This window comes from Magallana gigas, chromosome 6 (genome assembly GCF_963853765.1).
Source record: "Magallana gigas chromosome 6, xbMagGiga1.1, whole genome shotgun sequence".
Classification (NCBI taxonomy): Eukaryota; Metazoa; Mollusca; class Bivalvia; order Ostreida; family Ostreidae; genus Magallana; species Magallana gigas.
Genome location: NC_088858.1, coordinates 36441390 through 36554099, shown reverse-complemented (window position 1 = coordinate 36554099; position 112710 = coordinate 36441390). Strand labels below are relative to the sequence as shown.

General features: G+C 33.0%; 11 protein-coding genes and 1 long non-coding RNA gene across 20 annotated transcripts; 7 read left to right on the top strand and 5 right to left on the bottom strand.

The window, feature by feature from the left end:
• The first annotated feature begins 2452 nt into the window (after positions 1-2452).
• LOC105349058 (universal stress protein YxiE) lies at positions 2453-10877 on the top strand. The gene is made up of 4 exons (XM_011458727.4): positions 2453-2672; positions 7093-7179; positions 9470-9579; positions 10075-10877. The coding sequence occupies exons 1-4, from the start codon at positions 2561-2563 to the stop codon at positions 10264-10266; spliced, it is 501 nt and encodes a 166-aa protein (XP_011457029.2). The 5' UTR covers positions 2453-2560; the 3' UTR covers positions 10267-10877.
• Positions 10878-16323: 5446 nt separating this feature from the next.
• Positions 16324-18241, top strand: LOC105349059 (stress response protein NhaX). The gene is made up of 4 exons (XM_011458728.4): positions 16324-16455; positions 16671-16754; positions 17692-17801; positions 17921-18241. The coding sequence occupies exons 1-4, from the start codon at positions 16401-16403 to the stop codon at positions 18113-18115; spliced, it is 444 nt and encodes a 147-aa protein (XP_011457030.4). The 5' UTR covers positions 16324-16400; the 3' UTR covers positions 18116-18241.
• Positions 17219-18941, bottom strand: LOC136276216 (uncharacterized). The gene is made up of 2 exons (XR_010714640.1): positions 18546-18941; positions 17219-18133 (listed from the first exon to the last, which is right to left on the bottom strand). It is a non-coding gene; the product is annotated as an uncharacterized lncRNA (long non-coding RNA).
• An 87-nt stretch (positions 18942-19028) lies between these two features.
• LOC105349060 (stress response protein NhaX) lies at positions 19029-22418 on the top strand. 2 transcript variants are annotated; one of them, XR_010714639.1, is made up of 5 exons: positions 19029-19163; positions 19238-19321; positions 19853-19962; positions 20388-20625; positions 21714-22418. XR_010714639.1 is itself a non-coding variant. In XM_011458729.4 (4 exons), exons 1-4 carry the CDS (start codon positions 19109-19111, stop codon positions 20568-20570), a joined length of 432 nt encoding a protein of 143 aa, XP_011457031.3. In that variant the 5' UTR covers positions 19029-19108; the 3' UTR covers positions 20571-21464. The 2 variants fall into 2 exon arrangements, 1 of the variants encoding a protein (XP_011457031.3); XM_011458729.4 differs by lacking the exon at positions 21714-22418 and having other exon boundaries at positions 20388-21464.
• A 1459-nt stretch (positions 22419-23877) lies between these two features.
• Positions 23878-27644, top strand: LOC105349061 (universal stress protein YxiE). 2 transcript variants are annotated; one of them, XM_066087567.1, is made up of 4 exons: positions 23889-24174; positions 24467-24553; positions 26342-26451; positions 26983-27634. In XM_066087567.1, exons 1-4 carry the CDS (start codon positions 24099-24101, stop codon positions 27172-27174), a joined length of 465 nt encoding a protein of 154 aa, XP_065943639.1. In that variant the 5' UTR covers positions 23889-24098; the 3' UTR covers positions 27175-27634. The 2 variants fall into 2 exon arrangements, with proteins under 2 accessions (XP_065943640.1, XP_065943639.1); XM_066087568.1 differs by lacking the exon at positions 24467-24553 and having other exon boundaries at positions 23878-24174; positions 26983-27644.
• Positions 27645-31505: 3861 nt separating this feature from the next.
• Positions 31506-35486, top strand: LOC105349064 (cartilage matrix protein). Its single transcript, XM_011458733.4, has 6 exons — positions 31506-31693; positions 31802-31820; positions 31960-32532; positions 32662-32733; positions 32822-33412; positions 33543-35486. Exons 1-6 carry the CDS (start codon positions 31658-31660, stop codon positions 34064-34066), a joined length of 1815 nt encoding a protein of 604 aa, XP_011457035.3. The 5' UTR covers positions 31506-31657; the 3' UTR covers positions 34067-35486.
• Positions 35487-35817: 331 nt separating this feature from the next.
• LOC105349065 (cartilage matrix protein) lies at positions 35818-40179 on the bottom strand. Its single transcript, XM_011458734.4, has 6 exons — positions 40078-40179; positions 39912-39936; positions 39219-39809; positions 38826-39014; positions 37368-37967; positions 35818-36652 (listed from the first exon to the last, which is right to left on the bottom strand). The coding sequence occupies exons 1-6, from the start codon at positions 40123-40125 to the stop codon at positions 36096-36098; spliced, it is 2010 nt and encodes a 669-aa protein (XP_011457036.3). The 5' UTR covers positions 40126-40179; the 3' UTR covers positions 35818-36095.
• Positions 40180-43851: 3672 nt separating this feature from the next.
• Positions 43852-47814, top strand: LOC109618622 (uncharacterized). Of its 2 annotated transcripts, none has more exons than XM_020066748.3 (2): positions 43852-43967; positions 44407-47814. In XM_020066748.3, the coding sequence occupies exon 2, from the start codon at positions 44427-44429 to the stop codon at positions 45762-45764; it is 1338 nt and encodes a 445-aa protein (XP_019922307.3). In that variant the 5' UTR covers positions 43852-43967; positions 44407-44426; the 3' UTR covers positions 45765-47814. The 2 variants fall into 2 exon arrangements, with proteins under 2 accessions (XP_019922307.3, XP_034325071.2); XM_034469180.2 differs by having other exon boundaries at positions 43902-43967; positions 44231-47814.
• On the bottom strand, positions 46511-54277 carry LOC105327103 (nucleoside diphosphate-linked moiety X motif 17). The gene is made up of 7 exons (XM_011427412.4): positions 54141-54277; positions 49244-49363; positions 48766-48949; positions 48606-48631; positions 48087-48188; positions 47683-47936; positions 46511-46708 (listed from the first exon to the last, which is right to left on the bottom strand). The coding sequence occupies exons 1-7, from the start codon at positions 54258-54260 to the stop codon at positions 46561-46563; spliced, it is 954 nt and encodes a 317-aa protein (XP_011425714.3). The 5' UTR covers positions 54261-54277; the 3' UTR covers positions 46511-46560.
• A 4441-nt stretch (positions 54278-58718) lies between these two features.
• LOC105327102 (protein pygopus) lies at positions 58719-60930 on the bottom strand. The gene is made up of 2 exons (XM_011427411.4): positions 60794-60930; positions 58719-59687 (listed from the first exon to the last, which is right to left on the bottom strand). The coding sequence occupies exon 2, from the start codon at positions 59649-59651 to the stop codon at positions 58821-58823; it is 831 nt and encodes a 276-aa protein (XP_011425713.1). The 5' UTR covers positions 59652-59687; positions 60794-60930; the 3' UTR covers positions 58719-58820.
• Positions 60897-78269, top strand: LOC105327101 (3'-5' RNA helicase YTHDC2). 2 transcript variants are annotated; one of them, XM_066087673.1, is made up of 33 exons: positions 60897-60917; positions 62639-62805; positions 62899-62989; positions 63117-63304; positions 63506-63708; positions 63957-64123; positions 64738-64840; positions 65331-65487; positions 65677-65731; positions 65870-65922; positions 66111-66241; positions 66537-66672; positions 66807-66999; positions 67867-68048; positions 68317-68404; positions 68554-68641; positions 68744-68824; positions 68940-69022; positions 69109-69214; positions 69317-69436; positions 69677-69842; positions 70195-70301; positions 70408-70502; positions 70702-70881; positions 71611-71843; positions 72185-72300; positions 72420-72515; positions 72884-72980; positions 73212-73331; positions 74724-74974; positions 75073-75224; positions 75387-75471; positions 75641-78269. In XM_066087673.1, the coding sequence occupies exons 2-33, from the start codon at positions 62643-62645 to the stop codon at positions 76205-76207; spliced, it is 4653 nt and encodes a 1550-aa protein (XP_065943745.1). In that variant the 5' UTR covers positions 60897-60917; positions 62639-62642; the 3' UTR covers positions 76208-78269. The 2 variants fall into 2 exon arrangements, with proteins under 2 accessions (XP_065943745.1, XP_011425711.3); XM_011427409.4 differs by lacking the exon at positions 60897-60917 and adding an exon at positions 60954-61113.
• Positions 78270-80595: 2326 nt separating this feature from the next.
• On the bottom strand, positions 80596-111920 carry LOC105327100 (protein amalgam). Of its 5 annotated transcripts, none has more exons than XM_066087679.1 (9): positions 111799-111920; positions 92775-92881; positions 88207-88411; positions 87128-87292; positions 86228-86356; positions 85069-85356; positions 84473-84601; positions 84046-84084; positions 80596-82582 (listed from the first exon to the last, which is right to left on the bottom strand). In XM_066087679.1, exons 1-9 carry the CDS (start codon positions 111875-111877, stop codon positions 82497-82499), a joined length of 1227 nt encoding a protein of 408 aa, XP_065943751.1. In that variant the 5' UTR covers positions 111878-111920; the 3' UTR covers positions 80596-82496. The 5 variants fall into 5 exon arrangements, with proteins under 5 accessions (XP_065943751.1, XP_065943752.1, XP_011425709.3 ...); XM_066087680.1 differs by having other exon boundaries at positions 92775-92878; positions 111799-111892; XM_011427407.4 differs by lacking the exon at positions 111799-111920 and adding an exon at positions 102253-102503 and having other exon boundaries at positions 92775-92878.
• Between the last annotated feature and the right edge of the window lie 790 nt (positions 111921-112710).

Below are 112710 nucleotides of genomic sequence, written 5' to 3'. Positions count from 1 at the left end.
TACATATAATGTATTATTAGGTAGAGGGTGTATTTATTTAATATAAAACGTCAGTTGGCTGTGGTAAATATGTAATACTGTTTTATGCAGCCATGTGATCACGTGAAAATGAAATATTCGTGAATTTGCATGACCCAAACCAAAGAATTTTGTTTACTTGCAAGTAGGCGCAGCAGTTTATTTAATACCCTCTTCCAACCCCTGCCGCATCATCATTGAAAGATTAGTACTTTCGATCATTACATGCATATAGACACTCGAACTCACAATTTATGGGGTATTGTAGAATCATTAAAAATCGTGAGTCGAATTTTCGTTGATTGCGTGTATTTTGCTTATTCGTGATGTAATTTCGTCTGTTTTCAGTTTCAGTAAGAAAAATACTTTTAAACTTATGTAACTCTTTTAAAATTTGTTTTCGTCGAAGATGTTAATTCGTGGGGGAGGTCTACACACGAATACCACGAAAATTGAGCCACCGCGAATTTTAATGATTCCACAGTGTCTTGTACATATTTTAATATTTCAAAAATGCAAATTTTCATCCCTATTAACGAAAGCTGCGACAACCAAATTAAAACTCACGAGAACGATATAGTGAGATTTGATCAGATACTATTTGATGATGTAGTTGCTATTTAATAAACAAGTTCCGACACAACATATATGACCATGAGATATATGTTACATTAAAAGTTTAAAATCGCAGATTTCTAATAGATAAGTTTAGAAGTCTTCGATTTTAAACTTTTAATGTAACATGTATTCCGATTGATAAATAAACAGGATAGATCAAAACTTTCATTTTCATTTGTGAAGGGGGAGGGAGTAACTTTAAGTTACAAACAATTATTTTCAGGAAGGGGGGGGGGGTGGATGGTAAGAAAAGGCGATTTAATAACAAACGAAAAACGTAGCAAAAATCCCACTGTTTGGATCCCCGAATACATGTGTATGATGAGTTTGGTCTGCCTGGTTATTATTTGTTGCCTGGTCATAGATCACCCCACAGATACAGAGTTCAGCGACTGTCACTGATATAATATACATATGTAACCCTCCGGTGCTATACCTTCCCTATAGAGTCAATAACTGAATTAGATCTTCGCCAATAATTCTTGTTTGGATCAGTCGTGAAAAATTTCTCCACAGTTTGGAATTACATTAATGTCACGTCTTTTGACCGACAACTGTCATTTTTTTTTTTTTGCGCAGAAGATTCAATTACTTAATACATGTATCTTGTCGATGGGATTCCATCGTATTATCTTACAGTGTATCATCAAATTAAATTAATAAACATTCGCTTTATAATGAAGATAAGATTAAAAAAAATGTCCTTTTATTAAATCAGCTTTAATATTTCTTATACCTTGTTAATTGATGAAGTACGAAACAAGTATGTAAATACATGTATAATAATTTGTATATAATCTTAGATTAAGATTGAAAGTAATACATCAAATATTGATTGACAGTATTTGAAAATAATTCCGGATCCGATGACCTGAAAGGGTTAAAGATTATTTTTTTTTCTTTTGCTGATGTAAAAAAGATGTTTGCTTTCCACAATACAAAACTAAATGTTGTAAATAGTCTCATCCATGTACTTTGTACAAGCTTGTACTGATCCATTATATAGAATAGAATAAAATAGATGTTATTTCCAAATTATGGCCTCATGGGACATGACATATAAAAATTATGATTTCATATAAATAGACAAACAGTAGGACAGGTTTTTTTTTATAAATATGTAAAGATATTATATAGATTTACGAGTATATAAATGCGATGAAATAGAAATCAGGGAGGCCAAAGTATGTTTATCGATTGATTGCTTGATTGATTAATAACTTATTCTCTCTTAGTCTACATAAAAATTATCATCGTTTTGAACAACATTAGAAATTGACAGGATATTTAGAACGTCTTTAAACGTATACTGCAGTATATTTTTTTAATTTTCCCCTGCTTATTTTGTTTAAAGGAATAAGGAATATAATTCGTTGAGGTTTATGAGGTGATCAAATACAGATGATGGTAATCAAATCCAATAAAGCCCGAATGGTTGAATGATAGATTTGATCACGCTCCACTGTATTTCACCACTTAATAATATTCAGAGAAGAAATCCTTATTACTTGTAAATGTGTTTATATAAATTTCAGCAGTTGTGAAATATTAAAATAACCATTAATGAATTGTATTGGACGATTTATAGTGTTATCACAGAGACACTGGAAAATGGAAGTGAACAACTTGAAAAGTTTTGTAGTACACTGATCTCTGTCATTTTCCCTCCAACAAATGGGTTCGTACACAACCAAACTTGCACTATAAAATAAAATGATAAAATGCTAAATTAGCCGGATATGTACAAAAGATTGCGCGACATTTAAAAGATACCCCGGAATCAACCTGGTCGATCACGCCACACAACGCGGAAGGCGTAGCCAGGCTTTACACTATGCCCACATTCTTGTAAGGTAGTACAGAGTTTTATAACAACATCGTACAACAAGAGAGACGCGGAGGTGGTATCAATGAAAGTTCTCAGATGAGCTCAGAATCTGAGAGTGTGATGGCTAACATCGGGCCGAACATTGGAGAGAGGAGGAATGTCGTTATCGCCATGGACGGCAGCGACTACGCGGAAGGAGCATTCAATTGTACGGTAACTCTTATCAAATATATCCCCCATTTCTATATTGTACGGTGGTTTGAATGTAACATCTCGTCAAATGTAATTTTTGACTGCGTAAATGCAGGTGTTTTTAATAAAAGCACTAATCTGCTGTGTATGATTCTCTAAGCATATTGTTTACGGGTATTAGGTAGATCTTTGACATTTTTTCGAATGTGCATAGGACTGAAACGGTGTGCAATTTCCTGTATAATTAGCGGTTCCATAGAATTTTAATGACCTCCTCGGGATGATTTAAAGCTATGCACAACTTTTTTCCTTCTCTTAAACTAGATATAGTGAATGTTTACCAAGTCAATGCGACCCAGATATGTACGCACTGAGTGCAATTTAAAAAACAAACATCAGTCATGTATACTATAGGCCTACATAGAAGACGCATTCAGCATACAAAAAAAAAGGAAGATATTTTATTTAAAATTCGACTGGCCTAGTTCTTGTTACCTTGTTTTGTTTTTCTATGAATATAGTTAGAGCATGTCTTATTCATGAAGTTACAAAAATTATACACTGCATGTAAGAGCATTGTAAATTCATCATGGCGCTGAGGTTCATAATTATTTAAATTCTGAATTCTGTGCAATGAAATAATCAAACATTGATCTTTAAAAAATAAGAAATGGTGATGTTTCTTTATAAATAAATGCAAAGATTAACTGAATTTTAAAAAAAAAGACTATTAATGAGCTCATTAATGCACTTAATGTAACTGAGGATTGACAACATTATTCCAAGCATAAGGTTTTCAGTAGAATTGATAAACACTTTAATTAAAAGTAAGCGCGCGTCTCCAAGTATCCAGTCGTCTTCAGAATTCAATTCCTGTCTGTCGAAGCCAATAAAAATGTCAGCTTGCGAAATGAAACTGATTGAAAATTCCAGAATACAGTCTTATACATATCCCGAAAGGATTGGAAGGCTACAGAAAATCTAAGCAGACTCTCTCCGTTTAATTTTATTATCTGTATTGTCTGAATAGCACACAGAGATTGTGTAAAATTAAATTCATTTGAACTTTTTTTTTTCATTTTATCTTTTGAATTTGAAAACTTTTTTTTTTCATTTTATCTTTTGAATTTGAAAGCAATTTTCTTTCGATGAATCTATAAAATCTAATCAGAGCGATGATTTGTTTCTTGTGTTGACAAAAACTGATAAACACCTGAATTAATTCAATCTAATTAAAATCAGATCCTCGATCCGCTCCTTATTTTTCATTGTCGCAAATTTAAAAAAATGAGCGGATAGAGGATATGATTTTAATCAGATTGCATTATAATTCTGTGCATCGTGAGTTCGAATTGCATACAAATATACAGTTGACGAGTTTTCATTGATCCCATTTTTTAATGCCTTTGAGGATAAGCAATACACCTCATTTCGATATCGATGAATTTTTTATAACTTACAAATCACCAAGGGTTTTTTCATGCTTCCATACATGTAGCATAACGATCGTGAGTTACAAGGGAAATTAACATTTAAAAAGATTAAGGATATCGAAGGGCTTGGTCGTTAGAGGTATTATGTAAGCTTTTTCTCATAAATCAATCCAGAAATTGGATTTTTTTTTTCTAAGTAAGTAATATAATAACATATATTCTGACCAAGAAACAAAACGACGTCGCTGTATATCGGTGTTGTAGAAACATCAAGGCGTGAAAATATAGAAATCGATATTTGACGAGTCCCTTGGGCAATAAAAGGAAAAAATACATAATATATTTCCTGTATTTTAATGTAATGTACTGTATGAATAGTGCTAAATTTGATCTCTCTGTTGATTGTTTTTCATCAAGAATAGCAGCAGCAAATTCAGCATCAAATCTGATGGCCTAAGCGACATTAATGAGACTTAAAAACCCTCATAGAGATCATTTGACAAATATCTGAAACTGATTTGTTTAATCTTTTATAGACGGAAAATTGAGAATAGTCTGTGTTTGCTTTTATGCCAGTCCTCAAGAGTTTTCAGTTACCAATTGGCCCGGGTATAGTAAAAACCTATGCGGACTCCGGGCCGTGGCTTGAGATAATGACAAAATTTCTGTTTACAATTTTTTGGTTGCCCTGATAGACCAGGGAGAGAAAAAGTTACACTATTCTCTGTAAATATTTGATTAACACCTCTTTGAAACTATAAATGCATTATCATATGATGCATCCATATACGTAAGATTTGACTATTCCTAATGTATCTTTACTTCTATTGAACTATATAACATATTAATACCGTATAAAGACACACATATTAAGTTCTCAAGTTATTCCTTATATATGCCATATTCGACATTCATTCATATGAATATTCGTAATAATTTTAAGGCATTTGAATAGGATAAAAGTTAATTGAGTTTATATCACTTAGAGAAAACTCAAATTTTACAAATTGAATCGAACGTAAAGACTTATTTTAAATTAACAATTCGCGATATCAGTCCTGCCTGAACACTTACCCCATGGTTTTATGACACGGTGTATTCATGGGCAGAATTATTTGCGATAATACAATTATCACGATGGCATTTTTGGAGATCAAGGTTCTTTATTATTAATTTCGAGACTTTCGAAAAACTCCTTTTCTATGACAAATATTGCTCTCTTCTATGGAAATAAGAATACGTGAAAGCAAAGAACGCTCTTTTGAAGGTCAAACCAAGTAACTGTTACAGTTGTGTAATCAGCTAACACCTGTTTTTCATATCATATCCCTGTTTCATTTGCGATCGCACATACATACATGTATACATGTATATTCTGTGTATTTTAACAAACACAACACATTTTGAATACTATTAACATGTAAAATGATATGGAGAAAATTAATTGAAAATACATTTGAAATGTAGTAGGACCACCGATCCACTTAAATATAAACCTTACATACTTATAATTCCTTATTATAAAAGTTGAACCCAGGGCATTGCTATATTTACCTCGTCCTGGAATAAGTCAGATGTCAAGATTTTTTTAATATTTTTGCTTTAGTGTTACTTGACTGAAATGCATGTATCGTGTCAAGTAGATAATGAGAGAGAGAAGAGAGAGAGAGAGAGAGAGAGAGAGAGAGAGAGAGAGAGAGAGAGAGAGAGAGATCAAATTGCTTAGAATGCGGTGTGGGTGAGAACGAGTCTAAAGAATAAATTTTTTTATTAATTTTGAAATAGTCAAATCAATCAAACGGTTTATACTCCTACAAGCCATTGGTATAGATTGTGCCATAGATAAAAAATTATCGCATCATGGCACGTTAATTTTAGCGGTATTTCATAAATGTGGATAATTTTGGGTTAACGATATCAAATACACGCTCACTAATGTAGGATTATTATAGCTGCGCCTTATGACCGAGATTCGAGTGTGGCTTTTTTTACCCGTGACGGATTTATCTGTTTATGACTGCGATATATTAAATCAACCCAGCAAGAGGAAATGTCAAATCCACTGAAATATACATTGGTTAGCATTGCTAAACGAAGGCAATCCTTGTGCATTTGCAAAATCACGTAAGACTAATTGTACTTAAAAAAGACGTTTTTTTAAAGAATCCATGCAGCTAAATCTTATGAAGAAATCAATGGGAAAATGAAATCTGCGCTGGATATGTCTGTTAAACACGAAATCAAAAGAATATTAACTATCAGATTTTTTTTTATTTGCATTCTACTTGTAGGGGTTCAACTGTTCCTATTCGCATCCTCTTTTAATGAAACAGTTGTCTGTATTTTGCAAGAGATGTCGTTTTATTTGTAAAATGAACCGTTTTGGAAACCATCAATCTGCAGTGGCAAGGGTCTGCTATAATGGCAATTAAGTAGTTGAGTCAGCTGCCAACAATCAATATAGTCACACTATACTACATAACGGGGTAAAGCGGTGACCAAGTGCTTGCTGGTCGAAAATTAAAAAAAACAAAACTCTCATAAGCATAAAAGGTCTTACAAACTACCTTATTGAAACTAGTAACCAAGCCTCCGACCTGTATTGGCAGACAGGCTTGACTCTGTTTTATGTCTGAATGCCAGTACTGCATTAATTTTAAAACATTTTTTGAAGGAGGGGAAGATGGATTGTCTGTTTGAAATGAAGAATCGCTGAATATTATGATTTCTGAGCAATGTTTTAAACAAATGGCATGAACGCTCAAGAATTAACAAAATCGATGGGATATATGTATTAGTTATGGAATGCCCCGAATTCACCGGTTTTTGAAACATAGCTTTATGATCGACAATTTCTTAGAAAGATGTACATGTATTTGGAGAAAAAAAAAGTAAATTCCACAAAGATCCACGAAATATGGCATTCAACTAAATCAAAGTATGACAGTCTAAAGACAGTATGTCTATTTTTAGAGAGTTACAAACGCTATCGTCTTTTTACAGGGTACATGGAACATGTCCATCGGGCAGATGAAGACCACGCCCTCCTTGTGAACATTGCAGACCACAGCCACAGCCTAACTCACGGGTGTAAGTCACGAACACAAGTATTACACAATTAACCCTGATCGGGGTATCATTAACTCAGGACGCAAGTTACATACACAAGTCACCTGACCGCGGAATCATCAACACACGGACGCAAGTCACATACACAAGTCAGCATATTACGGTATCTTATACTTTAGAGTGTAATTCACAAATACATGTCACCCTGATCATGCAGTTAAGTCACATTGATAGCGGTAACTGCGCTACTGTGATATTGAATACATTTATATCAAGTATTGATAGACTTGTTCATATACTAAATACCCAACGATGCCAACCAATTTTGATAAAGAGTTTGCAAAGAAACCACATTGCTAACGATAAATAGTTCAATGAGTACTCAGGGAGAGAAAATGACGTGGAATATGCCGTTAAGCAAATTAAAACCTATAGAGACAATTGCTTCTCAGACGTTTTGAAAACATCAGAGTCATTCAGAGATACTATAGTTATTATTATTTGTTTTCCTCGGATAAGTATGAGAACCTGTCATTGAATAAAACATGCAATGTGATCGCCGTATAAATTTCTATTGTGGGCAAGTTAAAGATTTATACTTCAATACTAGACTTTGACCCGTGCGTGCACGGGTTGACATTGCATATTATGTCGTGCTTTAACGAAATAGATACATCAAATTTGCACACCTGGTGTCATTCAGAATTCTCGGAATTTTTCATATTAAACGCACTGAGTAAGAGTTATCTCCCGTATTTTCTTTCATGAACAGAATTTATAGGAAATGTTCAATGAAAATTAACACGTATTTGTATTATCGTTTTTAAGTTTATCCATGCAAATGTGATATTGTGAAAACTGGCATAAACTAAAGAGCATCCCGTGATTTAGCGTGAATGTAATGCGCATGCGCAAGATTGTAAAATCCGAAAAATTCAGACGATTTCCGGGGTTTTTTAAGGAATTTACGTTGATTGTTAATTAGCGAAGCCTGATTGATAAAAAATAAAAACAAATTGGTATTCACCAAGTCCCAATGATGTTAAAAGTATATAAAACAAAAGACAGTACTCTTCCGATTTTTCGGTATTGAAGCCCAAAAATATGAGTCTATTATTTCAATATAGTAGTATATAGATGGCGGACCAAATAGCTTTTATCATTACATTTCTTACGTGCATATGTTGATATACAAATGCTTGGCAGTGGTCCTCAATAAAACGAAACACTGATTAGATTTGTTACTGACTGTCTAAGGAGATTCTAAGAAAAGGACACATTTCCATAGAAAATCATTTAACAACCCCAATAAGTACAGGCAAAGTTGCAGCAATATCTCAATACATTTTATTTTCAGTTTCCACAAAGCCAGCATGATTAAGTAGTAAATGACAGTGAATGGTTATAAAAATCATTTTTGGTCAAACGTACACTCCACAAGCAATTTACAGTGAATAAATAAATAAATCATTTGTGATATTTATCGACTAGTTGAGTTAATAGCCGGAGATCGATTTTCAGTGCTCCGTAACTGAGCCCTATTTCCGTTTTTGTCATCAAGTGTAGCCAAAGCATAACAATTATCTCGTCGTTATATTAATTATTTGGATGTTACGACCGAAGCGACGGACATGGCCGATTCCTTTTTCTTGTAACCTTTTATTGCACCCATTGCGACGGGAAATTATTGGTCCTGTACATGTAGGTTTATAATATCCCCATCCCCAGCCCATTTCATCTTTCAATGACTAGTTTCCTCATTTTTCAATTGGAAACCTTCACTCGAAATCCTATACCCATCCCTAGATAAATCATACAGCACTGTCTCTGCATCAGATGAAACCTGTTTTGAAGATATTGTGATACCGTACATGTATTTTTCATCTCAACTAGAAAATTACTATAAAAACTACAAATTTACGAGATGTCGACTGATGTTTTATGAAAATGCGCCGTATTAGATTTCATATAGATTTTTATACCAAGCAGTTTATAGATTTTTCCTGATACATTTCTATCGTTTTAACGCTACATCAGCAATTTGAGTTTCATTTTGTCCACATCAAGAGGTCACTGAAACAGAAACCAAGCTGCAGAGCTTACCAAAATAAGAAAAAAATAAAATAAAACTAAATCTGACAGAGATGTATTTCTCATTAAAAAGGCCATTGTGGAAAAGAAGAATGTTAATCTTCCCGTTCGACGGGTCCATTAAGCCCCAGAAAAGCATTATCTTTGATCTTAATGAAACCAATCTTTTATAAGGAATCACTCATACGATGGCTTCAATTAATTAATCATATGATTTCAGCTGCCTGGATGTCGGCTGATCCTAAATTAGTTGAGCATGCCATTCGTGAAGAGGAAAAGAAAGCAAAAGAAATGGAGAAAAAGCTGGAGGGATATCTTGTAGAGACTGGCGTAAGGCGTCAATATTTCATGTTTTACCTGTCTCTAGTCATACAAATACAAGTGCAATTTTAACATGGCCTTGGACTTTAGATAGGATGTAATAATCTATTTCTTGCATGAAAACAAGTTAAAACTGACGCTGGTTTCAAGTGAGATATGTACAGACTACGTATTATTAGCTTAAAAGCCAGTTCAAAAAGCAATGCCCGAGTGGCAAGCAATGAAATAAACAGGCTTACGTCACATTGCTGTTTAACACAACTACCAAAAGTCCAAGCTCTTGTTACAATAGCTTTATTCCCATTCCCTATAACTCGAAAAGAATTTTTTTTCTTATTAGAAACCCACTGAGTATAACTCTGCATCTTCTCGGTACCACGTTATATGTTATTTCAATATACCGGTATGACATACTATAAGCGGCTTGAATTCTGCAGGAACAATTTTAAGCGCCACTTGTTTACGTTCTTATAAGTACATACATTTCATGTTTGCGTTACATAGATAGAGGGACAAGTCATCATTACAAAGGGGGATCCAGGACCTACTTTAATCAAACTAGCGGATGAATTCAACGCTGCCTACATAGTTACAGGAACCAGGGGTCACGGGAAAATAAGACGGACTATTTTAGGAAGCGTTAGTGATTATGTGATGCATCATTCCCACGTGCCTGTTCTCATTTATAGGAGTTAGGTTCATCCTTCCTACGCAACTAAGAACGAAGCCATGCAGCTCAACAAGATGATGGAATAACACCGATTGACCAATAAAGCAGAATAAAATTCAATCATAAAGGAGTTGATTTCTGAATAGAAACAATAGTAAGACTTATTAACCCCAGGCACTTCCGAGGGATTTGCTTGGGATATTTTACTTATTTTAATGATCGTATAACCATTCCACAATCTCATGAAGCATAATGTAGTTATTTCAACGTGAAAATAGAACTGTAGATCTGTGAAATCGGTCAGTGTTTATAGTCTTTGTTCGTTTGCTTTTTTTACGGTCTCTGTATGTTTGTTTGCCGGACTAAAAGCTTTAGCTCTAGGCTTGATTAGTTCAAGTTTCATATGCATGCATGAGTTACAAACTCGGGACATAAATACCCCGACATTTGCTAAATGCAAATTTGATTTTTTGATGTTGTATTACCGATTTTTCAAGTAAAATTTTACGCAAATATTTTTTTTGCTTATAAAACTTGTTTAAATACGCAAAATAAATTTTGCAATATATATTTTGTATATATTCAACAATATAATGTTTTGTATTTTAGATAAATTAATAAACTTTTCTATAAATTTTTATTTGTTCCCCGAGTCATTACTAGACCACAGAAACCTGACGTTATATATACCCTGTACCTAATAATACACCCTAGTGTAGTTTTAAGTTGAGGGTATATATTTTATTATTAGGAAATTCCGATGATCTAATGCTATATACGTTTTCGTGTGCTGTCAATCGTTCGTAACGTGTAAATAGATACATTTCCAGGTTTTTTTCTTCAGAAATCAACTTAACTAGTCCAATTTTATTTTGATCTTTCAATTTTGTGTACATAGTTAGATGTGTGGAAATCAAAAACTTGCTTAAGAAGTCACTCATATTAAACATTTCCATTCTAGTCTTAAACACAAACCACACTTTAGATACTGCCTCAATCTATTTACAGTATGGGAAGTTATCGTGTTTGCAAACACTGTAACAGCAGTTCTCTGTCAAGGTCACTATAGGGATATCATAATAGCATATCAACGAGATGTAACCATGTATATTTGTAGCCATATATGTATTTGGAGAGATGTGTGAAAAAACAGGGGTTAGTCCTGCATTTGGCTTGATATTTACTAAACAATAACAAATAAACCGGTATTAGGCAGCGAAGATGAAAAGAGTTGTAATAATTGAATAATTGATAATATTTCATTAAGATAACTTGACTTATTAATTGCTCTCCGTACGTGTTCATTCGTTCGTTCCTTTTCCGTCTTTATGAGCTTTTTACTCTAATAACTAACAAAGCGATTCAGACTGAATCTCTCACAGAAGCCAAACAGAGAAAGTCACGATAACTCGATCAAATTGGAACAATACATCTTAATATTGTTTTTCAGTTTCCCCATAGGGCTTATAGTTTGGGAAAACACTAAATCATAGTTTTACTCCTTGGAACAGCATTAATTCATAGGTATACTAAGCAAAAGAGAATTTACCAAAATTGGTGGTTTTTTTTTGAAAAACCATACTTGTACTTAAATATTTTATATATCTCAAGTATCTGTGTATTAATGTATTACTTAATTGGAATACTTTCTACAAGTACATGTATGAGTCAAACATTCATGAAGAATATAAGTATATAAGTGTAATATGACTTTATAACATACATTTTTAACATTGATAGATGCTCCGTATAATTTTTGATTAAATAGTCATAGTCTACAACAAATTTAAACTGTCTTTCATACATTTTATCAAGAATTGTGCAATAAGATAAAAATGTAGAGAGACATTGGATATATATGGCTATGCATATGCCTATTTGCTAAAAGCATGCATTACATAAGATGTGGAAATGTCAGCGGTAAGTGTCGAATGCCAAACAAAAGTGAAGGCTTGAAGCCTCCTACATTTAACAGTACCATTCCATCCCAATGAAATTGATACGTATTATAAAAATTTTTGTACAATCAAGGTGGGTGTCCAAGGACAATAATACAAAAATCACAGAAAACACTCCACATGGAGGCAACATCATCTTACATATAACTGATAGATTTGGCGCCAACGTGATGGTAATTCTTACAACGTAAAACATTTAATTCATATTAATTATAGATGAAGGTCACATTTAGTACAATCCTATTGAAAAGTTTTGTTCTAATATCGATTTATATCGATCATGGTATACAAAGAAAGAGAGAAAAAAAAGAAAAATCTGGAAGACTGGAGGATGAAAAGGACCACTTGCCCTTTGAATATTTAATAAACAAATTATATTTACTTCCACAACATGAGCAAATGCTAGCCTTGGTGGAATCACTTTCCTGATTATAGTTGCAATTAGGTATCTAAAGGCTTGAACACTGTGGACGATTGCTTCCTAACACTGCGTTGGTTATTGATGGAACGTGTTTCTCCTGTTAATTATTCATATTACTGAGTTTACAGATAACATCCAATGAGAAACAGCCTTGTACAAAGTAAACACAGGGGATTGATCGGCTGGCCTACAGGTTGTTCACATAGAAATTGTTGGGATGCCCTTTTTTTGTACCACTTGGTGAAAGGTCTATAATGTGGCTCGTCTTTGCTACAGACATCAATATGTTGCTAATCTAAAGTGGGTTTTTTAATCCTGTATGATCTAATCAGTATTTAAGATGTTTCACCTACATTGATGATCTGAAAGAACAAAGCCTAAAAAATTCAAAGAAATATCAAACATTAAAAATTCAGCTTTTCGAAATAGTCTATTTTGTTCTGAATTTAAAAACATACGTGACTTCCATTTGGAAATTTATGTACATAACAATTAGATATCTTTTTGCCATTTATTTTGCATTTGTTTAGAAAATTAATTTTTTATCAGGGTTTTATAATATATCTTGAAAGCAAAAAATACTAAGAACTTTCAACATTCTACTTACATAACACTGCAAGTTGTGATCATTTTATTCAATCGATTACACAGACACAGGTTGATCTATGAATATTGATAGTTTTAGATTTTAAAAAATCTATTGAAACTTATCATTTGAATAACAAAGAAATGTATTGTTAAAGTGTTTGTACTAATCGATGTGGTTTTTATCATCGTAGCCCAGTGGTAAAAGTATCGGCTTGTGAATAGCATATAATGGGTTCGTTGAATTGTTAAGAACCATACTTTCTCATAAAATTGCATATTTTTGCCTACTTGACATGAATACCTCTAATGCATCATGCTATCAACTATTTATTACCTAATTTTCTGCAGATATGAGTTACTACTTCAAGGTGCAGTAAAACTATACATTTTAAACTTTAAAATACTTTTTCAATACATGCTATTAGAACCCTGTGTTAACTCCAGAGCCCAATAGATTTTTTGCTCCTTATAACCATTTACTTTTTTTATGTTTTGCAATATATATTTTTCACATAGACATTCATACATTTACAAAAAATTATATCAAATAGTCGACCCGAAAAAAATTCAAAGAAATAAACATTAAAAAAATCAACTTTTCAAAGTAGTCTCTTTTGTTCTGAAACTAAAAAAATACGTGACATTAAACTGGAAAGTTATGTGCATAACAATTAAATATGATTTTGCCATTTAATAGCACTTGTTTAAAGAATTAATTCTTTATCAGGGTTTATGATAATACCAAGAACTTTGAATATTCTACGTACATAACACTGCAAGTTACATGTACAATGATATTATTCAATGAATTACACAGGCACAGGATGATCCAATATTGATAGTTTTTAGATTGCATAAAAATACATTATCTTTTGTTACATTTAACACCATAGTCTGTGCAATAGATGTCATAAGTTTAAGAATCATTGTTTCTTATTACCATTTACTTTTCTTTTTATAATTTGCAATTTATAATTTTTCACATAAACAATTTACAGTGGGAAAATATTTTTATTTCAGATAATTTTTAAAATTTTATATTTTATTTAGCATAATAAACCAGAAAAAAGTGGAGGCTTGTTTTCTTTGGTAAAAGAAAAAATTGAATTGTTTTTCATGTAAAATTTGGATATTTACTGACATGTCTAGAGGGGGACAGTCTCTAAAATTCACATCTGATGTACTTACTTTTTCTGCTGAATGATAAGAATATGAAAATGATTTTTATAATTGCTTTAATTACGATCTTTTTTCCAAATGCAACCTCCATTAAAATGGGGTTAGATTTCTCCGATTTTTGCTTTCCATTGAACACTGAATTAATAGGTTAAATTTGTTCCTAGTTTGATAAACTTACTACAACTGACTAGCAATAGACAGCAACATGCATGCAACCACAGATAGCTATAGTTTTCTAAATACCTTAGCGATGCTTGGAAAACAAAAAATATGATTTCTGACACTGAACAATAAGTAAAATATGAATATAATCAGTATCTTCCATATCAAAACCATGAATTACTGTATTCATAAATTAAAGATTAAAGGGTATTGAAACACAGAATTAACCACATTGGCCCGTTGCTTCAATTTTTTTTTATTATTTCCTTGCTCTATAAAACTTTGTTCACGTTATGCAAGGTTGACAATAGAGCAATGGGAAAATATTTAAATCTTACAAAATCCAAAATTGAAAATAAATCACACAAGGATATATTTTGTCTATATCTTTTAAGGAAGACTCATGACTTACACCATCTGTGGTAGCGATTTATATTCATTGTATACATTGCAAGCAAGAATTAAGGGGGAAAAGCACGGATTGATTCATATCTTGTAAAGCTACAGCTGGTACATATTAACAGAAATAAAAAGTGTTGTTTATAGTTCCACTGGTGACAACCAAAGAAAATATAAATCAATAATGTTGAAATTGTAAAAAAAAAATCAATCACATAATGTTCTTGTGGTGTGTTTACACAACAGTGGTAACACTTATTTTTTTATAAATACTGTTATGAAATGCTTGCATTTAATAACTCAATTCCATACAACCCTTGATAATTTAATTCCTCGTCATTTGCTGCATACAAGTTTGACTGCAAATTTCTTCGCTGGCAGGTTAGATTCGTTTTTTCTCTCACCTTAATCGTGAGAATCAAGGTATCGGGCCCTTAAAGGACTAAGAAATTACACAAAATGTTTTCAAGTGAATGTCTTACAACAAAAATAATTTTATATAAAATTATAAAGAGAATTCAATTTAATTTTATTTGGGTATCAGCGTAAAGAAGTTGCAAAATTATATGCAATGGAGTTCATTTACCTTTTTATTTCAGTAAGGGTCCATAAAAACATCTATAACATTCATACTTTATTTATAAAAAAAAAAAAAAGAAGAAAACAAAAAGGATTTTTCTTGATCCCTGTACACATATCTTATGATCTTTCAAAAGATATCAGCACACAGATAAATATTGTTTACAACAAATGTTTTAAAGATACTATCAACTTATATTTTGAATTTTGCATATGTGAAGAAAACATTTACTTGTGATCATCATTCATTTATTCTCTCTTTACACCAAAATTAGTCTAATTTTGTACATTCATCAACGAGAATTGCTTGCATTTTCCAAATAAACATCCATAATCATTTTGTGACCACACATTTGTAAAACTAAGAGAAATAACCCCTCCCAATGAAACGATGTGCTATTTTTTATTTAAAGTTATCTATTTTGAATTGAGTTTTTGAACATGGCTTTTTTTGTACACACATATCAATAGAAAATACAATAAGTAGCAACATCTGGAGGAATCAAATTTTAATACTGCAAAACTTTAAACTCTCCTTTTCCCTCTGTCATGATTAGTTTTGTTGGTAATTTGAATTAGCCTCTGAGACAACAATCTTCATATGACTAATACATTTACTTAAAACACATTAGAAATGCACTCGAATTGAAATGCCAATTAACATTAAAGTTACAATATATAGCACATTTATTCAAAATACATATATATTATTTAACAATACCATTGATCAAAGATATGAATTTAGATATCATGAGACATATTTTATTGGACATAGTTTTATACCTTGTTTGTATTGTGTCAGCTAAGATAAGAGGTAACGTACTCATCACCACGTTGTGTTAGGGGCTCCGTCTTCAATTTATTTTTTAAAAATATGAAGGTTGTTATAGCCATCGACGGAAGCAAGTTTTCTAAGGAAGCTTTGCAATGTGAGTATAATTGAAACTCAGTTATTTATTTACTTAATTAAATTTGTAAAAAAATAAATAGTTCATAAAAGGCTTTTCTTTATATATAGATGAATATTCTTCATACTTGTTTTTGAAAGTAAAATTATAAGATGTGAACCATAAACATTGACATATAATCGTGTAAACATTCTTCAACTATGTTTACAGATATCGAATATCTTTCCTTTTTCTAGGGTACTTGAAAAATATACACAAGACAGACAACAAAGTGATATTAGTCCATGTCACGGATCATCTTCATAACTTTGCCTACAACAGCAAGTACAGTTCATTCTAACTTAAAACATACTTAGTATCTGTTTTGGGAGAATGACCTTAATTGACGTATTTGAAATTTGAAAGAAAAATGACCTGAAAATAAAAAGTTTAATCTGCGTTTTATTTGTAGCATTTTATCTATTGCTTTGTATAACATTATCAATTCTGTAGTTAAAGGTTATCACTGTTTGCTGCACCACGGTGATACGCAGGACAAATCAACATCAAATTCAATTTTATCAAATACTGTACTAAAGTACACAAGTTATTCGGTGGCTACTAAATTCTTATTTGTTGTTTGCTAGCTCACTAGCATTTACTTTGTTCTCTGTGGTTCCCATTACAAATAATCTGATAGTTCGGGTAAAATTAGGAGAAATTTTTAACTACGTTTTAACCAATTATTGTATAAATCCAACTAAATTTTTCAAAAAAAATTTTGTTATTATGTTGGGGGGGGGGGGTGACAGAATTGCATTAATTTTGTTAAATTTGGAAAGTCTGTAAAAAGTATCATTTCTTTGTAACATCAATCAAAGAATTTGGAAAGAAGTGTTAGAATTTTTGTGTGTGATAATTCTAATAATGGAATAACATATCTTGTTGATTTTTATATTAGAAGACCTTTATATTTGAAAAGTTGAATAAGAGGAGGAAGTTGAATTAAAACCTTACTAGTATCAAATCTGAACATGTTTTGGCGTTTATTGTTCGTTTGTGAAGACAATAATGATTTTCAGTCAATTACATATAACAGAGAAATTTGTTATTTATGTAATAAAAGCTATTTGTTGATTATCGATATCAAAAAAATTATTTTAATCATTTGTACCTCTTTTGAACCTGGCACAGGGCGAATTAGGTTTTCAGAACTCGTGCACAATCCCATTTTGTAAAAGTTTGCAATAAAATGTGCTCAAATTACCTCTTTCGTAGCGTCAATAATACCAGGTGATCCCGAATTAATTCAATTAGCATACCAGGAAGAGGAGCATAAAGCCAAAGCAATAATGGATGAAATGAATGACTTTATCAGCAAAAATCAGGCAAGTAAAATAAATATTTATCGCTCTGTTGCTAAATGTCAATAGAACAATGAAAAAAGTTGACATTTTGAAATGTTCAAGACACTATCGTTTCTAAAGAGATTTTTACTTGTTGCTAGGTTGATGGTGAGGTTGTGCGAGTGTTCGGTCATCCTGGACATCAAATCGTTAAAAAAGCTCACGACGTTGAGGCCGACTTAGTTTTGACCGGAAGTCGTGGCCTAGGAACCATCAGGCGTACTGTTTTAGGAAGTGTCAGTGATTACGTCATCCATCATTCCAACGTCCCAGTTATTGTTTGCCAACATCAGTAGTTTGCATGAACCTCCATACTTTAAAATAAATAAAGAAAATATTTATTATATTTTTTCTTTGGTGATATACAAGTAATTTGAAACTGTTGTTTTTTGTTCCTTAAATAAATAAAGAATATACTTGAATATACTAATAATTGTTAATACTTTGATTCTTAATTGAATTGTCAACTACAATTTTATTGTGGTCTTTCCTAGAAACATATGCTTTGCTCTGAGTTTTACATCTCAAAACAATAAAAATAATAATTCATGTTCAGTTTATTCTCTCAAATCAATTTTTGGTACAAGGGAAACATATATACAAGATTAACATGAATAAAATTCGTCAGAAGAATACATACATGGTCATGCAGGAAAAAGATAGTAGAAATGGACGTATAACAGACATCAAATTTAGTTATCACTATTAGGAACAAGTTCAACTGACCCCTAATACGATATCACTGCTAAAGTCCTCACTGTTCAACCGTATTTGCTGGCAGACAACGGTTGGGTCTCTTGATAAACTGAACTGTATGCTTGTTTTATTATATTCCCAATTATCTATGAAAAACAATGGTATTTTAAATCATATTCTAGATTAATGTTTTAGATGCATGCAATGAATCTTCAGGTTACATTTATAGAGTTATTTTCATTTCAATATAATTATATGATCATCGACTTTGACAATACCAAAATACACTTGACAGATCAAAACAGAAAATGAATTTGATTTGTCTGGTCAGATTTGCTCTTCATCGTCATGCTATGATCGTTGTTATAGTTTGAGTTTCTGAACCTCAAAGGGTTATCGTAAGTAGATAGAAATAATGAGGAGGACTCACGAGCTTTCACGGCTAGGTCATTTAACTTTAATACATTTGTGAAACGCAACATAAAATCATTACGCAGAAAAAAAATCAGTACACATCAGTGTGTAAAAAGGTTGTATATTTGCGTATAACGAATGACAATCTAAGGTATCGACTGACTGCTTCCACGACTAAAATGAAAGTTCTCCTGGCATATGATGGCAGCAAAATCGCCAAGGACGCTTTGGAATGTAAGTCTATGCAAAGCTCTCGTTTATTTTCTTTCAAAGTGGTGCAAACAAACTTCACGACCTATTTCACACAGGGTACCTACAGAACCTTCACAGAGACGACAACAGACTATACATAGCACACGTCGTTGACAGTCGGTACGGGTTTGAAAACAAAGGTGAGTTAAAGTTCCTCTCTATAAATAAACTGCATAAATTTTTTAGCAATGACAAGCTAACGTCAAGTTCTAACGTATTTAAATCAATGTAAAGCCGACGGTAACGATCCTCTAGATGTTTAACATCGTGGTTTTGTCGCATGAGAATATTTAGAATTTCATAACTGCTACTGTACTCTGTCTTATCATGACGTTATAATACAAATGAATTAAACTAAAGGCAACTTCAAAGTTTGCAGATTATCAAGTCCATTTTATACTATACATGTACCTTTTTATAAAATTGCATGCTATTGCTAAAAGCATGACATGAGCATCTGCAAAATCTATTCAAATATAACTTTATTTATGATGTTACAGAGGTCAAGTACTTCAACTGATTGTTCTCATTTTTCTCTGTTTGGTATGAATCAAACAATACAGTATACATAACTTATTCACGAATCTTTTCATAATCTGCTCTGTAAATACATCTGCATGAAATCTTACATGGTAATCACTTTTGATCTATTTTTTAAAACAACAATACAGACCCTGTAGTACCCGGAGATCAACACTTCTTTGTTTTGGTCCACAATGAGAAAGAAGACAAAGCAAAGACGCTCTCTGCTGAAATGGAGACCTTTTTAAAAGACAATAAAGTAAGAATCTAATAATTTGGTAAATAAAAACAAGACATGTGCTGAGCTTAACAAAAGAATAAAATCGTTCACCAAAATTCATAATTTGTGCAAAAATATTTGTTCAAAAAACTATTTCAATCATTATGGGTATATTCTTCTACATGTATCATTTAGTAGATTGAAGCAATTTTTAGCTGATGCATAAAATGTATTCAATAATGTTGTTAATCGTAAAAAAGTCTAGTTTTGAAAAAAAATTTCACTTATCAATTTCACAAAAGATTAAAAAAAAAGTCGGCTTTGTACTTCTCTGCCAAACATTTGCTGTCATTTTTGTCCATAAAAGAAAGGTAGTTGCCAGCATTTAGGAGTACGCAAGTATGATTCTTTAAAAATATAACTTAAAAATGTGACATTTGGGATCACATTTAATTCTTTTGAAGATAAGCGGAGAATTTAACATATTATATGGTGATGCTGGAGAGGAAATTGTGAAAAGAGCCTCCGAGGTCGACGCATGCCTCGTGGTCACTGGCACCAGGGGAATGGGCGTCATCAGACGGACAGTGTTGGGAAGCGTCAGCCAGTATGTTCTATTCAAATGTACCTGTAGCAATCTACACTGACAAATGTTTCAAGGGAAAAAAGTGATAACACCTGAAATGCCGAAGTGTATATCTAGTGTGTATATTTTGTCTTCATACAAGTATATATGTCTGTTGGTGATATTTCTTTTTTGAAAGTTTCATTTTTTGACAGCTTAGACTCTTTTAAACGCAATTTGAAAATACAGATCTGTTATCTGTCTTCTCTTTCCTTTAAACCCAGTTAGACAAAACATTCTTTCGCTTTGTGTTTCTATTTTCTCCTCTATTTTCTCCTCCCCTTCCTCTTTTCTCCTCTTGTAGTCTCCATAGAAGTCATAGAGCCAATGCCCTGTACATGTGTATTTCAAAATTTGATTTACGAACTCTCTATGTACAAATCTTGCATGCCTTACTTGGTAGCTTAGTGATTTTTTGTGATTGATGTTCATTTTGCCTGGTTTCCGTAATAATCCTTGTGGTCCATCCTCTTCCTTAACACATCTCTGACTACGTTATCAACTACTTTCTTAAAATCAGTGCAATTTGTGTAAAGTGAACCGTTCTATTACAACACGCAAGAAAGCCATTTAATCCATATTGTCAGACCCAGCTTTGTGTCTGCCCTTTTCATCTCCTGCATCTCTTACGTTTCTAATCAAACATTGGGGAGCGAAATTTATTAGAAGTCTGAACTTGTCATGTATTATCCAAAACAATATTTCTGTTTTTGAAGACTGCGATTTAATTAGGTTGATATGCAGCGATATTCTGTGTTTGTTTCCTCTGGACATGCCAAACTTTCACTTGTTTCTTCTGTTTTAAACATTGTCGCCTTTCAGTTGGAAATTTATATTGTCGACAGTCAAAATATATTTTGAACACGTACCATTTATACTTCGAGCAGTTCTAAATAAATGTTTCTATTGAAGTTTCTTTGATTCCTGGTGTCTTGAAGTGTTATGACAAAATAAATATTTTCAGTTGTTACCAAATATTAACATTGTACAAAAAAATGATATTGTATGCAGGGAAATATTTGCCACCGTTTTATTTTCGCTGTTTTTCCCTCGTCAGCAGGAGAATTTAAGATTGGACATATTTCACTGTATCAAATTATCTTCCCTTTAAACTCAATTGAATTGGGATAAATTCAAGACGGAATTGAGACGTCTTCTACTGTAGGAGGACGTCAATAACACGGGCCGAAAATAACCCTGTTTCCTATTAAACGTCTATCTGTACAAGCCGCGGGCCGTTTTCTTTGTTTAAAGAATTAACTTCCCTCGAATCACTTACAGAGTCGCGCATTTTAACCCATTGCTAGCACAAAAACAAGTTCATTCAAATAGATAGCAATTCGCACTCTTTGGTACATGTATTTTGAAATTTCAAATTTGTTTTAAAGTTTTTTTATTGCATGAGAAAATCTGCAGAATATAATCGTGTTAAATTTTTGTTAATTTCCTAGTGAGCAAACTGGAATATTCTATATATTATATATACTTTTGGAGATGAATGATGTTAATATTAGCACTATATTGAGTTGAGACGGAATAACACACCTGGAAAAAGTCACTCAAGTTAACAGTAAATTATTTGATTATGAAAGTAAAAAAAACTTTAAAAAGTGTTGTTCTTTAAGAAATAATCGAATTTATTCAGGCAGTGTAAGTCGTGCAGGATAATGTGTTGATATCAAAGAGTAGTTGACACAGCAACCAGTTGATGCACTATATGAAAAATTTGTTATCCTCGTTAGTGCTGTTATTATTAGACATAAAATAATAAAAAGTTTCAGTTGAGACTTACATGATTTCTTTCATTTGTTTAAAATTTTGAGCACACATTGTCAAACGAGATACTTATAATAAATACCCAATAACACAATTTAAACATGCATATCTAAGTTCTGACCGAATTCGATTAATAATACAGTAGATATGAAAGAAAGTTATTACCTAGTGGAAACAAATTAATGCAATGAGTGTTCATACAATGTCCCTAATTGCTGCGTTTTTCACGAGCACACTGCATCATTATTTTAAGCTCTCCCATATACACTGACTAATCGATATCGGCTCTTGTATTTTTTTCTCGTGGTGATTTGTATATTATACATTTTGATAAGTCACAGATACTTTCTATCTAGATCCGCGCGTGCCTTGTTCTGCGTATCAAAGTGTTATTCATCATCAGAGGAATGTTCTGTAATAATCAACTCGTTAATAATTGTATAACAGTCATAATAATCCTTTTGTTGAATATATGTATCATAAACGTCACATTCCTTCAAAATTTTGTAATGTAACGAAGTAATATATCTATATTGTATAATCAATCGGCAGGCACGGCATCGGGGGGGGGGGGGGGGGGGACACGGGGGGTGGGGGGTGTGGGGGGGGGGGGCTCCCCATTCCCCACTTTTTGCGCAGCAAATATTTTTTTTAAATTTACATACAAAAAATTAAATTAACAAGGAGTTGCCCCCCCCCCTCCCTTTCATGGGGCCATGTAAAAATTGAATTGAAAATAAGGACATAAAGAGCCAAATTGAAGTTAAAGGTATACAAGTTTGTGCCCCCCCCCCCTCCCCAGATAAGGAATGTCAGGATTTGGAAGAAAGTAACCTTTTTTTTTTTTTGCTTGTCAAGATTTTTTGGATGAGTTTGGCCCCCCCACTTTAAAAAACGATGCTACGTGCCTGATCGGAAAAGAAATAAAAGGAGACCACTGAAATCAATGGGGCTCAATGGGTCGTAAATACATGTACAAATTGTCCTTTTGTACATTCATCCAAAAAATAGATGAAAACAACCGTTATATGTTAGATTTCAATAGCTCACTGCTTAAAGAAATAACCCCCCCCCCCCCCCCAAAAAAAAAAAAAAAAACATAAAAAGGTCGAGTTCGCCTAATCCGAGCAAGGTATTTTAATTGTTTTAACGGTTTCTACACAGGTTAATTATGATGGATTCACGATGGGTTCACAAAAACAAGATCATATATACATACACAAATACTTATATATACACTGTCACTGTATATAAATTAGAATTATTTCCTTGTGGGCTTTTTATCATTAATAATAATAATTAACAATAATCCAAAGATAAATGATCATTATAACAACTGTAAATGATGATAAATCAAGTTTTGTTATTCTCTCTTTCTCTCTCTCTCTCTCTCTCTCTCTCTCTCTCTCTCTCTCTCTCTCTCTCTCTCTCTCTCTCTCTCTCTCTCTCTCTCTCTGTATGTATGTACGTGCCAGCTCAGCAGATAGCTCCACGATTGACTCGGGGTTGTTTGTAGTTTTAAATACATTTACCCAAAGCCGATACTTCCCTGTCGGGGCACCAGCTTATTGATTAAAAAACTCAATGCGCGAAGCGATCATACACACTGACTGCATTCTGGTATTTTCTGGAGTTTTCCATTATGCCTGTTCGGGTTGTCATCGAAGCGTGACCCGGTGTCATTTGAATGTTGTAAAGTGATAGTAGAGTAGATTAAATTATCTCGTCTTAGTGCAGGCCTCATTTTTTTTAGTGCACATTAATATTTTAGGCAATGGCGGATTCAGTAAATAAACGAAAAATAATGATTGCTATGGATGGCAGTGAATATTCAGAAGGGGCGTTGAAATGTAAGTACTTCTATCGATTTTTTTCCGAAGTATTTTTTTTTTCATCGGGTCGTGGTGTGAATGTTGATATAGGCGCATATATAGGCCTATACTTCCGGCGTTGTTACGAGGTTTAAACGCATTGTTGATAAAGACCGGATTTTATGAATAGTGCTTTTTACTTATAAACAATGCATACGATTGTTCACTTATCCAGCATCAAAACAACTGAAAGTATCAAATAGGCATAATAATAAAAGTTGCTTAATTTTATTTTTTCTCAATCTTTTCCTCGATTTCTGTTTTATTTTAGGGTTTGCGAAAAATATGTATCAAAAAGACCGTGATGAGGTCATTGTCCTCCACGTCACAGATCACAGAAATTCATCGTCATTCGGATGTAAGTTGCTGTAACCTTATTTTCTTCTATAAGAAGAGAGAGGCGCATATCTCCATATTTCTATGTCGTTTTCCTGGCGGCTTTTGTTTTTAACGGTTTTAATATTTTACGATATATGTTTGTGAAATATCAGAATCGTAAAAAAAAGGCCAGGAAAACGTCAAATATTTCGGTCTACATATTTCTCTGCTCCATTGCTCTAGGATTACCTCTGTAATATTTTAGTTCCAACCAAAGCTATACGTTTTCATTTTTCTTTTTTCATACCGGTATGTAGAGTTGTATGTCGTCATTAGTGATCCGCTGCGCTCTACATAAATGTATGTATGCATGTAGAGAGGAGCGGATCAGAAACCCTTGACTTGGAAACTGAAGTCTTCATGACGTGTGTATGTATGTTGTATTATACATTTACATTGTTTCATGCCTACATGGTTCATTATTATGGTTTAAGAGAGCACTCAGCAGAAAGACTAATTATCTAAAGATGTTTTGTAGATACATCTTAACAAAACGGCTGTTATATGCCTTTGAGAAAAAAAAACAAGGAAAAATTACAAATCTAACGTTATGCTTCATTCTCATTTTACATACGCAGCTTCATAAATAACGAGGAAGTAATTAATTTCCATCATGATAAACAGTCGTAAACACATAGCCATTGATATAACACCACATGCCTGTGATTTTTGAAATGATTATACTAAAGTAAATTACCTAAATTACCCTGTCTAAAGATTATGTAATTTTGATACGTTCAACGGCAGATTTTTCTCACTTTTGGGATTGATGATAGATATGATTAAAAAAATTATATGCAAGCTTCTGCCTAGCTACTTTATGTTCCAAATCCATATAGTTCAATAAGTTAACATGTAACGAAGCTTGGGGGGTTAAAGCCCCAATTACACTTAGTCTGCAGGATATAAGATACTCGTTATAACGAGCCTTATTTCCTTCTGTCGAAGTTTCTGCGCCGTCTCCCACTTCTATCTTTCTACTTAGTTGTTTGTTTTTTACGTCAGTCGCTTCGTTATTGGGTGGCGCAGTATGTTTTAGGTGTCTAACTTGGGCGTATATTCTGAAAACACGAGACATGGAAACAAATATCTGGTGCCGTTATGTGGCTAATTCTGAAACTCATTAAAGTATAATCTGAAAATAGCTTGATCATAACGTAAACGACAAAATAGCGGCCTTAAATGTAATCATCAGCTTCATGTTTTTCCACACCATCGGTTCATATTTCCTTTATCTGTGATACACGTGTTCAATTATAGTCGGTTCAATGCACTAAATTGCAGTCATTGTATCGACAAGTAGGTTTTGATATCGTAAGTAGGTTTCATAGTATTGCACAATGTGATAAGGTAAGCTAATGCGAACAAATATTATTTAAACTACGTCGTACATTCATGCGTCAAATTGAGTTACACATTTTTTTAATAGAGGTGGTGGGGTTACCAAATGAAAACCAGAGCTGTATTCTGAATATTTTGGCTACGAAGCGATTGGAGCTGAAATCCATTCCGTTTCTGATATTTTTTTTTTCAATCTGTGACCGATTGCAAGCATTCCCTATCTTCACCAAGATACGCGATTTGTTTTATTGTAACTATGCATATGCAGCATATCTCACATATGTCTCACATATATACAACCTGAACTCGCTATTCCGTCAACAGCTAAAGTTTTGTTGTGTCATCACCTGCTTGCATTTATTAGTTGTTGCTTTAGCTACCTGCGTGCTTAGATAATGTTTATTTCATTTGTCTCTTTTTCTTGCAGCTAACTGGATGCCAGTTGATCCCACCATGGTTCACATGGCTTATAAAGAAGAAGAAGAGAAAGCTAAAGTCGCCATTAAAAAACTAGATGCAATCCTCATGGATGCCGGGGTAATGTGTTTCTTAGAACTGATATTGCACGCTTATCAGTAAATAAACAATTTAATTTCCATTCACATTTTGAATATGCACGAAGCAGTGTCCTAAGTCAAAGATACTGCTTTTTCTCATCTCAAGAATGGGTATGCGAAGTCAATATCCGTACATCAAGATATTGTTGAATGCTCCGGGAAACGTACCGATTTATATAGTACGCTTATCAGAAATGATTGATTTTTAATTTTCATTCACATATTGAATATGCATGAAGAGGTTTCCTAAATCGAAGATACTTCTTTTTCTTAGCTCAAGAATGACTTGACGAAATCAATATCCATATAGCTATATCACTGATTGTTCCAGGCAATATCCATATAGCTATATCACTGATTGTTCCAGGCAATATCCATATAGCTATATCACTGATTGTTCCAGGCAAAATCCATATAGCTATATCACTGATTGTTCCAGGCAATATCCATATAGCTATATCACTTATTGTTCCAGGCAATATCCATATAGCTATATCACTTATTGTTTCAGGTCCAAGGAAACGTTGTACGAGCCCACGGTATTCCCGGAGAGCAAATCATCCAAAAGTCGGAAGAATTAGGGGTCACCATGATAATCATTGCCTCACGAGGTCTCGGGAAAATCCGACGGACTATCTTAGGGAGTGTGAGCGATTACGTTGTCCACCATTCGTCCGTCCCAGTCATTGTATGTCGCCATTGAAAAATTTACGCACAAACTACTAGAATCGGGAGGAACTTTATAAAATCTGCATTGAAAGATTGACTTACATGAACATTACAAGAATAAGGTGGACTTTATAAATCTGCGTAGAAAGGTGTACGTAATGAACTTTACAAGAACGGGGAGGAACTTTATAAATCTGTGTTAAAAACCGTCAGACACCATGTTCATGAAGTCATCCTGTTTCAACTTGAATATTTTAATGTGACAAAAATACCCTCAAGATTACTGTTATACGGTTTTCATTTCTTTTTTCCCTAACAACAATCATAAAAAATCTTTTGTTTAGAATTAACAAGCACAGAAAAATGCATATTTTTAAAATTTTTATTTTTTTTCAAACATATAATTTTTTATACAGATAATCATATTTTTTTATTTGTACAGACTGATTCGGTATGTGCTTGATGCACTTATGTTGATAAATCGGTACTTAATTATTTTTATGTTGTAGTTTGTATTCAATAAACAAATAATTTTGTATAAATCGTTTATCTTTTTTAGGATGAAAAAAGTGTGCCATATAAATGTAGAACTACATGTATCAATGTTTCTTCTTTTTGATAAAAAGCTTGTTAGCATTTTCTAATTTTAACCCAGAGGATACATTATATTGAAACGGAACACCTAAATAATATCGCATGCCGATTATTTGTCAATGTATGTTGTAATTAAGTTAGAAATCGTATAAGCGTACCTTGCAGACGAAATTTGACGGAACTTTTTGCCTATGACTCTTGATCCGATTGAGAGTTACCTTTCTTGTCCGAGGGTTGGTATACCTTAACTACTGTACAGCGCACTACTTATTTCTCAACCAATCAAATACAAATATGTTTAGCAATTTTTGTCAAATATGTGCTAAAAAATTGGAGCAATGCTTTTAAAATAATTTTAAAATCCGAGAAAATTGTATCGCATAATGCTGTCACTATGAATTTTGAGTTTATCTAAGGCACAATTTCGAGATACGGTACGTGCCATTTTAACCCAGGAAATTCTTTTTAACAACGTTCAGTGGGGAAAACACATGCTAATTATTTTTAAGATACTTTACTAGGTTAAATCTAAAAGTTCAGAGAACTTGAATCGAATTAAAATTATGATATAATATACATGTACTGTATATTTTATTTTGGCAGATTCCTCTCAATATCCGAATGTATTATAAAGTCGGACTGCAATATATGTAGTTTTTTTTAATTGTTCGATTCCCAAAGCAAAGCTTTTTTAAAGGTTAAACTAAGACATTTAATATCCGTATTCCGTTGGCACCGTACGCGTGGTCGAGTGATCTTTTGTCCCAATCTAGATTTTAACCTAACAGTCCAGTATCACGAAGTATTACGTAGAATAGAGTTCCAACACTGCCTGTTCCTCTTGATAAGACCCACCAGACTTAATAGAGTTCCAGCTGAAGATCGAAGGTATCAAAGATTTCTAGCAACAGAATGCATTGCCTCACCGGACTCGCTTTTTGTATTACTCTTGGCATTGTCATGGTATGTTCGTGGGTTTTTTTTTCTTAAGTTACTTTTTTCTTTTAAACATCTTTAAAATTAACTATTTTTTTGCAGAAAAATATATACCATATCAATTTAAATTGACATGTAAATAGTTATTACATGCAGATTTCACGTTGTCATTTATGGAATGGAAATTCTCAATTGCAAGATCGAACACGTGTGAATCTGTGCAATATATATGACAATATAATCTTTGGACAAAAATGCAAAACATTTTACACACACGTGATTAACATTGTCTTTGAATAAATTCTACAGTCTTGGGACTGTAGACCGTCTGGGATACTGTATTTTTCTTGTTTCTGTGACCAATGTAATGAGATGTTACCATGTAGGGTGCCCTGAGGAACGAATGTTCGTCAGACCCCGACTGTCCCTCCACTCATTGCTGTGTGACGGACTATCACGGCAAGTATTGCTCCGCCTACCAGAACGTATCACAACCCTGCCACCTGCCGGGCCATTCTCTTCATACTTACCACTGTAACTGTGCTCCAGGTAAAACAATTAGTACTGTTATTCAAGGTGGTTTTTGTTTGTAGTAAGGATTTTTGAATAAAATATCTGAGTGCAAAGGAAACAAATGTATCAAAGAATGCTTCATTTGGGGGAACATATAAACTTGAATCGTTAAAATCATGCATACATCGTACTTTATCATAAAAGTTCATAAAATGTTTAAAAACACTTTTAAAAATAGCCTCTACGGTTTAAATAACCGTGTATCAAATCCGTTTAATTCTGTAGGCTACTCCTGTCAACCAATGCATCTAACAGCCGACGCATCCCTTGCACAAGCACTACATCAAGTGGAAGAGATTTTGACACACACCGGTTATGGAACTTGTCAGATAGTTGTATAAAAATTGTTTTTGCCAAATGGTTATTGTTTGTATTTCTTGTATGCATATGTTATCATTCCTTATTATACTTTCATGTTAAATACTGAAATCTGATTATAGTTTAGACGCAGTTAACATTCCATTCTATTACCCTCAGCGTTAGCAACACACTTGGTAACGGGTTACATGCGCATAAATTATGTGAGTACCATTCGGAATAAATTTCTTTAAAATTAAGACTTTCAGTATAATAAAATATATAGTGCATGTTTAGGAAGGTAAGAGTTGAAATTGACACCCCTTGAAAACCATTCTTAACCTCCGCTTTGCGTCGGTTGACAATGGTTTTCTCTGGGTGTCAATTTCAACTTTTACTCTCCCAAACTATTTATATAATGTCACGTATAAATTATGAGCCTGTACTGACGTAAAAGGGCGTTTGGGTTGCTAAATGATGTACATTGAGTTCATTCGTAGAATTTAATGAAACACAGGAGGTGTTTTCGAGTGATCTGAACTTTAGACCACCAATGCAATTTGTGCGGTAAAAAGCACTCTTCAAAATTATAAATATCACATGTGTTCGTCCCTAGTGACACTTAAGAGAAATCCTCCAATTAAATATTGAAATAAATCTGCAGGATTAAAAAACCCAGCATAAAGGTCATAGGTCGTAAAAGTAAAAGTCACCGAGTACTGAACCGAGAAAGCTACAAATTTGATGCGAATTGAACAATGCGTCTTTAAGCTCATTTTTTAAAAAAAATTACGAATGCTATATAGAAAATTACGATCAATATTAGCACGCAAATTTTAAAAAAATAAAAACAGATACTTTTTTCAAAACTGAAGAAATGGTAAAATTTTGTAATATCGTGATCAGAGCCCTTCACTCTAACTAAAGCAAAAAGCAGACGAAGTTGCCGTAGTACACCAATGAATGACAAATATTCAGCACGTGCAGATAGTTAGTGAAAACATTATGGTTTTGGAAGGTAACCTCTGTTACCCTTGATGATTCGATTCAGTTGCTGCAATTCCAAGACAATGTGACAATAAACATGTTGCAGATGACTTCTTTAACAGCATGTTACGATATTTGGCCGTTTTGCTCTGTCGTGTCTCTCGTCCTTGTTCACGATTTATTGAAACAATGGTACATGTTTAAATACATGTACCCACCCCCGTAAAATAAAGAAGAAAAAAAAAACCAAAAATTAAAAAACCTACAAACCAACAACAAAAACAATCGAAAAATGAATTCCCCTCCAAACAACGAAAATGAAAACAAAATACAAAAACTCCCCCCCTAAAGACCCCCCCCCCCCCAAAAAAAAAATAACCCCCCAAAAAACCCCACATTTCTTGTAACCTGTTATACTCCATACGTTGACAATTTGCAAATGCGGTGAAATGCAAATTATCATAAACGTATCTTTTTGTGGTAACGAAGTATTAACTAAAGTGTATAATCAAGAAACAAGAAACGCACAACAGATCTATACCGATATAGCTTATCAGCTTTCACAATAATAATGATCTTGTAAAAAAGAAATACAGAAATGATTAATGTGCCAAATTGCTATTAACAGGGAAAAAACCAGAACGGATAAAATAACAAAAAAGAAGTTTGATTGAGATATTTTACCATAAACTACAAATTGACGAAATCAATCGAAACAACTAAGGAGGTTGTGTGGTCAATAAATAACCCGTCAGATCGACTCTAATCATGAAATATTACTTTTATAACTTAGAAACTTTGTAATAAAAGAAAAAAATAAATTACATATGCTCTAAAATTAGAATGTTTACTATATATATTCATACAGAGCTTCTCTTCTGGAAGACATTAGAAAAAAACTTAAAATGGCCGTGACCAACAAGCCCTCTTTACTCCTGTACTGCACTCTCCACTAAAATTATATCGTAAGTAAATCCGAAAAAAGTCACGTTTTGCTTAACAGTGATATTTCGTTTTCCGGGAGTGATGAACGACCCGCTTAGGTACTTGATTAAAACAATTTAAAAACAGAAAGCTGACCGAGCTGTAACTTTATTTGGACGTGTTGTTTCTCAGATGTGAACACAATTATGCTGACTTTCTTAGTTTTGTGGGCCGTTGTATTGGTAGGTATTTCCCCCTTTTGGAAGAGATAATGGTGTTGTTTTTTTTTTATAAAATGACTACATTTAATTTCGACATCCAAGAGTTACATATTCGTTTTAATGTTTTAGGTCTCAAAAAGCTATGGAGGTAGGTTATTTGCAATATTTTTTTTCAACAAGCACATTTCTAAACATAGAAGCGTTTACGCATATATATAAGCTTAAGTTATCAGAGTTTAAGGTATTTTTGACAAGAACAAGATTTTAATTCTTGTTATGATTTTCAGATTTACGATGTGTCGAAAACCCGGTGGATCTTGTGTTCATAATTGATTCATCATCTAGCATTTTCCCAAACGAATATGTTCGTCAGTTGGAGTTTCTGGAAACCATCGCTGGAGCGCTTGATGTCGGCCATCTTCAAAACCAGTCGAGGGTTGGAGTCATTTCTTTTAGCGATGAGCCACGATTGGAGTTTACTTTAAATCAGTACACCGAGAGATCAGAACTGATCGCGGCAATTCGGAGAATCAACTACTTTTCTGGTGGAACGAACACGGCAGCTGCCATTCAACTTGCTTTGGAGACCATGTTCAATGAGGAAAGTGGTGCTAGAGAAGAAGCTAAAGATATCATCATAGTCATCACTGATGGAGAAAGCTTTTCTGAATCTGCAACCAAAGCATCGGCTCAAAAAGCAAGAGAACTGGGTATCTTTGTGCTTGCAATCGGCGTTGGTGTCAACGTTAATGTGAGAGAATTGAACCTTATTACAGGAAATCCGGAACATGTGTACCAAGTGTTGAAATTTGAAGATCTCAGAGATATAACAGAGACTTTGATAAATAAGACGTGCACAGGTTTGTAATTAGAGGTGATATCTTCATTCTGTTCAGTTTCCTCCTCATTTAATCAGACCATTTTGAGAAGAACAATTTAATCATTAAATTTATCGATTAACTTAACTAGTGGAACTTTTTTCTTAACAGAAACATTTATTACAACAAGTCTTCCAGCTGTACAGAAAGATTTGCCTCATAACGAATCATCCACTTTCGAAAGTAAGTAATCACATATAAACGCCGGATATGTGAATAGATGAAAAATATGACTTGGTATTTAACTACAATATAATAAAATATGTTTAAGGTTGTGATGAAAAGCCAGCAGATGTTCTGTTTTTGTTGGATTCTTCCAGCAGTATCCATCGCAATGATTTCAAGAAACAACTAAACTTCGTGAAAACAATCGTGAGTGCGTTCGACATTGGCCCGGAAAAGACAACTGTTGGGGTTTTTACTTTTAGCGATGACTTTCGACTCGTCTTCAACCTCAACGACTTCACAACTAAAGAGGATATTTTAGGTGCAGTCGATAATGTTCCATATCTCAGAGGCGGCACCGACACTGGATTTGCCCTTAAAAATATCAGAGAGTACGGATTCAGATTAGCTCGCTCTAATGTTGCCCATATTTTAATCGTTGTAACGGATGGACTGTCACGTGATCCATCTGACACTCTTTTACAAGCAAGTTTGCTGAAAGAAATCGGAATCAATATTTTTGCAATTGGTGTTGGACCTTTCATCGACAAAAAGGAACTGATATCGATGGCAAGTTCTCCAACAGAAGATCTTAATTTTGTCTTCGATGTATCTACGTACGATGCTTTGAAATCTGTTGAAAACCTTCTTGCCAAAAGGACCTGTCAAATTGCTGCAAAGCAAATGGATAGTTACGGTACGACATTTAAGAAAGAATTTCAATTTAAATTCCAGCAACTAGTATTCGACATTTTAAAAATCATTCAGATTGACATTTCAAATTAAATTAAATTTTTTTTTATCACACTTTTATTTTCTTTTTTCAGCGCTCTGTATTATGGAGAAACCTGTCGACATTTTGTTTGTATTTGATTCGGCAGCAATAGGTTATCAGGACACCAAATTAATTTTGAATATAATCCAGAGTTTTCAGAAACTTCGATTTGAAAATGCAGCAGACATACACGTTGGAGTTGTTTCTTACTCGTGCACTTCTAATGGCGACTTTCCCTTTCAACCCCCCAACGATAACCTGTTGATATCATTTGACAAATTCGCATCACTCCTAAAACGAGCAAAAACCTTTAAAAATGGTGCTAGAAGCAACGCAGTGCGGGTAATGGTTCTTTTGATAGACCGCCCCTTGACAAATGAAGATGAACTGGAGATTCTTGAAATTAAGACCATGGTTGATAGGTTGTACATGATCTACCTTGGGGAAAACCACACAAAAGAAAACACACTTACCATTTCTTCGCTGAATGCGCAGTCAGTATTTGTGAAAAGTATGAATGAAACTGAAGATCTCTCCAATTATCTCCAAAACGAGCTGTGTTTTGATATTGATTGACCATACTATAATACTGAACGATTCAAGATATCAATAATTAAGGAGGCCGGGTTGTTAACAAATTAACTAACAGCCGTGCCTACATTTTTAAGATATGATCTGTTTTGCTATAAACTATTGAATAAGTGATAAAAAAAATTCCATATATTTCGCCTTTTAAATTTTGGTATTATCATAATATTAAATATTTCTATATAGAGCTCTTCTACTAAAGGAGATAAATACAGTCTAAGTATGGCTACAACCTCAAGGTCCTCTTAACATACATTGTTACTTATTTAAGACGCATTTTATAGACAGATGATTGGTTTTCTGATCTTAATGAATGTAACATCATGGTTAACTCTCTATTAGCGTTTTTTAAATGCAGAATCATCTATTGCACAACGTGTAAGTTTATGATACATGTACATGTGTAACTTTAATATATGCATGCAGAGAAGTAGAGGAGATAAGGTTTTCATAACAATTAAAACTATATGTTGTGATTATAACTGTAATGAAAGTCATTATACGTTATTGGGTTTTTTTCAATTCAAGTGACTGGTTTAGCTTAGATAAAGGTATGATTAATGAATATTGTATATCCATTTACAAATTTTTTATCTTATTTAAAAATCAATTTCTATCATTACTTTGAACATCTTTACCAATGCTACTAAAGTTTGTCCCAAGATATTTTTGCTGCACATTTGGACGATTTTTAATAAAAATACACATACATGTGAAAAAAGTGCAATTAAAATTGATGAAAGGGAAAATTTCCAAGATAACTTCATTCACACATTATCATTTTTCCTTTGTAAAAATTCACAGGGACGAAAACAGGTTTCCTACGGAGATTTATAATGGGGAATGTTGACATCTTTTCTCCATTCGGAAGTCACTCGGAATACCTCGACAGTATTTAACGCTTTCATCCGGGCTTAACTATTGCTGATGCAATGCAAAATCCCCGTAGACTTTCTAGTTTAACCGTGAATTGAAACTGATAAGCTAGAGGGGCGTTTCAAAAGGGAAATCTTGGGATTTTTCTTACTATTGAATGAACATCGTCTGAATCAATAGGTATTTATAAATTATATCGAATAATTTAAGAAGCGGCAAAAATAAGTTGGGACAGACTATGGTAATAAGTCTATGGTTTTGTCAATAAATCAATGTACATGATTTGGTCTTAAGTTTACCAAAACATGGTTCATTTGTGATTTACACACATCAAACGACCGTTTTTCAATAAAACAGGAAGAACAGTTATATTGGTTATTTTCTTTATTTTGAAAGATGGTCACGAATGATTAATACATGAAAATAAAAAAGTAGTCAACTTAAGTATGATACAATGATATAGCTATAGGAAATGAATGCTTATAGTTGAGGTAAATCTTACAGGACCTTATTAAAAAAAAACAAAAAACCCCAGAAAAAACCCAGAAAAAACAAACAAACAAACAAAACAAAACAAAGTGAAAAAGTTATTGGACCATATATATATTTAAATCATCCCTATGTATATTTTTATTTTCAACACCGAAGTTTCCTAAATAAAAATAATTTTAATTTTCTCCCTTCCATGCGTGGCATGCGCGGATCCAGAAAATTTTTCCAGGGGGGGTCCGAAGGATAATTGTGTTTGCCAGGGGGGGTCCGAGGCATATTTTCGCGATAATTTTACTATGTAAATTTAATAAATTTTCATTTTCCAGGGGGGGGGGGGTCGGGACCCCCCCGACCCCCCCTCTAGATCCGCGCATGCGTGGTCTTGGATGATGTAATGGTGATATACATACATAAAATATATATGATATATATGTACATGAGAAAAAAATATAATACATGTTAAACCTGCTTAACGTGGCAAAAACATTCCTAAATAATGTTTGTGGCATAAATGTTTTAAACAACACTGTTTTATTTGAAGCAAAAACCCTTTGATTTCAGTAAATCAAGGTCAATGCGGTATACACCGGTATCAATTTATTGAAATTTTATATCATTGGACCACCAGATACCCCAAAAGTAATTAAACTCAGTGTTTAAGACTAATGACAAACGACCTTTTGATAATTGTACAAAGCTTATCCAAAACCTGACTGAAAGTCGTACTAAGATCAGAATATTTGGGGACTCGAACCAAATAATTAAAGTCGGGATCGGATGCTAAATCGGCTGCAAATCCGGTAGTGTATGGATCACCAATCGCTATGACCATTAAGTCAAACGACGGGTTCTTTTTGATGAAATCTATGGCGTCCTTTTCCCCCGTGGTGCTTTCATCGACTATAAGTACACCAACCCTTTTTGCATCATTCAACCTGGTCGGAAAACTTTGGTTCATGGATTGGAGCAACTGGCCAATACCTGGGAACTGTAAATCTGTGAACAGTTTGATGTTGCGACCTAGAGGGACATTGCTATATCTTGGACAGTTGTCGGTGATCCGGCCTACATTAACTTTCCCAGTAGAAAGGTCCAGACTGGAGACAAGAGTGTAAACAAATCTACCAATGACTTCACTTTTTCTGAATCCCAAACTCGATGCATCGTACGCGAACAAGACATCCGTTTCTTTGTCACCGCTGCATGCTGAAACAAAAAAAAAAGCGCAATATACGTAGCTGACTACATGTATAGTAAAAAGTGATGTTTTTTGTTTAAGGACGTATAATGCGTCTTGATGCATACACCTGACCTAAATTCACTAGGAAGGGCATTAGGAAGAGGGATTTCTTTAAAAACAATACTTATATTGTCAAGTGGTCTGAACACTGTAACTACGTCTTATTATTCATTCAAGAACAGGCACTTGACTGTTTTCGTAATTATTTTGACGACGTTATTTATGGAAAACTTAACTTTTAATGGACAAAACACTACGTAATACATATTGTAAACTTATAAAACTAATACCTTAATTAAAAAATATTAAGTATCTAAATACCGAAATAAATCACTGATACCTACTATGGTATTTTTAAATAAATTTTTCACTGTTAACAAGTTGACCAATTCTAGTATTCTGTTTATTTCTTGACTTTTAAATTTCCATTTACACGCTGTGTTTGAAACCCTCGCATACTAGTATCTTTTAAACATCCTATTTATTAGCTTTATAAATTCAGCATGAATTATATTTTGAATATGTTAATCTTGATGATGACCTTAAAAGCACAAACCATTTAGTAACTTAGACATAGAGCCACAGTGTAAAGGGTGTAAAGTAGCCTCTTTAAGATAAAAGATAAAATTTAGGTCAAACGGAGAGAATGAAGTTCTACGTGAATTTATCGTTTTTACTTACTTTGAAGATTCTGAGGAACATCTGGTATTACCGCACAAGCAGACAGAACAAGCAGTTTTTTGATTGCGTGGAGACCAGCAAAATCGTCAACATGAAACAAATGCTTGTTGTTGGGATCATTTGCTATTCTCTTAAGCTCTGATTTGTCCACTTTGTTTCCAATACCAATAGCAAAAATGGTTATGTTTTCTTGTCTAGCGAGTTCAGATTGTTCCTTGGTGTCTTGAGGGTATCTGGAGATTCCATCGGTCATTACAATGGCAATTTTTATGGCACCTGGGCGGGTTACTCCTTCTCGGAAGCCATATTGTCTGACAAATCTGATGGCTTCAGAGGTATGAGTAACGCCCGTAGCATAGTCAATTCCTTTGATTTGCCTCTTGAGTTCTGCATTGGTTCTTTTGGTATTCAGGGCGACAATATTTCTTGTTCTGTTGCTGAATACCACTACACCAGCCCTGATCCTTCCGTTGACGTTGTCAATCTTTAAATCATCAATCATATCAGATACAAATTTCAGTTCTGTTTCAAAGTCATGTTTCCAAATGCTGCTAGAAGCATCCAACACAAAATAGATATCAGCTTCCTTTTCTCCACAATCTGTAAAACAATTTTCATCTACATCAGGTGTGATTAAAATTTATTTTGTCACAATAAACATTTGGTTTAACTGTTCAAACAAGCTTTTAGTTTTTTCAGGTATGAAAATGAAAATCATTTTATGAAAACATGCACTAAGCGATGAGTGATATAGTCTTCACGAAATTGTAAATGAAGCTAATTGGAATACAGCATAAATTATTCAAAAATTCGTTTACAAATTAACACCAAAACCGATGAAAATGTTGTCCAAAACACGTGAAAGTATGTTGATATTTCTCAGTAATAATTACCATGAACAAAGGTGAATAGTTAGATTCAATAGTAAAGAATTTAGATTTATTTAAAGTTATTGGCAATTGTAATTTTTATAATTATTGTCAAAGGAACTTTGGCTCAAAGTATCATGTGAATATCTTAGACATTTATTATATCTTTCTTTTAATTTTAATGTATGTATTCAGTGTAAAAGGGAGGGAACAATTTGTTGATGACCTTCATTGTTTTTGTTTCCGTAAACAAAACACTTACTTTTTCCAAAAAATAAAAAACTTCCTTGTACGAATAAGTTTAGAGGAAACCCCAAATTATACAATCACCAAATATCTTATCTTGTCCGGAAAGCTGTTATGAAGAATATAATAATGGCGAAATAATATTTCCAAAAGACCTAAGATTTTATTCTTCCTAGCTATGTTTTTCATAGATACATGTATCCCTACATGTATCCCTGAAAAAACAAATTTGCAATTAGCACAAAGTTTAGTGGTTAAAGGCGATCAATTAAAACCCATTGTGACATGAGACGCGGAGGTGGTAGAAAATGAAGTGATTATTAACCATAAGAGGACCACTTACAGTCTGCGGGCTTGTCGCTAACGATATGGTGGATATGATTGCCGTTTGGCTGGTCGTGGTATTGGTAGTAGTGCTTTTTGTAGAAGTGCGCCGGTTTCTGAACGTCCGCCAATACATCAACTGTAGGTGGTGGCGTGGTTGTTGTCGTCGTAGTTGTAGTAGTTGTTGTCGTAGATGTTGTCGTGGTCACTACGAAAAAAGAATGTTATTGGTTATATTATGATGGCGCACCTGCTCATGTTTAAATGCTTTACGTATACGATTTTTTTTTTCTCTGACTTACCGCCTCCTTTGATAAAAGTGTTTTAATAAAACATAGAAGTAGAATGTTTAAGAGACAGTAGAAAATAAACTAATTGGTAAATTAAAACTCTCCGTTTTGGCGAGACATACCTTCACATGCGTTGGATGGCAGTCTGTCTTTGATTCCTTCAAGCTCTGAAAATGACGATACATTAAAGACATGTTTTTCAGCAGGTTCACTCCCAATGCCTTCCAACTCCTCAAAGTCCAAGTGTTGTCCAACTCCGATTGCAAAAATCTGAATACCCTTTCCTCTGGCGATTTTGGCCGCATCTAAAGTTGCTTGTTTGTTCTGTGATCTACCGTCTGTAATGATGATTGCAACATGGCTAGCGTCATCTCTTCCTCCGGTTCTCGGATCAAACATGTAGCTGTGCAAGAATTTAAGAGCCCCAGCAGTGTTGGTACGGTATCCATGTTTGTGTCGGATGTACCTTATCGCAGTTTTTAATCGCCGTTTGTCCAAGTATGTCCGCAAGTAGAACTGGGTCCAAAAGGTCTGGGCAAAAGTCGCCACACCCACCCTAGTGTCGTGTGTGTCTGGGCCGATCTTGAAGTAATCGATGATGTTTTCAACGAATCTTAATTGCCTTTTGAAGTCTGGCTCCCAAATGCTTCGCGATGTGTCCAGAAGAAAAACAAGGTCGATGCCCTTACACGGGGCTTGTCCGTTTACCAATACTGTTTAGTAAATGTTTTAAACAAGTAGTACATATACAACAAAATATTTCAAAACTAATAATTAATTTGATAGTTAAACAACATTGTAAAAAGAACACTTACTTTCATTGCTGAAAAGCTTGCCGGACTGTAACAGAAAAAAATTTAAAATATATAGTTTAAAGCAAATTTTGAGCAATTATTTTATATAAGATACATGAATAAAATTGCATGTATTTTTGAAAAAGTCATTGACATTTATAGAATAAAATAGAAACGAAATACTCACAGCAAAACTGATCAGAAACAAGAGAGGTAATATTTTGTAAAGCTCCATAAACCCTTGTGATCTTTCTCAAGAGACGAACAAGAGGAATTTGATTAGCATGCATCAATAAATCTTTTTATATAACCATGTGACCATAAGTGCCGTTAACGTAATATATATTTTTAGTAAATTCCGGTATAGATTGAAAATACGTTACATCTTGACATACACTTTGATATAAAAAATGAATTGTTTTAAAAAGTAGGTACATGTTTTGGTAAACAAGTGTTTGATAAAGGAAGTTGTTAGTTGTTAGTAATATTTGGATGAATTGAGTTAGTTATTGATGATTGGCTTATTAAAAGCTCAAAACAAAAGCCTGAAGAGCCAGGAATGGCGAAAACGTTTACAGTAAATAGCATCATTTTGTGATTTTATTCTGGATATTCATTATTTTTAAATTATATATATATATATATATATATATATATATATATATATATATATATATATATATATATACTTAAATAAATAAAACAGAATGCGACAGTCCAAATTAAATAAATTGTTTACTGTTAGCGCTTTCAGCCATGTCGGCTCTTCAGACAGTTATACAAAATTAAAAACGTTGTTTGTAACGTTGTCAATGACGTCGTGTTTTTAAAGTTCATTATGACGTCACAATGTACATCAAGGTAGCGATGGCGTGAACTTTATCAACGCCGTTAAGCAATGCATAGACATATAATACAATACATATAAAAATTAAATATATGATAAATCTATTTTCGATTAAGAATGTGGAATTCAAATGAAATCGCCCGAACCACAAAAGAGGACTATTTTATTAAAATATTTAACCCGAAACTTAATCGAAAATAGATTTATCATATATTTAATTTTTATATGTATTGTATTATATGTCTATGCATTGCTTAACGGCGTTGATAAAGTTCACGCCATCGCTACCTTGATGTACATTGTGACGTCATAATGAACTTTAAAAACACGACGTCATTGACAACGTTACAAACAACGTTTTTAATTTTGTATAACTGTCTGAAGAGCCGACATGGCTGAAAGCGCTAACAGTAAACAATTTATTTAATTTGGACTGTCGCATTCTGTTTTATTTATTTAAGTATTTTTGCTGTACCAAGGCTTTATTTATCTACATATATATATATATATATATATATATATATATATATATAAAACAGAACCATTATAATTGTTTATTGTTTGTTTTTTCCTCTACCCACACTTAAAGTGTAAATTGTGTATATGTTTGTAATAGTTTCTATGTTGTTAACTACAACCGTAGAGAACAATAAACTGTTCAACTGCTATGCTCCAATTAATCAAATATCCATCTTAGCATATATTTGTAATTCTACAGAATAGTATAGGGTAAGACATCTAATTTGGAAAACCTAATATCAAACTCAGAAAGAATATAAATAATGTAAACCAAAATATACTTTTTTGAACGACAATGACAAGACAATGTGATAATGATAAAATATCTTAATGTGATAAACTAAAACCAACATGAAAATAATATAATACATACATGTATTACTATAATTTTTAATGTGTTTTGGTGTCGAACATTTTTTGTTTCTTTGAATTGTTATTTTCTTTCTTTTCTTCGGAAAAGGTGTTATTGTTTGGTAATTTGGATTGTTTTTTTCTGCAAATTTTTACTTTTAATTATTTTTGGCACTTGATTTCATTTTTAAGTTTAGGAATCAAAAACACACTTTAAAGCTAACATAAACCTCTTGACTTTATCTAAAGTTTGTTCCTTTACAAAGTATTAATTCTATTAATGATAAGGAAACTGAATGCGTCTCTTTCAAAAAATGATTTGCAAGAAAAGTGGATTTATTTTAAAAAAATACCAGATAAGTACTTGTCCTTAATTGGAAATTGTAGTGTTTGTTTTTTTAATTTTCGAGCATTCGAGGCAGTTAATTATTGAACCTTGCGTGTAGTGAAATCAGCTCTTTAATGCATAACTTCTTAATAGCTAAAGTATACTCATGTTTAAGACATGTTTACGCAAATTTCAAGTCACCTTATGTAAGGAAAATGTATCCAATTTTACTATATCTTTTTAAATTTATCAACAGCAAAACAATGAAATTTGTTTAAACTAAACGAATAGGACCACAAGTGCTAAACTTTTAAACCTTGTTCATATGCATATAATTATGTTTTTATGGTGGCAGATCTCTGCCCCTTGTGTGCAAGTTATTTTTCAATCAAATATGTCGACATGCAAAATAAATATTTTGACATGCAAGATAATTATGTTAACATGCAACATAATTATGTTGACATGCAAGAAAATTGAAATCAGATAAGAATTATACAAAATCTCAAAAAATCCAAAAATATCGCCCACCTGTGACATCCAAGATACTAGATGGTATCTTTTTATGTCGACATGCAACTTATTTATGTTAACATGCAAGATAAATATGCTGACATACAACTTATTTATGTCAAAATGCATCTTATTTATGTCGACATGCAACTTATTTATGTCAACATGCAACTTTTTAATGTTGACATGCGAGATGAATATGTTGTCATGCAACTTAGTTATGTTTACATGCGAGATGAATATGTTGACATGCAACTTATAAGTTGTATGTCAACATAACTAAGTTGCATGTCGACATAAATATGTTGCATGTCAACATATTTATCTTGCATGTCAACATAACTACGTTGCATGTCGACATAAATAAGTTGCATTTAGACATAAAGAAGTTGCATGTTAACATAAATTAGTTGCATGTTGACATCAGTAGGTAGCGTATCTAGCATCTTGGATGTCACATGTTGGCGATATTTGAGATTTTTTATAACTCTTATTTGATTGTAGTTTTCTTGCATGTCAACATAGTTATGTTGCATGTTGACATAACTATCTTGCATATCAACATATTTATCTTGCATGTCGACATAATTAATTGAAAAATAACTTGCACACATGGGGCAGAGATATGCCACCATATGTTTCGTATAGTCTGTACAAATGAAAAAAATTACAAGCAAGTTACTCCATCTAAAATAATAACTGACGTCAAAAAAGAATTAAGTCTTTGCTTAAATTGTTCGATATGAGCAAAATTAAACAATTTGAAGAATTTGTCGCAGTAGAAACTGTTTAAAACCTTGAATATTGTTCAGCATTCAACATGTAAACAAACACAGAGCCCGATCGAGTCGTTTGCATAAAACGTTCGCTTATAACCTGTCGACTGACCCCCCCCCCCTTTTGTCTGATTATTAGAAAAACCCACAATAAACATTTTATATAGGATATTCATCAAATATGCAATCTAATTAAAACTACACTTATAAATCGGCTTCTAAAATCTGAAACATAAAAATTAAGGAACTGGATTTTCAGAAAAATCCGGTTTATGATCGCAATGATTATGGTACCTTTGTGTTGCTTATATTGTGACACGTCACATGTTGCCTTATATTATACCACTTACTAATTATTTTGAAAATGCAAAAGGCAATATATAATTAGACTCAATAATTATCTTAATTTATAATAATCTTAATTGTTGACGACCCAAACCCTTTCTCTTTATCTATACTGCTTGACTTTACCCATTACATTATCTTCTTTTAATCAAAAGGTCTACCAACAAATGTAAAAAAAAAATGTGTTTGTGTAGGGTGTTTTTATGATAATTATCTTTGAGCTACCTATTGAAATAGGATACTGTGAATGCATGAATGCATCTTTATAAAGAAGCGTTTAAATTCCACATCTAGAAGTTTAAAAACGTCATTGTTCAGATGGAAATCCCGAGTCAATTGCGTAATGTTGCTTTTTTAAATGGTATTTTCATTTCCGTGATTGTTGAAGACAAAATTCAGTAAGTATTATTTTGAGATTTAAGTGTTTATTTCCTCACTGTAAATCATCTTCGTAAATACTTTCTTTTCGGATTGAAATTAGTGGATTAAAACAGTGGTTGATATAAAAATACGTCCAATGTTGTGCCAATTTGTTTTTGAAACCATGCCAAGAATTAAAATTTGCACAAAAGAGGTGGTTTGGTTTCTTTTTTAATTTTCACTTGTTAAATATAACTTGCTACATTTGTTAGTTATATTTCGACCCTTTTAACTTTTTTAGAAATGCACTTGGAATATGTTGGTTTTCTATTTATAAACATTCACGCGATCACTGAGTCAAGCGTTGTATCACGAGTTAAAAAAGGAAAACAATCAATGATAAAAAAAAAAAACCCAAATAAACCGCGTAAGCCCATGCATTGATCAATGTAAATGTGCTGCACGTTTTCCTTTTAGATATCTCAAGACACTTGGGGATGGATGAAAATGAAAAGTTTGTGGACATTCTAACTGATTGTTTTGTTGAATTTCGTGACAGCGTGGACTTTCTTATTATCAGGGGTGACTTGATACAAGGAAGAGTCTTTACTCCCACGCAGATAAAAGACATTGAAACTCAAGTTCGTTCCAAGAGTAGTGAAAATCTTTTAATGGAATTTATCGATAAGAGGCCATCGCATATAAAATCTTTCCTTAAAATACTAGAAAAGGATTATAATTTTCTCGTGCAAACGTTTTACACTAAATTTGATGAGAGGTATGGCAAAGTTCATAACCAAATGAAGCTGGATATATTTACAAACTACAGAAAGCAACACTCTTTGCCATTGCGTCATAAATTGAAATTACTATCACATAGAGGCGAGATAAGTGAATTCAATTCTATTGTTGCATCATGGGAAGAGAAATGGGAGTTGTCACTAAAGGAAGAGTCCATTTCGACTGAACGAAAAATGCGTTTAGCGGACATGTATTTCATGACACTGGATGCACAGCTCGAACATCGTCGAGTAATGTGTGACCGTGACCTCGTCAACGATAAACTGCTTTTTACCAAGGTCAGATATATTGCTTCCATGACCTCTCAGCCATACCTATCATACATGATGTACTTGGCTAGGTATGGCTCTGCTAAGAGGCTGGCTGGAATGCCTTTTGATGATAGCATAAAGGAAGTTGAAGAAGCCCTCAGCCGATTCGCCTTAATTCCTGCGTGTCGCGAAACAGGAATTGTACTGTATATTTACTTTAATATGCTATCTAGTATATATGAAAAGAAGCCGAGTGAATCAGAAAGAAGTCGTCTTCTAGAATTAGCCAGAAAGGCTATCCATCATTTTGGAAGAGAGGATGAAAAGATGGGAGAAGACTTTAGGAGGATGGTTTTAACGAAAATTGCTCTTGTAAAACTTGGAATAGGAGTTTTTGGAAATCATTTAAAAGATGTTTGTGTGACCGAAGAAAACAGAAAGAAGGCCGGTGATATCCTGCATGAAATAGGAACTAAGTATTGGGATAAATTAGAAGATCGATGGAAGATGTTCTTCTACATTGCGAAATCTAAAGTATGTGAATTGGACAACGATTTGCCAAAGGCTCACCTAAGTATAGCAAAAGCATCAACATTTTCGTCCAAAGGTAAATTTGTAGGCGAAGGGGTAAACATTAAATATCATTACAACCGATTGTCTTTTCAATGGAAAATATTTCTCCTTAAAAAATATTCACACTCGATTATAGTATGTACCATGTTTCTTTACATTTTTTATCTTTTCTTTAGTTTTAGTCTTGAATGTTTATTTGGTGAACATTAGAATTATACATGTAAGGGACATACATGTAAAAGTTTGTAATAATTTTAAAGTATAAAATACAGAAAAAATTAAATTAAATAGCCACATACATTAAACTACGAGACTTTTGAAACTGTGTATGTTTTACTATAATTTGACAATCATATATATGAATTATCCTAATTATCTCTTTCATATACATGTATAAGATTTCTGACGGGTTTTTTTTTATCATATAGAGATATTTGAAAGCAAAAAAGAATAATGTTTCCTGGATTTAACCCGTTTACTCTTGAAAATGTTTATGTTGTACTAGAATTGTATTCTTATACTTCAAAAAAAAAAAATATTTTGTAAGTTTTTAAATCAATCGAAGATCAGGAATCTCATTCACCATTAAAAAACAAATGAAGATTATTATTGCCAAAGTATATCAGTTTTTAAAGTAGGAAAGTTTAGTTGCACAAACTCAATGATTTCTTAAACAGTTTTAAAATTAACAAATTTTATGAATTAAAAACCTTTAATCTAAAGTTAACAAACTTTATAAAACAACGTTTCCCAACGTTTAACATTGAAACATTTCCCCCTAATTCGATTTGAATTTAAATTCCAATTGTTCATCATGACCGTCAAACTTGCGCAGAAAGTACATGTATCTCTATCCATATCATTTCCTGAGCCATTATTACTATCCATGGTTTTCCAATGAGGTTGAAAAAAAAACAAATTGAAAAACAAGGAAATACAATATGTTCATATATACACAAGAATGAGAAATAATTTAATTAAATTTGTAATTAATACACTCGACTGGCTACACACGTTGGAGCCATTCTTCTAGAGCAAATTTAGTCCCAGTGCTGACTCTCTCGTGGTCACTTACAGCTCCTGAAACGGTTAGCAGAGGCCCTAGGGGGATGTTTCCTTCTACTTGTCGATTGTTCTCATCTATTATATGCCCTCTGAAATAGTCCCAGATTTGTCAATCATCAATTTACATTGCAGCATTTACATCTTTGACATCTTTTATATCTTTTATATATCTATATATGATTTGATTTTAATCATTTGATTACCAGTATTACTTAATGATATAACGCCCAACGTGCACAAACTTAAATGCCAATTCTATTTGCACGTACATGTGCCATATTTATTAAAAATGTTAAAGTTGAGATATAAATTGTGACTAAACTAACTGAATTGTGCTTATGTTTTCCCATTCACTTGGTTTTGTCAAACAAACAGGATGATATACTATTTAATGTATTTATTTTTAAAATTCATTCATCATCTCATCATTATCTTTATGAAGCTTTATATTTTAATACTATTCATTTTATTATTTCATCATTAATTGTCATAAATGCATTTATGTTATTAATACTAATTGTTTTTATTATAATTTATTCAACAGCTCATTTCTGTTTTTATAAGTACAGTCATTGCATTAAAATTTTGTTCATACTTTGAATAAAAAAATTTACTTTAATCCTTCTGACGGATGCGTTCTTGATGAAAGTGTTATTTAAAAAAAAAAAAATCTGTTTGATCATTTTCCATGTTGTTTTTCATGATATTTTTAATTCCACGGATGTGACAGTAGATTTAATTTGTGATTACCTGTTGTTTTTTTTTTACAGAATTTTTTACTTTATTGATCTCATTTTTCTATAAGATTTTTTTATACTTATTTCTTTTTAAATGTAATACAATATATTTTACATAATAAAAAGTTGAACTTTCATCGTATGTGAGCTGTTTTAAAGTAATATTTAGTTTTCTTTCAATGGAATAAATTTCACAAAATCTAAAATCCATTCGAGTCTAGAAAATTCTAACTAAGAGATAATGAAACTTCAATCAAGAACATTTTGACTTAACATTCATAATTCACAAACATTACTGGGTGGCGTTTCAAAATATTAATGATTACCTCACATATTCGCTTTTTCCAACAGATTCCTCTGTCTTATATCCATGTTCTGTAGCCTTTTCCTCGTCTGCTTCCGTGATGCGTTTTACTAAATCTCTGTCTAACCACGCGCATGCGTCAGTCTCTAAGGGTTCCAACTGAAGTTGTTTGTTCATCGTATTGGCATCAAAGCCTGGTTTTAATTTCCCATACAAATAAACCACAATGTGATGACGCTTTGGTGGTCCAATGGTTAACTTCGTAGGATACACCGACTATAAAATTGTAAAGTGTCTACTTATATTTCACATGGACATTGCAAAATATAATTTGACAAAAGAAATCATACATGTCGTAACTTAATTAAAGGATTGCTCTGGGAAGACTGTTTACATTTTTTATAATTCATTTTAATTATTGCATACCTCCCATAAAGCCAGCACCTTTAGATCTTCCGAGACAAACTGCTGAGGACTCATCTTTAAACCAGTCTCTTCGTGACATTCACGAAGTCCAGCCATCGCAAACTGAAAATGTTGTTAGACTGCATGCATGGCTGTGCCATGTATAGATCTAGCTCGCCTGTAAGTATCCTATGGGTTTTTGCAATGCAATGGTACAGTACTGAACTTTCAGTGAAGATTGCTTTATTTTGATAAAGTAATTTTTAATATATCAGCTAAAAATACCAATTTTAGACGTTTTCTTGTTATGTTACTATAGTCAGTTTTTTTTCTTCTGATTTATCAATATAATGAAGTGTAGGTATTGTGGGTTTTTTTTTTTTTAAATACAACTGATTGTATTGTGAAAGAAATAAACAACATTTGTCTCACAGGCACCTGGCGATATACATTATTCTTGTAATGAAATATTAAACCACTGACCAAATAACATTTACAGTACATTATAAAGCCAGGTGACTGTCATTTTTCTCTTCTCACCGTCTCGTTTTCTTCAAGGTGACCACCTGGAATAAAAACAAACATCGGGATATCAAATAAATGAAGGTTGTGTCATAAGAGATCGTAATTGGTATTTATGCAACAAGACATCTTAGGCCTTACATGAAAAGCAAATTAAAAGTGTAAAGAATTGGTTTACCAGGAGGTACCCAAACTCCAGGGAAGGTTCGCAAAGTCTTCGCTCGCCGAGTAAGGAGGACCTTGCCGTCTGCTGACTCCAGTATAAGAGCTACCCCAGAGTCAATCCCACGACTCTTTGTGTCGTCTGGTAAATCGTCCCGAATTGGTGACGTCAGATTTGTAATGGGGCAAAAAGAGGGGCGCTACAACCGAGAATATAACGCACAGGTCTACAGCAAATCATTTCAAGTAAAAATATAAATGCCAAAAAAAAAACCCAAAACCCTTAAGTTTAACAAAACCCCGTTAATGTTCAATGAGATATAAATAACAAATCAAAAAAAGTTATCAAAAATATGTATATAACTAGACGAACATACTGCACACTACTCATGAAATTCAAAATATACAATTATATTCGATTTACATTCTGATATATTGGTCAAAAATTCATATTTCATAGTTTATCAATTGTTACTATATAAAAGATATAGAACCTTGAGCTTCACGGGCTGGCCTTTTGTCCAATCGTTGGACAGAATAAGCTTGTTGTCCTGTAGATACGCATTCACTTCTGTAACATTGTCTCCCGTTGTCCCAAAATGCTCAATTACACTCTACAATCATACAATTGCTCTGTGCACAGACATTATTAACGACATTTCTTTTTAAAGATAGATAATTTCATGTATTGTAAAAATTCCTATAGTAGCGTAAAAGAAAAACGTTCTTTACAAGCATCCAATTTTGGTTGTCAAGTCCATGATCATTATTCACGTAAAAATAATACATAGATGACAAACTCATAAGCAAATGAAACAGGATTTTTGACAAATTCAAAGTTCAAATACATGTATAACATATTTTCGCTTTACATTTTCTTAAGCTACACTCAAGTGTTGCACTTTAAACATTGAAGGCTTTTTTTTTTTCAAATAAAAGGTTTGATAATTTTTAACGAAAATATCATAAAAAGTACATATCAAGATAAAATACATGGAAAATTGAAATTCGTCTACCACATACAATTACTATTACAATATAGCCATTTCTCTGATTCCTATTCAACAAGTCTCAGCTGCAAGGGTATGAGATGACAATCTAATTTTGGAAACTATATATAGGTAGGTAAAGCTTTTGTAAGATAGTGATATGGACAATATTGTGAAAGAAGGTATGATAAATTAAAATGAATATTTCACACTGGTAAAAATAAAGTTAAGTCCTTGTGGTAACGTCCATTATATCACGCTTTGACTTCAAAGAGAAATATTACTGAATTTTAAGGTTGTTTGTGATTATAAATTTTAGAACATTTTAGTTCACTATGCATTATATTATTCAAGGCATAAAGTGCACTTATTAAGTTAACTATTATGTAAGGGAACATAACGTTAGTTACGTAAACCGAAATGATATTCATATATATATACTGTATGTATTGACGTCGAAAATCCAAAGTTGAATATGCTTTGTTCTATGAGGCGCCGTTTTAATATTTTTGAGGTATTTTCTGATATCAAAAAATAAATATTTGATATCAATAATTCGAATTTTTGATATCAAAAAATAATTCTTGATATCAAAAATTAATTCTTGATATCAAAAAATCTATTTTGTGATATCAGAAAATCATTTTTTGATATCACAAATTCGAATTCTTGATATCAAAAAATGATTTTCTGATATCACAAAATAGATTTTTTGATATCAAGAATTAAAGTTGATTTTTTGATATCAAAAAATTGAATTCTTGATATCACAAAATCATTTTTTGATATCAAAAAATCGAATTCTTGATATCACAAAATCATTTTTTGATATCAAAAAATCATTTACATTTTCTGATATCAGAAAATCTATTTTTTGATATCAGAAAATAAGACTTGCATAAAATTACTATCAACTTAATGAATTCTCCCTGTAATGCAACTTTTGTAATTTGTAAGAAAATGTGTTTCAAGCCTGTAGATGTCTCTTAAGAATGATAATGAATGCCTTATTTTAAACCTGGTTTCATTCTGGCAAGTTTTGCCACATATACAATGATCAAAACTGCTTTCTTTGCGATTTGCTGTGAATATTGAAAAATGATGGCCTCGCATAATATAAAGAGTTATACAGGCGTCCAGTTAGCGCTTTCAATACATAAGACCAGAATTATCAAGAACACTTATTAAATTTTACATAAAAATAAATAAAAGACAACAAATATTTAAATGCAAATCTGTATGGAAGGGAATTACCGCCAAAATTCTATGTATCTTGCTTTTATTCTTATTATGCTTACTTCTTTATTCTTCAGTACATTTATACTTGCATGTCACTTTATTGTTTTCATATTCGTGCTTATCTAATTTCACTTTGATTCTCTTTAATCCTTCATTGTTTGCTTAATTCTATGTTGCAATATTCTCTTTTTTTTCGTGTAAATTCTTTCTTCTATCTCTGTTACAAACGTGAATTCAAACACGCAAACCATAAAGCACTTTCAATAAAGACGAATACAAGTTGTATGAATTTAATGCTGCATTATGACGCCAGGCGGCAGTGTGTGCGCTACAATTGCTGCTCCCGAAGATTTATTAAAACGAAACTAACAAATGGCATAAATTTAATTAATAAATTGGTGAAAACATCTCAAATTAAGGGCTTAGTATAGGAATATGAAATACATTTTAATATAGTCAACTTTTAACAAGCCACGATATACGCAGAGTAAAAAAGATACTTTTTTTGTATATATGTAAAATGTCTCCGCGCGGTTCTAAAAAAAATCATAAGGGATGGGGGGGGGGGGTCTGAGTGATCGTTTTGTATTAATTTTTTTATCGGTTGATTAAATAAGTGTGAATTTTCCATTGGGGTGGATCTGATCTTATTCTAGATCCGCAATGCAATGTATTGTATATATATGCAGTAACAGATTTTTTGCAAATTATTTGCAGGAACGGTTAATTTTTAGAAGAGGAACATGTCATTAGTACTTGTCGACAGGACTTTATTTTCATATATTTACATTTCCCAGTGTCTTTGCCTGTGATAACACTACGTATCGATTTTTTACTATAAAACCCATAACTACAAATTGGGGCGCCAGCGGGGTTTTCTTAGTTATATTTAAACAGTTAATCGTACAACGGCTTAAAATTATATAAATATAAGTAATAAGGAATCATTCTTTGAATATTATGAGATGATAATTCCGGTCGGGACGTGATCAAATCTATCATAAAGCCCTTCGGGCTTTATTGGATTTGATCACGCCCCGACCGAAATTATCACCTCATAATACTTAAAGAATGATACCTTATTCCTTATTTGAGGAGAAAAGAGGTGGGGTGTTGCACGGTTCTGTCCAGAGGTACCCGTGGAACATGTAGATGAAAAAGAAATAAATTTAAACCAAATTTAAAGATGTTTTTGAAAAACAATAAAAGGACTGGGGTACGAAATGCTTAGAAGTAGCTTTTCCTGTACTCTAGTACGTGTGAAAATTATCACTTGCATGAATCACTATGTACCTCTCGTTAGGCTACAGTACTGTGTACCCCTGATTAAATGCGCTGAATTAATATCCGCGTGAAATTCCGGGTTAAAAAACGTTTTAAAATCATGGCTCACTTATTTTTCTAAAAGTTTTGAACTTGTGGTATGAAAACAAAGTTTGGTGCACGCGATTTTATATTCTTGCGATTCGGCACAGAACGGTGGAATCGCAGAAGTAAATATACGTATACGCGGTAAAACTAACGAATCTAAATTATCAGTGACTTAATTACACAATAAGTAAACGAAAACAAACCAGGCAAAGAGATTAAAATACGGTATGTGATATAACTGTTTATAAGTTTTGGTTTAAAATCTAAATCAAATCTTAATAAAAATTCTTATATAAAGTTTTAAATGAAATATTTTTTTTCTCCAAAATACAAAACATAAATAATGTATGCTTCTTATTTACACACATTTTCGAAGTGATAAAAATGTGTATGTATCATTCACAGCCATGCTTTTTGTAGGTTAACTTTGTTTATTTTAATATAAATCATGTACATGTAACTGAATGTCCATGTTTAGATTTGAAGGTGTTTATATAAGCTATGATACGTGTAACTTAGAGACATGAACCTCATACATGTCTACCTGTCAAGTGGTCTTGATTAAATGAAGAGTTGAATTGACTGACTTCCATATCAAGCTTGCGATGATGATAATTACGATACGGGTGACAATTATGAGAACTGTAAGATTATATCGTCTCATGTAAATAACTGATGCGCAGACTTAGAATTTTATTTTATTTTAGGATGGGGGGGGGGGGGTCCAGTCACTCCACCACCCTTGAAAATTCAAACTTTTTTAAATTCACATAGTAAACCTACTGAAAACAGAACTCGACCTACTTACGAAAACTGTCGAGCGCAAAAGAATGTTAACTATGACGTCACAAAGATCTCGCGTTTTAATTTCCCGCGATACATTTAGAGGTGGATCAAGCATATGTATTGGATCATGTAGGAAGTACTCAGTATCAGTGTTAACGGTGACTCTTTGGCTGATTAGTTTTGTTTTGATGATTTTTTTTTTTTGCTTAGTAAATACACATGCAAGTTCCATGCTAAATTTATTGTCATATTGATCCAATCATATATGCATACGTTAGGTAGGTGACAAAAAATTATTAAGAAAGAAAAGTCTAATCATTATTAGATCTACGTGCAGCCACGTCATTTTGTAATGAATAGATAAATGAAAATAATTCAACTGTTAAAATATCTACCGGTACATGTATTTGTTATATAGTTGCATATGTGGTCAAATAATATTGGATATCACACACTAAGAAAGGGGTGAGGGCACATGTCTACAACGCTTATATAGCGTACAAAAATTAAAAAGATTTAAAACAAAATTAATGTCACTGAGGAAAATAATTAAAACACGGGTTACAACAAGGAACAAAATGAGAAATAACAAACAAAATTTATTTTTACTGATTTTAATGATCATTATTAAAAGGTAAAGAAAAGATAAACATAATTGTATCTACATAAAAAAAAACGGCGTTGTGTTTATCAAAATATTTTAATACAATGTAAGTCTGTTTAACATTTTATTAATGCTCAGTGGTAGTTTGTTTAAGTGTATAAGACTAGGAAGGGGCCATTGGAATAAAAGTTTGATAATTTCGGGTTCCTTGCGGTGGTAAAAGTTTTCGAGACAAAGCCAAAGTTTTTTGGTTAGGGCAAGTCCACGGGTTGCATTTAACAATGATGACAGATGTGTGGTTCCTTCTGCGCTCGCCCCAACGGTCACACCGTAAAACATATTATTGATCAATTTGATGATACCGGCTCATATGTATTATAATCAATGAATACATCGACTTACTTGTGTGAAACTTGCGGGATTAGGACGGTCTTCGCTTTTATTAACATTCTGCAGATTGACAAGTATTCGTGTCGCTGTCATTGCCCTAATCCTCTTTAAAATGCTTCTTGAGAACTTCATGCAACATGAAAGTGAAAGTAGAGGGTTGTTTATTAGAAACATAACGTTTGAATTTTCACGGTATTAAATTTCCGGATATTGATGCCTCCATATACGAATGATATTTACAGTATGTGTCGCCACCGCAAAATATTGATAAAAAAAATACCTATAGTAGTACATTATTTTTATGCGATTTTTATAGCATAACAGCACGTTTTTTTTTAGTCATTTTATTTTTAAAATGTCGCAGAAGTGGTCGCCAGCCCGATTTAGTATTATTGCCTTAACTGCTGCCAAAGTTGACTGATTAATCAATTAGCAATGCCAACAGTACTATCAGACACATAAATGTCTCTGGTATTATATATGTGTGTATTAATAGTTATACAATATTGATCCATGCACCTGTATAAAATAAATGCATATAAAACAAATTGTTAAAACTTGTTCTTGAGCTATCGACTTATGCTTCGGATCACATTTATTTTGACCATTTTCATTATGAATTTTGCATTAGTCAAATAGCCCTATCATTAATGTGACATTCCCTATATCCATAAAATCTTACCTGAACAATACAATATTTGCATATAAGAATATAGCTGCAGTTCTGTAGCTAAGAAAAAAACTTCGGCATTGTTATATTCTTTGTTAAACCATTTCCCCTTTGCCCCGAATTATTAATTGTTTGTAGGGTCCAAGTATGAATAATTAAGGTATATATAAACTACAGCATCCCTAGCTGCGACCAGACCGGGAGTTACAGACGTGCACTACATCATCCCAAGCCACGGTCTGGAGTCCGCATAGCTATCAAGTTGCTTTCAAATATCTTTAACACAACGTGCAGAAAAAATTGAGGAGCAGTAAGCATGCAAGTTTAAATGAACATAATTTTTTAGGGTGCGATGCATCGTTTTTGAAAAGGGGGAGGCAGACTTAAATACCCGAAATAAAAATTCCCCATCCCCGTTCTGCCCCCCCCACCCCCGCTACGTGCCTGTTACTTTTATAGTTACTGTAGTTTTACTAACTGTGGTTTAAAACATGCAGTTCTTGAGATGATTATAAAAGATTTTTCAAAATTATTCCTATGTTGAACTTGGCATCCTTTCTTTACGCAACATTTTTAATCACTGGGGTACAGCTTGAACAAACTAATCTAGTTTCTTTCTTTGTGCAACATTTTTACTTATGGGGGCACAGCTTGAACAAACTATTCATCTAATTTCTTTTCTAACTAGTCCAGTCTTTCTTGATAACATCTTTAATGAACCCACCACTTTTACATCACGTTGGGAAAAAAAAAGAACTTTATTCTTTCAACAAAAGATACTTCGACCAAGTTTGGTGTACCGGTAGTTCTAGAAAATAAGTATTCATGTAAGTTTGAAACTTGATTTTATTCAGATATTGGACACAGCTTACATGCCTTTAGAATTCCGACAAGTCAGAGCTAAAAACAATGGGATAGTATATGTGTTGACATCAACACCAAAACTTCCATTGAAAAGAGCCAGCAAAGCCAGTTACAATTATTTAGAAGTGGTTGGAATGAATCTGTACATTCCAAACTTTTAGAACCAAATATAAAACAAAATTGTCACTTATTTGATCCCTCAATACTCCAACTTCTTGGTATTAAAGACTTCCTCACTTGCCAACACAACCAGTTAACTTGTTAAAAAGGTGAAGACTGGGACTTTCCGTTTTTGTTAAGCTGTAATTGAAATGCAAATCTGTGTGCAGACAGTTCATCAATGAAACAATTATAACACAATACATATTATCAATAACTTTTTATTACAAGTATATTTGTGTTTCAACCATTTGAAATATAAACCAGTTATATCATTTAAAGTGTAAAAAAAAAATTGTTCATCATATGCACAAAAAGTATGTAAAAAATACAAAAGTGAGGAATTTTCTTTCAGATATTCCAAGACAAAGTGAGCTTTACAATAATATTATCAACTTAATTCAAGATTTTTAACAATACCTATATGATTGGGCCTCTCTAGTAAGTTTTTATTTTAGTGTTAATTTAAATCATTGTGTTGAAAATTCAGCATGGATTGATTTTCTAAATATAATGACAACACATTAAAAGTCTATTACTCAAATATAAAATTGACTAAACCTACATGTACATATCTCTCTCCTACATATGTAAGTTAGTTAGTTAAATCCTTCCCAAGCCAATCATGGCTTATAAGGCCGGTGCTTATACCCGGTTTCCGTGGTGCTAAGCGGATGAGAGTCGCAGACTCCCCCTGGATGGGACACCAGTGCATCGCAGGTTAACTCCCCAGCCTAAGCCGGTACCCATTTTCAGCTGGGTGGACTGAGACAACGCAGATTAAGTGTCTTGTCTAAGGACACAACACACAACATCAACCGCCCACAGTGGGATTTGAACTGGGGACCTCTCGGTTACCAGCCAAGCCACTAGAACGACTGAGCTATGTGCTCCACTACATATGTAAGAGGGTCACAAAATTGGTCATGGTTTGCCATGATGCAATTATAAATGGATAATGATAATACAATGTATTCCGATTATAAATCAAGGTACGTTTAAGTTGCTTTTGGCTTTGGCACAACCATGTTTTGAAATACATGTACATCTATATGAATCAAAGTGTTTTGGTAAAAAAAAAAAATTTTTAAATTATAACACTTGCAAGCATGTTTTTGAAACAATATTATATTGCTAAATAAAATATATTAATATGGCTTTTCTATATAAAAGGAATAAATCAATTTGTGATTAAGTATAAAGAACATTCATGATAGATTCTTAAAAATTACTGCATCTAAAAAAAGTGAAAATCCTGTATTTCTAATATTTTCAGTATAATTTTAAACATGTTGCCTTCTAAAATGATGGTACAAAAAAACAAACTACTGATATCCTTCATTATAGTAAAATAAAGATTGATTTAAATTGATACATTAACTTGTATTTTATTAACTTGGTGGAATATACACTAACACATGCAAAGTGAAAAAGCAAAAACTTTTCGATTAAATTGATACAACATAAAAATGTACTTGTTAAGTAAATACATGTAACACTTTTTTATGATTCAAATTACAAAGAGGTGTCCTTTAGCCCAAAAATAGATAATTCAAACTTGTTAAATTTTGAGTGTCTTTTGCAAATGCTCCTAATTATTAAAATGATTTCTTTTTTTTCTTTCTTAAAAAACATACATATATCATCACTTAAAAAAAACCCCAACATTTTTCACAATATAGACTCAATAAAATTGAATTATGAAATTTCTCTATTTTACAACTTTGCTCTAGCATATTCAAATCATATTATTCCTGATTTATGGCACATAAATTTTATGATCATATGGTTCATGTATTAATATTTGGTACATATGAATACCATATTGACAACAAATCAATATTGAATAATAACATTTTTAAAGTTTTCAAACTGGTTTTCCATAGTTTGCGCCTTAATACTACAAAGAACATTCAAAAATTGAATTGTAAATACAGTAACTTTTGTGATATGATATCATTATGTGATTGTTTGATAAATGTATACTTGAAGCTGCAATAACTGAGCTGCACAAGTAAAGGTGATATTAAACATTAAACATGTACAGATATACAACCCAATATGTAAAATTTATTTTCAATTCTAAAATAATGTTTCTAAAACTAAATACAAAATATTCTATTATGCTAATCTTCATTTATAAAAGTAAGTCATTCATTACACATAAAAATTGTCTGTAATAAACTCTAAACCAGGTGAAATTTCACATATAATTCTTCCGAAAAAAAAAAAATTTGATATTTTAACTCAAAAATGGTAAATGTCTTACAAAACAGTAAATGATGGTTATAAAGTAATGTACAGTTTTGAGTCAGGGGGATAAAAAATAAAAACTGACTTGATTCTCTTGAAATAAAAAACCTCATGATCCCTCGATCTCTCCTCTCTCTCAGAAGTAAAAACTTTTTCAGCTTTCTACTAAAATATAAATGATATCAGTTCTATTTCCACTCTAAATCTAAGTACCTGTTGCAACCTTTTGGAGACAATATAAAAGGTTGTTGCATGATAAATTCGTACAATGAACTATAACCTCTTCAATATTGTAAACTTCAATCAGCAAGTTAAAAATAAATTCATAATCAAACTTTTAAAGAGTAGCTAGGAACTAGCATGTACTTTAACATTTGTATATATAACTGTTAAACTGATTCAAGGAATGACACAATTTAAATGAGATTCTATTATCAACAGCCAATATTGTATATGCATCTAAATATAATATTCATCTTTTGTATGTATAAATCAATTTGTTTCTCCGATATAACAGAGAAAAACTAAGATAATTACACGTATGTGTAGAGTAACTCTTTAAGATTGTGAGGCAGTATGGGTAGCATTTCAGATCTCTATCAAGAATCGATTTAAAAAAGTCCTCTACAAGCTTTTTTTTCAAAAAATCTTAGTTTTGTTCACAAAAAGAAATATATATCACACTTTACAGATCTATAGACAATATGATAACAAGTTGATGATAAAAATCAGTGAAGTCTGTATAACTAGGGTTTCATCTTTATAAGAGGAATGTTTTTATTGTTTAAACACTTGTCACAGACCCATTCAGCATAGACCTCTTGTGTAAGCATGATGAAAGCAGGCTCTGTTAATCCGGCACACATCCGATGAAACCAAAAATTACAACCACTCTCACACAGAATTGCTTGGTCATTCTCATGAACTTCCTTATGGCACACTCCACACGGATAAATGGGAGGGGCATTTGGATTTGCTGGATTGAATACCATGGATTGATTGGGTGGATAAATTTTCCCCATGGACTGTGGACCCCCAGGTCCCATGTGCATGGGCCCACCTCCTCCCCTAGGACTTGACATGGGATGAGTCGATCTGGGATCTGGCATATTTCCACCAGGACCAGAGTGAGACATAGGCATTTGCCCATTGTGACCTTGCATTTGCATTGGTCCATTTGGTCCTGACATCTGCATGGGTCCATTAGGACCAGACATTTGCATTTGCATGGGTCCACCTCCTGGCCCTGCCATTGACATAGGTACATTTCCTGGTCCCATCATATGCATTGGCCCATTGCCAGGACCTCCAGGGCCCATATGCATTGGGCCATTTCCTGGCCCAGACATCATAGCCATGGGTGGTCCATTACCAGGGCCTGACATCATGGACATGGGAGGCCCTGACATTGACGGTCCACTGACTGACATTGGCCCAACACCGCTCATATGTGGTCCAGCCATCATTGGTCCTCCCCCTGCCATGGACATTGAGGGGCCTGACATTTGGGGCCCATTTCCTGGTCCTCCCGGTCCCATCATTGACATGGGATGTCCTGAATGGTTTTGCATCTGCATCAGTTGTTACCACACCATTCTGTGTAAGTTTTAGACCTACAAAACAAAAGTAGGAGCTACTTGTACATTTGTCTGGATAATCATTATCTCGTGATTTCAAAAATAAATTTAAACGTGTCCAATGTACCGATATAGTAATTTTTAAATTTACACAACAAAGGGAAGATAGGATATCTGTTTGGAACAAAAATATTGAATAAAAATATTCTTTCAACACAATGAATTGACTATTCATATGTTACAATATTAAAATATAAATAACCATTAAACCATAAATCTTTAAAACAAAAATTGAAAGCAGTGTCAGAAATTGAGTTAATAAAGTAAATTTAGTTTTATTGAACAATCAAAAACATTTCTAACAGACTGGTAACAAAAAAAAATGTAGCATCAAGAGATGATATATGTGAAAATAAAGAAGGTGAAAAAAAATGAAACGACTTTAAATCAAAACATATTTTATCAAATAAAATGTACAATAAAACAAACAGCTAGGATATAGAGGGAACAAGGTATAGAGAGATTCTAATGATAGCTAAAAACTCTGGGCAAAAGACTCAGATGAACAGGTGAGGTAGATAGTGCTTAATTGATACCACAAATCACATATGTTGTACAGTTTAATACAATGTTTTATCATCAAAATAATTTTTTTCAAAAGATAACCAAAAATGTAATTTTAAGATTTTGTATCTACATGTGTATGTACACCATACAGGTCATGAGTTATAAAACATAATATATACATGTACATGTATAAGTATCTTGCATATTATTTTTCAAAAGATAATTGAAAATGTAATTTTAATATTTTGTATCTATGTACAGGTCATTACTTGTAAAACGCAATATATACATGTATAGGTATCATGCATATTTATGAGGAACGTCCCAAGCATCATTTAGTGTGAAAGAGACCCAAACAGTACCATAAGCAGAATGAGATAATTTGTAGGTTTCTTATAACGTTAAATAACGTTGATAAACAACAAACATGTTCATGAAGTTAAATGGGGTCCAAATTATACTTTAAGTATTGGAGCCAAGTGAATAAAATTCATTTCCCTATTGTAAACACTAGTAATTATATCTATTAAGAGTTATAACGCTAATGCCTGAATTACATTACATTTACAACTTACCTGCCAACTTTTTCCTCACAAGCTTCACCGGAAGTTTATGAAATTGAGAACAATAAGGGTCTTATGCTCAAATACTGTTTTTCCATTTGAATTGCACCTGATTGACTTGTGATCAAATATCAAGGTATGTTGAAGTTTTGTTTATTTTTATTTAAGATAAAAAGATATCTGCTTTGATCCTTTATTCAGATTTATATAAAGAACGAAACAAAGGATGTGATACTGAAAATACCTTCGGTTCTCATTGGTACAAATATGGCGGCTCGCTTTGAGGATCCGTATCGTCCTGCAAATAACGGGACGCAAGGATCCTACAATAGGTAGGATCGCTTTTCACACAAGATTAAAACGATTCATGGGAAGTTAATTTTGAATATATCTTTTAAATTTCATGATACTGTATAATCTGCGATTTTTGACAGATTTTCCCGAATTTCCTCAATTATCTAAGCATCCCCAGCCTCATCCATATTTAGCCTCCACATCCAGTATGGGTTTTAGTTAACTTGACAGTATCACCTAACCCTCTTAATGATATGATACTTATTTGTCATCGTGTCTAAGCAATTCTTTCCGACGACTTTATTTTACTATGAATTTAACGATAAAACTTTAATTCTCCTCTTTCACAGGGTTTTGACAATTTTTTTCTCCAAAATCATATATATACTGGTAGTGTATCATTTATCGGCTAAGACCAGTTATCGGCAAAACTGAGAGTTGAGGTTTATATCATGGGATATTCCAAGAATTTTTAATCTGTTAATTCAGTAATTAGTATATGTATAATAATACACATTTCAAAAATTTTCCCGGTCAATTACGCCAAATTTCAATGAAAAAAATTATGTACAAAATTTGTGATCAAAACAAGCGACAAAAAAGGGCATCTCGTAATTTCGCCTCTGACGCCTCATGTTAAAATTCACCCCTGACGTAGAGATTTTGCTTTGTTTACAATCGATGCATAACATGTGGGTTGATTAAACCCTATCATCTGGGGGACGAAACCAAACGGTTCCCTTTTCTAAACTTCCCATGATGCATTTTGGTTTGTTTTTTTCGTTTGCCCAAAAAGAAATTATTTTATTTACATTAAATATTTCTAACTTTGAAAGGAGACCAATTCTGCTGGTTTAAATAGGAGAAAGTCCATAACTTTCTTAGATAATTGGTTTGTATGGAAAATTATTTGATACTGTAAAAACTAAAAATCGGACCAAGCAGCTTTAAAAAATAAAATATTACCTTTTTGTGATACATTATTATATCCCTTCTTTGATTTGACATATAATATCAATACATATATCATGTATAAATAAAAGGAATTCACTTATTTCCAAGAGATTCGTAGTGCAGTTGAATGCCTGATTGCACAATTATGTATTGAATAGTCTACAGTTTTGTGTAATATTACCATATGATAATAATTTTATGAGTTTTGTTTATTATACATGTATCAAAATGCTGACAAATTTAGTCTGACCCCACAAGTGGCATAATTCTAATTACATTTAGCAGAGAATAAAATCAACATGTACAGGGAATTTACTATGATATTATCATGAAGCCAATAACTGGTACAATTAATCGTAAAAAACTCAGCAAATTAGGGGCATGCTAGCTAGTAAGCAAAAACATGATGTTTTGGGTTCTAAATAATGATATCATCTAACAGATTGATAAATAAGGAGTTCACCATTTAAAGTGTGTCAAGTTTTATCCAAAAATATCAAGAAATAAGGAAATACGAAAAGAAAACTGTTACAGTGCTGGTATAGAATATTTTACTTTTTTTCTACAGATTGAGACAAATCATTAGTGATCCTTTTGTTTACTTTACAGAGCCATGATGCAGAGCCCAAGTAGTAATGATTCAAGGCCTCACAGTAACAGCAGTGTTCTTAGTGAAAGGGGACCAAAATTGCGGGAGGATGTTTGTATTGGAGAGGAGGTCAGAATTTCATTACACTTGGCAATTGAAAGATTTAGACGAAATGAAGAACAAAAAGGTATATAGAGCAGTAGCACACATACTTGTTGTCTGTACATATGTCTATATCATTCAACATTTGAAATTCATGTTCTGCAATTTTACCTCCTAGAATTGGAATTTCCATCCTCTCTGACAGCAACAGAAAGGGCATATGTTCATCGATATTGTGACACAGTAGGACTCAAGCATAAAAGCAAAGGGTAATTAGAAACAAATATTGTCTTTGTGAATTTTACTTGTATTTTGCAGGAAGTAAAAATAGGCAATATATTCACATTTTTATGTAATGTTAGTGACTTTGTTATGTGTAATATATATCATTTTCAGAAAAGGCAACAATAGATTATTAACAGTCACCAAGAAAGAGTCAAACCAAACTCAAACGTCAGCTTCTTCCTTGAATATGATAAGGAATTCAAGGCAGCAAATTTGTAATTTGCTTCAGAGGTTTCCCTTGACCACTAAAGAAAGACAGGAGCTGATGCCACAAATGGAAAGAAATCCAGCATATGATGGTATTAATTCATTATCTAGTATATGATATATCGAGTTTAAAAGCAGCATTTCAATTATTGTCTATTATTTAGTTATCTTATATTAATTTCAACCTCATTGTTCAGCTAGAACAAAAGTATTTAATAAAGTAAAACTTATAGGAATCATATAATAGTGTTTTATTTAATTATTTAACAAGAATTGAATCCTTGAAATTTTAGCAAACAGGGATATTGCCAAAGCAACTATTGGCAAACTTAATAATGGAGTGGCACAAATTCCTCCTGCCAGAATTAGCACAGACTTGGACTCATTTAGAAGCACTTTGCCAGTTTTTCAACACAAAGAGGAGATAATCCGCAGCATCAACTCTAACAGAACCCTTCTTATTACAGGAGAAACTGGTTCAGGGAAGACAACTCAGGTATGTAATTCAAAGTATGACACTATAACATTGAAACCTGTAATAAAATATCTATCGGAAATTATATTTTGAGGAAATACATTTATATATATTGTTGACCATTGTTGACCAAACCAAAATTTGTGAGAATTTTTAATTTTTTTTTTTATTACAGGTACCGGGGTATATTATTTAAGTGTTACAAACTTAAAAAAAAAATAAACCAAAGTTTTGAGGCTTAACCATTTTTTTATTGAAATTAATTGTAGATTCCACAGATGATACTAGATGATGGCACAGCAAACAACAAGAGATGTCGCATACTTTGTACACAGCCCAGAAGAATAGCGGCACTAAGTATCGCTGAAAGAGTGTCAGCAGAGAGAGGGGAGAAGATAGGACAAACCGTCGGCTACCAGATCCGTCTGGAGAGCAAGTAAGACCATATGCAGTATACTAATCAAAAATGTTTTTTTTAACTTAAAAATTTATTGCATCTAATTGATTGTAATGTTGTTTCTTACCGGTAGTTAAAGTCCAAGTCTGTGAATTATATATATATAATATTTTTCTGGGTGATTTCAAATTGTATGTATTTCATCCTCACATATTGAATTTTCTGTGGTTAAAAGTTGTCTTTTAAAGTACCTAGACTGTAAAAGAACCTAGACTGTAATAGGGCCTATAAAAAAAATTTGTGTGTTTAGGGTAACACTGATGAAAAAATTAGGTTAGGTAGGTAGGGATTTTTTTTTTATTTTATCATATTTTTTTCTGCATGAATCCTAAGAATGTTTGTTTGTGTCATATTTAAAAACGGATTTTTAATAGAGATAATATAAAATTCACAATCAGATAAAAACAGACATCTAAAAATGGTAGGATTGGGGCATTTTTGTAGGCTAGGTTGGGTTACCCTAAACACACAACTTTTTATTTTAGGCCTAGGTAAAAATTATCTTTGTTTTTTGTTTTATTAAATTTTTAAACCTATGTTTTTAGTTATTTAAAAAAGACAAACAATAACTATGAAATCATCAATTTTTACAGGACATCTCCAAAAACACTTCTTACGTTTTGCACTAATGGGGTCTTGCTGAGAACGCTGATGAATGGAAGCCACTCTTTGTCAACTGTTACACATGTTATTGTGGTAAGAGCTTAGTACAATTAAAGCAACTTATACTTGATTGCTTTGAATAGTGTTATATATTAAACAACGTTTTATCGTAAATTGGAAAAAGGAAATCATTAAGGTTTTTTTCACCTTTGTTAAAGCAATATGAGCTGTATCTTTTAGAGTTTTATTTTGCTGCAAAAACCTGCTAGTATGATAAGTCTGCCTGTAACTTTAATTTTTATGATAAATAAGATATGTGAATATCATTAATTTTTGTCAGGAGAACTATTTCACTTATAAGGAATATATAGCAGATCAATTTTTGTACAGGACAACAATAATTTAATTTTGCTCCAATTAAGGCTTCTTAATGGCTTTTCCCACAAAAACAGAGCTAACAGAAATTTAAAAACCATGACATTTTTTGTCATTTTAGTAGAAAATAACATTTTCTTTTTAAAAAATTTCAACATGAAAATTGCAGCTCTTATTGCTTTAAATGTATTGGTATCTTAACTTTTAGGATGAGGTCCATGAGAGAGACAGATTCAGTGATTTCCTTCTCACAGCCATTAGAGACGAGCTATCTAAATATCCACACATGAAACTTATTCTAATGAGTGCCTCAATGAATGTGGACCTGTTTATTAGATACTTCAATAATTGTCCTGTACTGAGGTGTAAGTTCAAATACTTCTATGAAGACTTTCCTATTACTCTAAATTTTCTCTTCTTTAGCATGATATACATGTATATATATATATATGTTATATTATATAGGTAAACTTGTGGTACTCTACCCAAGTACAAAAACTGTTTTACTACTTGATGTGAATTTTTTTTCTACATTTTTTTTTCTACATTTTTAGTCCCAGGAAATCTTTTTGATGTGGAAGAGCATTTCTTGGAGGATGTGCTAAAATGGTAATTTCTTTATCAACATTGTATAAGTATCAAATATCTTCAATGTTACTCCTGATTAAAGAAAATACAAGTTTTGTTTAAAAATTGTATAACACAAATTCATTAATTTAACATTGTCTTATTCTATATAAATTACAGGACTGGTTACACAAACAAGAAAATGGAGAAGTTGAAGAAAACCCAACCAGATGGTATGTAGTACATTAATTTAAGTATTGGATCTCCCATGTTATGTGATTTTGTAATGGTGTATACATGTAACTTCATACAGTGAGTTGTGTTTTAGCTCATCTAAACCAAAATATTTGTATGCCTGCAGAAAAATGCACACATTTTGCAAATAAATTTGTGTGATGTTTTCTGTCTTTTTTTTTAACAGTGGCAAACCAACAAAAACAGCTGAGTCAGTGGTGCAAGATTCAGATGGATGAAGTTCAGACCACAGCTCACTCGGAGGAGATAGAGGAAAAGATGGCTAAAGAATTGTTAGAAGAGGGGAAAACTCCACAAGTAATGCTTGGTCCAATGTGTTATTTAGAAGAAGAATTGATCAACAAAAAGATTTTTGAGAGATTTAAGGGTTGAATAATGAAATAATCAAAAGATTCATATAGCATTGATTTATTTGAGTTTTTGTTATATCATGACCTTTTAATTGGAAAGAACAGTATTTGAGAGACTAAAGTTTATGTTTACTTTTGTGTACAGAAACTTGACGATTGAATATTTTACTTAAAACTTATTATGATATTGTGATGGTGTGTATAGTACATAAAACCTGTATATGTACCATGTTTTATGACAGACCGCTGATGAAAAAGAGGAGCTAGAACTGTGGCTTGTGAAGGAAATGGATGAACTTTTGAGTGAGATCTGGCTGACTGGAAATGAGGACTGCTTCTCTCAGCTCATCCATCTCATCAAGAGTGAAAATGTCTCAGGTCTGACTGGTTATGATAATAAGACATCCATGAACATTCCATATCAATCCTTAATTCAAAAGACATACATTTGCATAAGATACTAAGTGTATTTAGAATACTGTAAAGTTGAGTACCTAGTGCTTTTCACATAGTGGACTACCAGCATTCTGAGACCAGCCTGTCCCCCCTGATGATAGCTGCTGCCCGGGGCTTCACTGCCATTGTGGAGCATCTCCTGACCTTTGGAGCAAATGTCAAACTCCAGTCTTCAAATGACTGGACAGCGCTGGATTTCGCCAAGAGGTTTAACCATGAAGAAGTTATTGAAATGCTGCAAGCCTACATGTGAGTGGTAGAGGATTCAGAATATATACAGTCTACTCTTCCATTTTAAGCAATACATTTATTATAACCCACTGCAAATTCAAATTTAAGGGAAGTGGTGGTACATTGAATCACCATGTCCAGCTGTCAGAAGTCTTGATATTTCTTTTTGTCCAAACATGTTTTAGGAAACTAGTGAATGGATTTTTTTTATGAAAATTGTATAAATGTGCACCGAATACACACAGAGACTAATGCATTAGTTTTGATGGGAGTCTGTGTATAATGGAATCACATTCATCTGTTTGTCCATGGTAGAATTTCCGTAATGTCTTTTCATATGTATATCTGTTTGTCCCATTTTGATGTCTGTCATTTACTTGTATGAAAAGAAATGTCAAGGTTCATACAAGGCATAAATGTTGGACATGATGTGAGTGTGTGTTATGATCCTGATCTGAGGTCATTGATCAAGGCTAAGGTCATTACAATGTTGCTTTCATGATATAAAGGATCCCAGGGTATTTGTCATTTGAATAGTTCTACATTACATTTAATCATTTAAAATCTAAAACAAGTATAACATTTGCATAGTATTTAATTTATATTTTGGATTGAGTATTCTGAAGAAGAAAAAACTATTACTGTATACATACAGGAATATATTTGCCCCCTTTCTATTTTTGCCCCTTTCATCCTTGTTGTATGGGGACAAATTTTAAACTGGGCAAATTCCAGTGTGTCATATTATCTCTTTTTCAACACATTTGTGTCTGGGCAAATTCAAGACAGTGAAACTGTTTGCAAGTGTAGAAGGGCAAAAATTACCCTGTATACAGTATATTATGGCCGAAGAATATATATTACACATTACAATTTCCTTTGTAGGATTGAGTATGAAATGGGACCCTCTGATGATATTAAAGCTCTTGATACAGTAGCAGCAAGGGAGCTCTCAGAGGAAGAGAAAGAACTGCTGAATTTATATCAACACAGCTTTGATGATGACAAAGTGGATATTGAGCTCATTCTCTCTCTTGTGATCAAAATCTTATCTACCAGTAAAGAGGGTATGTTAATCATGAAAACTAAAGCACTGTAATTGAAGTACTCATTTGACATATACAAATAAGAATCATGACTTCAGCATTTACAAAGATAACATGGATTAAATGTTTCTGATATATCAGTTGATTTTTCCTATACATATACATGTACACTGTTTATGGTTGAAAAATTGTAACTTGCGTTGTACATCTAACCAACATATTTGATTGAACAAAATGAATGTTACATTAAAATGAAATCTTGTACATGATGCACAAAATTTTTCTGTAGGTGCTGTATTGATCTTCCTCCCTGGCTATGATGACATTGTGACTTTAAGAGAAGCAATTGGTGATAGCAAGAGTATGGATAAATTCAGGTAAATGAATCTGACTGTCAATTTCATGAACAAATTTTACAGTGCTGTAGATAAAATGAGCTAATCGGTAATTGTAGACTCACACATATGTTTTCTGAGCCTACAAGGTGTTTTTTTACCACTTTGAAATTCTGTTTTCCATTTGGCAGGTATGTGTTGTACACCTTACACTCATCCATGCAATCAAATGACCAGAAAAGAGTGTTTAAATCTGTACCCCAAGGAGTCAGAAAAATTGTAGGTACAGGCACGCTCAATGATAAACCAAATATCAGTATTCTCTTGCATTGTTGTTTGGCACTATACAATATATGAATGCCCTTTAATTCTTTGTTTCAGATTCTGGCAACTAATATTGCAGAGACTAGCATTACTATCAATGATGTTGTATATGTTATTGATTCAGGGAAAGTGAAAGAGGTATTTGAATTATAATTCATCAAATTTTGATACCAACATACTGTATTTGTGCAATCTGCAAAACTACCTTGATGCACTTAATGATTGATTGATTGATTGACTTGGACGTTTACAGAAAGCCTTTGATGCCTTACTCTCACTGTCAATGCTGAAGAGTACATGGATCTCAAAAGCCAGTGCACTGCAGAGAAAGGGGAGGTAAGAGCATACACCAGAATCCATAGGGAATTAAATATGCACATTCATGAATATCATCTTTTTAAATAAGCAATACTTGTTGACAGGGCTGGGAGATGTAGGCCAGGCATATGTTACCATCTATTCAGCAGAATCCGACATAGTATGATGCAGGACTATGCCACTCCAGAAATTCTAAGGTATCCTCTTCAGGTAAGGTATAAATTATATGTGATATCTCTCTTTCTTGGACAATATTAATAATTTAGGCTTTGTCCTATTAAAATGGCGTTAATGAAAACCGATGTATTCCAGGAAATATGCCTCCATACCAAGCTGATAGCTCCGATTCACTGTCCAATAGCAGAGTTCTTGGCTAAGGCCCCTGAGCCCCCTCCATACATGGTGACAAGAAATGCTGTTCTACTGCTGAAGGTAACCGTTGCTATAGCCCACAGTAGAGGCCCCACTAAGAACAATGGGGTTTAATTTGTGATTTATGCTCCGTTTCTAGGTTATCTAATTTTGTGTTTTACAATATATACATGCACATCACAATTTTATGAAGGAATCAAAAACTTTTGAATCTAAATTTTAAAAAAAAATTGCCCTTTTACCATGTTTTTCTTCTGAATTAGAGTGTTTTATATTGATGTTTGATGTGAACATTTGCAGCAAATAGATGCTCTGGACCACTTTGAGGACCTGACAGAGATAGGCTATCACCTAGCGGACTTACCCCTGGAGCCGCGGCTGGGAAAGGTTGTGCTGTACTCCATCGTACTCAAATGTCTGGACCCGGTGCTGACCATTGTGTGTGCTCTAGCATACAAAGACCCCTGTAAGTTTTATTGATATTCTTTACCGATTTTAGTTGATTTTGTTGTTGATCTTCAAAATCAAATGCTCATAATAAAAGTAAGATATATAATATTACAGCAACAGATGATATTTACATTTGTAATGAACATTGCCCACAAATTTTCATCTCCTAATTGTGAATTTTACAAAGATAAATAATTGATGGTCTTAGAATTGATCAAAAGGATTTCCAAATTATCCTTTAGATTTTTATTTTGCTTTCATAACTCAGCATACACATAGTTACTTGTAAGTCAATGTTTATATACAACTTCACTACAGTGTAATTGTTTTAGTGTTGCATTTTTATGTGTGTTGATTTCTCCTTTCAGTTATGCTGCCCTCTACTCCTCATTTGAAGCGAGCTGCCGACCAGGCTAGACGTATGTACAGCTCCAACACATTCAGTGATCACATGACCCTGCTCAGAGCATTCCAGGTCTGATTAATAATAATATACTGTGTTTTATGATTGTTTAAACTTGTTGTTACCCTGTAGAAGGTCAAAGGTCCTTATAAGTCTGAATTTCGTGCTTTTGTAAAAGGGGTGGCAAAGAGCTCGCACTGACAATTGTGAGAGAAGTTACTGCGAAAAGAATTTTCTGTCTTCTGCTTCCATGGAGATGATAGTTGGAATGAGGTATTTCAACCAAATATCAAACAAGTATTTCTTGTCATTTTGGCATAATAATCACAACTCTACCTACAATACTTCTAGTTTATTTAATCACTGAAAGTAAAAGATATATGTAGGATATACATGTACATGTAGATATTTTATGTTTTTAAAAAAATATTGAACAAAAATTCAAATGTTTACTGGATAATCTTCACTGCAGAACACAACTCCTTGGCCAGTTGAGGGCATCAGGATTTGTTCGAGCAAGAGGGGGTGGAGACATTCGAGACCTGAACACAAACTCTGAAAACTGGGCAGCTGTCAAAGCAGCTCTCTGTGCAGGCATCTATCCCAACCTGGCAAAGATTGAAAAAAATAAGAACTACAAAATGTTTTCACAGTATGTGTATTCATTTGATTGGTATAGATTTAGTTTTTATTGTAGAACTTGTGTAATATAATATACCTTTGTGTATGATATGCAAGCCAAAATTTTTTGAAAACAACCCGGAAAAAATGTTTTTCTGTATATGATGATTATGTGCTCGGTTAAAGCAATGCCTAAGAAAGAATGAGGAACACAAGAAGTAGAAATAAATGTTATATAATGTTTTAAATCATCATTATCAGGAATATTTTTATGCTAAAATTTTATAATTTTGAACATGTTGCACAATTAAAAAGTTGGATTTGGCAATGTACATCCATAAAATAAGTTCTTTATTGAGTACATTTAATCCCTATAGATAACAATAACACAGGGTATCCAGTAACATGCTCTGTAGAAAGAAGATAAACATTTGTTCCTCTGCATGAAACAAGCATGCACAACGTAGAATAAATTTAGACTGAACAAAGCTGCATACTATACATGAGTCTTAATGGGTATGTGAACCATCTATGTGAAATATAACATATATCTGTAAAACGCATAAATGATTAAAGTAAAAGTAATATGTGAGTAAAGAGAATGAAGGATTTATGCATTACACTTTTTCACACACCACGTACAGAGTACAGACACAGGCTTGTGCATAGATAGAAAATGTCATTTAGAAGCAGTTGTATGTATATACATGTACACACTGTTGTGTATACCAATAGGTCTATCTATGTTTCATAATTTCAGGAAGTCTTCAGGTATCAAGTTCCACACCAGTTCTGTGTTGAGGAACTCTGCCTCTCCAAAGAAGCCTGCACAGAGTATTCCCACAGAGTGGATCTTGTATGAGGAGATGAGCCGCTACGAGAGGAGTGCCTATATCCGCTGTTGTACAGCCATCTCCCCAATCACAGTGGCTCTCTTCACTGGACCCATCAAGCTACCACCAGAGAGTGTTCGAGATGGAGCTAAGCAACATGGTAATAATTGATTCACGGAGTTTTATTTGTATTTACATGTAAACTAACATGTACATGTAAAAGGCAAATTTTTAAAAGTAAACTAATGTAGAAATAACCACAATTAAAATATTGTGCTTACCCTGCAATGCTTTTCTTCCATCTGGTTGAATTTTATTTCTGAGTTCGTATGTTTAGTAAAGGAAATTGTCTAATGTTCTTACCAATCACACTTTTACATGCAATAAATTTTGATTTTAAAAACTCAAAGGAATCTTGTCAGATTCGTTTGTGTTTAACAAAGTGTAAAAAGAATTGTCAAAAGGATCTACCAGGTATATACATGACTTCATATTGTACAGCCATGCTACATGGAGGACTGGAGGACAGCAGTGACAGTGAGGGAGAGGAGAAGGAGGACTCCACCAAAACCACTCTACAGTTTGATGACTGGCTGTCCTTCAAACTGGATAACGAGGTGGGCACTAAGTAGATGTACAAAATACATGCATCATCTACTGTTGTCCATAGACAGTCATTACACTATGCTTCATAAGCATGTGTCACTGTTTTTTAAAACTATTATTCATTTTGTAGACTGCCAGCTTGGTGCTTCAGTTACGACATAAATGGAACTGTCTTTTTCTCCGCAGAATGAAGGCTCCCTCTAAACCCTGGTCACAAGTGGATGAAGTATGTAACCCCTATTAGGCTTGTGCATTAAAGGCACTTTTAAAAAGATTGAAATTCAAACTTTGACTGGTGACAAAATTTCCTTTAAGTTACATGTTAATTTTTTCTGAGTGGTTGGAAGAGACGGTCTGTCCTTCTATGTTGCACAAAGACTGTTCAGGTGTTCTGAACAAATCTGGCCTGAAGATTATTAAATGTTTGAGTGTGTAATCTGTACCCAAACTCATACTCCATGTTCCAAAATTTATACTTATTTAAAAAGTCATCAAGGAATATGGGCAAAATTCTGAGAAAAATCTGAGTATGAGTTAATACTCACTAAGCCTTGAAGCCTACAATGCAGTTATCTCTGTTTATTAACTTTACAGGCTGTCATCAAGGCAGTGATCAGTGTCCTGAGTAATGAGGAACAATCTCTAGGCTTTCAGCAGCCGGCTGGTATTGGCCAAAGACCAAGGCCTATGAGTAAGCTTAAACAAAAAGACAATTGGGCTAGAAACAATATTTTTAGAAAAGAAACATGTTTTAGTCCATTAAACAAATAGCTGCAAAACTTAAGAAGAATATGTGCCCTAGGTAAATGTAATTTTTAACAAAAAGATTTAATTTCATTAATGGATATCTGTACATGTATTATTATGTGGCATTTAAATTTAGTTTAAATTTGTTCTCTAAGTCTTCCCTTGTGTTTTGTAGCTGAGTATATGTCGGCTGGTGGAGGGGGCTACAGTAGTTATGATAATGAGGACCACAGCAGCAGCAGAGGCAGGAGAACTCCTGTCACCCCACCCAAGAAACACAGCAATGTCTTACCCAGTGTGTATATTATCTAGCTCAACACATAGCTATTGATTAAGATAGAAAAATGTGATTTTGAGTTTTTTGTTAACTAATTTGCATGCCCAAAGTATCTTGCATATTTACCCTTATAGGAAAGAACATTAAAAAGAGTTTAGTTAAGTTACAAAAACAGGTTTGGACCAGTCACCTTAATGGGATATAATAACGTGTTTGGGATATAATATCCAATGTGGGATAGATTTGAAGAGAAAAAAAAATACAAATTTTTTATTTTGCTAAAAATATGGTAATAAGAATAGATGAAATGTAACAAATTTTTCTGTAACCATACTATTATGATGAGTGATCCCTCGGTTTACCCAAACTTCTTGGGGAACATTCTTTAGGTTTATAGGGAAACCATCTTCGCTAGCCAAGGGTTTTCGGTCCACTTTGCTCCCCATAAACCCTTGGCGGATTTCATTACGAAAACTCGGTGACAAGCTCCGTTTTATGATTGGCTGCAGCTGCGAGTAGCTGATCCAATCGCAGTGCTTGTAAATATAAACTTTAAAAGAACTTTGGTAAAACGTAAAAACATTCGGTGCTTTTAACAAGTTGAGGCACAAGTTCTCGAGTACAGTGCCTCCCCAACGATGGTCTTACCAGATCGCTTTAAAAACCTATATATTTTACTGGGATTATACATAGTTCTGCAAACTTGTCAAGGCTCGCGTAAATGCATGGGAAGTAAACATGGCGAATGTGTAGAAGTTGCCTATCCTGTTAGTATATTCGTTTGCTTATGGTTATTGCTTTTAAAGGTTCAATGAGCTCTGTTTTATTTTATTTGTTTGGTTCACATTATTCACGACAACGATACCTGGTTTTATGGCATAAAAGCTTTCATATAAATCGGCGACTTTTTCACTCCCGGTACAGATCCTTACAAAACACTACGAATAAAACATCCCGTGCTTTCCCATGGTTATAACTTAATTCGTATTTAATAGCATCGTTAATTATGTTCTGATATTCGGTAGTCAACATGTTTTCAAGTTGTATTAATGCCGTAGTGTATAATAAACCCGTTGTTTAATTCGATTAAAATGTAAATATGCAAGGGGCGCAACTCAAGTTGCTCGCTAGATAGCGCCACCACATCACCGAGTTTTCGTAATGAAATCCGCCAAGGGTTTATGGGGAACAAAGTGGACCGAAAACCCTTGGCTGGCGAAGATGTAGGGAAACTTGCTAACCAAAATTTGTTGCATTTGGTATACATTAATGCAGATTTATAAAAAAAAATTACCGAATCAAAATTTTTTTTATTATTTGCACTTTAAATTTGATATCCCTTTTGGGATATTATATCCAAATTGGACGATTGGTTCCAACTTGATAAAATAATGCTATCATATTTTAAAGGAACTCCAAGAGCACCGGGTGACAATCGGTCAGGAAGTTCCTCCACAGGCAGCAGTCCTAAGGGAAGCCTCCCCACCACCCCCTGCTCCAGCCCCCAGGCTATTAGCTCCACCCCAGGAAGCCAGGGCACGTCTCCCGTCAAGTACTTCGTTGTCAAGCCAAACAACCAGAAAGCACTGGATGTAGCTCTATCAAAGTCTGTCTTTGCCACAACTCCAAAAAGTGAAACTAAATTCAACAAAGCTATACAGGTTTATTGTCATTGTTTGCTTTTGATTTTTATTCACTGGTTTTGTATTTGTTATCCTATCCTTTGAAATGTAAATGAATTTTAATATTTTGCTTTCAGGATGGAAAGGAGGTGTACCTCATCTTCTCCACGATTGACAGTGCACAGTTTCAGGGTTATGCCAAAGTGACAGCCCAGAGCAGCCAGGACAAATGTCCTGATATGTCTGGAGATGGCTTGGGAGGAACTTTCAAAATAGAATGGATGAAAAAGTAATGTACTTTTATCATTGATTGTACATACATGAATAGCATCCAATGATTTGGTGAAATAATGATATATGATGGTGAAAATCATTATTTATGTAATATCAGTTTCAGAATATCAGTTTTGTATGGGATGTACGTATGTATTTTTGTCTGATTCATGTGCAGGACTCCAGTTCCATTTAGAGCAACACAACAAATTTGTAACAGTTGGAATGAGAACAAGAAAGTGCAGTACAGTAAAGATGGACAGGTGTGGTTTTTGATGAATTTATTAAAAGTGATAACAGTCTAGATTCGATTCATTTACATTACATGTAATGGAAATAAAAGGGTTAAGTAGAGCATCTTACTAGTTTTCATGTTCAATGTTTTTGGAAGAAGCATGATTAAGTATTTTTATCTATATTTCTTTTAAATAGGAACTGGAATATTCTTGTGGAGAGAGGCTTATTCATATGATACAGACATTCGAGCCCAGGCTTTATGAAGCTTCATCTGATGAATTGAAGGAGAGTGAGTTGGAGGAGGAGACCTGTAGTGATAAAGCTTCCAAGTCCTCACACTCAGAGGAGGACAAGGACTCGCTGCTCTCAGATGAGGAACGGTCCAAACACGAGGAAGGGGATAAAAACTCTAACAGCAGGGGGAGATATCCAGGACATTATCAAGGTCGACAGCAGCAGGGTTACGAAGGTCAAAGGCCAGGGTCGTATCCTTATCCTTCATCTTCACAGGGTCATCAGTACTATCATCATCAGCAGCAGGGTTATCACGGGGGTGGAGGAGGGGGAGGGGGACATTATAACTCCAGAATGTACAACATGGGATATCCCCCACCCATGGGACCGAACTATAACCCTATGTACATGGGGATGCACTCTCCCCCCAGACATCCTCTGTCCTCTGTGATGATCCTACAGAGAGGGCAGAGACCTGGAGGTCACTTTAGAGGTTATCATCCAGGATTTGGTTCAGGATATCACTAACACAGCCAGATATCAAGTGTCTGAATATTACTTACTCAACCAGATATCAAGGATCAGAATATCACTAACATGACTAGATATCAATGTGTTTACTGCCTTGTTTGCCTGACTAGGTGGTTAATTCAGAGATTATTGACAGGGATATCGTTCAGTACATGTATATCACCTACACAACCAGATATCTGTAACTACATTAACCAATGGTCACCATGAACACTAAATGATACAGCACAATTCATTTTTAAAAGGAAGTTTGTACATATATTACATTGTAGAATATTAAAAAAAAGAAAAAAACACGTGTAAATAGGTTTTTTCTTGAGCAGCTTTGCAGAGAAGCTGTTTAGAGGAAAACTAATTATTACCGATTGTGAACTTGAGAGATTATGATATAAGTCGTGTTTTTGATGTAATGGGGCAAACTGCCTTCCGCTGATTCAAAGGTTGTTGATGAATATTTATATTGATGAATATTAATATGTCATCTTTTGATGTTTATAAGTTCTATTAATAACTTATTGCTAGATGACTTGTTGCTTGATGATGTTGTTCAAAGTTCCATTACAATTTCATGATTGAGACAAAACTCTCTGTCCTCTGAATTTCTGTAAGATATTTATAACACATAACAAAACAGTATATTCTCTTAATTGATTGATTTGAATATTTAAAAAAAGGATTTGAATGAAATGTGAATTTAACTAAATTTAGATATTTCACACTCCTATAATATGATCGATATCTGTGACAATTTAACAGGATCTTTACAGTGACAATTTAACAAGATCTTTACAGTGACAATTTAACAGGATCTTTACAGTGTCAATTTAACAGGATCTTTACAATGAGACGTATACTTAAACAGAGGATTGCGATGGTGTAGATTTTAATTTTTATTTTAATTTTTAGATGTCAGTAAAAATAATGAAATACATGAGTATTTGGAAAAACTTCAGATATAGAAGTTCATAATTTATTTAAAGTATATATATACATGTAACAGCTTATTTCATCCATGTATGAAATTGCAAAATATTTTTTTTTGTTAGCAATTGTAATAGAAAAAGGGCATATTCTCTTTATAAAGAGAGGAAAAGTTTTACATTGTTATTTTTACGTAGGGATTTATTTTTACTGTAAGGAATTCAAATAAGTAAACATGTAAAACTGTATTAATGGATTCATATACTTGGGTGAAATACAAATAAGAGTTAATAGTAATGGACATGAAAACCAGAATTTTAAACAAACTAGAAGATATCGACACAAATCTTAAATCATGCCTATTGCATATTTATACACGTATATGCCCCCATATCATAAAAGATGCATACATACATGTATATTATGTTCATGTAATTTAAAAATTAATAGTTTTCAACACACTGCCTGTGCCCTCTCTAGACCAGTGCTGCCAATCCTTTGCCCAAATGTACCATACATGTATCTAGTACAGTGTGTGGGTGTTCTATAATGCTTTGTAATTATGGCATAGAGCGCTATTTTAGCACTGATCAATAACTTTTAAAATGAAGAGGATGGGATAGTTAACAATATTTAAATAAACAATCATATAATGTTATCCCACACAACAAAGTTGCCAGGGGTATGATGTTTTTTTTACCCAACCACCAGTCAGCCAGTTTAACAGTCAATCCCTCAGTCCTGGTGTTTTTTTTGTAAGTGCAACTCCTAAACCACTGCACAGAATTTCATAAAATTTTGTAGGTATTTAGGATTAGTGTTAATGTATACATGCCAGTAAATTTCGATTCCATCATTTTTCTAGGAATTTTGACCCTTTTCAATTTTGCATTATTTTGTTGTTAAAAACAAAGGAATAGAATTATATGCACAGTTGCATGAAATTTTGAGCTGATCATTTTTTGTGATTTATACATGTATTCCCTTTATCAAATTATTTTGTGTATTGAATGCATACATGGTAGCATTGCCAAGGGTTGGGGAAGTATAGGGTATGACAGCTTGCTCATTTTTCCTTTCATTGTAAACCATACATGTTAATTAAACACTTTGAAGCTTTGTTAAAGATGTTCTTTCTCTTTTGTTGTAAAAAAGCAAATGAAATAAGAAAGCAGATAATGTGTAGGTAGAAGTTGTGATTGTGTTTTATTAATCTCAATGTCATTCTACATGTATTTAATGATAATTTAACATAATATTTTTATTTGAAAGTGCCAAACTTCATGTTACTGATTTCATTATTTTTGTTCTTTACTGTTCTGTGTGTCAATAAAGAAAGAACAAAACAAATCTAGGCCTTTTTTTTTTGTTGAACGAATCATACACAAAACATTAAACCTCTCTCTCTCTTTCTCTCTCTCTCTCTCTCTCTCTGAAAAATCTTGCCGCCGCCTCATCGTTACATGTCCATGAACCATTTCCTTAACTTAGAATACATCCCCCATCAGTAGTAAGAAGTATATAATTATATATACATGTACGCATACTATTACGTCTGTCAAGTAATTGAATCTTGTTCACCACAATTTGACTTATGTCTGTGTAGATTCCCATCCTAATCCTGTTTTAATAAAAAAAGAATAATCATCCCAGATTAAAATAAAGTTCGTGTTTCGAAGTAAGTGCATATTGGTCGAATTATATTCTTATTTTTTTTAAATTTCCGCTATTTGGATATGTCTTCTTTAAAACACGTACTCTTGATTGAAGGGTTAGTTTTACCGTACTTTCTGTATAGTTTGTCTTGTTTACAATCAGTAACTACACATCGTCTGTTCCTGTACTAATATTCTTCATAAATGTAAATAATTGTAAATACATGTATCATACAAAGATGTGCAAAAAGCAATTACTTTTGTAAGTGTATACTTCCAAGTTTATTCGCACTTGATAAGGTTACAAGTATTTTAGAATTAATTATTCAAGGATTTGCATTCGTTTGGGGCCTTTAACCCACGATTACATTTCTAGCCGACGCGGAAACACAAGTTCTGTAACACATGTAAGTATATCGGAGTTCTCCAGGGGACAATTCATTAATATATTATATAGAAAGCTCTTTCTCAGCTTATGGATAAACAATATCATAATCAATATACATTTTAGACTGCCATCAAGAGTAGACGCGTGGGTGGGCCATGCATTTTGAACTGCACGCAAAGCGGGCGTTGAATTTCATTTATAACATACTCTTCTTGGAAAATCATTCACGCACTATTGATAATTGGTGCGCGTGTGTTTTTATTAATCAGTGTGGTATGCAGTGATTTGAGAAGTTTCTCTCTGCCAGATTAATTTCTGAAGTGAAAAAAGAAGAGTCTAATTAATTTTGGTAAAAATTTGGTATTTGTCGAGTTGGACGTACGCTTATCGTTCATAGTTAGCATTTTGTTTCCTGGAAAATGTATTAAATTTTCATCAGCGATGTATTCATTGCTAATTCCAGTGACAAAAACGAATAAACATTAATTATGTAGATAAGAATAACAAGAGCTGTAGGTTAATTTAATGTGAACCATCATATTCGAAATTTCTAGCGTCTTGAAATGTGCAATACCGGTATGATTTTCTGGTCCTATGCTACAATTACTTTTGGACATAAAGGAAGAAGTATGTTACAATACAACAACTAATTGTGCCTATCCGATGAAGCCTAAATTTTTTGTAGTCTGATTAAAACCATTCCCCTTCTCCTTAACTCGTTAAAGACCCTGACAAATGTAAAGAGAAGGGGGGGGGGGGTTATCAGACTGAAATCTTTGATTTTTAACTGATATTATAGCGGAATTCCCATGTTGTAAATTTTGAATTTAGCGGGTGGCAGTAAATACAAAATTGACAATGTGAAAAGTGTACAGAATGTCACAGCTCCTGATATATGTTAGGGAGAAAGTCTGCACTATGTGTGGTACATTATTTATACCCTGTAAGACGTAATCATATATTCAGTTATATTGGCGTAAAAGCCACGTGCTCTTCCATAAGGAATGTCTACCACATATTTTTTATTGTAGGTATAGTTCTAACAGAAAATATGAAGTTTACACATGAGCTTTTGTTTACCCATGTAATTCCTTCCACATGCACATGTAGATGTACGTGCACACCACTGCATCTGGAACAAGGTAACGAAGCTTATAAACACTTCAGATTTTTACGAAAAATTGAACATTAAATTTCTTCTTTCTCCGTCTTCTTCTAAAGGAAATCAATACAGTCTTTAAAATGGCCATAATTAACCACCGAGCCCTCTTCACATCAAACGCTGTTAAAATTGCTGGCGCCTCCTTTTGAGGAAAAGATATGAAAAGTTGGCTCAATTTTAGATTACGATTCATCAGACACATTAAATAAATAGTCACTGTTGTTACAGTGATTTGTTCAAAAAAACTTTTCAAATAATATTAATTTTAATAATCAGTTTTATTGGAATTTGAAACAAAAAAAAAGAGTCTCATTGTGCCAGAATTACATAATGATGACAGTTGTCCATACAAATGTGTTCCTAATTGTATATGCCAGTACATGTATTTCCCTCTCAGCGCGTTAGCTATATGATAACACTCACACATTTACGCAGAAACAACTAGATACAACAGTATAATAGTTACACAAATAAAAACAGTTCTGTTATTTGCTTTCATTTCTTAACTGCCACAAACAGTATGAGAAATTAAATTTCTTTGAATAATGTTTGATACGATTAATGTATACGAGTTGCATCATCACATTGTATTTATTTCATCCGTACCAATATTTAATGTAATCATAGATATGTGTAACTCTCTCTCTCTCTCTCTCTCTCTCTCTCTCTCTCTCTCTCTCTCTCTCTCTCTCTCTCTCTCTCTCTCTCTCTCTCTCGTTTTCTCTCTCCCTCTCTGCAATATACCACGCAGAATAGATAGCAGATATAAGTTCAAATACAGAGCATTTAAAATGGAATTATAAACAATTTTTCTACCCACATGGCAGTTCAATAGATCACGAAAAAGTAAATACAAAAATGTATAATAATCAGGCGCAGTGCTTTAGTTAATAAGCATTTCATGTAATGTAATATAGCAATTATGATCCACTTTTGCAAACGACAAAGAGATACCACGTGACTTATGACTTATTTCATTATAAAAAGACAAGAATATTGTTTTCGGAAGTCAAATGACTCGCTCTCTTTATTCCCCAATAATTGAAACAATAAAGCTATCAGATTTCTGGCAATATTAAGTTTTATTATATCAAAGATCAAAATCAAACGGACATTTTGGTTTTGAATTTTAAATGCGTTGATTAATATCGTAAAACCGATTGTTATGGTGTCAGATTTCGAAATAAAGCGGTTGGGTTTGTATTGAATCTCGTGTAAAAAGGAGCCCTCCAACAGCTTCTGGCCGCTGGTTTATTTCTGCTGGAAAAAAATAGTGCTAAATAATGCCAAGTAATTTTCTTCTCTGTTTCACAGAGTTTGCAGCTGATAAAATACATGACGTTTATTCTACATGTTCTACCACGCATTGTAAACAAATGACTTAATTCTTTTTTTTTTTTTTTTTTTTTTTTTTTTTTTAGATCTGATCAAGTTTTTTTTTATATTGTTGTTGTTGGAAATGTATGCATGTAAATACATAACGGCGTGTATTTTTTTTCTTCTAAAGTTGCATTTGCAGACCCTGGATGGGATAGAAATGATAGAATAAAGAAAAGCAACTGACTCATAGTATATGTATACATGTACATGGAATGATATTCATAATTGAAAGTTCTCATTACCAAGAGAGAATAACAGATGGTAAACCACAAAACATACATTCACAAACACCACTAAAACTCGCTATTACACAATTTCAAACATTTCGAATATACCAACCATACCCATATCATTTACATTAGGATTTTTTCAATAAAATGAATGAAATATATAGTTTAATGGTACGGTGCATTTTATAGGGGTTTTCATTGATAATAAGTTTAAGCAATATTAAAAAAAAATCCAGTGTCATTTTTTTTTTACATCACTTTGACACATCTTCTGCGAAAATAAGACACGATTCACTTTCCACGCCTAATGGTACCTTAATTTTGAGGACAGTCCAAAATCATTTCTTCTTCTTTCCTCTCGTTCAGTTTTCATGTTTAATTATGCAAACTATGGCTCATTTATAGATTGTAGTAACTGAAACGTAAGTTTTTCTAATCTGGAGAAGGTGTCACTTCCTTTGAAATTGTGTTCTCTGGTTTTGTAGCAAGATCACAAGATGTCTCCGAATCCCTTTAATGCTCGACGTATCAGATGATAAAAAAAATCCGATCATTTTATTATCACAGAAAGAGTCGTCAATAGTCCAATCAAATAAAACGTGTTGTTGGGTAGAAACCGAGGCTGTCCGTTCCTACCTATAAGAAAAGGGTGAAAAAAATCTGTAGGTGAGTACATTTGCACTAAGATGTTTATGAAACAGTACTTATTTCTGCTCAACAAGATATATACGCAATTAAAATGTAAAACTTTGATTAAATAAGAATGGAACATTATTTTTTTGTTTTGGAAAAAGGTGTTAACTAATCGTATGCCAAAACGTAATGATACTCGTATTACAACGAGATGTACTGTAACTTTGACAATAACGTACTATTAATAGTATACTATATGTACCAAGTGGGTTCTTTGATAAAGTAGGGTAGGGCTATAGTGTGCGCTTAATCTGTTCTTTTTTCCAAAATATACATTTACGATCTTTGTGAGCACATTCATTCCAATTTCGGGTAATTTCGATAAAATTTAATTTAAAAAAACAACTACCCAGTTTTATGCTTTGTTGGGAAGTTATTTAAAAACAATCCTTTACATACAAAATGCCAAAGTTTACAGTCCGTTCACCTCAAAATACAGAACAGAAATATATTTTCCTGTAAAGAATGTAATCTGATAAGATGGAAAACGCAGTGTCGAATTCATAAACATTATATGATTTTTGACACAACTTGGAAGTATTGTTATATTAAAATAATAAATGTTTTGTACTTTAAAAAAAAAACCCATGTTTTACATAAGTGAAATAGTGAATTTTCCCATTTTATCATTTGTAATTTAGCTTTGCATTTTGACAGAAAAGATGGAAATTTTCAAATGGCATTAATTATTTAAGTAATCAGACAGAATTGTTTAAAGTTTTTGAATTAAGTGATACCGAAATGATTTTTTTAAATGTAAAATTTTGCACATAAACTACAAAAACAAGTGCAATTACACGTCCTTTAAAGTAACACAGCTCATTTATTTGATGTTTGAATTTTTTATGTAATATAATATTTGGCGCCAAAAATTAAAGTACTGATTTCTGTTTTACATCCTTTTTTTCCTTCCCCTTTTCCTGCACCACTGACTATTTATGTCTATGTTTATTCTGTAAGTTTGTTCCTCCTTTGCCAATATATATTTGCTTTGAGCAAATAAAATAGATTTGAACTTCATTATTATTCGGTATTTATACGCACGCGGTCAAAAACACTGCAGAAATATATTTTACAAAGATTCACTGCACAGACAGGTATAAATGTATTCAGATTCTATAAACGTTTTTGAAAAGGAGAGTACAAATTTATAAAGTAAAAAAAGGGATAGAAAAGTGAACAAGAGTGAATAAAGCTGAAAAGAAAGTATTGTATCTTTTGCTGGTCACGATGAAATGGGACGATCCAAACCCCGCCCATCAAAACAAAATACAATAGAATTTAAACTTTTAAAATTTCACTCCTGCCAAAGCAGAAAATTCCCGTGATTTATTAAAAAATACAAGTGGACAGGAGTAACAAAAAAAAAAAAAAAACATAAATAAGAAGAACTTAATTAAGCTAACCTTTAGGTTTCTTTTTTGTAGCAAGAGGGGGCCGATCCTCTATTAAAATAAAACAAAACAAACTTATTTGATAAAACTGCGCATACCCGATCAAGAGCTCACAACAGTATGTATATATATATTTACACGTGAAATCTATTTCGTTATTATGCATTTATTTACTTCTTATAAACAACACGAAAAAAAAACGAAATTCTACAGTAGGCATTAATACTATTGTCTTTTACTACAATGTAATTAACAATTTTTAATTGTCAATAGTCCTGAACTAGACCTAAATAGTGAAAGACAGTATTGCAACCGTACCTTTTTTATTTAAAAAATAAACAAGCATGCAGTTGTCAGTTTGTTCTTGACCTAAACTTAAAACCTGATACGCAATGCCATCTTGTAGTGGGTTTTTTTAAGACACAAACTATGGACTCACTGCTATGGTATTCCCGTCTGGGTGTGTAGGTCCTGACCGATGGAGTCCAAGTGAAGACGTACACGTGAACGGGCGTGGTGGTGGTGACAGCACTGGGGGTGGAAGGTGATGGGGTAGTTGTTACCAGCTCTGAGAAATAAACAAAAAACACAAGAATAGCAAAAGTTATACAGTAAAAATACATTTTAAAGTTTGGGGTTAGGTATCATCAGAGACATAAATAACAAAAGTTATTTATGTCTCTGGTATCATTGCAGATTCCTTTAAAGCGCAAAATTAAAAAGCCCCCCCCCCCCCCCCCCAAAAAAAAAATATCTTAATTTTATAATATCTTTTTTGCCCATGGTTGTGATTAGGTTTTATTCTTTAAAGGGTACTTATTAAACACACTCCTGCTTACAAAAATTGATACAAACCTTCAGTTTCTGAAAGACATTCGTCGTTGTTATATAAAATAATAAGTGGGCCAATAAAAACTTTTCTCTGCAACAATTATGAGGGAGGGGGGAATGGTGAAGGGGCTTTTGAATATATACATGTAATCAGTTATTAGCAGCAAATAAAATCAATATATTGTACATGTAAAATGTTTTTACCATAGAGAAAGAAATCCTTAAAATCTCGACCAAACTCATTCTGCGCCTCGCAGCGGTAAACGCCAAAATCAGGTTTCTGAATATCAGAGATTTTCATGCTCAGAGTCATCGTATTTTTGTAATCTTCATAAAGATCGATTTTAAATTTGTCACTGTTTTGAATAGTAATGCCATCCCTTGTCCACGCACTGTACATGCTGGGGTTAGACGTCACCTCACAATTTAAAATGGTCTCCTTACCGACCGCCTGACTTAACTTTTTGGTTGGCAAATGTATTTCAGGTGGAACTGTAATGTAAATTTAAAGCAAATTTAACAGGAAAAATATATTTAAGGAAAAAGAAATCATTCTTATAGTATTATGAGGTGATCAAATACGGCCGGGGGTGATCCCATCTAATAAAACCCAAAGGGCTTAATGATAGATTTGCTCACCCCGATCGTATAAGATCACCTCATGATATTAAAAGAATGATTCCTTATTCCTTATATTACTTACTTAATTATAATTTTCAGCAATTATACGATTAAATTTTTATAATAGTAATTGATGAAATGTATCGGACTATACATTACAAAATCGATTCGTAGAATTATCATAGACAAAGACACTGGAAAATCTAAATAGTTCATCTTAAAATTATTATCATGTACATGTACATATATTTCCCGGTAATAAATATCAAGATTATTAATTACTGTATGTTAATTTTGGTTTTGACTTTTGCATCTAAAATTTTAAATACATCATCTATATGACTCGATCAAAAAGAGCCTTGCTGAAAATTTTTACTTGTGATCATTAGAAACATATCAAGAAAGGACATTGAAATATCATTGTCATGGATACAGAGTATTTCAACAACATCGACAAAGAAAGAAATCTAAGAGATCCAAGCAAGGTTGTTCAGTCGAAACAGTTTCTCCATTCTAGACTAATTGAGCCATTTCAACAAGACTTTGGACTTGGGGTAGATGTCATACAACAATGTGACGTAAACCTGTCTATTTCCCTGTCGGCGACTCTCGTGTTGTGTCTACGTAATCTGTGCATGTTTCGCTAAAGAACAGCACCACTTTAACTTTGTTTTGATGCAAAGGGTAAATAGTTACATCCTACCGGAAGTCCAAGGTCTTATAAAAATGACTCCATACTTACACTGCACAGTGACTTTTATCTCTCTACTTTTTGGGAGGTTGACGCCATTGTCAGCGACGCACTGGTACACGTCATCACAGTAGCGGCTTATGTTACGTATACGGAGCACCATTCCGTCATGGCCTATCACTAAAAAGGGAGGATTATGTCCTGAGTGCAACAATTTACACTTACAAATTATTCAAGTAGTACAAAACACCCGTGAAATTAATTATTTGAAATATATGCTTAAATACAAAAAAAAACCAAAAACAAAAAAACAAAAAAAAACAATGGCACAATTGTTTAAAACTTTACAAAAATTAAAGGGACTTGGACACGATTTGATCTAAACAATTTCAAAATTTATTTTTTCAATTTTTATGTCCAGAATTGTTAATATAGATGTTTTTAATGCTTTGACAAAACTTGAAAGTCAAATATTGAGTTACAAGCAAGTTCTTTGTTTTGTAAACAAAACTCGAGTCTTGTTAATGTTTACATAGTTGTTGTATTGGTATAAGTTTCAATCTGATGTTGTTGTTTCTTGTGATGAAATTATTTATGAACCCATTGAATCAGTCTATTTTGTTTCCACAAGTTATTTTGATAAAGAAATTGCCATTAAATAAGCTTTGTTTACATAACAACGACTTCTTACCTCTGTATGACTACTAACATTCAAATTTTGGTTAATCATTCAAAATACAAAAGTAAACTATTTTATACATAGAAATCAAATATAAAATTTCTATCTGAAACCGTGTCCAGGTCCCTTTAAAACCAATAAAATATTAATGTATTGATAATTTTTAAATAATTATTTCTTAAAAATGACGATGCTATTTTTTTTTATCAATACATGGATGCATGAGGTGTTTCATTTACTGGCGATCAAATAAATCAAAATAAGCAGCATACTTTCTTTATCGTTATAACCGTAGGGCCTTCTGTTTGTTGACTTCTTGTACCATCTGACGGTCGGCGTTGGGACCCCCGTCACGTTACAGACCAGCTGGACCGTGTCACTTTCCCTCACGAACACCTCCTCCTTACTCGAGAGTTCCGGAATAATTTCAGGGGGCTCTATGATATCACATAAGTCATGAATACCTTCGATTCTCCACTTTTTTCCAAATTATCAATGATAATGAAGTTGCTATTTCTGCAGATTTTGAATCGTATGTTTCTTAATAAAAACAATCGATTCCTCGTTAAATGCTGCATAATAGTAATATTTAAAAAGATTAACAGACATGGTTAAATAAAAAAAAATATTCATTCACTGTACATGCTGTAACATTTGCTTTAACAAAACAGCAATTTTGCTAAAGTTTAAAGTCCTATATCTTGCAAAACGAGTTAACCTTTTAAATTAAGGTCAGACGCGACCTATCTTCCATCGCCCCCCCCCCCCCCCTATTTTTTTTTTACTATTTCCACAATGTGAGGAATTCCACTAAGTGATTCCGTTATTATATTTTCGTGTTTTATGATACTATTTTTTTTTTTAAATATAAAGTGTTCAAATGAAAATATATACCATGATTTTATTTATAAGCAGTCAAATGCATTTTGCATGTAATATAAAGAAAAATTCTAAAAACATGTATTCTAGCTCCAAAACTAGCCAAGTAACGTACCCTGAATTTATGGAAATTAACAGGTTTACATGTTAATAAATAAGGAATAATATATCAGTGAAAATTATTAAATGAGGAATGTCTTGTGTGTCTTTAAGAAATTAATTTAATTTCTACCCATGTTTTACGATATAACATAACTTGGTGCAGTTTACGTTGCGGCTAATAAAAAATCGTAAATTGTCCATAGTTACGCTATACTCGTATAACGTAAGTAAAAATTAAATTCATCCTTTATAATTTAATTTTCTGCAATTTAAAAAAACACACAGAACCGGAGCATGTTTGTAGATGTTGCCCATCTGTAAAGGAATTGGTAGGAACAGTGAATGAGGTAATGTTGCAGCGTTTCCTTACCGTGGACTGTAAGAATGACGTATTTGATTTTGACTGGTACGGTGTTGACCTGACACATGTACTTCCCGGCATCGGAGAGTTCCACCCCGTGTATATATAGGTTCCAGTCCCCGATATCAGGTCTCTCTATAGTGATCCTCTCGTCTGCTATGATTCTTCTCGCCTCCAGGGTGAGTGTTTTTGTTCTGTGATCTAACCACATCACCTGCAAATAATGTTATTTTTACTCGCAGAATTTTCTTTCACAAGATTTTTGATAACCGACTGGCAATTAAGCTAGTGTCATTTCTCGTTTTGAAAGGTCAAGGATGAAACGGAATACAAAATACTTTTATGCATACGACTGAGACACAGAAACAACGAACTAAATGCAAAACAATCAAGCTAAATTTAGAATAGATACCGTGGTCGATGCAATATTTAACGCGATTTTTCATTTATATACAAAAAATGTAGTTTTCTTTTTACATTTTAACATTTTAATGTTTGAAATATTTAAAAAAAAACCGGGATGACAGTTTAGAAAATAAACGCCATTTATTCCTAGGATGATAATGCTAGACTTTACTGTTGACCTGCATCATTTTAAAAGGACTTCTAAAAAGCATTCACTTTATTGTAAGACCGTTGTCATAATCTCTGAGGTATCGTACAAGCTGCAGTGTTACCACTCGGACGGAGGTGCTAAGAGGATACAAGAGAAAACTCGACAAGCAACCCCCTCAAGGAAAAGGTTGTCACTGCAGGTCCCCTACATGCAGATGAATTGACATTCCAAAAGATTTATAACCGTTTTAAAGCGAATGTCTAGCGAACGCAAAAGCATAATGGCTATTTCTCTCCTCTGTGCAGTTTGCAATAGACCCCTTTTTTAATAATGCACGATAAACACTAATTTATCTCTAATTGTAAATAACACAACATAAAAAAATGAGAGAGTCATTCGGTCGTTTCTAGATTTTTGTGGGTATTTTTTTATAATTTAAAGGAGGGTTTGTTCTAAATGAATTAAGAATTTATATAGAATCCCGATTCCAGTTTCGCTGGCATGAACTGGAATAAATTTTCAAAGCGAATTATCAGCACAGTGATGCTCGGTTTACGAGTCTAATTTAAATGGGTTTTCATCAGACGAGCTTTGTATTTGGTAGGGAGGAGAATGTGTCATGAAATATTAATAACACATATTACAGAACAACAAAAGTTATGCCCCTGGGAAATATTTCATCTTTTATGGTCGACTTCAATTACATTGGCGCGGTTTACAGTGCAACTGAGACTAGCTAAAACTATGATACGATAATGTTTCTTGAAGGCTTAATCGTACTCGTCACGGAAATAGAACGCTAAGGAAACATGTAGGACCAGGAATGCGTCTTTTATTCTTATATGATTTTACGAACTGTGGCATTCTTTTCATTTTCAAACATTATTTGTCCAAAATCTACCCAAATAACACGAAAATTATTATGATTTGCAGGGGTTAATTTTCGCGAATTTTGCTGATCTCACTCACAAAATAACATTCTACGAATAAACATCAACAACGAAATATAGATTTTTTTCCAATTTACATTGCAGCGAACCCCCAAACATTCATCTCTGAAAATATCTAAAGAATTGACCATCCACGAAAATTGGTCACCTCGAATTTTTGATAATTTTACAGTATACTCATTTGTCAAAGAAAACATTTTTGTGGTTTTATCCCATGACTTGAACATGCACGATCTGTTGGTAAGTAGACTAAGTTTGATTTCTAAGAAACAAATGCTAATTCATGTAAAATTCAAAATGAGTACACCTGAGAAAATTCGAGTTAGATAAAGACGGAGATGAAAAACCTTGCTTTTGCATTTAAAAATTATGAGATGATAACAGTTTTTGTTTTGTGTACTATTCCAGCTATGCCATTTTTGTATGGTTTGCACCACCACTGTAGGGAATGAAAAAAAAGATAATATTTGAAAGTGAGCACAATCTTTTTAGCCTGGTATTTGAATTGATATTTTAATTTTAAAAAAACAATAATAGAAAAGGTCTATTACCTATAATTCATTTATTGTCATAGACACAAGTGTTTGACTTCGGGAATCAATATAATAAAAAAAATCTCAACAATATATATTTTTAGCTTGAACATTTGCGTACGAATAATGTTTTTTTTTTCAAAAGATTTAATGATATGCACTTTAGAAGTGTAAAACATAATCGGCCTTAAAAAAGGAAATTAAGCATTCCATCGATAGAATTATTGAAGCTGAATCTTTTTATATATATATATATATATATATATATATATATATATATATATATATATATATATATATATATATATATATATATATATATATATATATATATATAAAATACAGTTTGACTTTTGCATTGAGAGTCCGGTGTTAATTTTTCTGCTCATGCAGATGTCGTGTCAAGATCAAATTAACCTTCTGATTGGCATGAATACGGCATTTACTCACTAAGACATACAATAAATACAGGTAATTGCTATACAGAACGTCAGACTGACAAATGCCATCAATCTTTATTTCAATCGTACATTAAAACTGCATATTCCTACATCTCTTCCACAACGATCATCTGGGATCAAGTTTCCGATGAGAATTCCAGCACATATAAGCGCCCTGTATTCTCTTTGAAAAATTCTATGAACAACGCGATGAAAGGAAAACAAAAACAATTATAAGATTACATAATGAATTGAAAAATATATATAAATAACTGGCCTAGCTAAACCACGTTTGGAGCTTATATACTTCCCCAGAAAATTGGTTTTCATTTAGCTCCATAAATCAGTAAGCTGCCCAACATTCAATTATCATGGAAACTTATCGCGTTTCCAACTTTAAACCACATAGTTAACAACACATAGAATTAAGTTCTCTTTTTTATTACAGAATCATTATGTTAGACCGTAGGCCCGAGTATTCTCTTACATATAAGGCTAAGTAATGTTGCCCGTATTCCCTGAGGTTGCTGAACATGAACCAAGAACAGAGGGTATAACGTATGATGATTCAGTGTTGTGGAATATAATGGTCTGTGGTCTGTGCGATGACTGTTATACGGTAAATCCTATTCATAAAAACTCCCCATCGTATACCAAAGATCGTCATTTGCAGATAAAAATCTCCATAGAGACTATTACATATGTCGAAGTGTCGAGATCTTTATAGATCATGTTTTTCATCTTCTTTTTTTTTTTGGATGATAGATATAAGCCGTTGATGCATATTGTAGGATCATCTCTTAAGTTTATTTATTATTTATATATTGAATATGATGATTCAAAATAAGAAAAGTTAGTTCGATATCATTACTTTTCCCATAATTTTGTTTAAATACCCAACATCCCATCCCTTTCATCAATTATTATGAGGTCATAAAATTGTGTGAGATGATTTGAAAGATTTCTATGCATAGGAACACTTTCCCTTGATTTTTTAGACTTTGATTAAGACTTGGGCCTCTTATTTCGCCAAGTCTTAATTGTAACGACGATTGAGAAGCGAACCTATTACGATGATCCCGGAACTAAGCCCACTATCAGTACAATACTAATGACAATTTCCGGCCCATTTGTACCTGTTGACTTTTATAAATAGGGATGAGCCATTGACATGCCATGTCGCCATTTATATTGGTTTGGTTGGAATTACACGCTCCGGTAATGTCATTGTCTTTATTAATTCATGTGTACAAATCATCAATTAAGTTTTCTCATTTTCGTCGTTCGTACGTCAACTGATTCGGTGGATCCATGCATTAAGAGCCTAAACTTAGAGTACATGTAAATTATAGCGAAGGCGATGAATTTTACGAATCGTAAATCCGTTTACTTTGTTTCATTGTAATTTTATCAATTCAATGTATCATTGTAACTTACTATTTAGAATTTCCAGAGTTTTGCTTGAAAGGCATTTTTAGACTATTTAAACCTCCTGGAAATGGTGAGTTCCGTTCAAGTTTAACAGCCAGCATTTGTGGATTTTAAATTAAGTTTTATGTTATAATCACATTCGTAAATTTTACTGGATTGTATGGATAATAGTTCCTGTCATTCTTTCATAAAATCCCTTAGAAATCGGGATTTACGAATCTTTTTCATTAAAGGTTATCCTTAAGGTTATCCTTATAGTACGGTGCTTCTTCTACGGACACTGTTTGCAACTGTCGAGTTTAGCATAGCTTTATGATTTAAAACCAAAGGACCAATGCCCTGAAACAATTTTTTTTTAGATTAAAGCATCATAATGATGATTCGTCTGTATCCCTGTAAACTACGATATGCACAATTTATCAAGTAAAGAAGACGGATAACTTCTCAGAGAGAGAGAGAGAGAGAGAGAGAGAGAGAGAGAGAGAGAGAGAGAGAGAGAGATCTGTTGCCTTGTATATATCTTTTAAAAATATACAAAAAGGGGGAACATTTCAAACAAAGGTTGACATTATAGGGTAACAATGATTAATTTTATTTTTAAAGGTATAATCAAATTGATAAAATTAATATTAACTTTTTTACAATGAGATACTTTGTCATGGCTTACTTTGTAGTCTTTCAAGTTTTTGACTGAGCATGGTAAGGTGACCGTGTCTCCTGCAATGGCGGTCACATTGGTGACTGGGTCGTCAAAGCTAGGCTCTAGAGATTCTACTGAAAAATAGAAGAAAACACCATTTGTTATTTATATATCAAATAACAGCGATGAAACATTCGTGGGGTATTTTTGACTTGGTGTTTGAAAAAAGATAAATGAAAAAAACAACCCACAAAACATTCACCTAGACAAAAGTCTAGATATTCACACTTATATATATGAGTGTAGAATACTACATGTACTTATGAATATTTCGTCTAAATAACCATCGCCAGAAAATCGAAAAAGCCGAATTACACACAAGCGCATTACATGCATGTAATTTTAAAGGATTAAAACTACGGTAACCAAGTTTGTAAAATATTCGCACTTTTATTTCTTTGACTTTACATGTTATGTATATAATCAAATCACAATCGCAGACATTTTTGTTTTAGGGGTTTCTCTTAGGGATGTTGTTTCAAAGACCACGTTAATTATTAATGCGCTAAGTGATTGCACAGTGCCATTATTAGGTTTATAGTTTCTGAAAGCAGCTTTACGTGTAGATAATACCACAGGCAAAAGCGGCCTTGTCGTGCATTTGTACGACACAGATCCGATCTTAGAACGGAATCATTATGATGTACTGCCGATAGTTCTCCATTGACATGAGTCATTACGGTTTGTGACTTATACCAAATCCATCAAAATATCCCGTTTCCCAATAGAACGACGATGAATTACTTAATGAATTTCTTAGGCTGACCTTTGACACATGACCCCCAATGGTTCATCTATTGCAAACGGCAAAACTTGGAAACAAATGAGCTAAATCTATTGATCCTAAACACAACAGGAGCAAAGACAAATGCTCTTGTCTGGAAGAGGTTGCTTTTTCCAAAGAATGTTTCAGAAATTATATTTGTCAAAATTATTTCGGAGGCATCTAGAAAACTAATTACGAAGAATTCAATACGGTTTCCTACTCGAAATTGCTTCCCCAAAATTACTTCTTTTTCTCGATTTCTTCATGTCAAGAAACTAGGATTTCAGAGAGAAAAAAAACAATATTGGATTTTATTCTTGAAAACAATATTCCCGGTTGAGGAACTGTTGTGCATGACGTACATATAAGACCTACACAGACTTGCTAGACTTTCCTGGAATAAAAAACCCAAAACAAATATATGTAAAAATAGAATTGTATCAACACCTCAAGATTTATACGAGGGGGAATCTTGCCCAGCCAACATCAACATTCCTTAATCAATATTTTTGTCTCAAGTCTGAATTTTGACCTAAAATTTAAATGCACTTTTCCTTTGAGAATGTCAGTTGGTGATTTAGTTGGATGATACAAAAAAAATTAGTGACGGTGGGACCTGGGGTCATGAAATGTGCTATTTCTAGCTCCAGAACCGTAGCTCAACAATAAATTCGGGTTGACGGACCATAGAGCTACAGTTCCATCCATTTTGCGCACGGTTTTGGACTTAATAAACTAATTTAGAAATATGTTCTGTAAATATTTTCATGCCCAAAATCCTGAAATATTTTAATACTGATTCATTCCTTAACACGCCGTTGTTGTTTTTTTCCCGAAACACCGTAACCGCATCGGAAAGTGAAGTGTGTTAAATTAAGGGCTGGATCAAGAGTTTATTTACTCATTTTTTTTTTCATTTTTATCTGTAAACAAACGAGGCCGTTTCAATTTACGGTGCTGGTGAAGGTGTTTAAAATACATTCAGAGTCAACTTATTTAGAGACATTTAAAGTAAAATGTCGCAGAAAGTATTAACAGAAAATTTTTCTAAATTGGTTTAAAATAAGTCCAAAACAGTGCGCAATAAATATACCTATTTTTGTATGGATTGAACTGTAGCTATATGGTCCGTTAATCCGAATTTACCATTGAGCTACATGTACTATTTTGCAGCTATCCAATTCCATATGAAAACTGTCTCGTTACGATTTTGACCGTACATTGTCCTAGTGCATCGTTTAAACTCCCTATCTATAATTCAAAAGGCAACGTAAAATTTCGCGACAAACGACAAAATTATTCGTGGTAGAAGTACTTAGAATGCCCTATGGCATTTTTGTAACTATCATTCATCTTTGGTTTAAACGTGTAATTTCGTGATTATTCTGCCTCTAACCTTTTTTAAAAAAGGAGTATGATTTAGCAATAAGTTATTACCAAAATTGATGTTTTTTGCTTAAGGGCATGTGACAATCGAGAATTCTTTTCCAACAGGGGTACGTGGGGAAATTCAGTTTTCCAGGGATGGGGGTCAAGGATGAATTTTCAGTTATATTTCTGTTTACTGTTTGTAATGACTATTTGAATTTTCCGGTGTGGTTGGGGGTGTTGTCGGCCTCCCGGGATATCTCTCTAGATCCGCTCATTAAAGGAATGTTTAAGACATCAAACTTTATATGTACATGTAATTGTGCTGGACATCATTAAAACCTAGGAAGATTACGTAAAATTTATTTCACGAAATCAAGGCCAAGAATGACGGGTGTCTATGGAAAAAAAATATACCGCTTCATTTATTTTACGTACATGTATATACTAGTATATATTTTACTATAAAGCCATGGTTCGTTTTATGAATAATCTCGCAAATAGTTTTTCATGTCGGTTGACGTTCACTTTATTAATCAAGAGGGTTAAATTCATTTCTTCTATAGCATCACCATGTTACCCAACCAACCTCAAATATTTTTTTTTCTAAATGAAGGACTACATCCTCTCTCTCTCTCCCTCTCTCTCTCTCTCTCTCTCTCTCTCTCTCTCTCTCTCTCTTTTTTTTAAAAGAACCTTTTTTCCTTATTTCATGAGGAGCGTACATTCATTACAGATTTGTGCATGGTTTGTGGTTATCTGGATATTGTCAAAAGAGACTTGGCATTAATCGGAGGAAAAACAATGAAGAAAGATGAATACTTGATTTCATCGATTCGGTTACTAGCAGTGCAAACTAAAATAAATCCTTCAGAATTCGTTTCCGAATTAAAGAATCTTGAACTGCGAAGTGTTAATCTGCCATGCTTTGATTGTAAGGTTGTATTGTGCATGCTCTACCAATAAGGATGGTTTTTTTCTTATTCTAGAATAAATGTGTTAACCATTTTCTGATAATATATGTTGCACACTTCTAATTTACACAATTGCAAGTGATCAATTTGTGATCAATTTGTTAGCCCATTTCCTCTGCTTGTGATAATATTAATGATATTTAAAATTAATATTTCGAACAGAAAGAGTGTGGTGAAGAATAAATCACCATTGATAAAATAAAATAGATATAACAGTCAACAGATCTCACTAAAATAAGTAAATTACATGTACTAATATGAAAGTTTATCTATATAATTACATTTAAATTCCACGAAAATATGTAACCTTAATTAAAAAAAAATTCAGGTTAAATTTTAATTAATATAAATTGATATGAAGCATCATTAGGGAAATTTTTACTTCCCATGGTTAAAGATAAAATACAAAATTAGACTCCGGCTGTCCTAATTAATAAAAATATTTGAAAATAATGTATCTTTCTCCGTATTTTTAAACCAAAACACATGTTTGTTCATATAGAAAATAACCCCACCTAACATTGCACCAAATCACAGTGGATGATTGTTGCTGCATGCATCAGCTCAAAGTTGATGATTAGTTCGTTATCAAAATGTTTTATATCACAGGCAATGTGTTAGAAACAAGCATGAAAATTACGACACCCCCAAGAATAACTGGTGAACATTGAACATTGAGTGGATGACGGGCTCTGCTAAAATTTATGACCAGGACATGCACCAATGTATGATTGATACATTTGTTTACTTAACTGTTTATTTTGATGTTATTCAAGGGCTTTCTTGATTTTGAGTCATGTGAAAATTGATAATGCTACGTCATTGCCACGTGACGTTTGACGTTTTCGTTCTTTTCGGAAAATTTACCAGGTGTTATGCCATTATCTTTGTCACTTAAAATAACTTGTTATTGGGAAAGAGACAAAAGTACAAAAGTTGTGTTACAGAATCCTGAATGCATTGTTATCGATAGTTTCGAATTATTTGAAGAAAGAAAAACTTTAAAAAAGAGTTGTTCATACAAATGTGCTTACATGATTATAACTCTTCATATATTTCTTACTTTGAGTATGGGTTTTCTAGAAACAAAAACACATGTTTGAATTTTTATTAGAGAGAGAGAGAGAGAGAAAGAGAGAGAGAGAGAGATTTAGTATTTTCGTGCAGTAACGTTGGAATCGGGCTGTCTTCGGCATCGTATGTTTTCTAGCGATAATGACTGCAGTGCTCTTTGATTATAGAGCAAACTATTTATTGACCAGCATTAAGAGGCACACGTCGCTGGTATTTAGATTTCATCGATGTCTTTTCAACAAATGGCATTACCACACGTTTCATAATTCGATAACGGAAACATATTTATTAGGTAATTCGATTCCGTTAATTGAAATCAAACAAGGACGAGGAAGTGGTGAGGACTATCTAATGGTTTTTAAGTAATTAAGGATCAACAACGTATATACCAATATTTCCAAAGAAAGATAAATTTGGAACATCAAAATTTTATGAGGAATTTTTGTCACTGATTAGTGACTACCTAAATATAAAGGAATACTTTATCACAAAATGTTGTGACGATTTGCAAATCCGCACTGAAGTAGATGTGTATGCGGTACATGTGCAGGATTTAATTCGAAAGGGGAACTAACTATACTCCAGCTAACTTAAATAAAAATATATCAATCCATATCTTTTATACCATCAACCCCGTAACACAATCTACCCCACACCGTTATTTAGTTTTACATGTTAATAGATCTTTTGTTAGCAGGGATGAGGAAATTTAAAAGAACAAAGCAGACGATACAAATATCTGTTATTCGCCGTCACAGTATATCATTTTCTCCCGGAAAAGACTTGCTGTTCCTATGAAATAAAGTGATCCTCACGCTTCCATACAATAAATATAGAGAGCCCAGCAATATCAACACGTCTTGTGACAGGGAAAGAGGAAAGCTAGAATCCTTCCTTCCATCAAAAATCCCCAATAAATCTGTCTGTCAATCCACTGGATAGGCTAATATCTGTTTTATGATACGGAGCCGAATTTTCTAATCCAAATATTAATTTTGTCGGGCTCGAGTGACACATGTTTCCCCATTCGCTGCGGTATTTAGTGACTGGATCATTAATATTTGGTTGATATTGATACCGGTGTGGAACCTTTCCAGCCGTAATTAACTTTTGGGATCGCTTTGTATGGGATCAGCTGCCTTTCACAGCTTTGAGAAGACAAGAAAACTAGATATCTCTGTTCTCTTTTATCCGTATTTCTATTCCGTATTCCGGTTATTTTCATATACTCCGAAAATTTTTAACTTTAATGAAATAAATGAATATACTTGAAATACATGTGAAGATGTTAATTATTCATCTCAGATAACCCCCCCCCCCCCAAAAAAAAAAAAAAAAATATCAAAATAGTTACATCATATACATGTGGAACAGGTTGTTAAACAGAAATGTGTACGTTTGATATTCATAACTGCCAAGAATTTCATGAAAATTTCTCAAATTTCCTTTAGTAAATCTACGTGTTTGATTGATATTGACATTTACAAACGTATTTGCTCATGGCGATACAAAGACCTACTTCTTAAAATTTGCAAACCGATCAGGGTGTTCCGATAAGAGTACAGTAGTTTATTGTAGATACAATTTCAATATCTATCGAAGATAACCTGGCGCAATGTTATTGGCGTCGGTAGAGCTTTTTACGTTTCCCAACATCTGGATCAGGCCAGTAGCCAATGGAAAATCGACAGCCGCCAGGACGGCGAGAGATTTTCAACAATTGAAAACCAATTTGTATGGGGGAAAGAATCGAATATGACAATCTGAATGTCGTCTTTTTATTTGCCGGGGTCTTAAGTTCCTCATTAATCTTACTCACGGGCCAATCTGATTGGGGATAGAGAGAGAAAGAAAAAGGAGAGAGAGAAAGAAAGAGAGAGAGAATGAGAATATATATTTCAAGTAACATCTACAATTTAAGCATACAAGTTCTCTTATTTTCCTTTACGCTTAAGAATTTTAAGAACTCCTACTTTTCTTCGAATTAATTTCCAATCATTGAACTTTGTAATATGACGTTCAATGAGTCGACGTCGCTCTAATGAGTCCAAAACCATTTCATTCTTTACAAGAAATCCTGATACATTTGTTCTCAATTCATATCATTAACGTTGGATTGCACTATGCCTCTGTGTTACTGAGGGTGCTCTTAGTTTCCCTCTCTGATTTAATCGTCTTTACAGTCATTGTAGGTCTTAGCTATTATATAAAGACATCGTCCAAGAGGGCTTTCTTAGAGGTGATAAATGTCATATAAGTCTTCTTCGTGAACATTACGAGATAGTAACACTATGATTAATGTGCCTTTCATCGATGTTATATTTGAAAGCTTTTCTTTAAGTACTTGTTGAGTCATAAAAATCGACGAAATTAGATTCATCTTTCATTGGAAAGACAGACGATGAAAAGTATTGAAAGGTCATAGATTTTTTTAATGCACATCATATAAAAATTTCGATGAAAAATATCGATGTCGTGCGGGTTTACAAGGGTAGATAAGGACAAACATATTATTTTGGAAAAATAAGCGATACATTTACCAAATTAATCAAATTATTTCCAGGTATAGCAAAATAATGGAAAATCGACTAAATTCATGTAATAGTAAAGTTATTGGGTGAAACAGTTTCTTGGATAGATCGCTTACAACAAAGACGGGCCTATCAAATATTAATCACAAAAATGATTTCGAATTGTTTGTTATCGGTTTTCTTTTATCACGTTTCTCCTTTAATTTAGCACCCTACAAAGACCAATTTGTCCCTTGGCCATTTTTCCACCCTCCATCACCCGCGCCTATTAACAATTGACCGTTCAATTGAGCGGCTAATACTGCCTCGAATCTTGACGTAAAGAACCGATGTTTCCGTGTGGTGTGTCCTATCCCAGCAATTACATCGCGAAACGCGCCAAGATTCCCCCGTTTTCTTCGATAACGTTCCGTTATTCTTTCCAGTCCGCTGGACGCAAGGCGCGTGCATTGGGACTTGCTCAAAGAAGATTGTCTAATATTCAATTAACACGTTGGAATAATTGCAAAATCCATATATTTAGCTCGTTAGAACAGGTTGACGTTCCCTGGATACACCGAACCTCGCTATCATGTCTCACCTCCTGATAATGAATTGTTTTGTGTGTTATTGTAAGAGAATTACGCTGTAGCAGGAAGGGGGATTAAGGTACTCTAGATGGTAACCGCTCAGCCAATTGACAGATGGCTGAAAACGACACTTTGATACCTCCATTCTTCTGTCTGAAGGATTTTTATTGATGAAATAGTTTTACCAGCTATATGCTAATTTTCGGGGTTTTTTTTCAAATCAACAACTGAAATCAGATACAATATAATTAAAGTACAAGGAAAATAAAAACAGATTATTCTAAACTTAGACGTATGTAACAAGTGAAAGTTTGGCTTTTTGCAATTGCTAACATTCCCTTTTGTTTTTCATCAATCCTAAGCAACGCAAAATCTTAAATATTGATCGCAAAAATATTCAAGTACTGGTAAATTCCAAGCTAAAACGTAATATAAATGTTAAAAATATATTTTGGTAAATGCCATAGCCTGTTATTACCATTTCATGATCTTTAAGTGTCACAATTCTAAAATTTAGGTTGCATATAGAATCATATTTGTATTCATATATGATACCGTATTCTGTTTAAGTTTTGTGTTTTAAATTTGAGAAAAGATTCTAAAAAGATATTTTTGTAAAATATCAGGTCTTAAAATAACATCTCTCTGTTAAAATCCACGTTTTATTTTGAAACATGGCGCCGATCTTGATCGAGTTTGGATATGATGAATGAGGGTCTTTTTATGGACGGTTTACATTAATGAAACAGAATTATCCCGCAATAAACCTTTTGTGGGACAATCGACTTTCTCGTTAATCCCCATTTTATTCGATCATATTCTGAGAATGAATTGCCTCTATTTCTTACTCTCAATGATAATTATTGATAAGTCATTAATGGGCTTTTTCTTTTGGTGGAGAGAGAGTTTTTCTCTGCCGTTAAGAGAAGGATGGAGAAGGGGGGGGGGGGGGGGGGGTAGGGAGTTTACCTCTCTCGTTGTTTGTCGCTTACTATAGACCAGTATTGCTGTTTGGTGATTCTGTTTTTGTTTGTAAATCTTTTACCAGGCATCTCATATATAAAAACCGGTGGTAAAATAAACTGTCAAGTAACTTAGACAATTAAGCGCCATTGTAATGTGTTAACATTTAGTCAGAGATCCCTGATAATGTAAAATACAAAAGATCTATAAGCCCTGCCATGTTTTATCGGCGTTCTGTATTTGTCCGATGCAGAGAATTTTTTTGCAATTCACTCCAAAACTACTAAATATCTTTTCACTCTTTCTCTATTATTTTCTACAGAGATACAAAAGCAATTTGACCATACAGTTTTTTCTTCTTTTTGCATTTTAAAAATTTGTTATATCTGTTCAATATCAGCTTCATAGTCTTTTGATTGCATTTCCCTTCAAAATTGTAAAATATATTTTAATTCTTTTTTTTTAAATTTTCTATGGAGATAAAAGAGCAATTTGACCATACTTTTTTTTATTTTATGCATCTTAAAACTCGTTATACATTTTATACACTCATAATGATTCATTAAGTTTTGTCCTTGTCTTGTTTAGGAAACATTATTCTGTCCATATTATTGGTTTATTATTTGACATTAAGAAAATTCTGTTCAAAAAGGTCGTAAATTTTTTCGTATTTAACAATACATCAGATAATGAGGACATTGTTATACCTGAGGCCTTTGAAGTTTTACGCCAATAAACCTTGAAAAACTTGACTACGTAAGTTCTAAAAATTTATTCGCATAAAAAGACCATCATTTGGACTTAGCATCAGCTGCCTTTTTTGTATCAATATAACAACCCAGACTTCATCATTTAGATAATTGTAAGCAAATAAGACGAAGAAAAGCTAACAATCTCTAACATGCTCGTCGATTAAATGCAATTCCCCCAGGCAGCATTTGCATTCACAGGATACTGTTTTCAATCTCTTCGAAACTGACCTACGAATACACAAAATGCATAATATGCACGATGCAATACCCCCCCCCCCCCTTTCTTTACACCCAGCCACTACGCAATTTTACACAAACAGATATTTCAAGATAAGATAGTAAGGAGAGAACCAAACTGGAATATGAGTAACTATATATATATTCAAATAACACTCATCCCATTTCACAAGATTCTGTCTCCAGGATTACATAATCACAGAGTTCTTACCTTTCACTGAGGGCAGATGTGTGACGACGCCGACGACGAGACCAAAGAGGTCCAAACCGAGTAATCCGAGCATTATCATTCATATACCTATCAATGGCATTGCTAAACTACGTGAAGAAAAAAAACACAACTCAAGAAGAAGAAAACTGTCTTCAAATCCTCCCTTCGATTCTAGCGCTCTCTCCCGCGAGTCACGCTTAACCAATGGAAGCTCGTATCACTTTCGCAATTGATTATAGAACCATTGGGAGCATTTTTGCCCTCACTTTCCTTTTTGTGCCATGCAGACTTAGGCTTGATCTGTATAATACTAATTAAGGGGTCTAAATAAACTTGCCATTGTTTTCAATTGATTCCAATAAATCAGGGGTTAATGTAATTACAACGCAAAAGCGCGAAAACAGGCTATTGGAAGGGGTGTTAATAGTCTATTGTAATGTGTTCTTGGATAATTCGCAATTCCCTCATTTTCGGATTTCCTTTTATTTTGATGTCATAAATTATGAAATTGACTTCAGCACACCAAATTTCACACATTCAGATAATGAGCTACGTAAAAAGCAGAGCCATTTCTTTTTCGGAAAACATTTTAGATTATCTAGTTTCTTGCGAATGGTTCTTGATAGAGATCAATCGTGCTCTAATTTTTCAATTTTGACGAAGAGCAGTTAGTGCAGTTAGTTTACAAAATGATATCGCTTTCAATAACTTTTATTTGTCAACAAAATATTTCCAACTAAGAAAATCTACAATACACAATTTCAATAATCTAACTTACTTTCAGCTTTTGTTCAATGTAAATCTACCAAATACCTGCTAATAATCAGATTCCAATGAGTCAAAGTTAATCGCAAAGTTTTTAAACTTTTTATTGCCTGTGTTGTTTGATACTCTCTCTCTCTCTCTCTCTCTCTCTCTCTCTCTCTCTCTCTCTCCAATATTAGCTTACTACCTTTTGATTGCCCTTATTTTTTATTTCATTAATGTTAGCAAACTTTAAATTCCACTTGGAGAGGTAGTCCGAATTTTCGCATCGGAATTTAGCAAGCACACTTCATATAAGGCTATTCAAAGTTAAACTTTGTTCCCTTGTAGAATACATCAAACACAGTATCAAAGAAGACAGAGGGCAACAAAGAATGGAAAGTAATACAGTCTGGGTACTTACTAAACCGTCAGAAATCAATGATAAATTAACGGTGTTTGACTTCACCAGTACATCGTAATTCGGAATAACCATGAAATATTGAATAAATAAAGAGATTTGTTGGCACCCTAACGTTAATTGCCTAAGCATGCCTATGTATCCGAAGGTGGTTTTTTTGTACCTTCAGATACAATGATCAACCTAGCTCTTTGATCACCACTGATTCGTGTTACTAGTACAAGCATGCACTCAATACTCCGTGACAGTATGCACTAGGTGCATTCACGTAATTCTAAATATATTGCAGATATCATATCTTTCTTAGGGATATATTAGTCCGTTTCAATTTCGTATATATCTGTCAAACATTATTATACGATACGGGTTCCAAATGCAATCCGCCACAAATGTCAGCCGCCTGCATTTGATAGTAATATTTCTTCGTCGGAATGAAAATTCATACCTTTGGAATAGAATTTGATCGTCTATTTTTTGAAAGATTCTAAAAAAAATAAATAGAAATTAAAGTCTTAAAAAAATTAAAATTGATAACCAACTATCTTAATTGTCTCTTTCTTACAAAGCAAATTAGTTTGAAGAAATTAATATCACGTTATCAGCAGTTTTCAAGTAATCGTAAAACCAAGCTTGTTTTATTATTTTTTCAAGAAAATAAAAAAAAGGAAATTCTCAGTGGTACCGGTTGAGAATAATTTCAACTTCCATTTTAAAAGGTTGCAAATTTTCTGTCAAGTTTTCTTTCACTTTAACTCAACATGGGGATAAAGATCGAAGAAGGACAATAAATAGTTCTTGATATGAGAGAGAGAGAGAGAGAGAGAGAGAGAGAGAGAGAGAGAGAGAGAGAGAGAGAGAATTATTAAAGAAAAATTAAGCATCGCCTGTGTAATTTTATATGCATCCTCTTTGCAAGTGTAAATTTTTCGTCTTATCGCATCCTCCACAGAAGGTGCTTTATACTGAATTTTTATGAATTCCTAGAGATGATTATCAGTCACAGGTTTTAAAAAAATCTTGTTTTCATATTCACTTCTTTGATTGTACTGTATACAACCAGAAACATCTACATGTATATAAATTTGTAAATATCTAAACGTATCATCAGTCTCATCTTAGAGAGTTTTTTGACATCTGCCACAGTCCATTTGATTATTCTAAGAGAGCGTCGTCAAAGTTCGTTGGTTGTATAGAACATGTAGTCAAACAAAACATTCTTTCTTCTCTTCCAAGACACCTAAACTGCTATTGCACAATTCTGGTAAATTCCAAATCTGTTTTGATTGGTTTTTTGGAATTTAAGTCAACCTGGTAACAATATTGACCAGATGGAAATGAAATTGATACGAGAAATGGAGGGAAATGAAATCATTATTATAATATTTATTTAATGAACCATTCCTCGGTTTTCTTTAAACAAGATTAGTTTGAACAAATTAATTGAATGTTAGTAAAATTCGATAGATCTTATTGATCGAGGGCAAGAATAAAAACCTACAAAAGTGCCATTGATCTTAAGATAAACCGAAAAATCTTATAGGTACCCACCAGTAGGAATAATTAATCTCAAATAAGATTTTAGAATTAGCAAACATTCATTAGCACTTATTTCTCTCAACAACTTGTTAAAGAGAAGATATCGATATTAGATTTCTTTGCCTCAAAGAAACAAAAATATTTGTTAGAGACTTATTTAAGAATGCCTCAGCCATGCGATGCAACTAATTGAATAGTATGAAAAGCTCCTCTTATTACTTGCACCACAGACGATTTCTATTGATTTTTTGCGGAGCTTCGGATTGCTAACCAAAATCAAAATATATTTGTCGAATTGGTAATTCACATTGCATTTAGTTTTTAAGCATCATTTTGGCCCCTGAGACGCAACAAGTCCCATAGATCTGCAAATAGGAACATACTCTCAAAACATTCATCATGTCTAGTTTCGACCTTTATTTGTTCGGTCAAGTTTGGGTCTTGATGCTCAAATAGCTAATGAGCTGGTTTTTGCATCACAAAAACAGACGAAAAATAAGTTTGACTGGCTTTATTTTATAAGATTTTATTACAAAAAATCGCCATTAATAACTATGAGTGTCATGTATAGATATATACATCTCTTACCTCACACACGATTACACATCCAAACGTCTGTGACTAAATGAAAAATATTAGTAAATTTTGTGGATGAAAAAACCCTAATTATACAAAACTATAAGACTTGTAACTTAAAAGAACCACTTTTATAGAAAACCAAATGTCTTCCCTTTAAAAAGAATAATTTAGCTTATGGATTGTTATTATATTTTCATATCAAATTGAGATGCTCCATGTCTTAAGTTTGTGAGTTAAAAATAAGTTGAACTTTCTGTTCATCTCAAGTTACATCAAAATTATGTAAATGTTGAAGAGGGATTTTTTTTTTTAAACAGCCTGTTTAAATCGATAAAATGAAACTGTGTTATTCATAGTCTGTGAAACTCGTAACTCTTATTATTACATTTTAAACTTGCAACTTCTGTAGTATTAACTTCGTTTCTTTAATTGAATTCCTTTAACAAAAGTTCTTTTTTGCCGGCTTTCCTTCTTCTAAAGCTAAACATTCCAGACTTTCTGCAACTTATTGACTTTAAATTTCATTATCTTTAACCTTATGTACAAGAAAATTAGATAAATGGTATCCTCGTAACCATTCCTACAGTTTTTTCTGCAGTTAGGTGCAAAAAGTACAGGGTTCCTAGCATATCAAGTGTGGATTTTGGGGAACCTTTTTTCGCTTTCATTTCATTAATCTATACAAAGAATGAACATTGACTTTCATTGATATAAAGAGAAATCACATGTTACCGAAGTGACTCTGATAAGATGGTGAAAAGAAACAGTAGAAGATGGAAGAACGGTGTTGGGCTGTAAAATTACCCACCCACACACCCTTGAGGGTCACATTCTCGCAACTCTTGTTTCCTAGTTCACGAAGATACACCCAATATCTTATAAAGAAACTGAGGTGGAAATGTGATTTCACTCATGATAAGGGGAATTGCAGATCGAACTCTCCAAGTTCGTTCTTTACATGCCTGAAGGCATTTTATTTTTCTAAGGAAATCAACTTCTTTAAAAGAAGTGTAGGAGTTTATTAATAATAAAATCTCTTCAATCAAAATCGTTACCTAATACACAAGGTAGTGCAAAAATCAGGTATGTATTATGTGTGAGGGTGGTCATATTTATTATTTAAGAGTCAAATAACACGAGAACTGGCAGCTATATCAATCATACATATACACAGTATTACAATTCTTACAGTGTTACATTATATAAACATGTATAAATATATACAATTGAATACTTTTCAGATAAAAAATATTAAACGTTCAAGGCTATACACTAAGACATTATGCAATGGTCATTGTACTGTCACTAGTACACTCATGTAAGATATAAATAAATCGTGAAAATGAGTTGCCGAAACCACGTCACTGAACCACCTCGGAACACCAAAATTACAATCAATGAAATTCACATTTAGAGACATGGTCACGATTTTGGTCAAAATTTATTTTTTCTGTTTTTAATGTTTACAATGCTTCAGATAGGCATTCTTTAGAGTCAACTAAAATTTGAGTGTCAGTCGTCGAGTTATAAGCGAGATACGGATCTCATATTTTTTTTATCAAGTAAACAAAGCTCAGGTCCTCTTTTTGTTTACAAAAAGAAAATTAGGTACAGACCTAAAATGAATGTGACAAACATAAAAACAGTTTATGTATGTCCAAAAAAATTCGCAGATAGAAAAGTCGGCTTGAACAAGAACTTAAACCAGTATATTTAACCAATGTCAACAAAAACATAGCACGGGCCCTGTTTACATAAAAAGAATTACGAGTTATGTATTTTGCTTATATTTCCACGACTGACTTAAAATTTTTAGTTGATCATTAGAAATGCATTGCTGTGGCATTTCAAACAATAAAAAATAAAATAAAACCGTGATCATGCATCGTTAATTTCCTATAGGAACTATTCGAAACTGTGTTTAATTTCTACAATTTCAAGAAAGGCTTCTGTTCTGGCTGTAAACTTAAAATTCACGTTTTGAACGTTTTATTTGGACTGTTGTAAATCTCAAGAATAATACTGTTTTGATTCAATATCAGGCAAGCTGTGTCCAGTTTAACTATTTTATTGCAATCATTATCATTCACTAAAAAGGCATACAAGATACGCAAGTGAAAATTTGCTTCTTGTATCCATGTAATCAGAAATCTCAATCATGATCAAGAAATTTATAAAATTTGAATAGTTTTGGTTCTAAAACCTACTTTTAGTGAGGCATTTTCGTCAATTTAAAATATTTGACAGTAATACAGAAAATGACTATTTGAACAATTCAATCAAGTACTTTTTTAATACGCAAAATAAAAGACAAATTTCTGTCCGCTAAGCAGTATTAAAGCACAATAATTGAGGTATATCATAATAATATTAAATATAATATAGTTTTTGTTATGATTGTCAAAATTACAAATCTAAATAACTCGATTTTAAAACAGTCACAAACTTTAAAAGTTTATTGCAGCAAAAGACAAATAAGTACAAACGACATCGAAAATACATTTTCTATCCAATTCATGTAAAATACAACTAAATATGAGTGACGTTTGAGAGCAAATCAAATTGAGAGTGCACACATATCACACGGCTCTGAAGTGTAAAAAACAGTTTATATTTCACTAGTATAAAACATCCGTGCTGTTTTTCACTCCCTCAATTGTGCAAAAGAGTGTTAAGTACGTTAACAACAACTTCAATTGTCGCCTTAGTTGTTGAAAACAGTGTTAACGTCCTTTAGGAAAAAAATGAAATACTATCTTTTGACACCACTTTGCAATGAAAAGCCGAAACTATAAACTATTTTTAAAATTGAGTGGGTATTAAGAAATATTTACATTTGCAAAAATATTAACTTATATGAACCTAGAGAATAGCGAAAACGTTCAATTCTGTGTGAACTTTTTCATTACGTCCCAATGATCATAGCACGCGCTTATAGCTCGTTGGTTGGATCATGAAAAAAAATGTATTTTAAATTAATTTAAAATCTCCGTAATGTTAACCATTCTAAACGGTTTGCCTTTTTTTTCAAAATGTAAATTTAAGTTATAAACAGCAATGTTAAAAAGTTAACCGGGATATGAACTTGATCGGTACGCGATCAAATCTTCTGAGAAGTCCTTTGGGCTTCACAGGATTTGATCACGTGACAAACCAAGTTCATATACCGTTGAACTTTTTAACTTCCTGTTTATTTCTTAAATACATGTATTAACATTCGCAAATAAGCTTCCTAATATGAACATTTAGAATAAAGAAAAAGTTTAATTCCGTGTTTGTAATTTTATATTCCCGAAATATAACACTAACAGCGTAGCTCAGTGGGTTAGATGGACGTAAATATCGGCTAGATTTCGGCTCGGTTTGGCTTGATATTTAGACTGACAATATTCACAAATCAAGGACTTTTCCAAAGACAATTGAAAATTAGGCCCAAACGTTGGTAGCACGTTGCGGTTAAAATCGGTATATCCTAATGTCTAGCTTGCTTCAGTTTTACAGCTTGAACATCTTGCTACATGTAATTATCAATTGTAATTAAACATGGATTTTTTTTCTGTTACTGTAAATTCCTCATTTTACGCGAGTAGTTAATTCCGCGATTCCACTGTTTTGTATCAAATTGCAAGAATATAAAATCGCAAGCACCAACTTGTTGTTAATTCCCTTTAGTTTAAAACTGTCTCTAAAATAAAGCGAGTTTTAAAAAAAAATCCGCAAGAGTTGAATCTCGCAAGTTTATGTGGATATGAATTCTTCACGTTTAATTAGGAATCTACAGTATTATTAAGCACCTATTATTTGATACATTGGGATGAGATAAAAATATTTTCTTACAGTTTTTGAGTAAGAAATCTTTGTTTATTTAACTACACAACGAGACAACCGGCATCTTAACGATAGATGTATCTGAACCCTGCAGACAGCCTATAGGAGTAGTAAATGAAATGTCCATCATCGTAGCCTTAATGCTGATAAAATGACCCCAGAAGAAATCAAACAGATTGATGAAAATCTAAATGAAAAGTTAAAGGATGTGGACCAAAGGGAACTCATCATGAGAGACCTTGATAAACAATTGATTTATTTTTTGGTTTTCTATGCTAAGTTTAAACCGTGTCATGATCGGTAAAATTATATATATATATATATATATATATATATATATATATATATATATATATATATATATATATATAATACTTTCATGTTAAATACTGAAATCTGATCGGTTAAGACGCAGTTGATAATCCGTTCTATTACCCTCAGCGTTAGCAACACACTAAGCAACGGGTAACACAACGAATTGTTACATGCGCGTAAATTATGCGCGTACGGTTTGCCGTAGAATTCACGTCATTTCTATATAAAGGCAGTAAAAATATTCTCTTAAATTAAGACATTCAGTATAATAAAATAAATAGTGCCTGTTTGGGAGGATAACAGTTGAAATTGACACTCCGAGGAAACCATTGTCAACCGACGCGAAGCAGAGGTTGACAATGGTTTCCTCGGAGTGTCAATTTCAACTGTTACTCTCCCGAAGAGGCACTATTTATATATCATTATACTTTCATGTTAAATACTGAAATCTGATTGGTTAAGACGCAGTTGGTAATCCGTTCTATTACCCTCAGCGTTAGCAACACACTTGGCAACGGGTAACACAACGAATTCTTACATGCGCGTAAATTATGCGCGTACGGTTCGCCGTAGAATTTACTTTATTTCTGTATAAAAGCAGTAAAATAATAAATCTGCATCTGACTTTTAAAAATTTCCGCTTTGTTTAAAAAAATTATCAACGGATTGAACTCGATTTTCCTCCGGAACTACAAGAAGAATATATATATATATATATATATATATATATATATATATATATATATATATATATATATATATATATATATATATATATATATATATATATATATAATTTGTGCCCACCTAAGACACTTTCTGTTACAGTATTCAAATATCGAAGGCTTTGTTTCTCCGGAAATTGTAGTAGGTATACTTAATGTTGAATAAGAATGAGCTCAAGCTTTGAAACTTCAATACACTGACGTGTGAATTTAACGCTTTTATTTTATTCCAGCCACATTTACGCAAGTAGAAAAATGTAATAAGTATTCAATATCAATGCTTTCCATCTAAGAACTATTGATTTTTCTTATTTGATTTGAACACAAGCAAACAGAATACAGACCATTAAAAACATATAACACCTACATAAGTATGTACTATTAAATTATCATTTAAATTATTTTTGAAAAAAAATTTATTGATATACGTGAGAAATGAGGGAAAATGGTGGTGAAAATAAATATTTACATGATATAACTGCTTTCCGCCCCAAGCTCTTTTGATTCGTATATTATTGTGTTTGCCGGGTAAAGATACCTTAGTAATATTATTTGGAAGTGTTGCTATGTACCATTCTAAGGTCTCATATTATTTTATTTTTTATATCAAATCTTTACAGGAAATTTAATGAACATTTAAGACCTGGACTTCAGTCGATGTCAATGGCGAATAATTTGACCTTCAAGAGAACCATGATCGAAATAAAAAAAAATTGAAGGTAATTTATTGATTATTTTGTTCTTTGTATATGCTAATCAAAGAGAGCCTGTATGTATGCTAGTATTGTTTTCTGGTATGAAAACAAATGAAATATTACAGCACTTAGTATGTAAGATGCATCGTGTCCTGTTAGAATAAGTTTCACAAAACAAAATTGAAAAGGCGGAGTAGAAAAAGTTGACTCTATTCTAGATCGCAATCTATTCAAGGAATTTAAAGTTCAAATACAGCTGTGTGTAATGTAGAGACCAATGTACATCTATTTTACGATCAAGGGTCGTAAAATTAAAAGAATCCATTTGTCAAGTGAAACATCTGCTCACAAAACACAATGTAATTGAAACCTATCAGTGTCACTAAAGACGAACCGGAATAAGTAGAACTATCCCATGAGCCCATGAGGACTTACTCAACAAACATTCGGCGAAAAATACTCTTCGATTTTTACACGACGCAACTTCATTTCTTCTTACTTAAGTCTCTCTCTCTCTCTCTCTCTCTCTCTCTCTCTCTCTCTCTCTCTCTCTCAACAAAGTCCAAACGACGGTTCTAAAATACATAGTTCAGAGAATGCCTAGAAACGTTATTTTTAATAGAAAGTGATGATAATAAAAAGGAGGTGAGATATTAAAATTGAAATGTAAAATTTACAAAAACAAAAATAGAGAAGAGCTTACCTCTGGTGACCACTTGGACGAAAAACGGAAAGATTAAGAATGGGAGCGCATCCATTCTTATCACTTTTGAGAGCTTCATCTCGAAAAGAAAACGATTTTACTTCAGAGCAAAGTACACGGTACATGTATCTCATACCATTGGATCTGTTGTCGCTTTTGATGGACCGAAAAAGAATTCTTAAAGTTTGCAATTAGTTCTTAAAAAGTTCAAAGGATGCATTGCACCATCTACGTCAGTTTTATTGTATTCTCTCAGTTTGAGAAATGATATATCAATCATCGCAAGGGTAAGTTAATAGAATTTTGTTAATATTTTATTTAAGGCGTCTTCTGCAATTTCGTTTACTTCACCTTTGGTTTGATCTATTGTTGCAATTACATTTGGAATTCGACTATGCGATTAAGCCAATAAAAATTGTAACTTTCCGGTCGCTTCCGGTGACTAGAAAAACCGCCAGACTTGGTTGCGGAAGACGTCATTGATTTTGTGTTTGCCGATCAGGAAAGCTAATACGGCTATTTGGTTTTAATAGGGACTTCATTAGACAAAGAAAAAAGAAAGTGGCGATAAAACATAGTAAAAAGACGTTTCTGCTCGGATATAAATTTAGTCTGTATGGACCTGTGCGTACATACCTTAAGACGAATGAAAACCCACAAGGGACATTACTCATTTCAGAATCGACATTCATCTCGCAAAACGGCTCTCAAGAGTAGTTTGACCTTACAAATAAACAATTCCAAATGGCCGTAATTTTTCGCGTTATGAAGCAAAAGACAATCTCATAATTGCATTTGGCCATTCCGAAGTGAGAAAGTAGTTTTGTGTACTGGAGCAGAAGAGGCAAATATTGACGTGTACTTAAGTTTTCTGCTCGTGGTAACGGTTAGCAGTGGAAAATGATACATTGC

Excerpts from the sequence above, each read along its gene's own strand:
- LOC105349058 (XM_011458727.4), top strand. The coding sequence starts at position 2,561 with ATGAGCTCAGAATCTGAGAGTGTGATGGCTAACATCGGGCCGAACATT. Across the intron at positions 2,673-7,092 it reads CGCGGAAGGAGCATTCAATT|GGTACATGGAACATGTCCAT; the intron begins GTACGGTAACTC and ends GTCTTTTTACAG. Across the intron at positions 9,580-10,074 it reads GATATCTTGTAGAGACTGGC|ATAGAGGGACAAGTCATCAT; the intron begins GTAAGGCGTCAA and ends TGCGTTACATAG.
- LOC105349059 (XM_011458728.4), top strand. The coding sequence starts at position 16,401 with ATGAAGGTTGTTATAGCCATCGACGGAAGCAAGTTTTCTAAGGAAGCT. Across the intron at positions 16,755-17,691 it reads TCATAACTTTGCCTACAACA|CGTCAATAATACCAGGTGAT; the intron begins GCAAGTACAGTT and ends CCTCTTTCGTAG. Across the intron at positions 17,802-17,920 it reads ACTTTATCAGCAAAAATCAG|GTTGATGGTGAGGTTGTGCG; the intron begins GCAAGTAAAATA and ends ACTTGTTGCTAG.
- LOC105349060 (XM_011458729.4), top strand. The coding sequence starts at position 19,109 with ATGAAAGTTCTCCTGGCATATGATGGCAGCAAAATCGCCAAGGACGCT. Across the intron at positions 19,322-19,852 it reads GTACGGGTTTGAAAACAAAG|ACCCTGTAGTACCCGGAGAT; the intron begins GTGAGTTAAAGT and ends ACAACAATACAG. Across the intron at positions 19,963-20,387 it reads CCTTTTTAAAAGACAATAAA|ATAAGCGGAGAATTTAACAT; the intron begins GTAAGAATCTAA and ends ATTCTTTTGAAG.
- LOC105349061 (XM_066087567.1), top strand. The coding sequence starts at position 24,099 with ATGGCGGATTCAGTAAATAAACGAAAAATAATGATTGCTATGGATGGC. Across the intron at positions 24,175-24,466 it reads TTCAGAAGGGGCGTTGAAAT|GGTTTGCGAAAAATATGTAT; the intron begins GTAAGTACTTCT and ends GTTTTATTTTAG. Across the intron at positions 24,554-26,341 it reads AAATTCATCGTCATTCGGAT|CTAACTGGATGCCAGTTGAT; the intron begins GTAAGTTGCTGT and ends TTTTTCTTGCAG.
- LOC105349064 (XM_011458733.4), top strand. The coding sequence starts at position 31,658 with ATGCTGACTTTCTTAGTTTTGTGGGCCGTTGTATTG. Across the intron at positions 32,533-32,661 it reads GATAAATAAGACGTGCACAG|AAACATTTATTACAACAAGT; the intron begins GTTTGTAATTAG and ends TTTTCTTAACAG. Across the intron at positions 33,413-33,542 it reads AAAGCAAATGGATAGTTACG|CGCTCTGTATTATGGAGAAA; the intron begins GTACGACATTTA and ends TTCTTTTTTCAG.
- LOC105349065 (XM_011458734.4), bottom strand. The coding sequence starts at position 40,125 with ATGGAGCTTTACAAAATATTACCTCTCTTGTTTCTGATCAGTTTTGCT. Across the intron at positions 37,968-38,825 it reads TAGCGACAAGCCCGCAGACT|ATTGTGGAGAAAAGGAAGCT; the intron begins GTAAGTGGTCCT and ends ATTGTTTTACAG. Across the intron at positions 36,653-37,367 it reads TGTTCCTCAGAATCTTCAAA|CATGCAGCGGTGACAAAGAA; the intron begins GTAAGTAAAAAC and ends TTTTTGTTTCAG.
- LOC109618622 (XM_020066748.3), top strand. The coding sequence starts at position 44,427 with ATGGATGAAAATGAAAAGTTTGTGGACATTCTAACTGATTGTTTTGTT.
- LOC105327103 (XM_011427412.4), bottom strand. The coding sequence starts at position 54,260 with ATGAAGTTCTCAAGAAGCATTTTAAAGAGGATTAGGGCAATGACAGCG. Across the intron at positions 49,364-54,140 it reads ATCCCGCAAGTTTCACACAA|AGTGTAATTGAGCATTTTGG; the intron begins GTAAGTCGATGT and ends GTATGATTGTAG. Across the intron at positions 46,709-47,682 it reads GGAAAAAGCGAATATGTGAG|AGGGCATATAATAGATGAGA; the intron begins GTAATCATTAAT and ends GGACTATTTCAG.
- LOC105327102 (XM_011427411.4), bottom strand. The coding sequence starts at position 59,651 with ATGCAGATGCAAAACCATTCAGGACATCCCATGTCAATGATGGGACCG.
- LOC105327101 (XM_011427409.4), top strand. The coding sequence starts at position 61,049 with ATGGCGGCTCGCTTTGAGGATCCGTATCGTCCTGCAAATAACGGGACG. Across the intron at positions 67,000-67,866 it reads GAAATGCTGCAAGCCTACAT|GATTGAGTATGAAATGGGAC; the intron begins GTGAGTGGTAGA and ends TTTCCTTTGTAG. Across the intron at positions 69,437-69,676 it reads ATGCTGTTCTACTGCTGAAG|CAAATAGATGCTCTGGACCA; the intron begins GTAACCGTTGCT and ends GAACATTTGCAG.
- LOC105327100 (XM_066087679.1), bottom strand. The coding sequence starts at position 111,877 with ATGAAGCTCTCAAAAGTGATAAGAATGGATGCGCTCCCATTCTTAATC. Across the intron at positions 88,412-92,774 it reads AAAACTTGAAAGACTACAAA|GTGATGTGGTTAGATCACAG; the intron begins GTAAGCCATGAC and ends CATTATTTGCAG. Across the intron at positions 84,602-85,068 it reads TAAGGATTTCTTTCTCTATG|AGCTGGTAACAACTACCCCA; the intron begins GTAAAAACATTT and ends TTTATTTCTCAG.